Source organism: Musa acuminata, chromosome BXJ1-8, assembly GCF_036884655.1.
Source record: "Musa acuminata AAA Group cultivar baxijiao chromosome BXJ1-8, Cavendish_Baxijiao_AAA, whole genome shotgun sequence".
Lineage (NCBI taxonomy): Eukaryota > Viridiplantae > Streptophyta > Magnoliopsida > Zingiberales > Musaceae > Musa > Musa acuminata.
In genome coordinates, this window is record NC_088334.1 from 43,570,703 (window position 1) to 43,711,374 (window position 140,672).

The 140,672-nt window shown below is 38.0% G+C and overlaps 17 protein-coding genes and 1 non-coding gene across 31 annotated transcripts in view; 9 read left to right on the forward strand and 9 right to left on the reverse strand.

Annotated features, from left to right (window-relative positions):
• LOC135588016 (protein EFFECTOR OF TRANSCRIPTION 2-like) overlaps positions 1–1,402 on the reverse strand; it is a 4,256-nt gene extending 2,854 nt beyond the window's left edge. Inside the window, exon 1 of the mRNA XM_065079935.1 lies at positions 1,217–1,402. Within this exon, the coding sequence (XP_064936007.1) occupies positions 1,217–1,291 (75 nt within the window). The 5' untranslated portion in view covers positions 1,292–1,402. The remainder of the gene's footprint in view (positions 1–1,216) is intronic.
• Positions 1,403–3,614: 2,212 nt separating this feature from the next.
• On the forward strand, positions 3,615–9,444 carry LOC135588017 (peroxisomal adenine nucleotide carrier 1-like). The gene is made up of 5 exons (XM_065079936.1): positions 3,615–3,871; positions 6,291–6,522; positions 6,672–6,818; positions 8,629–8,795; positions 8,907–9,444. Exons 1-5 carry the CDS (start codon positions 3,723–3,725, stop codon positions 9,205–9,207), a joined length of 996 nt encoding a protein of 331 aa, XP_064936008.1. The 5' UTR covers positions 3,615–3,722; the 3' UTR covers positions 9,208–9,444.
• Positions 9,445–11,458: 2,014 nt separating this feature from the next.
• Positions 11,459–12,666, forward strand: LOC103995352 (psbP domain-containing protein 7, chloroplastic). The gene is made up of 3 exons (XM_009415920.3): positions 11,459–11,822; positions 11,916–12,141; positions 12,221–12,666. Exons 1-3 carry the CDS (start codon positions 11,513–11,515, stop codon positions 12,534–12,536), a joined length of 852 nt encoding a protein of 283 aa, XP_009414195.2. The 5' UTR covers positions 11,459–11,512; the 3' UTR covers positions 12,537–12,666.
• Positions 12,667–28,397: 15,731 nt separating this feature from the next.
• Positions 28,398–29,070, reverse strand: LOC135589146 (nuclear transcription factor Y subunit B-4-like). The gene has a single exon (XM_065081445.1). It carries the CDS (start codon positions 29,029–29,031, stop codon positions 28,531–28,533), a length of 501 nt encoding a protein of 166 aa, XP_064937517.1. The 5' UTR covers positions 29,032–29,070; the 3' UTR covers positions 28,398–28,530.
• Positions 29,071–35,160: 6,090 nt separating this feature from the next.
• LOC135588019 (cysteine-tryptophan domain-containing zinc finger protein 7-like) lies at positions 35,161–48,748 on the reverse strand. Of its 2 annotated transcripts, XM_065079938.1 has the most exons (13): positions 48,424–48,748; positions 47,573–47,645; positions 47,354–47,487; positions 46,758–47,123; positions 45,311–46,680; positions 44,765–45,228; positions 43,022–44,685; positions 42,780–42,931; positions 40,866–41,026; positions 39,589–39,746; positions 37,516–38,052; positions 37,259–37,422; positions 35,161–35,413 (listed from the first exon to the last, which is right to left on the reverse strand). In XM_065079938.1, the coding sequence occupies exons 1-11, from the start codon at positions 48,511–48,513 to the stop codon at positions 37,861–37,863; spliced, it is 4,824 nt and encodes a 1,607-aa protein (XP_064936010.1). In that variant the 5' UTR covers positions 48,514–48,748; the 3' UTR covers positions 35,161–35,413; positions 37,259–37,422; positions 37,516–37,860. The 2 variants fall into 2 exon arrangements, with proteins under 2 accessions (XP_064936010.1, XP_064936009.1); XM_065079937.1 differs by having other exon boundaries at positions 37,259–38,052.
• A 10,117-nt stretch (positions 48,749–58,865) lies between these two features.
• Positions 58,866–63,171, forward strand: LOC135588020 (probable serine/threonine-protein kinase PBL7). The gene is made up of 5 exons (XM_065079939.1): positions 58,866–59,158; positions 59,825–60,021; positions 60,266–60,455; positions 61,441–61,832; positions 62,073–63,171. Exons 1-5 carry the CDS (start codon positions 59,023–59,025, stop codon positions 62,658–62,660), a joined length of 1,503 nt encoding a protein of 500 aa, XP_064936011.1. The 5' UTR covers positions 58,866–59,022; the 3' UTR covers positions 62,661–63,171.
• A 1,083-nt stretch (positions 63,172–64,254) lies between these two features.
• Positions 64,255–68,753, forward strand: LOC135588021 (uncharacterized). Its single transcript, XM_065079940.1, has 4 exons — positions 64,255–64,452; positions 64,520–64,654; positions 66,265–66,513; positions 68,332–68,753. The coding sequence occupies exons 1-4, from the start codon at positions 64,294–64,296 to the stop codon at positions 68,569–68,571; spliced, it is 783 nt and encodes a 260-aa protein (XP_064936012.1). The 5' UTR covers positions 64,255–64,293; the 3' UTR covers positions 68,572–68,753.
• Positions 68,754–69,411: 658 nt separating this feature from the next.
• On the reverse strand, positions 69,412–70,354 carry LOC135589147 (uncharacterized). The gene is made up of 2 exons (XM_065081447.1): positions 69,872–70,354; positions 69,412–69,706 (listed from the first exon to the last, which is right to left on the reverse strand). The coding sequence occupies exons 1-2, from the start codon at positions 70,272–70,274 to the stop codon at positions 69,597–69,599; spliced, it is 513 nt and encodes a 170-aa protein (XP_064937519.1). The 5' UTR covers positions 70,275–70,354; the 3' UTR covers positions 69,412–69,596.
• A 2,020-nt stretch (positions 70,355–72,374) lies between these two features.
• Positions 72,375–77,765, forward strand: LOC135584845 (E3 ubiquitin-protein ligase MIEL1-like). Its single transcript, XM_065079941.1, has 13 exons — positions 72,375–72,462; positions 72,640–72,754; positions 72,849–72,936; positions 73,039–73,077; positions 73,162–73,194; positions 73,294–73,371; positions 73,451–73,494; positions 73,582–73,622; positions 74,745–74,827; positions 74,903–74,994; positions 75,090–75,159; positions 76,590–76,631; positions 77,331–77,765. The coding sequence occupies exons 2-13, from the start codon at positions 72,702–72,704 to the stop codon at positions 77,454–77,456; spliced, it is 789 nt and encodes a 262-aa protein (XP_064936013.1). The 5' UTR covers positions 72,375–72,462; positions 72,640–72,701; the 3' UTR covers positions 77,457–77,765.
• Positions 77,766–78,465: 700 nt separating this feature from the next.
• Positions 78,466–81,346, reverse strand: LOC135588022 (divinyl chlorophyllide a 8-vinyl-reductase, chloroplastic-like). 2 transcript variants are annotated; one of them, XM_065079943.1, is made up of 2 exons: positions 79,902–81,346; positions 78,466–78,812 (listed from the first exon to the last, which is right to left on the reverse strand). In XM_065079943.1, the coding sequence occupies exon 1, from the start codon at positions 81,243–81,245 to the stop codon at positions 79,974–79,976; it is 1,272 nt and encodes a 423-aa protein (XP_064936015.1). In that variant the 5' UTR covers positions 81,246–81,346; the 3' UTR covers positions 78,466–78,812; positions 79,902–79,973. The 2 variants fall into 2 exon arrangements, with proteins under 2 accessions (XP_064936015.1, XP_064936014.1); XM_065079942.1 differs by having other exon boundaries at positions 78,466–78,816.
• Positions 81,347–82,249: 903 nt separating this feature from the next.
• Positions 82,250–91,594, reverse strand: LOC103995344 (sodium/hydrogen exchanger 1). The gene is made up of 15 exons (XM_009415910.3): positions 91,440–91,594; positions 91,011–91,241; positions 90,777–90,895; positions 88,621–88,718; positions 87,607–87,666; positions 87,441–87,487; positions 87,160–87,354; positions 87,016–87,062; positions 86,789–86,855; positions 86,579–86,679; positions 86,340–86,441; positions 84,380–84,518; positions 84,239–84,301; positions 83,548–83,631; positions 82,250–82,928 (listed from the first exon to the last, which is right to left on the reverse strand). The coding sequence occupies exons 2-15, from the start codon at positions 91,185–91,187 to the stop codon at positions 82,599–82,601; spliced, it is 1,629 nt and encodes a 542-aa protein (XP_009414185.2). The 5' UTR covers positions 91,188–91,241; positions 91,440–91,594; the 3' UTR covers positions 82,250–82,598.
• Positions 91,595–95,462: 3,868 nt separating this feature from the next.
• LOC103995342 (vesicle-associated protein 1-3) lies at positions 95,463–101,756 on the reverse strand. The gene is made up of 9 exons (XM_009415909.3): positions 101,516–101,756; positions 101,337–101,403; positions 100,221–100,291; positions 99,563–99,644; positions 97,879–97,994; positions 97,469–97,798; positions 97,124–97,186; positions 96,431–96,508; positions 95,463–95,785 (listed from the first exon to the last, which is right to left on the reverse strand). Exons 2-9 carry the CDS (start codon positions 101,389–101,391, stop codon positions 95,675–95,677), a joined length of 906 nt encoding a protein of 301 aa, XP_009414184.2. The 5' UTR covers positions 101,392–101,403; positions 101,516–101,756; the 3' UTR covers positions 95,463–95,674.
• A 1,479-nt stretch (positions 101,757–103,235) lies between these two features.
• LOC103995341 (chitinase CLP) lies at positions 103,236–104,718 on the forward strand. Its single transcript, XM_009415908.3, has one exon. The coding sequence runs from the start codon at positions 103,260–103,262 to the stop codon at positions 104,505–104,507; it is 1,248 nt and encodes a 415-aa protein (XP_009414183.2). The 5' UTR covers positions 103,236–103,259; the 3' UTR covers positions 104,508–104,718.
• Positions 104,719–106,297: 1,579 nt separating this feature from the next.
• Positions 106,298–109,325, forward strand: LOC135589148 (protein NETWORKED 3C-like). Its single transcript, XM_065081448.1, has 3 exons — positions 106,298–106,378; positions 106,812–106,928; positions 108,506–109,325. The coding sequence occupies exons 2-3, from the start codon at positions 106,829–106,831 to the stop codon at positions 109,174–109,176; spliced, it is 771 nt and encodes a 256-aa protein (XP_064937520.1). The 5' UTR covers positions 106,298–106,378; positions 106,812–106,828; the 3' UTR covers positions 109,177–109,325.
• Positions 109,326–109,734: 409 nt separating this feature from the next.
• On the reverse strand, positions 109,735–109,806 carry TRNAP-UGG (transfer RNA proline (anticodon UGG)). Its single transcript has one exon. It is a non-coding gene; the product is annotated as a tRNA-Pro (tRNA).
• Positions 109,807–126,521: 16,715 nt separating this feature from the next.
• Positions 126,522–134,841, forward strand: LOC135588027 (uncharacterized). 7 transcript variants are annotated; one of them, XR_010476049.1, is made up of 10 exons: positions 126,522–128,269; positions 128,358–128,407; positions 130,556–130,645; positions 131,878–131,947; positions 132,040–132,252; positions 132,323–132,375; positions 132,675–132,844; positions 132,936–133,020; positions 133,159–134,610; positions 134,703–134,841. XR_010476049.1 is itself a non-coding variant. In XM_065079955.1 (10 exons), the coding sequence occupies exons 2-6, from the start codon at positions 128,255–128,257 to the stop codon at positions 132,061–132,063; spliced, it is 249 nt and encodes an 82-aa protein (XP_064936027.1). In that variant the 5' UTR covers positions 126,522–127,789; positions 128,184–128,254; the 3' UTR covers positions 132,064–132,252; positions 132,323–132,375; positions 132,675–132,844; positions 132,936–133,020; positions 133,159–134,180. The 7 variants fall into 7 exon arrangements, 6 of the variants coding, with proteins under 6 accessions (XP_064936027.1, XP_064936028.1, XP_064936024.1 ...); XM_065079955.1 differs by lacking the exon at positions 134,703–134,841 and having other exon boundaries at positions 126,522–127,789; positions 128,184–128,269; positions 133,159–134,180; XM_065079956.1 differs by lacking the exon at positions 134,703–134,841 and having other exon boundaries at positions 126,522–127,789; positions 128,189–128,269; positions 133,159–134,180.
• On the reverse strand, positions 134,045–135,968 carry LOC135588024 (glucan endo-1,3-beta-glucosidase-like). 2 transcript variants are annotated; one of them, XM_065079945.1, is made up of 3 exons: positions 135,651–135,933; positions 135,385–135,479; positions 134,045–135,291 (listed from the first exon to the last, which is right to left on the reverse strand). In XM_065079945.1, the coding sequence occupies exons 1-3, from the start codon at positions 135,721–135,723 to the stop codon at positions 134,506–134,508; spliced, it is 954 nt and encodes a 317-aa protein (XP_064936017.1). In that variant the 5' UTR covers positions 135,724–135,933; the 3' UTR covers positions 134,045–134,505. The 2 variants fall into 2 exon arrangements, with proteins under 2 accessions (XP_064936017.1, XP_064936016.1); XM_065079944.1 differs by having other exon boundaries at positions 134,045–135,479; positions 135,651–135,968.
• A 248-nt stretch (positions 135,969–136,216) lies between these two features.
• The window catches only part of LOC135588025 (acyl carrier protein 2, mitochondrial-like), a 4,915-nt gene continuing 459 nt past the window's right edge, over positions 136,217–140,672 (forward strand). For 2 of the 5 annotated variants that reach the window (XM_065079950.1, XM_065079948.1), the window contains exons 1-3: positions 136,217–136,481; positions 138,119–140,308; positions 140,522–140,642. In XM_065079950.1, coding sequence (XP_064936022.1) covers positions 136,269–136,481; positions 138,119–138,295 — 390 coding nt within the window. In that variant the 5' untranslated portion in view covers positions 136,217–136,268 and the 3' untranslated portion in view covers positions 138,296–140,308; positions 140,522–140,642. Of the gene's footprint in view, positions 136,482–138,118; positions 140,309–140,521; positions 140,643–140,672 lie in introns of those variants that run through there. The other 3 variants (XM_065079949.1, XM_065079947.1, XM_065079946.1) reach the window with 2 other exon arrangements.

Consider the following 140,672-nt stretch of genomic DNA (forward strand, 5'->3'; position numbering starts at 1 on the left):
TAAAACTAAATGTGCATAAACTACCAGAATAATAGTATAGATCTCCCATTCCATTATATAATCTGGTCACATTAAAGCATTATGTTATATGCAACATTTATCGGACAGCTTCTCCAACTGAGGAGTGAACAGTTAACAACATGGATTGTACAGTATGCACCTTAGAATGGAATGTTAATCAATTTACTTTCTTAGCATCACATGCTCTTAAGAAACGATTGTGATACGAAAATAATGTTTAAACATCTATAAGTTAGTGAGAATTATTCAGTCTCTAACTGCTTGGTTTTGTTAAAAGTACAACCAAAGATAAGCTGGTGGCTACCAAGACAATGTCTGTACAATATCAGGATACAGTAACACACAATAATTTAGAAACAATGAAATAACTGTGGAAAACATGAATCACTGATTATCTGTATGGAACTAAATATGAAATGGTAATGGTGTATAAGACATTGACATTACATAGATATCTAACTTATGTTTATTGATATAAACTCATTGGATAACACAATAGTTAATGTCATAACTTTTCTGCTATCAAGATAGGTGATGCAAAACAATAAACAGAAAGAAATGCAGACTGTGTGACTGAAAGGTATGCATGGACTACCAAGCTAAATCCGCCGGCCACTTTTTGATAACTCAGGAAGCATGGAGGTGGTTCTGCCATATTGGACCAATTAGCAAAAGATAGACGATTAAATGCATAGGAAACGAAGAAAAACTCGGACTTTTTAAAGATTGCAAAATCAGCGAATACAAGTAAACAAACTCTAGAAGCACTGTTCGAGTTAAGTACACTGTCGGTTTCCTTTTACCCTTTTTCTTTTAATCGTGCACATAGAATGCATCAAAAGCATGGCGTTGTTGGGCGAATTAGCGAAGGAAGTAGCCCAAGGTATATAGAAAAATGAGGAAAAGCTCTGATTTTTAATCGAAGAAGAGAAATAGATTGCAAAATCAGCGAACACAAGTCAACAAACACTATTCGTGCTAAGTACATTTCTCTGTTGATCTCCATTTTCCCCTTCTATTTGGGGGCATAAAACGCATTGGAGGTGCCATGTTCATCATAGTTTCCTTCTCCTCAAAAAGGAGAACTTTTGATTTCCTCTCGGAAACTAAAGCTCCGAAAACCCCAAGACTCCAGCCTTCATCGATCCATTAGAATAATAAGGAGAAGAAGAAGGGGAATGAGGGTTCGACGGACCTTCCAATCGGAGAAGACGGAGTCATGCTTGGTGCGGTGGCATTCCTCCCTGCGGAGCCTGGAGGAGTCCATCATAACCCTTCACTTGCGGCGTCGAGGGGGTGGAGTCGTGCCCTTATTCCCTCCCCCCCCTCCATCCACCTCCCTTCGCCCCCTACCTCCTCCTTTTGGATTCGATGGCCAAAAACACTGGTCCACTTGCCACATACATCCCAAGGCTGTTTGACTTCGTGCGGTGCTGTCGTTGACTTGCGGCCAACGAAGTCCATTTGGTAAAGCGAGAGAAGAACTCAGATTTATTGGTTTGATTGTGAAAAATATCACACAAAAAAGCCTATTTGTTAATTATTTTTTATGGGGCCATAAATAAACTTTTAACTCAGATGAAATATGGATTCTACAATGATATTGATGAATTTTGATCATCAATTCAATGTGATGAAATTAATATCATCTGGTCCATTTTCTTAGTGTCCAGAAGAGGTTATGACTCATGATTCAAAAAGAATTTCTTCTGAAATCAAAGAATCTATATCCCATTTCAATTCATTCCTTATAAAAAAATAATTACATTAAGAACAAATAAAAAAGCTCATAAAGATTTTTATATATTTTTTTTTATAAAGGATAAGTGGTGAGAGAGAATTTGATCAGAAAAATTGTGATTATAAGGTGCACAAAGAGATGTTTTATTCCGTTAGATTGCATGATATACTTTGATACCTATATCTTGGGTGAATGCACAACATATGCTTTGCTCAGCTATAGCTTATCCAACACTTTGATACTCATTTATAAAGGGACACTTTTGCCTCGTTGAATGATTATGATGATTATTTTTTAATTTGGATGAACACATCTTCTACTTTTTTTTTTTTTTTAATCTAGGATGAATGTATTATATGAATATTTCAAATGTTCTTTCGATCGGATATAGGCACAACTAGGATGAATGATTATGATCATAGGTGAATGCACCATGCATAATAGGATACTTTGCTTGGCTATACTGTTATAGTCAATCTGACACTTTGATATTGTTTATCCTAAGCGAAACTTTGATATTGTTTATCGACTATAGCCCATAATAAGACACGTTGATATTATTTATCCTAAGATACATAATATATCTTAGGCCAATAATTTATTATTATTATTATTATTATTATTTTGTCTAGGATGAATGCATTATAAATATTCTTTCGACTACAAGCATAGTCAACAAGAGATGATATAGTCACTATTTGTATAATACTTAGACGAATCATATTGATAATAGAGAGAATTTTTATGATAGACTTTGGCTCAAGTCTTGATTTGAATAATGGGTTGGGATTATCTTGACGTGCAATTCAAGTTCAAGAACATATGAGTTAGGCTATACACGATCATATAGGGTCAAATCAAGTATGCGGGTGCACAAATTAGGCCTAATTAAGTTGGTCAATAGTTATAACTATTTTGGTTCCTCCTCTTAAGCGAAATAGAAAGCATTAAAGCTTAGGTTGATCACAATTTTCTTTTTCTTCTTTTACACTAAGTAGCACTAAACTTGAGTAACAACCCATGCCATAAGTTGGCTTCAACTTATTCAAAGGTTTCGTGCTACCTATATAAAGTTGTAGTATACTTGAGAATGATTAAAAGATAAGATCGACTTGAAGACATCTCAAAGACACGATCAACATAAGAACGAACAACGATCGACTTGACGAATAAATTGACTCGAGGGCATCAACATCATAGCCAACACACCATCTTCACTTGGGATCATGTTAAGGAAACAACCGTCATCTAAAGGAAACTTCGACACCACCTCGACGGTGGGATCAACTCGGGTGCCTAGCCTTCTTAAAGAAGCGATGGACTTGATGGTGCCATTTCAAAAAAAAAAAAAAAAAAAAGACATGACTCCATCAACTTGAGTCAAACTACTCGGGACTTGATTACCCCCATCGAGTCCCTTGGATTTGATGGACGTATGCTCGATTCCTCTCTCGTCATGCTCATTGGTGTACTCATAGCACACAGCGACATTAAATACATTAAACTGGTCAACTCCAATCATTCATATCACCGTACGACATAATTATAGAATCTTTCTAATAATAATAAATTACTTTTAATTACAATAATAAACTAAACTGGCCCCCACCGACGAAGTGCGGCGAGAGGCCAGCTCAATGAGAATGAATCGTCTCCGGAGACAGGACGGGGCCGAATCACCCCGACGGGTTTCTTTGGTGACGCTGTCTGAAACCATGGTCCCACCTTGTGGGCCTCAGTCCGAAGCGAATACGGCAGGCGGCGTCACCCGAGAAACTCTTTCGGGCTGATTTGGTATGCCCGGGCTTGCTTGGATGTGTTTAGGGCCGACATCTGATGCTGCCGTGTCCCGTCCAGGCTATAGCTCACAGCGGTGAAGCGAGCGCGCGCGTCTTCTACTCATCTCGGTGTGCTGTGTCGCCGCTCACCCAGAGAGAGAGAGAGAGAGAGAGAGAGAGAGATGGCGGATGGGTTGGATTGGGAGTCGCTGACGGAGGCGACGTCGGGGGCGGTTGGGGCGCTGGTCAGCACCACCGTGCTCTACCCCCTCGACACTTGCAAGACCAAGTATCAGGCCGAAGTCCAATCCCATGGCCAGCGCAAGTACAGGTGAGGCAATTCTCCCTTTCCCCATCACGCCTCTCTCCTCCTCTTGTTGTCTTTTCCTTGAAAGATATTGTTTTTAGGTGGACAAGGACTATTTCTCTTGGTTCTGTGTAATTCATATGCAAATCTTGGTAGCTGATTTTCTAATTTGCTTTTTATCCAGTTAAAAGATCCCTTTTGTTTTAGACAAGGACGATTTTTTTTTTCGTTTTAAGTGATTCATATAAGGATTCAAGCTAAAAATAAGCTAATTCGTTGTCTGTCGTCTTTTCCTCTGGAAAAATAAAATCTTGTTTTTGGATGGACAATGACGATTTCGTTTTCGTTTTAAACGATTCATATAAAATCTTGGAAACTGATTTGTTGACTGTCAACTTTGATGTCATGATTATGGATTCGGGCTCGCCGGATTGCTTGTTGATTGTTGGAATATTTTTTTTAATTTTCTTAAAAGAGAGGTTCTCATTGTTATTATAATTATTATAATTTTTAATTTTCAAGATGTGTTTTCTTCTTCACCCATTTGTAATCGATCACTTGATTGGGATGGCTATTAGGGTTTTGTAGGTTGTGATGCTGGTAGAAGATCATTCGTCGAGTCTCTGTAATGAGTTAGTAACTAATAGATTTGATGGCAAGGAGAGCAATTATCACTTATTCAAAGTTCTCTCTTTGTTTTTTTTTTCATCTTTAGCCCAACATTCTTCTGCTAAGGATAGTAGTTGAAAGATAGTGGTTGCTCTTTGCAGTCAAATATCCTTTTGTTGAGGAATTGAACTTTTCTTCTCAGTCGAACTAGAGCTTTTCTTCAGAATCTATTGATAGAAACTAAAAGTTGACAGCTCGGTAATTTGTGGCATTTTGTCACTTTTTTCTGATCAAAACTAATTAGAGTTTTGAAATTAGACAATCTTGATCTGGATTATCAATTGGTATTGCATCCAAATCCTGAGATTTTCAGGGCTTGCCAATTTGAGTGTTTGCGATTTGTAGGATGACTTGGATCTTCCGTTCCAGCTAAAACCATTTTTGGATCAAGCAATGTGTCTGATTCCATCTGATCTTTATTATTTGAGGGTTTATAAAGATTTTAGGCAAAATGGTTAGTCTTACCTACCATAACTGCAACCTGCCTCTGATTTGCATCCTCTGCTTCCACCACTCCTTCAACCTTTGTTTGTTACGATTTGCATGCCTTACTTAGTCCACTCTTTCTCCAAATGAGAGTTAATGCTGGAGAGCTTGGTCAGTCATGATCTATCATAGAAGAATGGGAATGGGAGCATGGACAAGCATGAGAACAAGGACAAAGATGAAAATGACGACAGGAATGAGGAGCAGATTCAGTGCCCTGACCACCACTGAGTTCTGAAAAAACAAAATCCTATTTCTTCTGTATTTTCACTTTTGTTTTCGTATGTTAATTTTTTATTTTATTTTTTAACCACACCAACAATCTAAAGATTTAATCCATCTGATGTTGTTTTGACTAGAAATTTTTGGGGTTGATCCCAATTCTTGAAAACTTGCTACATTGGCTTCATTAATTATAGCTAACTAAATCCCTTTCTACATTGGCTTCATTAGTGTCAGTTAACTTTCTACTGTGACTCATCTCTTGTTATGCTTCACATGAGAACTGCCAATTAAATTATTCAATCTCAATAGTTATGGTGGACTCCATCACATCCTTCTCATGACCAATGTTGTGATGGACCAATCACATGGTGATCTTTTTTGAGATTTCTTGCTACATGATTCTAAAAAAGATCAGTTTCTTATGATTGCTTGGGTTGCATAAGCTATCTGACAAACCTTGTCCTCAATGTTGGACTCTTTTGGTGGTGTACGACCATTTTCACTTTTGTACCAGTAGCAGAATAAGCTCTTGATTGGATCTGATCATCTAATAGAATCTAACAACTTATAAGATTGACCTTTGTCTTAAAGAAACAGAAACAAATAAGCGACAGGAAATCTTGAAATGAAGAGTAGGACACAGTGTGGCATTAGTATAGGACTCCATTTAATCTGAATATGGTCTGCTGAGGTGTTTAATTTTTCATCAAATTGTTGTCAGACAATTGAAACAACCTTACTGTCACGAATATGCCATAGGCAGAAGCTTCTAAACCAATGATATATGAGCAAACTATGATTTATAGTCAGTTTCTAATTTATATTTTCTTTATGGCCCAGCATCATCTTGTAAAGCACATATAATGTATTTTCTGAAAATTGAGGAACTCATCCATGGAAATTGGCCATGTAAAGTCTTTACCATATTTCATAGAGAAGGTGAAGTTATTAATTTGCAGTGCAATCAGATCTATATTCAAAGGACTAATACTTTTTTCCACTGCATCAGAATAGCAGTTTGCTATACGGATTTTTAACTTGATTTCTTTTCTGGCTTTATCAGGAAGCTTTCTGATGTACTGTGGGAGGCAATTTCCACACGCCAATTTCTTTCGCTCTACCAAGGACTAGGCACCAAGAATTTGCAATCTTTCATATCGCAATTTGTTTATTTTTATAGTTATAGCTATTTTAAACGTTGGTATCTGCAAAAGAGTGGAGCTAAATCTATTGGAACAAAAGCTAACTTGGTTGTTGCTGCTGCTGCTGGTGCTTGCACTGTGGTTGTGACTCAGGTAAGAGCTTTATCTGATTGGAATTTGATACTATGTCCTGCTGTAATCTAGATATTATGTCCTAACATAGTCGAGTTGTTTCTTTCACAGCCAAGTAGCTAAAGTTTGGTTGCGTTGATATTTATCAGTGTAGTTTCTTTTCTTTCCAGCCACTAGATACTGCATCTTCTAGAATGCAAACTAGTGCCTTCGGTAAATCCAAGGGTTTATGGGAAACCCTGTCAGAAGGATATTGGAGTGAAGCATATGAAGGCTTAGGCATATCTCTCCTCTTGACAGCAAATCCTGCGATTCAGGTTCATGTTTTTCTTAGAGCCAAAATTGTGCTGGAATTGATTTTAAAACTGCAGGTTTTTAGGCTATTTTTAGCTTAGTTCTCATTCTTGCATGGAGTTCTTATTAATTAGGCTTGTGATGAATCCATGATCCTGATGAAGTGGGATAGAAAATGTTTAATGAACAACAAGGTCCAGTTCTTGCATCATGTACCATTCATGAGATCTTTGCACCAAGTCGAGGAAATATATATGAAGCAAGAATTTCCATAATCAACAATATGAGGATTCTGAGATTAGGTTGGTAAAGTTGGTTATTGGGCTGTACAGACTACAGGAATTATACAGAATAGAGAACATAAGTCATTTTGATGTCTAGTAAATTGAAGAGCATTGAAGAATTGAACACTTAAAAGAGTATAGTGTCCAACTGCTTTAGTCAATTCAACGAGATCTGTTCATTTATTTTCTTTTTCCATGATATCACTGAGCAAAAGTACAATGATCTGTTGCTGTCTGGGAGACAAAATCTTATAAATGCATCATGAGCGACATTGCCTGTGTTTCTTTGTACGATATTTGTGTGTTCCTTGCCCAGACAGATGGTAAGTACTTTTGATTTGATAATGCATGCATGATAACTAAGTTATATTTGATATGAACATGATAACTAAGAGATCTTGTTGCCTTTCACTGAGATGGAATCCCTGGTACTTTTGTATGTGTAATAATCTCTCTCCCTCTCTCTGTCTCTGTCTCTCTCTCTCTCTCTCTCTCTCTCTCTCACACACACACACACACACACACAACTTCTAGTAGCAATATGTAAGACTAACAAGAAACATTATCATAGATGATAGCCTGAATGTGAATGCATTTTCGTGTCATTTGGCATCCAATTCATATAGTAATGACTATCTGCTAGATTATCAGTGCAGATAGTTTAACACTGTTCTTTGATGATTAAATCAATCATAGCCTGTTTGGATAATATGCTGTTCTTCTGATCTAATGGATGTACCTTAGATTTTAAAAACTGTCATATGAGATTACCATCATAGTTTTCCAATGAATGAGATGACTTTATTCCAGAATGTTCATATGTTATTTATTTAAATGCACTATGCATTACATTTTCTCCTATCAGTTCAGAAGAAGCAATTACCAATGCACTAATACGTGAAGTTTCAACCTTTAAATCCTTGAAAGAAAGTGCATTGTGTTTACTGGGGTTAACCCAATGTTTGTTAATTTTATCAGCATGTTCTTAACCTTCTAGCTTGTTAGAAGTTTGAGGTCATAGAAACCATCATATTTATTCCATCTCATGTCACAATGCATTAGGGAATCTTGATGTCTATTTGACTTAGGTGCCTTTCCAGGTACTCTGACCTCAAGTAGCTTGCTTATTTTGATGTGTGCTTAATTCTGTAGATACTCCTAATGGTGCTGATTGCTTGCAGGAAGGTTTGTAAAAAATAAAAGAGGATTAGAAATATATTTTAAAGATTTATCTTACTTCCGGACACATCTTTGAGCACCACGTGGCAGATAGTTGCATCATTTCTCTCTTAATATTGATGCTAGGAATTATAACTTTTGGAATCCTTGTCAAATTCACACCTCTAAGATTTTCAATACACACTCATTTGCTTGTAATCATTTTGTCATTTGCTCCTCAATGTTGTGAAATTCAATAAATAGTAGACCAAATATTTTCCATCTGATGATGTCTCATAAAAAAACCATTGGCAGAAGTACCAAAACCTTTTTAATTTCATGACAGGTACTAATCATGACTTTGTTATTTTTTACTTGACAAAATGCATAGTATACAGTATTTGATCAGTTGAAACAAAGAATTCTGAGGAAACAAAGCAGTAAAGTTATGCCAGCAGACACTAAATCATCTCCAGCAGTTCTTTCTGCCTTCTCAGCCTTTGTACTTGGAGCCATCTCAAAGAGCGTAGCAACCATCGTGACCTACCCAGCTATTAGGTAGGTTGCACAAAACCTTAGAAATTCACTTCATCAAAGAAACATATGGTAGTAATTTTTACTACTAGATACTAATAAATTTCTTTTCTACACCTATGAATTGGTGAACAGGTGTAAAGTTATGATTCAATCTGCTGATACTGAAGATGAATCCAACAAGGATACACAATCTAAAACCCCCAAGACAATGGTGGGTGCCTTATCTTCTATATGGGGAAAAGAAGGGTTTCCTGGCGTATTCAAAGGTCTGCAGGCTCAGATTCTGAAAACTGTTTTGAGCTCTGCCTTATTGCTGATGATAAAGGAGAAGATCTCAAAGTATACGTGGATTTCCATGCTTGCTCTCAGAAGGTTTCTATTGATTTCACAGAAGAAAATAGAGTCATTAGATGCAATATCTAAGTATTTGTAACAATAACATGGATGCAATATTGAGCTCCATATGTGGATTTACATTCTCGAAGAAATGGATGTTGAAAATGAGGCGGCTAAATTGTTCTATCATTTCAATTTAATTAGGAGTGGCTCTTTTTACCCAAACAACAACCTCCTCCAATGAAGGTTTAGATAAATAAACCACAGGATGCTTGTTGGCTGTAATTATCCTGAATGTGCTATCAACTTTTGTCAATAAATCAAGCATGGGTCACGATTCTGTGTTGTTCTAGTTTCCCTAATGATGATATAGCATTAGATTTTCTGTCTTCATTTCTAGTAATACTGGTGTTAATGTGTGATATAATTCTGGTTTAATCATCATTAGATAAGTGAGCTTTGGGACATGAATTGTCATAGAAAACTTTCATATTAAGTTGAGGCATGTTTTCTGTTTTCTTAAACTTGGCATAATTTCTGTGTAAAAGCAAGCTTGGGTATTGTTTAACAAGTAGAAGATTAAGTAGATTTTAAACATGAATGAATCTATTAATGACAAACCCTTCACATGATGCTTCTTTATGTTGTTTTTACTTTAGCATCTATTGCAATTTGTTTTGTTATTGAATATCCAACATACCAAAAGAAAACACATAATTTTCATTAGGAAGTAGAAGTCTGAATATGACGGAGATTTACTTATTGTATTGTGGTATTAACTCTCACATTCCAAGTTTCTGTTGCATGTCTATATTCTTTATCCATTCTTTGCAGAAGTTATTTAGACCATGGCTTGCTATGGGGGATACTGAACTCTATAAAGACCAGCTTGCTGATTTCAGCAACAATAGGAGCAGCAGCAAGAGGTAATTCAGGAATTAAATGCAGATGAGCTAGCCACTGATTTAATATGCAGTGAAAGGTTACAAGTTTTCTGCAGTAGAATACCATAATTGCAATTTGATGACTTTTTTTCTGCAAATTAACCAGGTTGATTCAGTGGTTACTTAAAGCTATAAAAGTTTGAAGAGGGTTGAGTACCTTGATCCACTGTTAACTTTTACCTTCTCTGTCATGGCAAAATATTTTATTGGGTATTGAACTATCTGAGCTTTGGATTTGAGGTCATGAAGGAACTTCAGATATAGTTGCAAGTCTCTGAATCTTGACAGTGCATTTGCCAGACTTTATGCTTCACTGAAACAAAATTTTCCATCTAAAAAGAAATCCTGTTCTTGTTCTTAGAAAGGTAAATCTATAGTCTGTTCTGCTTGATATGCTCAAGAGATGGTGTAGTAACTTGGATTGATGAATTGGTGAAAACTGGAAGAGCCACAAAGGATAAGGTTTTCTTGCTGCTGCTACTGTTCTTCTTCTAATTCAATCTGTTTATTGATTTCAAGTTCTCACTGTTTATACTTGCACTCTGGTTCCTTTTGCAGAATGAAAAATGGAGATTGGATAGAGGAAAAGAAAGAACATAAAAGAGAGAGAGAGAGAGAGAGAGAGAGAGAGAGAGAGGATTCTCTTAGAGCAATTGGTGTTCTTCATCAGAAGCTTCGTCAGTCATCTCCAACATGGATGGAATTCAAACACTTGTCACCATCATTGGCTCTCTCAGGTCAAAAAGTACACTATTGACAGTGTGTGCTTCACGTTCTGCACATGGAACAGCTTCCATTCACCATCTCCATTTCTGGTCCCATTACAGCTTTAAAGAACTCAACATGATTCTGCCAAACTCACCGGCCACCACATTGCTTTGCCTGGCTTCCTTCCCCAAGATTTCACCCCTACCAGTCATGATTCCTGTAATTTGACTTCTTCTTGAGATAGATAGTTTCGAACAACAAGCAAGACTGGTCAAATACGTGTGACAGCCGCCTTGGATGAGGTTCCTCTTTGACTTATATTTATATAACTCAACAGTAGTGATTTCTTTTACATTTAGATTGGATTTTTTTTGGGATATAATTTTTGTACTACTTTAAAATGATTTATTAATATTAATTATAATAATAATATTATTATTATTATTTCTCTATCATATTGGACGGTGTCTGGGAGAACACACGTTTGAATTAGTTTGTTGGAATATGAGATTGTGTGAATCCGAGTCTCTGACTTTGTCAGATACGTACAGACTCGACACTCCACCAACAATTATTAATTTCCGTAAATTTAATGAAAACTATATATATATATATATATATATATATATATATATATATATATATATATATATATATATATATATATATATTGGAAATTTGGTACCGCTGACGCTATCGAGCTTCTCATCCACATTCCCCACCACAAGCAGAGCATCTCGAGCCCAAGCCATGGCCTTCCGTGCCGTAACCTGCCCCCGCTCCTCCCTGCCCATCCCCCGCCGCATCCGGCCCTCCGCCGCCGCCGGAGGCGGCAGACCAGAGTCCACCGCAGCGCAGTTTGCCTCGCTCGCCGCGGTGTTCCGCCGACGGCTCCTCACGGGCATCGGCTCCGCCTCGCTCGTCGCTCTTGGCGCCAACTTCGGCGGCGTCACTAGTTTCCTCCTTGGCCTCTCCCCAGAGCTCGGGCGGTCGCTGAGGCTCGACGTCCTCTACCCCGTCCAGGGTTTCACCCGCTGCCTCGACTCCTCCAATGGATTCGGTAAGACTGCTCTTCCCCTCTGATGCCTTGCTAGATCTGAAAGCTTATATGGCTTCGCTGACAATTTCTGGCTTTACACCGAGAAATGTGCAGAGTTCATATATCCAGAGAGTTGGGTCGGAGACCAGACGGTGCTCTACAGAGCTGCAGGCAAAGCAGAGTCCGAGAGACCTCTGGACCCGCCGCCTCTCGTCAATGGCCGGCCATCCTCTCGACCGCCGCGCAGCGTCAGCGAGCCGGTAGCTGCTTTCGGGCCTCCAGGATCCAACGGCGAGCTCAACGTCAGCGTCATCGTCTCCGACGTCCCTCGTGACTTCGCGTACGTCCTCGCTTCTTGCTGCGTTCGTCGTTCAGACAGAAAGCACAAGCTGATCGTCGAGTGAATTCTGCTGTAACAGGATCGAGGACTTCGGAGGGCCGAAGGACGTGGGCGAGACGGTGTTGAGGAGGATTGCTGGGTCCAGAAGAGGATCCGATGTAAGTGCGGCACTGGTGGATGCAACAGTGAGGGAGGATCCTTCGAAGAACGTGAACTACTACAGGCTGGAGTTCAGAGTGGAAGGGCCTTCGTTTCGCCGACACAACGTCGCCGTCTGCTGCGCTCGCCGCGGCAAGCTGTTCACTCTCAACGCTCAGGCACCGGAGTCGGTCTGGCCGAGAGTGAAGCAGGAGTTCTACAGGATTGCGGACTCCTTCAATCTCACTGAAGCATAGAAGAATTACGTCGAACACTTGATGCTGACCTCCGGGGTATCAAACCCATCGAGCTCTTTGTACATGAATTAGTCATTGCTCAATGATTCCTATGGGAAATTTGGTGCTGTGGTGGATGGTTTTACTCCAACATCGATTGTGCAATCTGAAAGCCTCCTTTCTTGGGATTGTGAAGATACTTTGGACGAACACAATGATTCCTCCCCGTTGGACTGATACAAGAGTAGCTTGTAGACTTTTGGGCCATTGAGTCCCCTCGAAGCCTTTCCTGAATCATATTTGGGAGCATAGAATTTGATTGTCCCAACTGAAGTAAATATTCGGATTCATAAGATCGAGTTCCTGGGAGGCAAGTCGAGAGGGCATTCTCGACTACGACCCCTATGACGATCAAATTAGTGTTTAAGCTTAAAATAGTCGGACTAAATAGAAATTTAATTTTTTGAACTGAACAACTAACGTCTTGAGAAGTGGATTGACATCTTATCTAGCATATTTAATGCCCATTACGCTTAGGTGCGCTAATTAGGTGACTCAGATGTTTGATCTGACTTTGGCATGTCTTAACATGTTAACGGGGAGGTTCGGATTTTTGGTTGATTGGGCATGTGGTGGCCGATCCAACTCCCATGCCCCAATGGATCAAATCACTCAATTGGCACTCAGATCAATCACCACCAATTTATGGGCCCAAGCCTTGGTGGTGGTACGGTGGTGTTTGATATGGATGTCCGTGATAGCTAATCATATGTTGACACATCTTGTCATGTGTTGACATACGATGCCTACTCACTTGTCATGTCATTGTTATTTATCACTAGCCCTCCCCCCATTGAGTCGAGAGGTTATAAATCTATCGAGTTAGAAGCATACTCAATAATGAATGTGATGTATCTTTGGTTTGGTAGGAAGAATAGACGTGCTCGACCCATAGATCATTCACTGTTGAATCGTGGGTCGTGGGCTATGCATCATCGAAATGCACATTTGGCTCATGGGTTGCACATTGTCGAAATACACTTTTGGCTTGTGGGCTACGCATCATTAAAATATGTGTTTGGCCTGTGAGCTATGCAATGTTGTATTCTGACAACTCGATCGTTCGACCATTCGACCTAGGTCGACATACTTTCCAATCAATCACGGTCAGCATATGATAATGTGGATGGATGTGGTTGGCACATGCTATCATTTCGACTACGGTTGGCACGGTTGAGACATTGGCTATTCAATAGTTTGGAGGAGGGCTATGGCATTCGTCAGATTTATTCGATGGGATGCGCTAATGTGACAACTTGCATGTGTCATCCTTGCCTCAATCTTTGACAAGCCCATTGTTTTGGGTGTCCGTCGAATTTAGTTGAATAATAACTTTCTTGATTCGCCTGACCCAGATGTCATGTGTCGTTCGGCCCGACATTCATGCGAGGGTTGCATGTGCCTTTGAGAATTCAAAAGATCGTAATGATTGCAAAGCTTGGTTCGACCAATGTTGTTTCACCATGTGTCCTATCAACCAGCAAAGCTATTATGAGAAAGGTCGCTTGGGCACTATAAATAGCCCCCTAAATCATTTGTGCCTTCAAGCCTTTGAACACTCTTAGAGCATTCAGACTCTCAAACTCTCTAGATTTCAAAGCTTGTAGCTTTTTCATTCAATAAGATTTAAATGTCTTCCTCATCAAGCTTCTTATCAACATTCAACCGTGAATCAGGTGGTTCTTTAGTTCCGTCACTATCTTTAATATCAATTTTCATAACTTCTTCCTCAAGTGAAGGGGTCAGAGTCATTGGGGATGCCTCTTATGAGGCAAGCCCCTCGGGTGATCAAACCTTGAAGATTATGCTAAGGTTATAGGACTTTGACTCTTGAATCTTAAAGGCAGACCTGATAAATATCAAAGAGGTTTTTGATATTCCTATAGAGTTTAAGCTAGTAGATTCTCATCTTAGTGACCAACTATATGAGTCACGTTATTTCTTTTGTACCTCTCTTGATGTCTTGGGGGTAGGGCTCAAATTCCACCTCCATCATTTTTTTATTGAAGTCTTGAACCTTTGAAAATTTTTCCCTCCACCAAGTGGTGCTAAACACCTACTGGTATTTGGTCACCTTCGTCGAGGAGTGTTGAAGACTCAGTATCTCCCAACCCTAACCCTACTATAAGCTTGCTTTACTGTAAGCCTCAAGGATTCAGCCTATTTCCTTTGTGCTTATCCTAGTTACCGAGTCCGGGGGGTGCTTTCTTCTGACAAAAGTTGGAAGAAGAGAAATCATTTTATTTCTTCATGGAGGAGGTTGCCCATCAATCTAGCATGGTCCATAAGGAAGTTTCATAACACAATTCCAAGGTTGAGCAGACCGAAGCAGGAGCGACACTGTCAACTATTTGTCGCTTTGTCTAAGCCCACAACCATCTTCCAAATGAGCGAGGCTTGGCTTAGGAAAGTTAAGATTAGTCAATTAGGCTCTTTCCCTCCATTTGGGCAAATAGAACTTGATATAATGGACCTTTCATGTATAGAGATTAATCTTCATGGAAATATTTTTCGTATCACTGAAGACCCCAATGCCAAGGAGTTAAGAGATGAGCTAACTGGCCTCTAAAACTAAATAAGCTAAGGCTACAACTCGAAGCCAGAGGAGGGATGAGCCACCCCTAGAGGTACGCCAGGTGACTTGAGCGATTACCATTGGTCAAGGCCAAACAACCATTTCAAAGGCACATCTGGGCAAACATCCTGTAACTACCACATTGCCAACCCTGCCTCCATCGTCGAGTCAACATCGAAGGGGTTTGAAGGTCCTCGCATCCTCTTGAGCCACTAACAGTTCTCATAATATGTGGGACTCAAGAAAGACAATGCTGAATGATCGCAACAGCAGGTGACCTCTGCCCCATCCTCATGACCGGGAGGTGTTAGCTTAGTAAATACATTCAACCTTTGTTTCATTGACTGGGTATGGCCATCTAGTGTAAAGCAATGGTCGCCTCGCCTAAAAAGGGAGAGTTCCCTATAATTGACCATCCACTATGGATGTTGGTCAAGCTTTGGAAATTCCTCAGGAGGCCATGGTATGGAATTATAGGGTGCTCCTCTCGAGCCTGACCAAGGGGCTATATTTGAGGTCCACAAAGGATCTTGTCATCGATAATAAGGCCTTCATCAAGGTAAGCTTCAGCTCTCTCAAATAATTCTTTCACTAATCATTGCTTAAGTAACTAAAAGTTTTTGTTTCAATGTAGCATTACCACCTAGGGATTCCCATGGTGGATTAAGTCAGGTACTCTTTGACTATCTTAGCCCATGTACTAAAGAAAAGGGTTGATTTTACAAAAAGAGCTCTAGAGGGGGACTTCATGGCTAATGAGGTCGACTGGCTCTGAGTCCAAAAAATGGACTTTGAATGAGAATTGGTGGTAGAACATCGTCTATAGATAGACCTAGGAAACTGACTAAATATCACCCTATGGTCTACAAAGAAGGCAAAGGTTGACCATGTCCAGCTCAACGAAGACATCATGGAATTGGATGCTGACATAGTAGCCCTTCAGGTGAAGAACATTGGTCTGCAATAGGCTATAGTGTAGCTAATCGAGTAGCTTTAGGTAGAGGAGGCAAAAAAGCCGTAGTATGAGACAGAGAGGGTGACCAAATATAAGGCGTCTAAAGGCTTTAAGAAGGGTATAACCTGACTCTTTTTTAATGCCTGGTACTTCAAGTAGCAACTTATGATATCCCCAATGCATTATAAATATCCTAGTCTTGAGCTCCTAAAGTGTCTCAATACAAGTAATTGAATGATGGGAAAGTCATCTTTGATGAAGGTGATAAAAATTGACGATCAGAGTAAGTCTACTCCTCTTATGAATGAAGGGGAGGATAAATTTAATGATGAGGCCAAAAGGGAATATGCAGATGGTACAGAGACAATTAGCCAAGAAGATATTACTCATAACCCCATAGAGGTCGCTACTACTAGAGAGGTCACGCCAAGGAGATTATTGCAGAACCTACATTTGTTGGCCCATCGACTACCATCGAACCTACCAAGGCGATCGAAGCCCTCAATGCTAGTTATATGTGCCTTGCAAGCCAATCACATGAGTGATGACACGTGTGATTTGACATGCAATCTTTTTGCTTATTATATTTTGATATTTTTATCACTTTATATTGTTTATTGCATATATATATATATATATATATATATATATATATATATATATATATATATATATATATATATATATATATATATATATAATGATGTCCAAGGATTTATGCAATGGGAATCGGATTATGATGAGATTATGATAATGAGACCAATTCATCTTTAAACACAGACTCTAAATAATCCTGGTCATATATTACTTAAGAGGGACATCGAGATAACCGGATAGACTAGTGTACTGTATGTCTATCCATATAATGGAGATAGCTGATCTTATAGCTACTTGTGTGGGGACACTAAGGATACAATGCAGGTGCTCATTGGAGAATGAGTTCATTAATTGATCCGCTCACGGAATACTAGATAGTTGATGATGCCTTATTATCAAACAGTAATTTTGTAGTCCTAGTGTATCTAGTCTTTAAACTTGAGACACTAAGGATATCTTGTATAAGTACTCCACTCTTTGATATCGGACTTATAGGTTTGAAAGTTTCAGATCTAGTATAACCGATTACTGGGAGTCGTAACCAACCTTACGAGGGCTATTGAGTATCGATAAAGGATCCTCCACTCTTGGTATCATGAGAGGAATATCTTGTATGTTCTTGCTCAAATAAATCCTTGGCCAAGGTCATTCAGATTGAGAGAGAAAGAGTTCTCCGGGAGAATTCGATTAGAGCGAGACTCGAGGAGAAACCGTATGGGTTTGATAGTACCATGCCCGATATATAGTCTCTGAGATATTAGATGGATGATTGACTATAGGTACACGACAATTGATGATAGATATGTCCAAAGGATTGAATTCTCCTGTATTGTTTATGGACTATGGCGTAGTAGCATAGTACGTCCGTAATCGATGAGTCGAGTGAATTATTATGGAGATAATAATTTACTAAGTCAGAAGAAGTTTTGATAAGTATGACTTATGGCTAGCTCGATATTAAGCCTAAAGGATAAAACACATATGATAGGTGTTGCAAAGAGTAGAGGTTCAGATATGAGATATCCGTTGGAGCCCATATCTTATTGGATATCCAATAAGCCCCTAAATTATTAGATCCTATGGATGAGATCCAATAAGAGCTAATAATAGATTATTAGGTAGAGACCCACTAATCTAAGAGACTTAGATAATTGGATGGAGATCCAGTACCCAATAGGATATTATCCATTGGGGTTAATTGGGGACATCTATAAATATGAGGTAACTAAAGGCCCATAGGTTGAGACTTCTTGGTAGCCACCTCATATTCTCCTCTCCCCTTCTCCTCCTCAAATAACAAGCCTAGAGATTTAAAGAGCATTGTTACAGCCCTGTTGTGTGGATTACCACTAGATAGGAGAATGCTTGACCTCCTTCATCTACTCCTATAAATCTATAGGAATTCAAGGATAGACGATCTCCCTAGGTAACACAACTATCTCACACGTGATTTTTTATGTCATGGGTTTTTATGCACCAATTTATGCACGATGACAAACATGTATTGAAAATTTTAAGGTTTTTATTTTCTGTTCTTCCGCTGCGCATATGATGTCGCCCCTAGATTTCCCTACACTCAATCCCCTAGCTCATGATAAATAAGAGACTAAGGGGACCAAGCATGTGATGGCATACTAGGCTTCCTTAATCCACTCCTTCTTGATGAACCTACCTCCTCCCCCTCTAAAAGAGGATGATGAAGTGTAGGCCTATTAGATGCATAGGTTGGCCTCAACATCTTTAGACTAGCTTTTCTTCTTCTTTTATTTTTTATTTTTTATTTTATTGGTGGGCTCTTTTTGATGTGGAGGCCTGATTGAACATAATGTAAAGTTTTTTGAAGAAATAGAAAAAAAATTCACTTGAATATGTAAAGTATAAATGCATTGAAGAATGATATACTTTTAAGAATAGCATTTTTTTATATGTTGTATGTTTTAGATCCAAGAGGTGTTTGAGCCCTTGAGGGTTCGTAGATGATAAGTTCCTAATTGGACCTCCTCAATCACCCTGTTGGGCCACTCTCAAATGAGAGCCAACTTTCCTCGATATTAGTTGGTTCACTAATTTCAACTTTACAAAAGACCAGGTCATCCATGCCGAAGCTCCAACACCATACATTATGGTTGAAGGCCCTTGCTACGATTCTTTTATAAGTCAAGTGTCAAAGGTGTGCTCTGGTTCTATTAAGTAGATCTAAGTTAACCCAATTGCTTGCGAGTCATACTCCTATGTCTGAATGATTGACAGAACAATCTTAGCTAGGACCACATCTTCTATACTGAATGCTAAGTAAAAGGGGGATTCTTCTGTTGGAACTCTTGGAGTTGTCTAATAGCTCCATAAAATACATGAAAGTTTATTGGCCCATGTTCCTTTTGCTTTTGATTTTATCTTTTTAAATCTCTCGAGTATGGCCTAATTATTAACTTTGGCATGCTCATTGGTTTGAGGAATGCTACTGAACTAAAATGGAGGCATACCCTAAAAGATTCATAGAAGTCTTTGAATTTGGAGTTGTTAAATTGAGTCTCATTATTAATTATGATGACTCTTCAAATGTCGAACCAAATAGCCTATACCGACCAAATAGAAGTTGTATTAACTTGATGCGAAAGGGAAAGGACCTAAAAAGTGAAGTCCCCACTACGGAATGACCAAGTTGCATCTTAAGGGCACAATTCCACAGTTGGGATCCTCTGAGCATTAGTGTGTGTTGGCATCAATTGCATCGCTACACATATTGAATTGCATCTTGGTAAAGTGTGGTCCAATATTATCCTTGCTTGAGGATCTTGAATTCTAATGAGTGTGCTCTAATGAGTTCTCCACATATTCCTTCATGAACTTCGAATAAGGTTCGAGTGGTCTCTTCAACATATAGATAGTGAAGAAAAGACTAGGTGAGAGATTTGTGATATAGTCTCTTAAGGAGTATCCAAGGCGAAAAGTCAGAGGATGAATCTTCTATAATTATTAAATTCGTAATGAAGTGATCTAAGACTTGGGCTTTAATAGCAATATTGATAGGAAATGTCAAACTCACTAAGTTTAATTGCCCACTTCAAGAGACGCTCGACGAAATTAGGCCTTGAGAAAATTATTGCATTAGTTCATTCGTCATCACAATGATGTGGTGGGATTATAAATATAGGCATAGCTTCCTTGCAAATAAGACTAGAGCATAATTGAGCTTTATAAAGTTTAAATATTGGGTTTCAACATCTTGAAGGATATGACTTGTGTAATAAATTACCTTTTGAATCTTTTCTAATTAAGATGGAGCTGACAGTCATAAAGAGATAAAAATATAACTCTTCTCCTGGATCGAGGCAAGACAACTAGGGTGGTGCAACCTAATACTCCTTGAGTCATTAAAAAGTTATTTGACACTATTCGATCCACTAGATGTCATTGGGTTGTTTTAAAGTTCTAAAGCATGATAAGTACTTATCAGTGGTCCTATAAAGGAAGTGACTTAGAGCCATAATCTGACCGATTAGTTACTGGACCTTCTTGATAGATGATGGGGGCTTCATATTCAAGATGACTTGTACTTTCTCTTGATTTACATTAATTCCAGTTCAATGGACCATAAAACCCAAAAATTTCCCAAGCCAACCTCGAAAGCACACTTTGCTAGCATATACTTTCATATTTTTTCTTATTTGGGTTTGAAATATTTTGTTGACCATTCTCTGATACATTGCTTCAGCATTTTTGAGACATGACTTTGTAATAATATAAGCCTTGATTAGTGATGAAAGAAGTGTGCTGATAATCTTTTGGGCCATCTTGATTTGGTTATATTCAAAAAAAGGCATCCATAAAAGTGAACAACTCATGACCTAAGGTTGCATAGACTAATTGATTAATTTGAGACAAGAGATAGCTATCCTTTAGATAAGCTTTATTGAGATCAATATAGTCAATACATGTATGATATTTTTCATTATATTTTTTTACAAGAACTATATTAGCGAGTCATTTTGGATAGTGAACTTCATAAATAAAGCCAATATATAAGAGTTAACATTTTCCTTTATCATTGTCTATCAATCTAATGCAAACCTTTGAGGCTTTTGTTGAATAGATCAGTGCTCTAAGTCAATGTTGAGATATTATTGGGCTACTACCCAGTCGATTCTTGGCATGTCGTTACGAGTCTAAGCAAAGACCTTCATATTGTAACGTAAGAAATTGATAAGTTGGACCTTCTCTTTTGGGAGAGTCAAACCAATCTTCATAAATTTTTCTAGCCTCGTTGGGTCCAAGGGCACTTCTAAGGGTTCTCCAACCTCGAAATGAGTGATCTAAAGAGTAGACTCTCTTGGATCCAATTATTAGATTAAGAGGATCGTTTTCTTTAGAAGTGTCACTGATGTAAGGTAACACTAACAAGACTCCCATGGGTTGATCTTGACCTTTCCAACCATAGAGCAAATGGGAAACTTTAAGATCATGTCGTAAGTTGAGATAACTATGCACAAGCGATTGAAGGTCAACAACCGATGATTATATTATAGGCAGATGGAACATCGACCACGCTGAATTTTATTTTTACCATCTTAGAGCAATTGTCCAACCTGAAGGTAACATACAAATCTGTCATTCCCATGAGAGTTATGGAATCTCTAATTAAGCTAGTGAGTGTAGAGAAAATTGATTGGAGGTCCTCAAACACTCAACCCAATCTTCAAGAATACATTGTAATACAATATGTCAATAGAATTTCTCTTGTCCATATGAATTCTCTTCATCAATGCATTAACGATCCTGAGAGAGACAACTAGAGCATCATCATGATCAAGATTGAGATGTTCCACCTCTTCCTCCTTAAACACAATCGAAGGATCTCCTAAATGGCAGAATATCTTAAATGGAGGGTCCCTCACATAGTTTTTTTGAGATGTGAAACCGGTTACTCTACACAGAACCTCCTACAATGACATTCACCTATTGATTAACAGGACCTCATGGTCTTAGGGAATGTTCTCGCATCATATCTAGATAATGATTAAGCTTTCCCTTCTAGATAAACTCATCAATTTGCTACTTTGGATCATAATAATCTTCAATGTCATACCTATGGTTTTGATGAAAGTGGTAATATTTTGAACGACTTTGATGAGTTGGAGAAGCTCATAAAGGATAAGGGGTATGGAGCAAGCCTTTTTCTTTTATCTGCATAAATACTTTAGTATATAACATGTTTAACAAAGTAAATTCTCTGTAAGGTGGTGCTAGATCTCCCCTCGGTTTATCATTATGGGGGTGTTCCAAGTTTCCTGGATGCAAACTCATTTCTTCTCTTAAAGTTTTTTTAGGTTCAGAGTTTCTTTTTCCTATGATTATAAACCCTATCATTATGCGACAATTGGCCTCTTGCAATCAGGAAAAGTAGTTGGTGGTCATGTGATAACTAAATAGAAAAACTTTAAAGGTTGAAGGCCACCAATGTAGGCGTTTGATGAGAATGGATGAGCTGAGGTCAACCACCAACCTGACCTAGTCATTAAACCATTGTCAAAAGAGAAGTAGTTAGTTTCTTTGGTAGCTTATAGCTATTGAAGTTAAATTCAAATTTCTTAGCGAGATATTCGAAGAACGAGATTAACTCTAGGGATAGCTTGGAGAACCATTTCCTAACGATACCTTAGAGTGTTGTTGAGAATGTGCGACACATAAAGGAGTTTGTCATCCTGAATAGCATCATTTGGGAAGTAAAAACTGCTATATACTCTGTTAGATCAAAAATTCCCTTGTATAGCTCCAAGGTTGGCATCTGAAAGCCTTAGGGGATGGGCTCCTCCATTATCTCTGTGATAAAAGGGGACTTATGATAAGGATTGACCTTTGATTGTTTACCCTATTTTTTTTCCTTTTTGATGTTCTCAAAATTAATAATCTATCTAATGGGATGAGTCTTGTATGTTGGGAGGGAGGTCAACCGAAGGAGTGACCGACTCTCGTGATCCCTTAACATCTTGAGTTGGGTTATTATTTGGTAGAATATGAGGGAAAAAGTATAAAGAATGATTATTCTAGGGTAGATCAATGATAATAGCACACGACTCTACTACTATACTAGGGGCAGGAGCGAATGGTGGAATAGGAGCTAGAAAGTGAGGGGTAAATAGAGATTGTTGTGCTAATTAGGGGACATGCGAGACCACAAACCAAAGAACTCCTATTGAGAATTGGACTTGTTGGGTTAGGTAATAGAAGGTTTCTGTTCAGATAATTATGATTAGAGCTATAGATTGAATAACTTGGGGGTTGACTGTCACATCTTATAATAGAGACTACTGGTCAGTGAGAATAGAGACCGAGGGGTTTGGGTGTGGTGCATTTGACATAATCGGAATCAGACCCCTTAGTCCAATTGGCCTTCGACACGGTTCTAGCCGTTGAGCTCCTCATGTAGTCTAGATAGTCTTATGAAATTTCCTTATGTATCTTGGCCCCCTTTCGGTGTTAATATAATAAGTTAAATTTTAGTTATCTAAGGAATAAATATTCGGATACTCTTTTTAGATGGTCTCCCTCTAAAGTATTCTACGTAAGATTGAGTTCCTACAAACCTAAGTCGGGGGTGTTCCTAATTATGATGCCTTTGATGATTAAATTAATTTTTAAGCTCGAAGTGTTTAGATTAGCCAACTAAGCATAAGTTCAGTTTTTTTGGAAACATCATTATAGATAGCTCTAATGATAGTTATTCCCGGGACAATCAACGAAAAATGGGGAACAGCTAGCAGCAACCCAAGCAATGGAGTGTCATTTTATTCGGCATGTCCGATGCCGATAACTCAGATGCTCAGTTGGACACGTGGCATTTCATCCAACTTTGGCGCGTTTGAATGTGCTAATTGGGTCGCTCGAATCTTTGGTTGATCGAACATGTTGCGATCGATCTGACTCCCACACCCCCATGGATCCAACTGCCCAAGTGGTGCTCGCACCGACCGCCACCTGTTTGTGGCCTCCAGCCTTTGTGACGGTACGGTGGTGTCAGCAATGGATGTTCATGTAGGCTGAACATGCTGCCGTGTGTTGACACATGACACCTACTCCCTGACCACGTCATTCTTACCCATCAGAAACCTTAATGTTTACATTATGTAATGGAAACCTCAAAACTATGTTGCTTCAATAATGCTTAAGAATCTGCTAAAGAATCTGTTTGTCGTCTCAATTGTTTATGAGTGCCTCTGTTAACTAGTAAGGTAGTAAACCACAAACAGCAAGAACAGTGAGATGTTCTCCTCAGCTGCAAGTGCTTTGTAGTTTTGTGCCAAGGACTTTGGACAAAGATTCTGACAAGCTGTCATAATTCCACAGGAATTTTATCCAACACAATCTAACTCAGTGGACTCTCTTTGGACACATGGCACAAAGCCGCAAAGACTAAAGAGGTGTTTGTCTTCTGTGTTATACTTTGACAGGCATTCTTGTTTAGCAAAACAAGTGAACATGGCACCAACAAGAACAGCAGATTATATAGCTATCTTGTGGTGGCAATTAGCTCCTTATTCAGCTAAAACTATCAAAGAATTTAGTAAGTTTAGAGAGCAAAACTGAGCTTTGGATGAGCTTCAAACATTAGAGCTTCTCCTCAGCACATATCTGAAGGAATAGTAGCCTGTAGCACATGAGCATCTGCATCAGAAAAGGAATCTGAAAGAGCACAGGGATACAAGAGAGCCTACAGGTGTCCTTGCAGAAACCCCATGATCCTCAAAAGACTTCACAACTCCCTTTGTCTTTGAAGTCCTGGTCATGAATAGGATTCTCAAACCACTCTTGGATTGGACAAAATAGTATCCAGAATTAAAGTTCAGGAACCCTAGATGTATATCCTTCATGTTGCTAGCCTTTGGTGTTTTGGTTTTAGATGTTTGGGTCAATGATTCAATTGTTTTCTTAGTGTAGAGAGGAGGTTTCTATCTCCAGTCCCATTGATCAGTAAATTTAACTTCAACAATCTTAACCTCTCAAGAAATACTGCGATAAGAATCGATAATTATAATCATTTCTCAGGAGGAGAAAATTTTAAAAGTCCATAAAAGAATGAACATGTTGTCTTCAATACTTTCAGTGAAGAATTCTAGGCATATAGAAATGTTACATTGAGTTGTTTCCTTAATCTGTTTGGTGGATCCACATCCAAATAAGATTGCTTCGGTACGGCGAATTATTGGATCCAAGGTTTAGGCCATCATCCTATAAATTCCAGTTTTCTGCTGGATCAAGCACAATTCTCTGTGGGATTTCTGTAGATCAATTCCGGTTATGCTTTGTTCAGGAAATCATGTTCTAGGCTCCAACCTCGATCCCTTTCCCTCAACTTAATAAGTGCAAACAGCATTGAGTGAGACTCAACTAAGTGGTTATGATTGATAAGGAAATCGTAAGTTGTCTCTAACATTTACGATCACAATTGAATAATCTCATAAGTTGTCATAAATCACTCTATGCACATTTTGAGGTTCGATAGCAGCTATTGAAGGAGGCCTGACAATGATCAAATCAAAATGGTGATTGCTCCCTCAAACACCACAAGGAATGGTAGGAAAAAGATAGAACTTTTGACAACATGATATTGAATAGTCACATTGGTGATGTGATATTATGTTTGAGTGCATAGGTATTGTTCTACATCTTCAGAGGTTGGGAAGGAAGAACATCAATGGCATTCTCAACATGAGCAAATCATTTCTTCATATCTGAAGAAGCAAAAGCCACCTATGTAAGAAATGAATGCAACTCCATGGTGGAAGAATGAGTAAGAAGAATGCATTATTATCCATTAGCTGCAAGCCTTTTAGCTACTCAGGGAGACTGTGTGTAACCCTAAGCTACTTGAAGAAGTTAGAATTCAGGATGTGAAAAGAACAAGTAACCTGGCCAAAGAAAAATATTAGAGATAATCACACTTTTAATCCTACTTAATCAAATTATGACATTTTAGTCTCTGTAGATTGAGTCTCACAAGATTGTTAAAAGGCAAAAAAAAAAAAAAAGATTGACATCCTCATCTTTGAAAAAATAAAAGGTGCATAATCCTACCAACAAAGATAAAATATAGGGCTAGGAATGAGAGCTCATTCTCACAAAAGGTAGTTTTACATGTTTATTAAATCATTATGAATGTTTAATGAAAACCATTTTTATAAACTAAATTGTATTCCAGGTTATGTGAAATATGTTCGTTTTGATCAAAATGATTATTAGAACAAAACAATATTTTGATCAAACTATTTACTTGATATGTAGGCTTAAAAGGTCCACAACCTATTATTTCCTTTTACTCATCATTCATTTATCATCTGTCATGTTGATCATTCTTCTTATTATTTTTGGAGTCATGATTTTGTTTCACATCATATGTAAATTTTAGGCTTGCCAATGATTGTTACTATAAGAACTAAATGATTCTATGCTCATAAATTCTTAAATTTTTTGATGAAATACATTGTATGTTTGCCCTAAATTGAAGTTCTATACTTGCATTAATGTACACATTATATAAGATAATGTTGAAGCATATATTACACATTTCTAGCAAGTGTCATGACAAATTGTTCTGCATTCACAATTTATGATACACTTAAATGAATTGCATACCATATGGTTGCCTTATTTTTATGGAAAATGTTTGTGCTGTAAATTCATGAACCTGTCATTCACAATAAACAACCATTATGTGAAGTAGAGATGTCTCACACACAATCACAAGGTTTTTACCTCTGTGCATTCATGAACTTGTCATTACTCAGAGAAACACAACCATTATGTGAAGTAGATGTCTGACACACAATAACAAGGTTTTTACCTCTGTGCATTCATGAACTTGTCATTACTCAGAAGAAAACAACCATTATGACAACTAACTCTAATGATAAGATAATTTCTAAAATTCAGGGAAGAAAAATAAAGAAGTCCTTATTTCAATACCTTGAGAAAAAATCTTTAAAAAAAATAATTGCTTGAACTGTTTTTACATGCAAGAATGATGAGATAATATGCTATGACGGTAATGTTTATAATTGTAAAGGAGGAACAAATAAAGAAAGTGAGTGTTAAGCATATTTGGATGATTACTAAGATTATCTTGAAAGCATTCAACTAAGGCTCCTTTAAAGCCAATGCTAGTTTCTTCTTATCCATGTGTTGGTAGCCATTTTGTTCTGGTCTATTCAAATCTCTCATATTTGTTTCATTCTCTAGAAAACACATGTTACCTTTCTTAGTAATATATATCACTCAAAAATACAAGCTCCCATGTAGATTGAAATTTGTTTTGTTCTTATTCTTTTGATAGTGGAGGAAACCAATAATCCATAAATCTAAGTTGAAATTTTTTTTATTTTCTTAAATTAGTGGCATCTGGTTGAGATAATCACTCTTGATCACTATCAATGATTTGAGTTTACTTCATACAAAATGCTTGTCATCTTAGTCAATAATATAAAAAATAGTCTTATGTAGTCATTACAATCATCCCTTATATATGAGTTAATTTTTGTTTATTATGATTTTTCCTCAAATTGTTTCCTATTATTATAATCTAATCACAAGAGAGGCTTTTCTCTTCATTAAGAGTTCATCACTAAGTTAAGAATCATAAAAAGGTTGTGACTAAGCTAATATTTAACGAAATAATTTGTAATCTAGAAAATCATCGTGTGATCAAATTTTCATTTATATAATAAATTTAAAAAATTTATGTATTATCAACATCTGATGACCTTCTCATGGATTAAGAGATCTTATCCATAATGAAATTATGATGCAGGTTCAAAAGCATACGTTACTACTGATAGTTCGCGTGCGAATCTCATGATATCATATTATTGTATGAACAAATATCTTCATTAGTGTGATTCCACCGTGTGTCGCACTTATTATTCTTCCGTTCCAACTTCGAACTTGTCAAAAGATTACATGATTTTGATATTGAACAATCTTAATTTATTTCCAATATTCATTAAAGAATAAGATACATATCGGAAAATGAACATGATCCTCTTTAAGAACATTGTCTTAGATATTAAGAAACAGAAAAATGTTATGCACAATAAAAGTTTTGGTTTTATAAACTTGGTACAGTCACTGAGATAGTATTAGCGTCAGATTGATCTTCATTTGAAACTTTAATCAAAGATGCCCCCTTTTTTTTTAATCTTCTCATAACAAAAAATATATAGAATACAAATTTCTTTAGACCACAATCTATAACGCAAAAGTGTGAAGTCATTTTTTGTCAAGAAGAGAAGAAAGAACTTGGATATCTATAGTCTCAGTACAATTGAAATCTAACCTCTGCTGCTACACAAATTTTACCTCTTAATTGAAACAAGATTATGAAAATTTTACCTCTTAATTTTACCTATGATCAGAAAAATATGAAAATTGGTAGCATTACTTCTTAGTTGAAACAAGATTAGCATCTTCTTTTTTCCTTTCTCTTAATTATCATTTTTTTTTGTTGGCTACAAAGGAATTCCGAGATTCTCACAAGCAGGAATGATTCACCTCTTTTAAAGCATGAAATAAAATTTATGTGGCTTTAAGTCAAGAAACTTCAAGTGCTTTGATGTTCAAATGCAGCAGCCCTTCTATGGCTTCTTGATCTCCACACAAGAACAAGAAGATCAGATCATATGCATAATATCTACAGCAATCGTAGAGAAATATTGCTAATTTTCTGTGTTCAAATGCCTAAATCATGCCATTCTAAGATCAATTGGCAATGCACAAAATCAAATTGGAAACGTTGCGTATCATTCGACAGTTGTAGATGTACATCATGCCATTATCCATCAACCTACCGAAGGATTGGTAGGAAACAGATGCCTTCTCGATGAGCTGGTCTTGGAGACCGACAATTCATCGACAACATCGATGCAAGCAATCCTGTTGTGATCCCTAGAGGTTGCCTTCTCTTCGTGCTCCTTGTACCTGTGCAAGTATCTTCTCATGGCATCAGCGTAGTCGTCAAGGCCAAGCGTCTTCATGGCGGCGCAGATGTCGTCGCCGTTGATGGTCTTGCGGTTGTTCTTCTGGCAGCTGTCGGCAGCTTCCCCCGTGATGAAGCCGATGAACTCGGAAGCACACTCCTGCATTGTCTCCTTGGCTTGTTTCGAGATCTTGGCGTTCGGCGGCAGCGCCTTCTTCATGATCCGCCCCACGTTGGCTATCGGCAGCAGGTGATCCTGCCCGCTGGTGTACGCATCTCCTGACAAAGTGTTGGCAGCTTCGGAAGCATGGAATTCATAGCCATGGCCGCGACGTTGCATTTGCCTCTCCGAAACGTCATCCATCTCCCTGGAGAGGAGAAGCTACAAGGCCATGAGAGGGCGACATGTAGCTTCAATGTGGATGCTTATATCATCCACTCATCTGACACCTTTCGCCTTGTTCGAGCATAAAGTGGGAGTGCAATTGCTCAGGTGTCATTTTCTTGAAGTGCTCGAAAGGAAAACAAAGGTCGAGTAGAGTAATGCTTAGAATCCTAACATTGTTCGGTGTGTCGGTCGGTCATTCATCACTTGGAACCACTTGTCCTAAACAATGAGCAATTGGATTTATGGAGAACCAGTCTCGTACACTAATTCTTCTTCTTGTGGTGAAAAGCGATGCTGGTTCGACTCGTTTGCCTGATGTCATCTCATATTCTCAGTAAATACAAACAAGAATTCTTAAGGTGCTACTATTAAGATGATGGGAGTCCAAAGGCATCCATCCACTCTTGAGTGCAAAATACTTTTTCTTATATTGACGATTACTGCATTTGGATTAGCCATTGATATTACTGAAAATTTATAGCCAGGCATGTCCAAAACACACTTAACCTTCCAAAAAGAAGTCCATTTTTGTGAGGTTCAATGAGCTGAGGTTTTGAGGAACACTAGTATGGTTGATGCATTGAGACATTGTTAGGCACGGTTGCCGCTAGATCAATGGATGCATGATCAGATTAAGTTTGAGTGAATTACTACTGATTTTGTGTTTTAGGGTTCCAGAGAAGGCAGCAAGCAAGCATGGAAGCAAACTTGCCATGGATAGTATTTATTTGACTTTGGATCAATCAAACATATATTTGATTACAGCATGTTCATCATGGGATCACTTCCGGACCAACAATTTGCTTCAAGATAACCAATCTTTTATAGCTCTTGAGTTGATCTGTGCATTGCTGATGAACTTTCACTACTAAATGCAACTGCTGTGAGCGTAAAAGATCTCCAATTTATCCTCCTCATAAGTCCCCCTATTTCAGGTACAAAAGTTCTTGATCATAAATACACAACTTTCTGTATTCTTTGTCATTCAATTGGTATTACTGGTTATTTGTTTTGCTTATAATTCAAATGGTTAATTTCAGACAAAAATCTTCAACTGGTAGAAAAACCAGAAATGTTGGCATTTACATGCACCTCAGCATATCATAGTGGGAATCAAATGAAAATTAACTTACAGTGCTTTAGCATATGCAGACTGCAAGAATACTTTGCATTCATGGTGGCAGAAATCTTGGGGTGACACTCTGTACTTTCTCAGACAAGCACTTTCTTCTTCCTTTTCCTTTTCTTTTAGGGTTCATTGTCTTCCGGTTATGTGAATGACAATAGCTTTCTGCTACTTATGTGATCATTGCAAATACTGTGAAATCATGACTCCAAGTGAAGAAAAGATGATCATGCAGATTGAGCATTAGATAACCAAGACAGTGGAGGTCTGCTATTAGTCTACTGCTAATATGAGCTAACACCTACCATTATAAGGAGCCTAAGATACCACAAGGGGGCAAATCTTTCACTCTAATCCTTAAAAAGCCTGAGAAAGTAGAGTGACACCTGCCGACAAACCGTGCAACGCGTGCGGTGGATTGATAATTCCCATTGCTTAAGGCCATGTCCTAAAACCTGCCTGCCTGTGGAAGGGCTGCAGGATAACCCTAGCGGCTATCGAGGTTCTGTAGAAGAGCTCTCGAGTGAACTGAATCTGAAAAGTTGAGGTCTTCCTTTAGTGAGCACTGTCTCATAAGAAATCTGCTACTTGCAAGTAAGCTGATTCAAGTTCTTCAAGACACAGAGTAAAATACAGTTAAATTTAGGGCTAGTAGCTCAACTTTGTCAAACTTTTGCAAGTAGATTTATCATCCCAATATAGAAAGTTCAACTCCCATACATGCAGTAGAGACACTCACTAGACACTAAGTTATTGGAGAAAGAGATGTGTTCTTGGGCTTTGCTGTCTAGAGGAGTTTAAGGAAACTAGAAAATTTGTACTTTGCTCAAGTTGTGTCAGGTCAAAATAGTGATTTTTATTTTCTTTGGTGACCACATCATCATCACCAACATCAGCAAATACCAGTTGTGTACATGTATGTTTGTGCAGGTCAACATGCTAAATTCATCTTAATGTAGAAGGATTATTCCTTTCGTCGTCGCGTTAAACATCGACTTAACCCTAATATCCTCCTCTTTCATTATGATACTTGTGCTATTATCTTCTCATCACCTTAGCAAGCGTAACCATTGTAAACATGCTGAAGCTACTTTTCCATTCACTGTCATGGGTGCCTTGAGCTTATCTACTAGACACACTCTTGCATCATCTACTTTTCTTCCTTGGAAATATTAGAATAAGCTGGATGCCATGATTCTTCCCACACTGCCAATTGACAGTGTGGTTTTTCTTTCTCCTTAGGCTGCCATTGATGGACCTTAGCCATATTAGTAGTGTGTCTCTTCGGTGACGTTGTGAAACTAGTCCTCAGGTGAAGGCATGTTTTGGAATCAGAAATCTATAGGATAGGTGGGGGACATTATTTAGCAGAAGCTTGGATTCATTACCATAATTCTCTTTTTCCTATCCAAAAAAGAATTGGAATCCAATAAATTTTTGAACTGCAGATTACCAAATTCCTGAAAACTTCAACTGATGGAGAGAATCCAGCTTATCTATGGACTTTTATGTGCTTGAAGAAAGATAATAGTTCCAAGTCAAAAACTAGTGAGCTTTCCAAGTCTAAGGATAAAATAAAAAGGGGGGCAAATTCAAGTTCCAATCCATGACCTAATGCCATAAAAGCTAAACAGATAGGAAAGCCATCTTATATTCAAACTCTAACACCATTATTGGGACTTGTCAGAGCTTTACTTGAGCACTTCACCCAAACTAAGTGAATATATAATGTGTGTACGTGTCTGATGGTTGTACCCTACTAGGCATCATAATGGGAGCTGGGATGGTCCCCCAGTTATGGAACTAAAGAGATCGATCATGAGTTCCTATGCTGCTGTGGATTCAAGCTCAGTGGAAGGAATCACAAGTTGGCGCTCCAAAGTAGGAGCTAATTGGAGCTCAAATTCAAGCTCAGTGGAAGCCCCAGTTTTTCCTTGTAGGAGCTAATTGGATCATAATAGTGTCAGGTTGATAAGTAAGTGAAGAAATGCAAACCTGGTGGTCGTTCACTGTATTTGAGAGATGCCAACCAAGGTGAAAAAGACAGTCATCAAGGTCGATAGACACCGCCAAAAACACCATATATGTATCGAGTGTTAGGTTCTAATCCCCTTCAGCAGATGTTTCTTAATGAGCCATGCAATGGCTGCCAATATTTGGGAGGTTCAGATGACATGCAGTAGCTGAATGCATATGGTGACTAAATATAGGTTTTATGAATTCTCATCAAAGTCGAGTTTACTACACTCCTCAAATGTTTGAATAACCAAACACATAATAATACTAATGAGATTGGTGAAATTGTTCTTTTTACTACTGAAGGTCAATTTTGTTGTTGTGATATACATCATGTTCTCTTCATGTTAACTTGAAGTTATCTGCAAGTCTTCGATTTATTAGTCTGTATGATCCTTCTGATGCTAGCTATTGTCTTTAATCAAAACCGAGTGGGATTCAGCAAAGCCTTTTGAGATGCTTAAGACTTGTATCCTCCACCATATGGGCATTGTTACAAGTACTCTTCCTTTCAAGTAAGGAATCATAATCCTCGATGCTCGTTGCAGAATCTCTGAGAGCTCACAATTGCCAACGTTAAACTAACCAATCAATGCAACTGGAATTGGAAACCTCTTCTCTATACCAAGAAAGTAATTGAGGCATTGACCCGAACATCAAAGACAAAACCACCAAAGGGTGGCAACATGAAGGACATATATCTAGGGTTCCTAAACTTTGATTTCGGACACTATATTTTGTCTGACAGATATCCTCTATGTTCTTCCACTTTCAAAGGTACAGTTCAATCCTATTCGATTGGGCAGCGACTATTGCTTATGTGATTTTGTGTGGCATGAGGACCCTATTCATGAAAGGGACTTGAAAGACAAAAGGGAAGCCCTAGGAGGTGTGAAGTCTTTTGAGGATCATGGGGTTTCTATAAAGACACCTGTCAGATCTCCTGTAGCCCTGTGCTCTTCGGGTTCCTTTTTCTGATGCAGATGCCGAATCCAAGGTTTGTCAAGCATGTGCTACATGTTCTGAGGAGAAGCTCTAAAGTTTGAAGCTCATTCTTTCTCTCTAATCTTACCCACATTCCTTGATAGTTTTAGCTGAAATAAGGAGCTCATTGCCACCACGAGATAGCTACATAAACTGTTGTTCTTGCTTGTGCAATGTCATCTTATTTTGCTAAACAAGAATGCCATGCCCGACAGAGAGTAACAAAGAAGGCAAACACCATGCTATTGCTGGGAATGATGACTAATGTTCTCTTTGGTGTTTGAGGCTTTGTGCCATATGTCGACAGAGACTCCACTGAGTTGGATTCTGGTGAATAAAGTTCCTGTGGAATCATCACAGCTTGTCAGAATCTTTTGTCCAGTGTCATTGGCACAAAAGTTTAGATCACTTGCAGCTGAGCTGAGGGGAGAACATCTCACTGTCGTTGCTGTTTGTGATCGACTACTTTAGCAATTGGAACTTCTTTAGGTTCATAGGACAGAAAGGCTCTAATAAACAATTCAGACAGAAAGGAGAATCTTTGGCAGATTCCTAAGCATTACTGAACGAACAATGAGGTTTCCACTGCTACATGAAAACATTCATGTCAGTCAGCTCGGTGAGAGGAAGATTGTTTGAGGACTAATGAATAATTTTGCATTGCTAAGAATTATCCGAAACTTTAATAGTTTGACTCAGACCCATCCAATTTAATTTTTCAGTTGCCACGAAATTTACATATGAATAGGAAGAAGATGTTAATAAAATATTTATATGTGAGATGATGATTGAAAGGTACCTAAAGAATAATCCAACATCTTGTATGCATGTGCCCTCTATTTCACCAAACCTACACATGAGATGAGATGAGATATGGTGTTAGAACTTAAAAGTAGATTGAATCATCTCCGAGTGGGTTAGGATGAATCCACACAAACATATGGAAAGATATTGTATGAATACTGATAAAGGACCGATACATGTGTCAAATAAAGAATAATATTAAAATAACATAATATTATATATTGGAAGGTATCAGATAGCTATCTTAGCTAGTAAAAATTTTGAATTTCACTAATTCAACTTATATGTGAGAGAAAATGTTACTAATTATGATTACTAATAACTTATTTGAACTAAAATATGATATAATATATTTAATATCATTACCATCATGAGCATTAAGTGACAAATCTTTAAATGATATTATTATCAATCAGAATTTTAATGCCTGTACTCGACTGGTCAAACAATAGTCATTAGGGATTGAAAAACAATTACTGTTAAAAATAAAGATAAAAAGAAGAAGAAGAAGAAATTTTAGCCATTCACTACTGAGAAAACAAGAGGCAATAATCCAAGAATGCAATAGAAACATGAATGGAAGTGATTTCTTTTCTCCGGTTCTTACCTTTCACAGCACTACCGATTCATAAGTCTGAATCACTACCTGCACTAAGAATCAACATGTGAGATCATATAAGAAACTAGGGTTTACTTGATTGAGCTGGTCATCACATCCCAAGTGGTAATAGCTGCATGCATACAAAGCTCATGAAAACAACGGGCATACATTAATTTCAGCAGTAACTCGTGTTCCCTGATATTATAGTAACGAGGTGGCTTTTCTTGTTCGATCTCTTCTTTTTGGGATAATTCAGCTAATGGTTCTCGAAACCAATCTCATAGACTGCACTTGCAAACTGTGTCAGATGATATGTAATAAAAATATTGCATTGGTCATATTCTAATTTTTTAAGATAATATGACATAAAATAACAGCATCAGAGACACCCATAAATTAACCAAAATTTGTGTTTCACATCTGCAGATGCTAATTGTATAAGATATTAACAAGTCTCATTTTCTGAGATATAAATGGATTCAGCTACACAATGAAGCTTCAAAACAGAGCAACAAGTGTGAAAACATATAATGAGACAGGTATAGAAACAATAAGAACCTGCATTCTGTAAGGATAAGATCAAGAACTGTACAAAGAATCTATTAGGCACTTCTATGCCCATAATCCTGTCAATGTCATATCAAGTTACATAGATTTTTATCAGAAAATGAATCAATTCAATTCAGTACTCTCTAATTACAAATGGGGCAGAGAGTCAGAGTTCCAACTCCAAACACTCTTCTGTACAATTCGCAAATGAAAATGCTCACTGATGACAACAGCAAAGTGCTGCCAGGTCGATGCCAAATCATGCAGCCATATCCAATCTGAAACAATGAAATGTATGATTAGCACTGGTAAATAACAAGGCATGTAGTTTGCATATGCAGGAAGTCAATGCAGCTACAAATGCAGTGTATCTCTCTGATCTGATTAACATAAAATGTCATTTGAACCAATAATACGACTACCTTTAACACAAACAACTATGATAATCCAAGCGATGCTTTTTTTCCTCCAGAAAATACAAGGGTACTTCAATCAGTTAAAGCTTCTACTATAATCTTCTAGCTTAATTCTTGCTACGAATTGCATCTAAAATATCCAAGTTGTAAAAAGATGGTGATAAAAATCTTGAAAAGAGGTGGTGATAAAAATCAGGGGTGTCACCATTATCCTATATTATAGTAACCGGTCCTAAGTCATGGACTTAATTCCAGAAGCTGTGCATAACATGGCCAGCCAACAATATAGCTTAAATACGATTATGCAGTCAGGCATTTTCAGCATCTTAAATCATGATAAACAAATGAAAGTTTGACGATCCACCCTTTCTGGTTATAGTTCGGATTCTAGGTGTTGCCAAGTGGTTCCATCAGATTCATGCCCAAAATGAATGCATTGACTCATCAATGGCTAATCTGAAGTCTAATGATTAACACTCGGCATGGCTAGTGCAAATATAAATAAGAATAAGATGCTGCAGCATGATTCTAAAAGACAAAGAGGGAAAGCCTTGATATCATAGAAAAGTTGCTTCTCTACAATGGAAGTGAACAGAGTCCTAGTTGCAGAAGTACTTTTAAGGAGATTAACTATTTATGTACTTTTAAACAGAACAAAATTTCAAATTCCAGTTGGAACTAGCATATACTAATTGATATTTACCAGTCCACTGATGACGGATGACAATGACGATCACAACAACAACAATGCTGTAAGGTCCAACAAAGCCATATAGACTGACAATGGACTATAAAGATAAATACTGATAGGTAATTCTTTTTATTATTTTTCAGTGACACTAGAAGGTACAAATTGGTGAACGAGTCTGTAATAGTGTGACTAATTGCAAAAACTGATATCGACCCAAATTTTAAACCTTGAAACAGACCACTGCTAAAGCTCAATTTATAGACCATAGAATCAGCATGCCTTTTTTTCTTAAACAAAGTAAAAAATTGTTAATTAATTAAACTGGTTGCATAAAAAACAAGGGGAGAATGTAAATCTGACTTAATAGCAATAACTTGCAAGGAAGTGAGTATAGTTTTGAGTTTCATTAGACATTACTATCCTAGTGGTAATTAAGTTAGACATCTGGGTGGACTGGAGGTGTTTGAAGGTAATTGTTGGCCTATATCTGTGCATATACCTTTTTCCAGGTTTAACTTCTGCAATCCACTAAATAACTTAAAAAAATTTCAACCCCAAATAGAATAAATATTTCAATTGTGCTCTCTTTTTTCTCAGATTGAATATATCTTCTACTTGTTTTACTGCTACTAAAGGATGATGGCAACATAGACCTAACTGTAGTATTCCTGCCCCCAGATATTGTTAGCATAAATGCCAATATTACAAACATCCCCTTTAACAGTGAGTGAAAAACACTCAAAAATTAATACAAAAGGAACAATGAAACACTACATTGGAAATTTCAACTATTATACATCTCAAGGAAATCTTCACATCAGAAAACCTACAAAGTAGATGTCTTTAAACAACTCAGCAATTCTCCCTCACAATAAAAAAGAACCTACAAAGTACAATATACAAATAAGAATAAAAAATGGAAGTATCATAGACAACTTCAAGAAAAGAAAAACAAACTCAATAACTAGTAGTTAAAAGCAAGCGAAGAGTTGAATAGATCTTAGAACATCAGTTACCATGATAGATTATGTCAGTATTCTGGGTTTCATTGCAATTGAGAGAGGTGCATTGCGTTTGGAAGAGATACTTGGCACTTCATATCAAACTGTTAGTAGAAAGCTTGTATATGTATAAATTTCTGGCTTGTTTTCAGATACTTTGAAGTGACGGAAGAAAAGGCCTTGAAGATCAAGTAAACCATAACATGTCAGTTTATTCATTCATAGCACAGTTGCCAGAAAGCCCAAATTCATATCTGGAGTGTGAAAAACACCTTTATTTGTTGCATAGTTTCCACCTTGTTTTAAGGCACAGTAAGAAACCCAATTCATATCTCACATCAATAGTGCTGTCGGTTGATAGCCTAAGCTCTTATCAGAGTCTGATACAATGCTGGGTGCAAAAGACACTATACAAAATTTGCAAGCTGGCCTCTTCCTACAAATTTTCCAGGAAAAGAACCCAAAGAATGTGGATATCTTCAAGAAGAAATAGTATCCTATCAGAAAGTCAAATACTACCAATCACCAATATTCACCGCAGCATGTCCAGCATAGCAGAGTGGCCGGAAGAGACATTATCTACAGTTATTTTTCACAGAAGAATTTATCTCAGACCTTTAACGACCAATAGACTCCAGTGAAAGCCGTACAAGTTGCAGTAACCCTTCTATGTTATAAAAGTTGCAATCAAGAGCCTTTCTTACATACGACATGCCATCCACCCTATCCTTTTGCAGGCTGACAATAGCAGCTTCAAAAGCAATATGTGATTTCCTAGTCGCTTCAAATGCACAATTTATATCATTTATCTGCAATAAAGCACATTTAGGAGAATCTTAAGACCAGGCAGAAAAGAAAACATAATCAATCTATATCCAGGAACCCATTGTCCATAAATTTTGAATTAAAAACACAATACAGTCAAATGTTTAGATAAATCCTAAAACTGTTCAGCAAATTAATGGCTGTCATAAGATCATCATATTGCAGCTAAAATGATCCAATTGGATGTGGAAATAGTCAATTAGACAGGATCTTCTACACCATTAGGTTGAGTCCCAAGTCCATTAAGTCTAATTATATTGCATAACTATATATCAAATTTTCATTAGATTCTGAAGCCAAACCAATTCCAATTTTTCAAATAATTTAGCTTACACAGTAATCAAATTAGTCATCTGAATCCTTTTGAGTAGTGATGATCAACCCCTATTAAGAAGTAACTGGGTAGAAGAATAAAGTAGTCAGAAGTTGTGCTTCTTTGTTGACAGGAAAAATGAATTATCTGTTTTGTTTATTTTTCTTATCCTTATCTCCAATTATGCAATTTCCTCTTTTTCTCAAGCCTTTTGTATTTCAACATTGACTGTTGTTAATCCTCTGAATGTTTATGTTCAGTGAATAATATCGCTGTTGCCAAGCCCCTGTTATTAATTCAATCTTGCTATTACATAACATACTTGTCCCTGAAATTTGAGCTTTCTGACAGTAAATCAGCTGTTCCAAATCCCTGGTACTTGTAAAGGATTGCCTAATTAGGATTGCAAAAAAAGAAATGGCCCTATATCTGATTAGTTGTGTTAACCCACCAAATGCCAACACACATTTCACACTATAAAGCGTAGCACTTCCAGTCTTTTGGAGGTGTTCACATCTAGTTTAGTAAAAACTAAACAAAAATCAAAGTGGAAAAAGCAAATTTTCAGTTTTTTAACAATACACGAGCATTCTTGGAAAAATGACCCATGCATAGACTAAATGGAATCAAGATTGCTTTATATATGTGTGTGTGTGTGTGTGTATTTATGTGTATATATATATATATATATATATATATATATATATATATATATATATATATATATATATATATATATATATATATATATATATATATATATGTATATAGAGGTTGTACATAACTGATGTCATTTATGCCATTTTGGAAAGCCAATTGTGAACTTCTGAGAGCATAATTGCTTTTTATAAACTAAAGCTAATGAAAACTTTTTACACATTGAACACATAATGCAATTTGTCAAGAAAATATAATCTTAGAGAATGTGTCGATGAGAATCATTCGCAATTTTAGCAGCAGCTGAATCTTTATTAGACATATTTGAATGAAAACTCTCATTAACTGACGGAAAAATTTTAGTTAATGTACATGCAACAAATGATAAAGTGCTTCCAATTTGTTGCAATCATAAAGGTCTAAGCAATGAACTTGTCCTCTTGGACACTGAGAAGAGTGAAACGTAGTCAGCTTTCAATCGCCGAGTCTTTGCAACAAATTCTTGAAATATAGTACTCAATATATCATAATGATCTAGTAAACAGCTTACATAATGGAGCAACCACATAAGTTGGTGATGGCGTGCAGCTATGACAGAGTTGCCAGCAACTTGAGGAGAACTTCCATCCTTGCCTGAAGCATCCTTGCCTAATATAGCCTGATTGTTTAAATTATCAACATCTGAAGCAGAAGATGATGGTGATTCACCTAGTACATAAAGCAAATAGTCAAAATCAAAGCATATATTGCTAATTATGATAAAAATCTGCAACTAATACTAGAGAAAATGGATGGAAACATAATGCAGAATGAAGCAACAGGTATGAAAGTGAAAGACAAATGTTAATTCATGCAACATTTTCATTTTAAGTATGTTGTTGATAACTAAACCATAATTTAGATGAAATTTGGAACAATTGATAACAACTTCAACATAAGATATCTTTCTGACACTAAAAAATTTTCATGACCAGCACACTCAAAAGTGAGACTAGTTAGGACACCGGCTTGGTTGATAGTGTTTTGAACAGTGCACACATTATTTACAGAATACAGATTTCACATACATGTTACACTTGACCAGCAAAACGAAATTCAGACACTTGAATACTAATATATTAGAATTCCATGTATATAAAGAAGCTAGAAGTTCCAAACTGTTTAGGGTCAATTGCATGGATATTTCCTCATTATGGAGCTCTACTGAGGGCAACATCTAAGAGCCAACAATTTTATTCACATTAGGTTTGCTCTACTCTTTTCCTACCATTATTCCCAACTGACCCACTTCATTTATCTAATAATCTATCTCTGTCTTCTTTCAATACGTTCATGCCACTTCATTTGTCTTTCATTGGTTTATATATGAAAACACAGCACAAATTGTTCACAGCAGTTAGCCATATAATGTTTCCATTAGCACACTTTAATTTAGACTACGGGTTTTTCTTAAATACTAATGGTACTGTACTGCCATTTCTTCACAATGGTTAATATTAACACACTTTAGTTGCATCACTTGCAGGACCTAAAACATGGAAATAGTATGTGATGGATAAAACTTCATAACAGTTTAAAAATTCATTGAAAATCAAATGCCAGAACTACATATTTTCTTCTTTTGATTCTGATAGGCAAGTTGCATCTGTCATTTTAATTACCCAAATTAGTTGCGATGTTAACCATAGACAGGTAAATTTTCTTTAGGAACCTTACAAAGAAAAATTCTAAGAATACCCATGTGGATTAACCCGATAAACCAAAAGCTACAAAAAAAATTAGAACCCTAATAGCAAAATTTCTAGAAATGCAACACATTTCAATAACCTGGAGGAAGAAACTGAAAAGCTGCTTGCAATTCATTAAGGTCTTTGCTTGCATTAGGTCTTTTACTGTATGCAGACTTCATATAGGCTACTTCAACGCATTTGTATGCTAAAGCAGTAGCAGCCATCTCCTTGATCTTTTCGTATTCATGGGCCACAAATCTGTTGAAAACAAGCATTAAAAACATGAGGAAATAATAAGAATATTTTTTATATAAAGTTCTGGAATACAGTCTGTGAAACCACATATGTGGATGTGTGCATTGACTCAAAAAGTAGGGCCTACATAGCTTCAACATGTGGTTAACCACAGAGGCACAAATGCAGTTGTATATACAACCTGTCAGTTACTATGCAGTACAACTTATACCTGTGGTCCATATAAGTATACATATGTGATCATTGTGGCAACTTAAATCACATAGAATTTTGCATGTTTCTTATAACATAGCACTTAACTTCTTAAAGAATATTAAGAATCATTCCATAAATTTTGATTTGGATGTAATTTAACAATATTTTAACAAAAAAATAATGTTTTACTTTATTACACTATTTAAATATAAAATTAACCATTTATGTGTCTGCTTACACAGCAACTTACTGCATACCTCCTGCATAATATCGTTGCTTTTAGGAACATCCAAAGGATCAAAATTTAGTCTGACACTTAAACAGAGACATGATCAGATATTGCTAGTTTGTTGTCTCAATATAACTTGCAAGTCCATTTTAATATTTATGTCATGATATGCTGTTAAAGTTATTCTCCAAAATTACTCTCAATCATCAAACATAGTACAAAAAGTCTTATTGCACAATTTCGATACTGCTAATTTACACCTTAAATTACATGAAAAGTTAATCATGATAACAATTTTTTGCACCTTAAGTTACATGAAAAGTTAAATCATGACAACAATTTATTAAGAAACAAAGATCTATGACTATTTCTCTCCTAAAATTTTTGCTAGTTCATAAGAAAATAGGTTTCGATAACACAACCCCTCTAAGAGAAAAGAAAATAAAGATCCATAGTTCCAATTTTTCATCAACAAATTTCTGTATCATACGACAAGAAAATGGTTGTCACTATCTGGAAATTGGCAACATAGAATCTTTAATGTAACACTTTTTTAATCATCATAATCAACATGCACATGTCATGCCAGATATTTACCAGTGGAACTCCACTGCTGATGGATTTTTGCATGTGATGATCATAATCAAGTTAGAGTACTGACCATTGAACATACAAATTGATACACTTGAATAATCAGGGCACTCTGTATAGGTAATGCTTCAGTTAAGTATTGTATTACTGATTTTTATGCTAATCATAAACTAAACAACTGCATAAGGAAACAAGAATCTATCTATCATGTTCACTAACTAGAAAAAGGACCCTTTATTTCAACATAAATGTTTCTATCATTACTCATGATGACAAGATGAGTTTCAAATCAAGTGCTTGTTCATGTTTAATGCATGTAATGTGCAAATTCTTGTGCTACATTTAGTATCCAACATTAGGCACAAACACCCACATTCGTATTTGAGCCATTTAAGTATGAGATCACATAATAAAGGTTCAACAAATTTGACTATGAGACAACTAGATGGCTTTAAGTTGCTAAGACATCTTATTTTTATGCTCATTGTTCACTAAGCTGCTCCTTCTAAAGGGTCTACAAGAGTAAATCAATGGCATTGATATTTTAATAATATTTCTATGCATAACATAAAAAAAATCAAATAAAAAGATGCTGCTCAAACCAAATGTCTACAACCTACTAATTCTACCAAGGGCCCCCTGACAGTGGATACTCAAAGAACTAACAGGTGATAGAAGATAACCTTGGTGGTATATGAACAAAGACCAGCCAAGTATAATTTATATCGATGACTAACTTACTTGCATAGTTTTGCTGTTTCAAAGTACATTTGGCCTGCTTCTGCTTGTTTAGCACAATCAAAATTGATAGGTTCCATGAGAGCAGCAACATGCAGAAACTTCATGGCTGCCTCAAAGTACAGGGCAGTGCTTTCAAGTTCCAGTCCTTCACTCTGCAAGAAATTCCATTTGAAAGTGGCAAAAGAAAAATTACAAGATTAATGAATGATAGCCAGAGTGATTTGTGAAAGGGTTATATCAACCTTTAAGCGATTGGCTGTATGCTTAAGATCTCTTGCCTCTTTCAACATAACAGAATGATTTTCCTTTCTTATTGGACTCGATGGGTCAGGACCATCAGGAGCAGCATGTCTCAGATTATTATGGTGCAATCCATTGCGGATATCTGGTTGTTTATGTTGTTTGACAAAATTCAAAGCATCAGCACTAACTGCATCAACTACCTCAAGAGCTGTTTTACTTGCCTTGAGAGGTGAAGATACCAAAGGAGGACCCCAAGACTTTGTTTCTTGTTCATTACCAGAAGTCAGCTTCAACTGAGACCTTCCTAGTTCAGAAGGCAATTCTCCACAATTAATCCTATCTGAACAAGGGTGGTTCAATGCTTTTTCATTTTGAGAAGTGCCATTAGCATTCATGTTTTCTTGCACTGTCAAAGTTGAGATATTTTCTTGCCTAACGGTCATCCATTTCGAAGTAACGTCTTTTTTCCTCAAGATATCCTTCTCATCCTTCTCCTGGGTGTTGCCTTTTTCACTCTCACAAGGACCGAAGCTATCCTCAAGTCTGCATCCGATGCTGTTCTTTGTAGATTGCAAATTCATCTCCTTGCAAGAACCAGAAATCCGAAGTTTACTCTTCCCCAAATCAGATTTACAACCTCTATGTTGAAGAGAAAAGACTCTCTCTTTCCTATCATTTCCAGACCGGGCACTTCCACCATTAACTTCACTATCTGCGCATCTTTTGGGGCTCCTTAAGACTGAGAAACCAGCATTGCTCACATCAACATTTTGCTCCAAGATCCTTTTGCATGAAGGTTTTTCAATTCTAGGAATCCTTGAAGGTGATGAAGAAACTGACTCAATTGGAGAACCTTTTGTTTCCTTAAGATTGGATCTACTTTTCTGGGAGCCTGAAACCTTTGAAGAACTTGAGTTAGCTGCAGCAGGAGGCTGTGCATGGACCATATCCCCCTTCAAGCAATTGAATTCCAAGTTCCTTGGAGATGCTGAGTTCCCTCGGCTCTGATTTGACCTATGCTCTTCTACCATCATATATAAGGCTTTCCTATTTATTCGATCAGGTAGATGCTCTATACTGGCAGGCAAAGCCATTCTGGTCAATTTACCTTTTTGATCCATCTTGCTATTCAGTTTAGTTGCTTTAGATCCTTCTCCTTCAGGTATTGATAACAATGCCTTCCTGTTCTTTACAGGCTTTGATTCACTTAGAGCTCCTTTAACAATAACCTCATTTTCTACCAAACGTTGGCTAGTCACAAGAGCCTCCTGATTGGGCTCACCCTCTTGCCACTCTTTTACTTTCCTTTTCTTAGCAGAAAGGTCCATATTATTTGACTTATCAACATATAAAGCATTGAACTGAACTTCATCCCGCAACCTCTTTGATGACGCAGCGGAATTGGCTTCCGAGTCACATTTTAAGTCTTTTGGCATTGGCAGTTTCCTCTGCTTGGACTCATTAGTAGCAATTCCTGCGGTTGAACAACCACCAATGCCATTTTCCTCAAAAGCCTTCATAGATAAATTATCGTTGGAACATTCTTTGTCAGAATATTGCAAGATTTCTTTTCTAGGTTTCTTAGAAGATCCAAGATCATCTTGATCAACCTCTCTCTTGCTTTTCAATTTTAAATGTTTCTCACTTTGTCTACCATGATCATCTGAAACATAATAAAAGAGATATTATAGATAGGAAAAATCCTGTTCATATAACTAAAGGGACAATCAGCAAGATGGTACCTTCATCTGAGTAGAACCCAAGATTTTTTTGTTTATACTTTTGCTTTATCTTCTGCTTCTCACTGTTGAAATCGGATGATCTGCTTTCATTAACAAGGCCAACTTTGTTCATTGAGTTCATTTCCACAGGATGATGCTTATTTGCCTCATTTGAAATTTCGCATTTAACAGAGGCCAGCTGGCCCCTGTTTACAGTATCTGGAAAGCACTTAGGAGTTGAATGACTTAGCATATCTGAAGCATCCTTTAATGTGTTTTTCCTCTTCCCAGTAGTATGTACATTTTGAATATTAACTTCAATTCTCTGACCAAGGGGCAATCCACCAGCCAAAGAGGTGCTAGAACTGGCAACATTGTGACAAACATCTAAGGTAGCACCATTTTCTGGGGCAAGGGGTAAATACAATGCAATTAGGGCATTTGTTGTCTCCTCCTCACCGATTTCACAACTATTCATCCCAGGCCTACATAAGATTTTGGAGAAAAATATGAATTCCAAAATATAGTAAAAAGAACATTTTTCTTTCTTTGTGAAGAGAAACTTACAACCAATTGAGCATATTGCATTGCCATGTATTGGGAAGATCACTAGGATTGGTCTCATATGGTAAAAGACGCCACTTTCCGCATATGTCACAACATACCCACTCATCATTGATAATAGCAGGCGCTGGAGGGGCAACAGTTGCATCTGTAGCTAGGACATTGCATGTCAAAGGGGTCAGTATTGGTTCATCAATGAATGTTCCTGAGGTTAAAGTTTCCTCAACCTTCTTACAACCTGACTTTTCCTTGAATGTATGTGTAGACACAACAGACTTCTCATGCTTAGGCTTCATGGACTTCCCTTTACGTTTCGAATGAAAATCCTGTGAACCAACTTCATTCTCCGATGGTTCAGATTTATTGTCCCATTTAATATTTCCATGGAATTCTCTAAAGGAAGCCCCACTTGACTGTTTATGTGATTTTAGAGCATTAGACTTCTTCTCAGCATGGTCTGTCCTTGCATGAGAATTTTTCTTTCTTTCCTTCAGTGCAGCAGATGAGCTACCACTGATATTGTCTTTCAAGAACTCCCCTGATGATCTGAAATTGATTCGACTTTTTGGCTTCTTTTTCCCGTCAGATATTTGGTCCTTTCTTCCCATTGCCTTCTCCTTGTGTGGAAAAGAATTGGATTCAATGTGATCAGCAGGCTCAGTAATTTGCCCATTCCTTCTCTTTTGTCCATTTGAGTAGGGACCAAAATCTTTATCAACTTTTCTTCTAACTTCTTTCTGCAACTCAGAGTTATCATTCTTTTGTTTGTTTGAATTTTGTTCTTCCGACTTTTTCTCTGTCCTGCTTGCTCTTAAATTCAATTTCCCTCTTGAGCAGGTTATTTCATTTCCTGAATTAGTAATTTCATTATTTGTTGTACTTTCAATTAAGTCATAAGGTTTATCATCTACTGCACCAGGAAAAGTTGATATGCCCTTCAATGATGCCTCATTCATTTTCCATTGATGATCCAACATCTTGGTGTCATCCTTTGCAGTATTCCCAACCATCAGTCTTTCTGCTTTTCTATCTGCATTGTTCGAAATAGAGGATGGCGCAAGCTCTTGTCCTCCTTGGGTTTCAATGTCAATTTCCCTAATCAAGTTTACATCATTCTTTCCCTCTGCATTCTTAATTACTCTCGGTCTTCCTTTGTGCTCACTAGACTTCGTTTGCTGCTCCATCTGACCTTTGACTTCTCTTGAACATGTAGAATAATATGCAAAGTCTGAATTCATTTCAGGCGTTCCCGGGAAAAGCATTCCTCTTTTGCCCTTGTTGACAAAAGAATTGTCTTTTAAAACCAATTGAAATAGACTTTCTTGAAGAGGTGAAAGTAAAAGGCCACCAGGAACCACAAAACATGTCATAACCTGTTTGATTAATTTAAAACAGAAATTAGCAAACTGGGATCCTGCACAAAGATGGCTAGATAACAATAGTACTTTACCTGGAAAATAGTCTTGGGAGATTCATCAGGCAGATCTTGGAATTCAGAGGAGATCCCTATGCTCCCATGAGGACTGTCCTCAAACGATGATGGTGAAGACATATCTAGGCCCAGAGTGCTATAGATGGTAACATTATTTCTAGCCAAGGTGTTATCAGAACCCACTTTGATGCGAACCTTCAGTGGTTTCTGGTCAGTAATGTTAGATGGTTTATCTAAGGAAGTATGTTGGGAATTGGACTCCTGAATGTATGGTTCATTCATGCACATGTCCCTTTTGCATGAGTTGTCCACTGGTGGCACCATAACACTGTTATTTTTCAAACAAGATGAGCTCATGGTAACTGAAACGTTTGGGTTTGTAACCTGTATGCATCAGGTGATAAAGTAGTGAAAAACCAAATCTACTAAGCTGTCATGTTTTTCAAATAGTTACTTGAGCCATTTGGCAACAATCCTTGTGTAAAAATTTCTTTAATTTAAATCATGATGGCATATCAACAGAATTCAAACAGAGAGTTGGTGTGAGATGATATGATCAAATTCCTTGTATAAGGGTCAACTATCACTTGTATCACCTAAAACGAAAAATGTACCTTGACTGATGGATTGTAGGGAGATTTTGTGACATTTTGACTTGGAACATCTTGTGCACTTCTAGGTTGACTTAAAATTAAAGGAGAACGCTGATAGGTAGGTAAGAAAGAACCATATCCTCCAAATTTTGCACCTGTTAATAAGTTGAATTCTCTGTACCATCAGTACCATAGTTTGAATAGTTAATATCCTGGTTGAGACTGCTATATCTGCATTACCCAAGTTCTCAGCAGAAAGCCCAGCTTCGAAGTCTTTCTGGAAATGCCCCAGTACATCCTGGATCTTTTTATCCTAAATGAAAATGCAAACATAGTCAACAGAAAGTATCAAAATCTCAGCTAGAATTGTACATGTGAGTAGAAGCCTGTAATATTACTTTCAACGCTTAAATAAAATTATCCAGAAATTCTATCATCGTGGGAGTTAGTCAACAGCAAGTGTCAAAATCTCAGCTAATGTGACTAGAATCCTTTAAAATTACTTTCAACGCTTAAACAAAATTATCCACGAATTCTATCATTGTGGGAGTTAATAAAACTCCGCGACAAGAAAGACAAATCCTGTGACACGAAAGAGAGGTTCCCTCCATCCCAACTATTATGGTGCAGCCAAATGCAAAAACCTTTTAGGGTTTCTCATGCAAACCGCTCTGCATATTGTGAACCTCTCACGGTGCCAATAATCTGACAAATGAGGTTTAAGAGTTCAAGAAAGTAACTTCAAGTTGCACCACTGCTTCCTAAAGAAACATGCAAACCATTCAAAACTAATGATATCACGGATCTCTATGGTTTCAGATCACCAAAATTGTCTTTGAAGAATTTCACGTATTCTCAAAACCATGCTCTTTGAGGAGAGAACATCAGCAACAGTACCCAGTATAATCAGCCACCAAAACGGAAGCAGACATCAAAAAAGAAACAGAGACCACGAAAATGCCCACATCTACTGCTAGTTTCAGTTAAGTTCCATGAATGGCATAAACTCTGAAACACTCCAACCAGGAAAACTCCAAAAACTCTCGTATAAGAACGAACTGAAGGTATCGAGAGGCGTTGAGAGGTCTCACAATGTAGGAGAATGCATCAGGGTCGATGCAGGAGTCGTCCTCCCGTCCCGACCACGCCTCGCCTTCCTCGAGTTCGTTCTCCTCATCCATCTCCGATCTCCCGAACCCTAGGCCCTTCCGGAGAGGACCGCGGCAGGGCGAAATCAGATATCGGGGATCGAAACTGCAGAAAGCGAGGTGGTGATCGGCGATCACCACGAGCACCTGCGGGGTTACTATTCGATGTCTCTATCGTTCGTCTCGGGAGAGAGAAAGGGAAGGGGAAGGAGAAGGCGAAGGGAGAGACGAGAAAGAGGGGAAACTCGAAGTAACCCCCCTTAATTTAGAGACGAAAGAGACCAGAAGAGGTTAATTTCTTTCCTTTTCCCTGTCTCTATTTTGGAGATATAGTTAGTGCATTAGTTGTATTATGGACCCTGTTCAGCCGCCCAGTAACGGTGCTTGCTCGAGTGACCGAATCACCCGTGAAATATTCCCCTGGTCGCGGGTCCCACCGTTGCTGACCACGTAGCACCCCTTTTTTTCATTTGGGGCGATTTACCAAAAACGCCCTCCCTTAATGTTATAACCTAAAAATCCTCCCTTTTCTTAGGCCTTTTATTGGGAAGCACTCCATTTCACTCGAGCCATCCTAATCTGCTCGAATGCCCATAAAACCCTCTGAATCTATTCATTGAACCATCGGTTTAGATGAACCGAACCGGTTCTATCTTTTGTCAAATTAGATTTAATTTTTTTCTAAAATAATAATTGAGCAATCACTTATATCATAAATTTTCTTTAATAGGTCGATGTGAGTTGGATAGTTTTATGGGTTTGGACTTGTAAACGAATTGTTCCACATTCGATTATAAGTCAGTATCAAAATATCTTAAATTGGATTATAAAAATTGTAAAAAATCGAATGTAAATTAATCATATAACACTCAATTGCATAATCAGTTTATTTAATTCGTTTACGAATGTAATGCTTTAAAGTTTGTATAACTCATCTTAATCTTTCAAGATAGTGGGCAAATATTATTATATAGTGATTTCATTAACTTTTATATTTTTTAGATGATTCTAGAGATTTTTTAGGTTTACTTTGTCATGTTCTTCAGGTTAATTATGGAATCATAGTTCATTTATGAGTCTGAAAATTTTGAATTCACATTAGTCTTTCAATATAATATATAAATAATCATATTTATGTAAAGCTAATGACTAATCCCTAAATGATGAGGGCATATTTGTCCTTTCAGTATTTTATGTGTTCCAGAATTTACACCAGTGTGTGCATGGGGCTTTTTAGTAATTTGGTCTTTCACATGCGCAACCCAACAACCAACCGCTTTTACTCGCGGTTCCGTGGTTCGCTAAATGTGGGTCCCAAAGCCCTGGATTAAATCCCAGGTTGCCACGTCAATAAGTAAGCTGTCTGGTGCGACGAAACGGACAGCGGAGCCTCCCATTTCGTTGTCGTGTCGCAACACAGCGCGTGGACGCGGGATCAGGCGAAGACGGCCGGTCGCCGCGTGACGCGTGTCATTAATGTAGTGCGAGAGTCCGGATTGCCGTTCCCCGCGCTGCCGTATTCGAGTGGGATCAGTTCTCACAATTATCTTAATACCCTTCATTTAATGTCGATTCTTCGATACTTTCGGGGCAAATTTGTCATTTCGGCGACTGCGTTCGTCTACTTCGTGCCGCTTCGTCAACGGGGATGAGGTGAGAGTGAGACCCGCGTTTGACTCGATGACGTGTCAGCACCCTAACCGACGTCTCTGTCGTCGACACGTAGAAGCGAGTTCGCCATTGCGGATCACTCGCTACTAAAAGGATGATGGTGTCTGGTGTCGGGTTTATAACGTCAAATCCAACCGAGACGCGACCAAGTGAATGCTTGTAGCGGTGAATGGGAATTCACCAAATACAAATACATGCATCTTTCTCGTGCATGCATCCTTATTTGATACCACCTGAACGGTTGTGTGGCATTAAATTTACTGGATTAAATGTAAAGATCGAAGCATTAAAGATGAAAGATTGAAAGTAAGAATGACAACTTTGATTTGGATCAAGTAAGTTCGATTTTGGATAGAGGAAAGCGATCGGATGAATGTATAATAGTGGAATGAGATTATTTTTTGGTAATTTATCATACTGATATGATTCCAATATATTAAGATGATATGAAAACCTTTAATACCAATAAAAATAATAATAATAATAATAATAATAAAACAAGACCTCCTATCATACCCTCCACAAGCGTATGCTATTTTAGTCCTTCACTTCAAATTCAAATACCTAGAAACATAAGTATATGTTATTATAGTTAATTTTTTTTAGCTAAGTAAGCTATTATATCATGTGCATGTCAGCACTCTAACCGATGTCTCTATCGTCAACACGTAGAAGGGAGTTTGTCAATACGGATCGCTCGTTATCGAAGGAATGATGGTGTCTAATGTTGGAGTTATCACGTCAAATCCTACCGATATGCTACCAACTGAATGCTTGTAGTGGTGAATGAGAGTTCACCAAACACAAATACATGCATCTTTATTTAATGCCACCTAAACGGTTCTCTGTCGTCGACACGTAAGAGGGCGTTCGCCAATGCGGACACGGGGGACATGAGGAGAGGCAACGCTGATCACCTTTGCTACCATAGGAATGTTGGTGTCTGGTAGCTGGAGTTATCACATCAAATCCTACCGAGATTGTACCACATGAATGCTTGTAGTGGTGAATGGGAATTCACCAAATACAAATACATGCATCTTTCTAATGCATGCATCTTTAATTGATACCATTGGCATTAAATTTACTGGATTAAATGTAAAGATTGAAGCATTAAAGATAAAAGACTGAAAGTATATATATATATATATATATATATATATATATATATATATATATATATATATATATATGAGGGACACGAAGAATCAATAAATCAAGATGGTTCTTCCATAAAAGACATTTTTACGAAGTATTTTATTGAGAAGAGCATATTTCACATCAAGTTGACTATATATAAAGAAATAGAAATAACCATTTAGGTTATTGGAATAACTACCAATGCATTGGGTACACAAAGACTAAGATTAACATTAGAACGTGACAAGTCCGATAATATGAAAATATTGAAAAAATACTTTGACTATAAATTAAGTATTATATTTAGTGAGAACGATTGACATGAAAACAGATGCGATAGCTAATCTTAGAATATTGATAAAAATACTTTTAACTGTATGATATGTCTTATACCATTCCAAATTCTCATATGTATTTCTCTTTATATAAAAAACTTATTTATATCTTATATGTGTTATGTTAAAACTCATATAATCACTCGTAATAATATCATTTAGTCATAAACTTAATGCAAGGGTATATTTTGTAGGTCCACTATGTGATGAGAATTAGCCAATAATTTTTTAAAATTATTTTAATTAAAATAAATTTATATTTATTGTTAGAAAATACATTATCGATTAATCATCCAACAGATCACCACATTGCAAGGGAAAAGAAGACAGCTTTCTTATAGTTATTTATGATAAAAAAATAATAATTATAAGCTTCCTTCATACCATATGCAACAAGATATAAAAGTTCACCTTAACACAAAAAGTGAAGATGATCATGAACTATCGACATCCACACTCTTATATCTCCTAACCTAAGTCTTTGCATAGGTGGTACATTCAAAGCTTGGGGTTTTTTTCTCAAAGGCACCTCGAATGACTCTGCGTATACGGGTTTAGACTACATCGAACTAACCAATATGTTAACGATATTTTTTTCTAACATTTTGACGCTAGAATGAGGGTTTAACATTATAGAAATGTTCATCTACCAACCCTCTTAACGAATGCCCGAGCGAGGAAGCCTTGCCACCGACCTACAATACTTTCACTCGGGGGGCACCAACCACTTCCACATGTAGACGTATTTACCTCGATGTAAACACAGACGCAATACTAACATTCGTTTGATGACCCGAGGGCGATCTCAAGTCACTTACTCATTCTCATTGACGCATTCTTTAACCTCACCAAGTAGGTGCAAATGCTGATGAGTATGATTCAAGTTGTTACTCCACTCTTGCTCCAACTAACCTAATAAGCGACACCACCATCTCAATCGTAGTCAACAGTTCAATTGACACTGATACCAATGCCCGATGGGGTCTCCCCACTCGATGTAATACCAATATTTTAAGAGCGCTCGAAGCACATCGAGCTATCGATCAAGCAAGCACCTTATTCTCCAACTGTAAATTAAACAGATCGCCATACCACCATCTTGTTCCACCAAAATCCCAAACTTTGTCGGTAAATTCGACAAATGACTTTCTGATAATCCAAATATGACAAATGAGCCAATGTTGGGAAGAATGATAATGAAAATTCTAATAATCTAGAGAGAAAAGGTTGATTAACCCCACCTCGGGTTAGTCACTGTTCATCGTTCACTAACGACATTCAGGAAGAGCCGATCTAGCCAACTTTCATCTCTTATCATTAGAAGTCTTTGATGTTAATATCAACCAGCTAGAGTACATCGTTGCTTTTGCCTAAATATTATTATATAACACTTTCGATGTCCTAATATGTCACGTTTTCCCAATTACATTAAGAGAGTTGGTAAGAGAATGGATATACCCATCTAAAACAACTCTCTATCAATTCCTTCATTCATCTCACTATGGAATTCGAGCTCCACTTCCATTAGAATATACGCTTGAAGTCATCAGCAGTAATGATTCTCAAACTTAAGCAAGGGAAGGAAGAGATGCTTTCAGACTTTGTCGCTCGATTCACCAACCAGATTCAAGGTGTAAAAGATATACACCCTTCACTTGTCATATAGACTTTTATGATGAGAATCATGTCCTCTCATCTGTTTTGGTCATTGGTGGGGATGTCACTAATGACGATACCTAAAGTGCTCCAATGAGCCAATCAATTTATCACAATCGAAGCTATAATCTCGGGTAAATGCAAAGAGACTCACAAAAGAATGAGACAGGATTGACTACAATCCCTACCGACCCCAAGGTCACCATGGTGAAGCCATAACTAAACCGAATTGCCTCACTCGAGTCAATCCCACTAAATACGACGAGAACTAAAGTTATTTTATAGATAAAAGAGTGGAGACTCTTAAAAGACTCTCAACCGATGATGACTCTATTAGTGAAGAGATATATATCTAAGTATTGTCACTTCCACCAAGATTATGATTACGATATAGATGATTGTCATAACTTGAAAAAATAAATTGAAAAACTATTCGTCAAGGACACCTCAGGCGGTTCGTCCGAAGGCATTGGAAACCTTCACCCTAATCTTATGGGGTTGATAGAAAGATACATTGATGTTATCATTATTGGACTAACCTCATAAAATGATAGCTCTTTAGATCATAAAGTTTACACCCAAGTTACAATTGAAAAGCGCCCACAAACAAGGGATGACCCCAAAATAATCTTAAAAGAGAAAAAGATGAAATGCCTTGATCCGAATCATGACGATGCCTTGGTCATCTCTGTGAGGCCCGAGTGAAGAGGGTCATAATTGATATAAGTAACTTTGTTGTTATCATTTAGTTTGATGCTTTCCAAAAGCTCGAAATCTTGACTAACGACCTTACCTTTTGACCTCTTTATTGACGGGGTTCATTGGTGACTCGATCTCTCCTCTTAGGATCGTGAATCTATTCGTCATATTTGGAGATGAGTCATACTCTAAAATAGTGATGACTAGATTCACGGTTGTTAATATCCTTTTGGCATACAATGCAATCATAGGATGCCCCATGCTGAAATATGCTAAGGGCGGTCGTGTCAACCTTCCACATGGTGATGAAGTTTTCGATGAGGGCTGACATTGGAGAGCTGAGAAGCAACTCGATGGAGTTATGCCAATACTACCTTACGATGGTCTTCCTACTAAAGAAGGAATGATCCGAGGTATCATCTATAGATCCTCAAAGTTTCACCAAATCTCTCCCGCACTCGAAGCTGGTGGAATCATTATTTGAGACACTCCTAGATAAAACCTGCCCCAACAAATTGTCAAGGTCAAGAAGACACTTCCTAAGGAGGAATTAGTGTAATTTCTCAATTTTCTTAAAGAGAATGCTGATGTGTTTATATGGTTATCAAAAGATATGTCGGAAATTAATTTATACATAGCCCAACATCACCTAAATATTTCTCCTAAGACACTTTAATAAAACAAAAAGCCTTGTAAGTTTGCTCTTGACCACCAATGGACAATTGATAATGAGATAGACAAACTACTATGAGTAAGGTTCATCACCAAGGTACGGTACCCTCAATGGCTTGCTAATGTTGTACTAGTTAAAAAGTATAATGAAAGCTAGATGATGTGTATTGATTATATTGACATCAATAAAACATTCCCGGCTATCCTCTTCCTCGTATTCATCAATTGGTCGACGCTACCTTTGATCATGAGCTTCTCACTTTTATTGATATATTTTTGAGATATAATACACTAAAGGATCGGGAACATACTTCCTTTATCACCGATCGAGGCACATATTACTATTCGGGTTAAAAAATACAAAGGTAACATACCAAAGGATGGTGAACAAGATGTTTAAGTACCAAATTAGGAGGAATATTTAAATATATATAAATGATCTAATAGTCAAAAGCAAAATAACTGTCTCATATTTAACAGATTTAGCCAAGACATTTCAATTATACCGAAGTTCAACATGCACCTCAATCTGACCAAGTGTCTTTTTGAAGTCTGCTTAGGGTAGTGTTGATGCCCTTGACCATACACCAAATAGGGCAGTGTTGATGCCTTAGCGAATAGGGCAATGTTGATGCCACACTGAATAGGATAGTATCAATGCCCTTGACTATACCACAAAAATAAGAATTGAAGATTACAGATATAAAGTCTTCCGCAATGGCTATTAATAACTCAATGAAAGCCCAACTAAAAATCTTGGAAACTAGAATTGAGAACCAACTATAAGAAACCCTTAATGATTTCAAAAGGAGCATATTGAAGAGCTTTAACAAGTTTCAACTAGATGAAAGTTCAAGTCTTACATTGAACTGATCTGGAGACATAATAAAAAGGAACCAAGAACAACACACAAGCTACCCACGCATGAAGGTGGAGTTTCTAAGATAGGAAGATGGAGATCTGACCAGTTGGATCTCTGGGGCAGAAATTTATTTTTGTTTTCACAAAACTCTAGAAGAATCCAATGTGGAAATAACTTCAATTCAACTAGATGGATATACAATCCAATTATATGATTGATACGAAACCTATCCCCTCGTGGGAATAATCAAGAGAGGACTTCTTGTTTGCTTTGGACCATATGAATACGAGAATATTGATGAGCAGCTCACTAAAATTCGTTAGACTTCTATAATGCAAGAATTTTATCGCATATTTGAATGACTGTTAAATCAAGTCAAAGACTGGTTCAAAAAATAATTGGTGGGAATATTTATCGAAGGACTTAATCTAGATATCTGGTGTGAAGTCAAAGCTCGCCAACCTCGTATTATGATAGCTGTAATCTTATTTATATATTTGCATGAGGAAAAAATAAGTAGGGAGAATCATTGAAACAGAAGTGACAACAAACAGATGATCAGCAAGCCACCTACTCTATCTATTCCCAATTGAAACCCTAACACTTAAAAGACTAACTCAAGAAGAATAAAAAAAATTATCAATGAAGGGTTTGTGTTGGCACTATAATGAAAAGTGGAGTAATAAATATTGCTATAAATAAGAGAAACTTTTGATGATTGAACTAGTTGGGGAGGAACCAAAAGTTGACAATATGGACTCCGATCATGAAAGTATGACTTCTGATGTTGGACCTATCACACATATAATGTATGCATTAACCAACTATTCTAACCTATAAACTATGAAAGCTAGAGGAACTTTGAAACATCAGCCTATTATGGTTTTGATTGATACTGATAGCGTTGATAATTTTATAGATAGTAAGATTGTTAATCGATTGACCTACAATATTAAAGATTATGATAAATTTGAAGTAAATATCATTAATGGACATATTTTAACTTGTGATAGCAAATGTTCGAAGATAAAATTGATTATACAGGACTAAGAATTACTTATGGATTTTTTTTTACTACCCTTGGAAGACTTCGAAATGGTGCTTGGAATTGAATGACTATCAATTCTGGGGTGATGTTTATTGGAATTTTTCTAAACTAATCATGAAGTTTTTTATTAATTGAAAGCAGATGATCTTAAAGGTAAGATATGGAAGTAAGGTCACAACTGCCACTAGCAATCAGATGCATAGGGTTCTTTAGAAGACTACAATGACTACTATACTCGAAGGACGATCTATTGCTTATACTATCACAAAGTAGAGACCCTACTTACTTGATCAATAGTTTGTGATATGTTGTAAATATCCTGTGTGACTAAAGTATTAAAAGAGAAGCTCCGAGAGTTTAATGCTTCTTAGCCTTGAGAATAAGGCTAATTTGAAGGAGAAGGAACTATTATGATCCCTTTTATTTTTCAAGCTCTGAATCATGTTCTATTAAGTTTTTCTAATCTAGGAGTCGGATAAGAGCTTATTTAAGATTTATTAATTTTATAAGGAGTCTAAGTCCTAATGGACTCAAGGGTGGAACTCTATAAATATGGATGTATTTACTTCTTTTTATCATCTATGAAATATTATTCTAGCCTTTAGTAAACCCTAAGAGGTCGATCTCCTCGATGTGATCATTTCATTTCTTTCCTCTTCTTCTATGATAAAACCCTTGGGGTCTTATCATAGGTTTCCTATTAATTTTACTTCAAGCATTTTGAGCCAATGATTTAAGCTAATTGAAGTTTATAGATCTAACTATCTCATTAGGTTGAGTCATAATAATTGATATCAAAGCTCCCAAATAAGTGCATTGTGAGAGGCTAAATGGGAAAGAATTATCCATCGATTGGGTAAATCGGTACATCGTAACGTAGAGCCATTGTTGGACTTGTGTGATATGTAATTTGCTAGGATTTGAATTATCAAAAAAATATTAAGCTTATAAGTGAAGATATTGTAACACCCTGATTTAGTCTCTTATCAACAAAAACTAAACAACTTATATGAGTATGATAAGTCTATTACTATTAATTTAAACTTAAAAATTTGAGCTGGTGTTTAAACTCGATGAACTTAATAAATCAATTGTCTCATTAGATTGAGTCATGATAACTCGGGTGAATATCGTTGACAATGCTATTTCAAAGTTATCGATGACACTAACGTACCAAACCTTTCTTTTAATTTTTTTTTCTTATTTTCTCCATTTTCTTTTGGACTTTTGTGCTATAAATACCTTTTTGGGAACATCTTTTATTATGCTTCATAAGTATTTGTAAGTATGAAGTAATTTGTAAAAGTTTTAGTGATTGAATGTAACATTTAAGTTAAATCTAAAATTTGTAAAGAGTTGTTGACGCTCATTTATTGAAAAAAATCAATAACATTGAAAAAAATCAATAAAATTAAATGAATCATAAGTCCATGTAGGTTCAGATAATCGGGTCATTATAAAACGATTCATCTTTCTTATTTATATTTATTTACTTAATTAAATTAGATTATACATGATTATTTATTTTTTAATCTAAATTTTAAAGACATGGGTTCAATGAGGGCGATCGTAATATCTATATTAAAAAAAAGAATGTTTCAATATAAATTTTGGAAAAATAAGGAGTGCTTTAGATAGAAGATAAAACACAAGAACTTTTCTAGGTAAATGCATAAATTCATTTAATTTCAAGAATTTAAAGAACCGAATGAAATTAATTCAATAAAGAATAAAAGATAGAGACAAAAACATATAATTTTTAATTTAATTTAAAATATTCATATTTAAAAATACAGAATTCAAATAATGACATGAGGGCCTTCCAAAATATTGTGTTCTAGAAATGCCTCCTATGTCAAAATTTTGAAAATATGAAAACTAGCACACATGCTTTCTAAGTCAAATTTTTGAAAAAAAAAATATTTTAAAATTATTTTTAGAAATAAAAAACCGAAATGGAAGCAAATCGACCTTCCAAAATATTCAACTCCAATAAGACAACATTTCTACAAATAAAAAATAAATATTTAATGACCAATTAATACTGGGAATAATTTTATATATCAAAAAGATCTTTTCTATAACTTCCCCGTTCTCTTCACCAGTCATTTCGTTCGGCAAACTGTGGGACCCTGTGGGACCCATATTTATGGTAGGTGAGAGGGGTGAGGAACTGAAGGTACAGAGTATTTTATCGATGAGAACATTACCCAGCGATCTCTTCCCCGTGCGTTTCGCGATTGTCCAATTTCTTACCTCGCACGCGCTCGCTGACTACTCCCTGTCTCTCCAATTCAATTCAATTTCTTACTTGGCTCCCGACACCCACACATCCCCCCCCCCCCCCCCGCCGACGGGATTCCGAGCCGCTCCCTCGCGATAGATCGGAGAATCGAGGGGGAGCTGTTGGCGGAGTTCTGTCTTTATTCGGGAATTTATCTTAGTTCTTCTGATTGATAATGGTTTGCTTTCCGTGTTTTCGATCGCCCGGTCAGGGAAAGGAGAAGGAGGTGAAGAAGAAGATCGAAGGGATAGGTGGTGCGGATTGCAAGCAGGAGTTTTCCGCCGCTCCGTCATCTCACCATGGCAGTTCTGGTAAGAAAGTTGGGATTTTTTGATGGTATAGATTGTTCGTTTATGAGAATTTCGTGGATCTAATGGACTCTATCTGCTGCTTTTGGGAGTGCTTGTTTATTTTGTGTTGATCGTTCTGTTTCTTCACATTTCTTGCCGGATCTGTGGAGCTTCTGTGGATGTCTTGAATTTAGGACATTCGAACGTCTCTTTTGGATAAATGTCGAACGGTATCATGAGAATACATATGAATTAAAAAGGAAATAAGCAAAATATTATCAAGCTATTTGCGAACTCTCTCGTCGGATATTCTTTCAGAATTTGGAGGTCAGTCCGCTGTCGCTAGGTCGTCATCGTTATCGTCATACGCCTAGATTGCTCATTCCTAAGAAGGATATCTTGTTTGGTCAAAGACACTAGGGTGATTACTGCGCCGTTAAATGATCAGAATTCAGATAGACAAATTAAAAGGTCACGCATGAAATTATCATGCCTTCTTGCTAGAAGAGTTTGTCCGATGTAATGCACATTGTTGGTCTTAGTTAAACTTCACTCAGAGTGTAGCATTCGAGAATCTTATCCACCTTTGTAGCTTATGCTTTTAAAGTTCAATGACATGCTGGTCATTGCTTGAGCGCTGAGTATCTAACTTTCTGGTTTACTATTGTGGATTGCTTGTGGTCCTAGACAAATCGAAGTTGAGGACCGATTCAGTCTCCATAAAGGAGGCATCAACTCCGAAAGAAGGCAATGCTGGCAATATTGCGGCACAGACATTCACTTTCCGTGAGCTTGCTACAGCCACTAAGAACTTTAGACGAGATTGCCTTTTGGGTGAAGGTGGCTTTGGTCGCGTTTATAAAGGAAGGTTAGAGACTGGGCAGGTTGGTTTCTTTTTGTTTTATAGTGCCTGATTTTATGTACATTCATGTGCCTGTTTTATCTATCAACAAGTATCTTGATCCCTTTAATGAAACTTATCTTAAATACGGTAAAAAAATCCTTGTGTTATTAGCAAAAGCTGTTTTATGCTTCTACAGTTGCTAAATAAGAACCATCTGTATTTTTAGTGGTGATATGAAAATTGTTTTTGTCTAAAGAGCATACAGCTGATATAGAACTTTGCAGGTTGTTGCCGTTAAACAACTTGACAGAAACGGTCTTCAGGGGAACAGGGAGTTTCTGGTTGAAGTCCTCATGCTTAGCCTATTACATCACCTGAATCTTGTCAATCTGATTGGTTATTGTGCTGATGGTGATCAACGACTGCTCGTTTATGAGTTTATGCCATTGGGTTCATTGGAAGATCATTTGCATGGTTAGATTTTCCTTAGCTGTTTCTCTTCTTGATTTTCCTTAATTGCTATACTTGCAGATCTAGAATTATATGTAGAAACTGTTAAATAAATATAAATGATAAGAATGATTCATAAAGTAGTTATTATGTCATCATATTGAATGATCTATTAGGAACTGAGATCTTGAAATTAATGCTGGAAAGGCAATCTGTGTATTACTATGCTGGAAATGCAAGCTGTATACGCCAGCAAGTCATATTGCAACTGGCCTTTGCCAATTGGAGGACTGTCTCCTCAAAGTATCAAAGTTTCTCCTTTAAACTTGTTCATGTGCATCATATGTTAATGCTACTCTTCATCAGGTCAGTTTTGCAAGTGTCTTAGAACCTCATTCTGTGAATCCTTGGATTACTTTTGTTTGCCATGTAAAAATACTATCACCGGAGGTGTGCAAGTGGTAAAGTAATGGTTCACTGATGATTCATTTGGATTATAGAATTGACTAAAAATAACTTTGGCAGTTAGATCATACTTAAATAACTTTGGCAATCTTCCTGGTAGACAATTCATTAAGATAAATGCCATTTGCTAAAAAAAAAGTCAGATTTATGATTCAAATAACCTGAATTTCAATAGATACTGTTACCGATTGCTATTCTGTAGTGCTTTCACATTAATGGAAATCAATCCGAAGATAAAAACATTTGGTTATTTCTTTTTTTGTATTGAGAATTGATATTACATATATGAACTGTTAAAGAACTTCATTATGGACAAGGATAGGTGTCAACTGCTCTTAGTTCTGATTGATTGGTTTTGTTGGGTATGCATGGAATTATTGATTTTTATTTCATCACTCCATCTTTTTCCCTTTTTATCTTTTCCTGCAACACAGTGAAAAGCATACTATAGTAAGATCTTTGTGGTATGATCTTTCCATGACAAATGATTCGGAATCCCTGAAAAATTAGAGACTTGATTGTTTCTGCCCTTTTGGTTTAATAGATATCCCAGCTGATGTGGAACCACTTGACTGGAATACCCGGATGAAGATAGCAGCTGGTGCAGCTAAAGGCTTAGAATACCTGCATGATACGGCAAACCCTCCAGTTATTTATCGTGACTTCAAATCATCAAACATACTTCTTGGCAAAGGATATCATCCAAAGTTGTCAGACTTTGGGCTTGCGAAACTTGGTCCTGTTGGTGACAAGACTCATGTCTCAACCAGAGTGATGGGAACGTATGGTTACTGTGCTCCTGAGTATGCTATGACAGGGCAGTTAACTGTGAAATCTGATGTATATAGTTTTGGTGTTGTGTTACTTGAACTGATCACCGGCCGTAAAGCCATCGACAACAGCAGGCCTGTTGGAGAACAATATCTAGTTGCATGGGTACGTTGCTCTTTCACATTTTTGTACTACATCCAGTCCCTGTTGGCTTTATAATAGGTTTTATTTGAGGACATGCTACTTTTTATGATGCTTCATATTCTAATTATCGACCTTAGCTCCTAATACTAGATATTAGAATTTCAGAACGTAAACAATGAAAAATTAGTTCTAGGCTGACCTTGCAAATTTCAGTCTCTGTTTTTGACGAAAACTATCACTGCTTTTTGATCTCATGCACAGGCTCGTCCATTATTTAAAGACCGTCGAAAGTTCGCCAAAATGGCTGACCCATTGCTACAAGGTCATTATCCGACGAGAGGCATATATCAGGCACTGGCTGTCGCAGCAATGTGTTTGCAGGAGCAAGCAGCTACTCGACCTCTCATAGGGGATGTTGTGACAGCAGTTTCATATTTAGCTTCACAAAATTATGATCCAATTGCAGCTTCTACTCGGAGTACTAGGAATGGTCCATCTACCCCAAGGTCCACAAGCAGGATTGACAATCAACATGCTGTCCATTCACCACATCAAAATTCTCCGGACTCTAGGCAAAGGGATCCAATAATGATTGCATGTGAGGATGCAAAAATTGGCATAGGGAGTTCAGGTGGGTGTTCTGGGCACACGTGGGTCTTGGAAGAGTTGGAAACTCGTGAGTCTCAGATGGATAGCCCAGCACAAGTAGGGAGTGTGAGAGACTCCCCAAAAGATATTTGCCACAAACTTGACAGAGAGCGTGCTGTTGCAGAGGCCAAAGAATGGGGTGAAACTTGGCGGGAGAGACAACGGAAAAATACACCAGGCAGCTTCCACAGTACAACTTGACTATATGTCCTTTCAGATCCATTCATTTGGATACTGCTTTGCATGCCTTATTTTCATGGAAAGATATAGTTCAGGGTTCAGCTGGTCAGGACACACAAGACATCACAGGTTTCATTATGATACCAAATTCACTGTGAAAAAGCTGATGCTCTGTGGAATCTCTATTTTTTTTCCGCAAATCCGCTACATCTTCTGATACCATTTTCCTGAAATGTGTGTCATGCCTCGACCAAGCCTTGTCCTTTAACATACAAGAAGGCAGTGTAAAAAATTAAAGAAAATTTTCGGATTTTTTTTTTATTTTAGAATGTATACTGGCAATTCCTACATGCAAGTTGGTGCACATTTCTGTGTAGGGTTTTTTGTAGCCTAGAGTACAAGTAAATGTCATCAGATTTTTGTCCATTATACTGCAGAGCAGTTTGCATAAGACATCTCATTTATGTATCTATGTCTCATGGGACTATGCGTAGCTGATGTTGTTGATGACATTGTTGGTTTCTTTTGTTCACCATAATGGTATTGTTGTTACATGGGCAAAGGTGTTAAACATGCACTGAAAAGATTATTTAATTAGGGAATCATCAGGCTTTTCTGCTTTCTGTATCCAACCTTTTTGTTTTTTCATTTAGTATTCAATCTTTTCTCACCATCTCTAGGCCAGCATATGACAACTTGGTCATAAGTATAAGCTTGTGATTGTAGGAATTCCAATCTTTTGCAGTATTTTATTTGACTGTCTACCTCAGCCCATCAAAAGTGAGAAGCAAGTATTTAATGGAGAAAAACAGGTTAACTTCACCTGAAAAAAAGGGTCTTTATTGGATTAGTATTGGCAGGTGTCCCAAATTCATGATTCTAGTTCTTGGCTCATGATGTGAAAGCATTGCCTTGCCCTGATCTCTCCACCTTTCTATTCATGTCTATTTCTTTGGATTATATTTTGAGTGTCCTTGTAAACATCCCATATTGGCATGATAATTTCTTTTTGAAGATAAACATAAGATTTTTCCTCCAGACTTATGTTTATATATTTGACTTGAACTTTTATTCGACTGCTCTTATCTACTAAGCAGTATTGCATTCATAACATCAATCTTTAATTGACACTTTCAAATGCCAGTTTTGGTGGTAAACCTTATTGAATTTATTTTCATATCAAATTTATCATTATATAAATATCATCATACCTTAATAATCCTTTTGTTTATACAGTTCATATTGAGAACTTGGATTTTTTGGGAACTGTTTATACGGTTCATAATAAGGATTATTAACTGTTTATGCAGTTAATACTCCTTTTGGTTCTCCTGTCAAAAGCCAAGCGCCATACACGGAACCGGCGCTTGTCACTTGTCACAGCTGGAACTTCGTCGCTGGTATTCCACCATCCAGCCAATCGTGAGGCGTCATTTAGCTGTACGGTGCCTTCGACGTGAGCGCGAGTCATACCAACAGGCTCACGTTGAATGCTTCAGGAGTTTCGATTTTAAGGACGTGTTACGTGGCGTACATCCAGCGGGATAAGAGGTGGTGGGGTCGGGACTGTGCTCTTCTTGATGTGCGCCAACACACCATCTGTTCGTAACCAAAGTCGTAGCAAGACGGAGCATTGTTATGCATATTCTGCGCGATGAAGCTTTCGCCGTCCCTCTTTGGTTCTCCGGCTTACCGGACCGAAACCTCCCCTTTTGGGTTGGAAATGGAGAAGGGCGGCGGAAGCTCGCGGTTCGACCTCGGCTCAAGCTCGCTCCCATGCGATCTCGCGCTCGACATCGTCTCCTTGCTCGAGGTGCCTTTCGGTCCATCTTCCTTCTCTCCCTCTTCCTCTTCTCTCAATCTTTGACTCGGTGCAATAGGCTTCCGATGTTTGCTCGTTGGGGAGTTGTTCCCGCTTCTGGCAAGGCCTTTGCGCCTCCGATTCCGTCTGGATCGCGCTCTACAAGCGGCGATGGCCCTCCGCGGTTGGCGACCTCGGTGCATTGCCCTCGCAGGTCAGAAAGATATGATTTTTGTTAAATTGATTTTATTCTCATCGCTGTTTGGTATTGGAAAATTTGCGGGTTTACAATTAAATTTTTCGATGGGTAATTCACGCGCTGCTACTTCTTTGTGCACACATAATAATGCATAGGAAGATATCTGCTAGTCCATCAAAACATTCACAATTGAGATCTGCTAAAATATACTAATTATCTTTAACTAAGTGGTGTCTTGGGCCATTTTTTGTATCCATATGTTGGTTGATATCTATTCTCGAAATGTTTGGAATTATTCTTCTAGCCTGTGGTACTTTTTGTCAATTTCTTCGTCAAAAAACATATAGGGCGCCATATACTTGTGATATATGCACATTAATATTTATGTGTTTGTATTTATCTACAAAGGTGGTGCTAAATTCTACATTTTATATCCTTGTTGAAAATCTGCATATGCATGGTCTTGAGTGAATCTTTTTTCAGACAGTTAAAACGCATAGTTGGAAAGTATGAGCATATAATTGGTAAATTTTAATGACATCTTTGGTTATTGTGCACATTATGCTGATTGTTCTGGTTCTACATCATGAAAGCAATAGCCTAATAGTCCAAGCATTACATAGGCACCATAGAGATAAATGGTTCGAAGGTTATTTTTAGTTATATAATCTCTAGTCCCACTCTACATTCTTATTATACTGAATAAAATATTGATGGACATGATAACCATTAACTTCACAAATTATGACATTTACTTGTATTGAGGAACTTAGGCATATGGAACTATGGATTGATCCGGAGGATCTGGGCTTGAATATGGTATCTAACCTACCTTTTTGGTTTCCATTTCCAGTGTGTTTTTTCAGTTGTCTGTATTTGTTACTTCCAAAAAAATCAAGCAAATAAAGTTGAAAATGTAAGCAATAACTTGTACATCTTCTTTATGTATGTTCGTTGTTAGAAGACCTTGATCTTTGGAGGGCATGTTGACAGCACTTTGGTGGCTTGAGGAGATTAAATATAAAGTTAGGAGATATGTTGACACTAATATGATATAAAGATCCCGGAATAGATACCATCAAAATATTAACTTCCACCCATACATATGATATCAAAGGATAACGAGGACTGATATCTAGAGGATTTTGGGCTTTAAAGACAAATAATAGCTAAAAAGGGGAAACCTTAACCATGATCTTGTTTGCTGAGTCATACTTGATACTTTTGCTAGGATTTTACTGTACCAGTTGAAGACGGTACACATGTTATTGTTGTACAGAAACTGAGTTCTGTGAATTAAATAAGGACAAAACATGGCCTTGCCATTTGTAGAGGATTTATGAGCTTCAAATGTCAAAATATGAAGAAAATGCCGATTCCTGTAAATTATATTGTCCTTGAGCTATCTGGTTAGTTCCCATGAAATAGCTACAGAGAATCTATATCTTGGTGCATGTAAATTGATTTTATTGTTTATTGCAAAGTACCTTTTACCTGTAAATGATTGCCAAGCATGCTCTGCAAAACGAACAACTTTGAAAGGCTGCTTAATGTAGCATTAGTTTAACATATATTACAAAGTAATAGTGTCAGATATACTTGTTAATCATGCTTTTGTTTTGTAGGGATGTAAAACTTTTTACATTAATAAGCACAAGAAATTGGCCAGTGCTGTTTCTGATGTAATAAAATCTGTGTTAGAGTGGTCAAAAAGTGGGTCAATGGAAGTTGGTTATTATTTAAAAGCAATTAGTGACCTGGGCTCGATGGAACTTGGTTTTAAAGATGTGCAGCTGTTCCTGTTCAGAAGGGAGCATAATGTGCTATTAAATCTGATTGGATTGCATTATTGTATATTTTCACTGGACATTCTGGTTAGTGTTCCTCTACATAAATTTCTTTTGTAACATTTCCTTCATGTTCATATTTTTGTTTATAATTGTTAACCAGGATGACAGGATTCAGTAGATCTGTTGTTCTTTGGAATTTGTTAGATTCTTGTTAACAGGTTTTTCTTGCTTATTCTTTTGGTGATTCTCTAAAGAACTTCTTTTGGAATTTCTCAGTTGAACTTCTTATTTTGGTTCTATGATATGTCAATTAGATTTCTAGTAATGAAAGGTCTAGAAAACAAAGGAATGTAGACATAGGCTATTAATAAATTATCTCGAAAGTGCTGCTTGATTTTTCTTGCCATTACAAGGTTCTCTTAGAGCCAATGTTTATACAACCTGGGGACGTCTCTTAGCTACTCTTATGATGTTATTTTGTTGCCTGCAAGATTTTCTTCAGTAGTTGCAATTTTTATTTTATGCATTACCTATATCACCTATTAAGCAAGTGTTGTATCAAAACTCTTCCTATCGAAGTTTATGGCATGCAGATTGCAAGGCTAGCAAAATTTGTTTGGAGTTCGAAAGGCAAAACCTTATAATGAGTTCAGAATACAAATTGCTAGCTGAATTTTTGTTATATTTTACTTGCTATGGTATATGATTCTTGGTTTTAGCATTGAGCAGAAGCTAAGGGTCTGTCTAATTGCATAGAAAAAGGTGGAAAATACTTATTGTTGGAAATCTTAATTATATGAAAACTAAAAATATTTTTGGATTGTTGAAAAAAGATTTTCCTTTTGTTCTGTTTGGAATGCAAGAAAAGTAAAACTTGGTCTCTTTTGTTCTTGGGAAGATGAGTTAACATAATGGAAAAAAAAATTGGAGTAGTTTTCTAGAGAAAATCATGAAAACAGAAAGGCAACTTTTCCTAGAAATATGGAAAGAAGTTTGTCCTAAGGAAACATCATTAAAAGGAGTTTTCCATTTTGTCCTGGTAAAGCATTAGAACGGAAGTTTTCCCAGAGAACATTATTTTGCATAAATGACACAGAATAAGCTAACGGCAAAGTGGTTGTTAACTGCCACTTAAGCTCGGTTTCTAGGAATTGCCAACTATCACAGGCAATTGTCTTGAATGCCATTTGGTTCTTGATACTTCACCAAGGGTTTTGCGGATACTATAGGCCGTATGTTGCTTTATCAAATATCATCTTGAATAGAAGTGTAAAATATTGTATATAACCACTGCTTAAGCTTAGTTTCTAGGTATTGCTGACTATCCAAGGCAATTTGTCTTGAGTTCCATTTGGTTCTTAACATTTTACCAAGGATTTGCAGATATCATAGGCCATATGTTGCTTTATTAATTACCATCCTGAATGGAAGTGTAAAAGAATTGTATTGTGAATTAGTTTAATTTGGGGCAGATCTAAGTAAGAATACTCGGATTAAAATAATAATCTGGTGTTTCCATATGTAAGGTCAAAGCCAACAATTAGCTTCAAAGTTGCATTTTTTTCTAGGACTGGTTAATGCATTAGAAGTCATAGACAGCATAATAGTTCTTCAACAGACAGCTATTGTCTCTGCTACAAGCTACATCATTCCTCGTATATTAACGGCATATTGCTATGTAGTTTTTCTGCATTTTGTGAACATTATACATTAACTGATAATATTTATCCATTCTGGTTCTAATTTTCTGCTGTGTGGTATCAAGTAGCTGGGTTTCTTGCAAGGCAGTGATGCATGAAACTATGTACAGTGTGAATTATTTTCTTTTTTTTTTTGTGATGAAGATATTGTATTGTCCAAGTAATTGTCTTCTCTACAGACCCTGTGAATTTGACATTGCAGCCTGTTGATGTGATGGAGGTGCTTGAAAGCTGCCAAGTTTCAGAGCAGCAAGTATGTGTGAGTTGGTTTATGCTAGGCAGGTGGTTGTACGGCTTCCGCTTGCCTGATGAGCACCGCTCTCGCATTGTTTCTCTGACTGAGCTTGCGATGGGCAAGGAGGGAGAGGTTCTTGGTGTGCTCAACCGTGGTGCAATTCATGAGGTATTGCGCGTCCAGATCACCACGGTTGCAACAAGCTGACCTCGACAATTGAAGTCATATTTCTAGTGATTGTAAATGTTTATGCAACCGGATGATGGTGGTGAACTAGGCATATTTCTATGTGCATGTCCTTGTACAGCATTATGTGAATATATAGCTCTGTGCCATAAATTGAGTGGACCACTGCTACTGCTGCTTATAAAAATTGTATTAGACTTTTAGTTTTGTCAGGGAGAAATAGAAAACCTATATCATACAGAATTATTGATTGAACTTCCCAAGTTGAGGTTTAGGTGATGAGATAATTTTATTAGTAACCTTGTCTCCAATTAAGGTTCAGTTTGGATTACAACAGTGAGTAACCAGCAGGTCTCTTTATAAATTGAACAGTGGCTAATTAGGTTGGAATGTGATATTTAATGCATTGACAACGAGTTCACTGAAGGAATGATCCAATGGGAATCTGATAGCACTTTCTTGATGTAAAAGATGGGAAAAGGCTACTGACATGGAATTTTACTTCATGGTGGCAAGTGGAAATGCAAACAATATTAGGATGTGGTGAAACTGCAAAGTGGATTTGGATCATAGTTAGGATTACAGAATAGGTTTAAGTATAATTTTTTTTTTGCTTTCAGCTTAATTATCAAAAAGTGTCACTTACTTTGGATAAATCACACAACAGGATGCATCACATTTCCATAAAATTTTTGGTTAATCACACAATAGGATGTTTTATAATTGTGCTAAGTTTCCTATGAGGTCACCTTTACTTAAATTAAGAGTATTTAAATTTTCATATATAATTTTGAGTAACTTTTTGCATTTCTCCCTCTAAACCAAGAAAAAGTAACAGAGTGAAAAAGAAAACAAACATAATAAATCTCAATGTACAATTACTACTACATTTAATCATGATCATGCATGCTGTCTCCAACTCACTGAGCTATTATACATGCCAAGCGTCGGAAAATATGGTATCTAATATTTGATTATTAATCATATGTAATACATGGAAAGAACATGACAGGTTTGCATTAATCTCTCTCCATCAGTCAATGAGCTTATGACTTCTTTGCAGTCTCCTTCTCTCCTGGACTCTTCTTTTCTGCTTCTGCTTCATCGATGGAAATGGTCTCTTTGAAATCTACAGATTGCTTTCCAAGTGATTCCCCTACAAATATCACATGTTAGTAGTAGGATCGAACGAAACATACGAGAAATGATTCTTACTAGTTATACTACAACAAGTATACATTGAAGCAGTAGATGAATCGACGAGTATCAGAATCTATTCTTCTGTTAATCCAATTAGATCTTTTGACAATGTGATGCATACCGTCATCTTCTTTGCGGCCGATCTGCTCTTTCTCTTCCTTTCGGCCAAACGCGGCACCGTTCTTCGCCTCGGAGACGGCGATCTCACCGCTTCCCTCCGCTGTTTTCACGTTGGCGTCGGAGTCCTCGATGGGGGAGAAGTACTCGGCGCCTTCGCTCCCCGTCACCACGTCCAAGCAGTCTATCTCCCTCCTAGACGAGAAGTACTCCTCCGACGACTCCTTCGACACGAGTTTGGCCTCACCGGCGGCACCGTTTGCCTCGGCCGCCTGCTTCTTGGAGGCGTCGCCGTTCGTCAACGCCGAAGATGCTTTGCTCTTGGAGACACTCGATGGCCTGCGGAGGATACGGCGGGTGATCGTGTTGCCGGTGGCCACGTCCTGCTTCGAGCCGCCGCAGCCCATTGGTGGAGAAGGGCGATAAGGTCGAAGACAAAAGGGGCCGGGAAGGTGGAAGGAAGGAAGGAAGGAAGGAAGGAGTGCAACACTGCACGGAAGGCGAGGAGGTCATGGTGATATAATAGACGTGTTGACAGCTTGGAAGAGGGAGGGAGCAGCAAGATTTGGTGATGAAAAAGGCTGTCACGCCCAGGAAAGCTTTGATTGAATCTGACTGATTCCAATGGTGGAAGGGGATTGGCTGAGGTTGCTTCTACAGAATCTTTCTTTCTTGTCTATTTTTCGCCATGTTGGGCGCACGTTGGGGTTTCTATGTCTTCTTGCTTGAAGCAAGAAAAATGTTTGTGTTTTTTTCCCCTAAAACAAAGCCATAATTTTTTTTAAAAAAAGAAATTACCTTTGAATGGGATATAAATAGTTTTTTTGTGGTATTCGAATATGTGTATAATAATAATAATAATAATGACAAATAATAATATTATTTTTCATAAATAGTAAGTGCTGAAGATAAAGTCTTGACCAATTAAAATAGCTAATATCCTCAGTAAACATCATTACAAATATTCTATAGCAAATGGATATCATCTGTTGGGAAAATCTCATAGGGTGCAATGCATTTTTATCTTAATAAAAATATTTACAAAGTGAAATTTATCTTTATAGGCATCTTAATGATTGAGATGGATAGAGTAATGGAACACTTTGTTGTGATAGGATAATTTTCATTTTTACAGCTTCCAAAGGAAGTAATAATGCTTGTAGGCAGAGGTATAAGATGGTACATAAAGAAATCTCAGGTGCTTACAAATGAGATATGACTAGAATTTTCTTATATGAAGAAATTTATACATGATGATGAGTACCTAAAATTCTCCATGGAAAGAAAGAATTACATGGACAGTAATGTGCATCAACCTAGTATTGTGTCTTCAATAGTTGGAAGTGGACTGCAATAATTGCAATACTGGTGTAGAACTGGAGTTGTAAATTCTATCACTGTGTATTAGAGCTGCAACAAAGTGTAATAAATTGAGGCAGATAGAATAATTGCAGAGCAATAAAGATGAATAGGCCAAGGGAAGACCTCTTGTCCTTGCACTAGACTGCTTTGGATGGGATAAAGTTGGCAAGCAAGGCAACTCTTGGAGAAGAAGAAGAAGAAGAAGACCAATAATCTCCATTCTACATGTGCCTGCACTCAGCAGAAATAAAATTGCCACAAGAGTCTCTAATGGCATTACATTAGCAAGTTCATCTATCACTTTATACAGCACAAATTGTTTCACTTAGGACCTCTTCTTCTAATGATCCACTTGACTCACATCAAGTTGTACTCTCAATCTGATGCAACTGTCCATCTGATACTGGAAACTTCATGATGAAGGGCTGCACTACACAGAATTTTCTTGCATGCAGTAGTACATGTCACTGTCCATCTTAGCTTTTCTGCATGCTACCGCCACCAGTTCTGTTCCTGTATCAAGAACAGAGGTCCCCTGGGTTTTCGACTCGAAGAAAGAAGACTTCTTGTTGAGTTCACATGACATGCTACCCAACAAGCAAGCAGCCAAAGCTTATCACAAGGGTGCCTTCCAGTGTCTGCCATCCCATGTCATCACTCCCAAGGTTCATTCCCCCACCTGCAATACAAAACCCAGGACCAATGGGAGATGAGAAGATAGAAAGAAGATAACCTGATTGGTCCAAGATAGAGGCAACAATTACTCCTAATTCTCTCTCTATCTCTTCTCAAACAGCAGCCCAACAAATGCCTTTAAAGATTTCAGTCTGGAACACTCAACTCCTGCCAATAAGTTGTTCTTGTAAACATGTCATCATTCTTGTATGAAGACACATCAACCAAAATATATTTCATCCTCTCATTCTGAATGCTCTGTGTTTTGGCAGCTTCAAGAATTTTGTAATGCACTGTATTCTATATCTGTATAATATTTCTTCTAGCCTTAGATCTTTGCATCATTATAAGATGGATCCTTCTCGAATTGATTGTCAAGATGTGGAATCCTCGACATAGTATTCTCTTGTGAATTTCTTGAATTCATCTGTATAATTTATTTCCAAATTAATTGTATGACATTGCACCAAACACCTATAAAGACCCTTTGACTCCCCCACATGGGCTCAACTCCCCCTACTAAAATTTCCTCTTTGTTTAGAAGATAAAATCCACAAGGTGTTCTTGTCTTGGTCTTTAGCTCCACACTTTTTGTATGCAAATTGATGCACCCACCAATCTTTTATTCAAGTAACTTGTTATTAGAAAAAAAAAAGGAAAAAACTTGTTGTTTCCACCATTATTATAATCCATGATCAATAAAGGTCTCACCTTTATGTTCCTATATATGAACAGTCTTGGATTGAGATTCTGCACCATTCCCTCTTCTCCTGGATTGCGTAGAAGCTCTCTCGGGAATGGAGGCCTCCGCTGATGATGCTCGACTGGGCTTCGGGAAGATGGGTTACGGGTTTGTTTGCTGAATCTATTGTTGTCTTTGTTTGATATGTTCTAAAGCTTCTGTTTTGAGTTCGTGAGTTGTTTGTTCTTGGGATGTTGCTCAGGTGCAAGCACTACAAGAGGAGGTGCAAGATTCGAGCGCCATGCTGCAATGAGATCTTTTGCTGCCGCCACTGCCATAACGAGTCTACGGTACCCGAATCTCTGTCAGTACGAGTTTTAAGTATTTGTTTAGTACGAGTTTTAAGAATTTGTCGTCTCTCTTTTGGGGAAATTTTGGTTTTCCGGATTCAGAAGGATCGACATGAAATCTGCCGCTTCGATGTTCAAACGGTGAGTTCCGATTCCTTGCTTATTCTGTTTCCTTCGTGAGGGTTTTGAGCGGCTTAGGTTCATATCTATGATCTGATTCTGCAGGTAATTTGTGTGGTTTGCGACACCGAGCAACCGGTGAGAGTTGATTAGTCTTTCTTTTCTTTTTATATTAATTATTGCTATTATCTTTTTGGTTTACAAGATGAGTTTTGGATTGCACTTGTTCTTTTACAGGTTGCCCAAGTGTGCTCGAATTGTGGGGTCAACATGGGGGAGTACTTCTGTGTAGTGTGCAGATTTTACGACGACGATGTAAACTTGATGATCTATGAGCTTTCTGATTGTTTCCGGTTTGATCGTTTTCTTATGCCTATTGTTTTTGTTTTCTCAGGTTGCCAAAGGGCATTACCATTGCGAGGATTGCGGTATCTGCAGGTTAGCCTTACATCTGTTTTTTGATCTTGCTTGTTACTGCACATAGAGAGTTGGTAGAATGATTCAAGCTTGTGCATACTCGAGCAGAGTTGGTGGCAGAGAGAACTTCTTCCACTGCCAGAAATGTGGTATGTTCATCTCATCTTACTCGAAAATTTTCCCCAGCTTAATGCAGTCCTCTGAAGGCCCAGAAATGTGATGGAGAATAGCCATGATGCATTTCATTGTCTGCATGATGTTTAAGTGGTCTTGGGACAAAAGGAAGATTTTGAAGTTGTCCTTTGGTTTTGGTCTGAGCCATTGCTTGGTTCTTCTATTTAAACAGTTCAATATCTTTTTCCTTCGTAACGGAAAACAGTCAGATTTCTTTTGAAGATGATATATTGGTTTCCTTTTAGTGGGGATGGATCTTAGTTTCTTGTCGTTCATGCTTATACAATGTGAAAAATAGTTTATATGATTTGGTTCTTCATTTCTGTATTCTTGCTAATGAGGTGTTTGATTCTTGGTCCCTTAGGCCTCCAATATGAGTGCCTCTTGAACTCAGTTGTTTATGGGTCTGCATGATCTTGTGAAACAACTATCTTAAGAACTGGATTTCTAGTTGATCTTCTTGTAAAAGTGAACTTCATACTGTAAGTTGGTCAAAAATCAACCATTTTCTTCAACATATCTGGAGTACTGGACCGTGCAAATTTGTGGGATCTGATAGTTGCTTAGGACTTGCAGGGTTTTTTAGTGTTCCATATATCAGACTTCACGAGTGCCTTGACCAATCCCTGCAGGATTGTAGCGTGCCTTAATTAATCAATGAAATCTGGATCAATCATGGGACATTTGTAGCAAAAAAAAATAAAAAATTCTTTGAGATCAACTAGAAACACATGTAACAAAGAAACATTTCTTTGAGATTAGTTATATATCCAAGCCCGATTAAAAGCTATTAGAGCTCATAATTTGGGTCTGAGAACTATATATTCTGGAAAACAAGAGCAACTAATGATAATAAAATCTCTTTACTTGTATTTATTTGTGCTTATCTCATTTCTCATGTGACGCTATTAGGTTTGTGGATTTGTCTTCATCAAAGGATGAAGTTAACTAGCTAGCATTTGTGTCATTAGTCATCGTCATTAAGAAAGTCTGTACACATGAATTGGTCCAAATTTGGACTCACCTCTTTATATATCAACTCCTTTTTTCTACTGATATGTTAATCCATTGGATCTTATTTTTTGACATGCGTACAGGGTCCTGCTACTCTTTTGGCTTGCTCAACAAGCATTCATGTGTTGAAAACTCAATGAGACATCATTGTTCCATATGTTATGAGGTTTATATATTGTTGCATTGTTTCTTTTGGTTTTAAAATTTTATGGATGTCTCACTGTTGGAAACTTTGATGCAGTATCTCTTCGACTCGATGAAAGAAACAACTGTATTGAAATGTGGGCACACAATGCACTCAGATTGTCTCAGTGAGATGTTGAATCATGACAAGTAATTCTTGATGCTATTTAATTAACTAAGAATTTTGAATTGCTTTTAGACTTGGGTATCTTGATCTAATTACTTCTGTTTATCATGAGATATAGATACTGTTGTCCCATATGCTCCAAGTCAGTAATTGACATGTCAAAAATCTGGAGGAAGATGGATGAGGAGGTAAGAGAAAATATAATTCACTGTTCTTATATAGAAACTGTTGGATATATATGCATTGAATTTTTTTTCCCTTGTTAATTAATTCAGAAGACATAATATCGATGCTTGAGTTATTATAAATTAATTTGTGCCAATAATATGATTATGTAAAGATGTCGTTTTCATATTTTGAGTTTCAAGCTCCACTCGTACTGAAGTGGTTATAGTGAGTAACATTTCTTTTTTTTTTTACTGAATGATGAGAGCAGCAAACTTCCCTCACATGAAATGTTATCAAAAATAGCCACAGAAGATTGAACCACTTAACCATGATCCATTGATTTCTCAAGTCCAAGCATATATGAAATGTTATCATGGATGGAAATTCCACTGAGATGAGCCCTAGGACTCCAGATATTCTGGTTGTCATATCTTATGATCCAAACATACCAAAGAAACCAAATCTTAATGTTAACAATAAGAAATCTAGATTTCTATTCTTCTTTGGTTGGAATGTCTTGAAAAAGAGCATGACACTAAGTGTTAAAAATGTTTCATGCTTCTGAACAGAGATCTCTAACCAGGTATATCTGAGAGCACAACAAATTTATTCATCACACTACACTTAGAGATCTGATAATGTGTTTCTACAGAAAAAACCATAGGAGAGCCATGAATATGTCTTATCCATGTGCAACATTTATTAGATCTGCAGATATTGGAATAGGGAGGTTCCAAACTCCTTGTATGTTGGAAGTCCCTTGGTATGCAACCTCCTCAGCAGAAGGATCTAGCAGCTGCCTTGATCCGGCTAGCTAGATACCTCCATGATGTTATCATTACATCGAGAAAGCATTAGACATCATGTCTGGTGTCTGCGCTTGAATTCACCATTTTCTAGAGCTTGAAGATAAAATGTTGTTTAGTTTTGGATTCGACAACTCTGTTATCACACTGGAATATCTAATCACCGAGTAGCAGAAACGTGAAGATCTAAGTAATTGTTAGTGTAAGGCGGCTCGCTTGCAGTCTCATGGTAGACATGTGACTGAAAATTACAGCAACAAGCCATGATATCTTAACTATTTGTGTAATGGCCTTTGAAATGCTTCATAGATAGACGATATCACAATGTTGGATGTCTCCTCTTAGTGTATGGTCTATGCCGGCTTCTTGTCTATCTAATTGACTTGCAAATAATCATGGCCCATGCAATGACTTGATCTGATGTTAAAAACTTCTATGGTCTTCTATTGACTTGTACAGGTTTTGGTTTATGATTTAAGTAGGGTCATAAGAAGTATACAAAACAAATACATAGAAGGTTTCCCAAGTATTAACTTATGTTTTAATCAGTATTTCTCACTCTTACGGATAGATACAGATTCATATAATGTCTTCTCTTTCAGATTAATTGATGTCCTAAGAAATTATAATTTTCTATTTTGCAGATAGAAGAAACAGCCATGCCAGAGGATTACAGAACAAGAAAGGTCAGTGCTATCTGTCTCTTATTGTGGTCCTTTCAAATTGTTGGAGTGAGACTTAGACATTTTGAAATTTCAGTGGCTGCAATGCTTATAGCATATATGGCACAGAATACCATCAGATCATGTAACTTGATTTTCTTTTATGTAATAATCTGAACACACTAATTTCTGGACCAAAGATTCAATTACCAAAATGTACTGATTGTTCCAACCAGTTATTGCTAGTCTATCCCATGCTGGTACTTTGCATAGATGAACCATACTTAAGTAATGATAATACATGATGCATCAACTGGCCGATACATATATCCAATTCCACTTCAACTTTGAACTGTTAAATGAACATAATAACCACAGCTTCTGTACAAGCAAGAACAAGGAAACTTACGCATATGAAGAGACTGGTATACAGAATAATAAAACATAAACAAAGGTGATGTTTGCTTCATGATACTAAGTAAGAGAATCTGAAAAAGAGTAAGATTTTTGCCTATTGCAAATTTATGTGATAATGACCAACTTATTGGTCTTTTCTGACGGTTTGTAATCTACACTTCAAATAAGTTTTCTTTTGTGGCTCAGAACAGTTCCCATCCAGCACTTGCAAACAGTCTTTGTTCGAGTTTGATCTAACAGTTTCCTTTGTTGTTGATCTTCTAGTGCTTGTTACAGATGAGGCATTAATTTGCTGTGATTTCACAGGTTTGGATCCTCTGCAATGACTGTAACGACACCACCGAAGTCTTTTACCACATCATTGGCCAGAAGTGCAGTCACTGCCAATCTTACAACACTCGCATGATATCTCCCCCCACAGATCCTCAGTGATTGGGTTCCATTTGGGATTGATGAGTTAGCCAGACACCTGTCCAATGTCTCTGAACTTATTCCAGAAATTGAATTTGTCGGTCTAGAATTTGGTTGTGCTCTTCCTGTATGATAACTTAATGCATAGGCTTCATCATATATTATGGTGAACTGATGTTATATTGAATGCTGGTGCTTGGTGTGTTTATCAAAGTTCTGTATGATGAAACCATCTCTATGAGCACTGTCATGCATGATTCAGCTAAAAGTATGGATATTGTTCTTGTTGAATGTTTGCATACAATGAGACAATTCTAGTTGACTGTGGAAGAGAGGAACTTGAATCTTTTCTTTTTTCCAGTATTTTTTATTAACCCTTAGTTTTATGGAATACACAGGATTTTCTGAAGGAAAAGATCTACAATTTATCCTTTGTTGTGGGATGCGGCCGACTAATCTTAGATCCTTTGTTGTGGGATGCTTCTAAGCTTGTGTTATATCCTTTGTGATAATAAAGTGATCACAAATTTGTGTGCTTCGACAGAGCGAAATAAGATAGTTTGTTTGCGGGTTTCTTTTCTCTTGAAGGTGCGCCAACACTATGACCCCTTTGCAAGTAAATCTAACTTGAGATGCTGCACGGATTAGGCAAAATCATCTAAATCATGTGTTAATGAATACACAGTTTATGGAACTTCTACAACAAAATGATCGTTTCAGATATAACTCATCTAATGTTCCAAAACCTGTATAGAAGTTTGATTCTGGTGCTGCTGCATGTATTACAAACAGTGTAAACTTCCTACCCATCAACTAAAAGTGCACCATGCATCATTACAGGTATTGGATTCATTACACACACAAAGGCTTCAATTGCAGACCTGCTTCATTTTTCGTCTAGCAATACTTTATTGTCTTCATTTTCATCATTAAATTAAGCAATTGGAATTCATTCACAAACATTTGGCATACTTGAAAAGAATCTCAGAAGCTGTTAATATGACATATTGAATGTGAAGCCAAAAAAACCTTGAGAAGAAGCATTAGGAATACAATTTAGAATCTCATTCAAAGTGAACATAAACTCACTCTTTCTTGTCCCAAATACACTGCTGAGTAGAGGCAAAAAAAACTCTATTGTCACCATATTGACATGACTAATAATCATTTCATTTAATAAACCAATAGAAAATATTTTATAGCAAGTACTCTTTGTACTGCTTGATCATGAATAAGTACCATTTAATAACCGGTAGATGAGCACGGCAACTCAATCACCCAGTAAAACATTGACATGGAAGAGAGGTGCACTCCATGGGGTCATGGACCACGCCAAGATTGGTAACAGAGTGAGCGGCAGAACATGGAATCCTAATCCTGTCTGCAATAAGTAATGTATTAGTGATCAACTTCGCGAGATATTTACAAAACCATACTCAATAATCATAATGCACCATTAACTTGTGTGTTTGTGGTGATGGTATGGGTAGTTGGAAGGATCAATAAACTGAAATGAAATCGGCAGATTGGCTTAACTGCATACTAACAGCTGGTTTAAACAAGTAAAACCAAGTTACATGCATGAGCAACTTATGTTTGATCCTAGTAATACTATAGCTAAACAATGAATAAGCAAGACTGGTAATCATGAAACCAAGCAATAGACTAAAATTTCATTATTTCCTTCCATAAATATTGTCTACATTGGACAATCAGATATAGCGGCGACTTACTGACTTCCTTCCATAAATTGATTACATAGATAGATAGATCGATACGAAGGGAAGACCACATAGAACTTTCACCTACTTAAGATGGTTAAATGTGAGAAAGAGAGTAAAGCGTAAGTGCTAATTTTGCTACCAATTCAAGAGGCACATGTAGAGAACTGATGAAGGCAGTTTGATGAAAGATGACTAATTTCACTAACATTAGTGGCTGACATTTATTTTATTCAGGGAAAACACTAAAGAACATCATGAGAGAATGTTCATTAGTTCATGCGCATTTTCTTCAAGCAAGACGACGCTGAGCATGAGAGCATGTTCATAAGGGAGTAGTTTTTTCCTTTGATCAAAACAGTCAACCAGAGAAAACATCAACAAGATATACCTATATCTGCTTCATATAAAATCAAAAACTTCATCAATGACAAATTTCTTATGCCCTTTCGACAATGTGGCTTGACACAGTACATTAATAACATTATGCATACAGTAAGTTTGCTAATTAAGGCACCTATATCTGTAAGTAGACCTGAATGGCTTAAGAACAAGGAGAGAAAAAGATGTCATCTATAATATCATAGCATTACCAATCAAAGAAAATCACAATCATGTTCAGCTTCTAATGCTTGACAAATGCATGCCATACAACAAAATTTGCTAAAATCTTATGGCATTCAGAAGCATTTCAGAGTCGTACAAGCAAACATAGTACAAGAAGAATGTGCCATAAAACCTTTACCAGTGGAACTAGCAGTAGAGTGAGAAGGCCTTCTTCACTTCTTGTACCAGTAAATTCACAAAGCCTGAGAACTCAGATGATGGTTTGTTCCCCCAATTCCTGGCCAGCCATTCCTTCTCTGATCACCTTTGCAAAGAATTCTTCCAATGTATCCTTCCCGTAGCTCGGTGTCTTCTCTGCACTGTATTCCCCTGTCTCCGGATCCAACACCAGCATGCTCTCTGCTGCATAATACCGGCCGATCTTGCCAAATTCTGCTGCGTCCTCCAATGATGGAAATAGCTTTGCAAGGAAATCAAGCACTCCGATCACGAAGTCCATCACTTCTATGGGCACCTTGAAGAATTTAGGCTCCCGGCCGAGCAACTTAAAGAGCAGCTGCCCCTGCTCCAATGGCGTCAAGGCCTTCCCTGGCCCCCCAATGGGCAGAATTTTGCAGGCCTTGTCCTCGTCCATGACACAATCGGCTATGAAGGCCGCGAGGTCTGCCTCGCTGATGGGCTTGCAGGCGCACAGCCGCCCGTCGCCGAACATCACGTACGGCTTCCCGTCCTTCACCGTCTCCACCTGCCCGCCCAGGCTCTTGAAGAACGCGGTGGGGCGCACGACGCTATAGGTGAAGCCGGGGTCGGCGGCCGCCTCCTCGTCGAGCTCGGCCTCGAACTTGAGCTTGGCGCGCTGGAACTCGAGGAGCGGCTTCTGGACGCAGATGGCTGAGAGGAGGACGAAGTGGGAGGCGCCGAGGCGGCGCCCCGCAAGGAGGCTGTTCCTGGAGGCACCGTAGTCGACCTTCCACGAGTCGCTGATGCCGCCGCCACGGCTGGCGAGGCAGCAGACGACGGCGTCGATGGGGCGGCCAAGGGCGTCGAGGGCGCGGCCAAGGGCGTCGGGATCAGTGACATCCGCGAAGCACACGGTGGCGCCGGCCAGCTGCCCGGCGGCCCGCGCCTTGTCGTCGCGGCCCCGGATGCCGCTCCGCTCGCGCGCGACCGCCACCACGTTGAAGCCGCGACGGCAGAGCTCGCGCACCACGAACTTGCCGATGTAGCCGGTGGAGCCGGTCACAAGGACGTTGACGTCCTTGGGAGACCTCTTTCTGAAGGACTGGGTAGGAGAAGCTGTGGATTTGCTTATGGAAGGAGGAGGAGGAGGAGAAGTGGAAGCAGTGATGGTGAATTTTGTTGCTTTGATGCCATGTCTGGGAATGTGAAGAGGTGAAAGGATAATGGAGGAGGAAGAAGAAGAAGAAGAAGAATGGAAGCTGGCAAGGGAAGAGAGGTGATTGTGGTGGTGGAGGAGGTGAAGGGAATTGGAGGAGGAGGAGATGGTGGAAAGGAGGGACATTTGGAAGTGGTAGTGGTGGTGGACTGTGCTCGGGTGGGAGGAAGAGAGCTTGAGGTCTTGTGGTCTTTGTGGATGTGATGCTAGTTGTGGTGGATCTTCGAATCCAAGTCTATGGATATCATGCTATCTAATGGGGGTGTAATCTTTCTCACTTGGATATGAATCTTTCATGGTGTCATTTAGTATAACAGTGAGAGGAGACAATAAGCATCATTAATCCTACATGGTGAAAGAGGAGACAATAACCAAGATTGGAGAAGAAGTCTTTGCAAATTGGTAAAGGTTGTAGTAAGAATTGGTAGTAAGTTTCTTTTATCTCTAAGCTTAATGTTGTGTATTTATTCTACATATATATATTTATAAAAGGAATGAATAGACTTCCATCTCATATGAGGAAAGTCAACCATAATTTTATTTTCTAAAAATATTTTTGTGATTCAATCTATCTGCTATACCAAAATCTATCCTCTTAGATACATACAGATTTGTGTTTCTAAGAAATTAATTGCAATTTTCAGGATTTATTGAGCTCACAATCTGAACAGTGTAAGCACCATGCATAATAGTGGCAGTGGTATGGGGGAGATTGGCACAGATGGGGCTGAAGCTTCCTCCAAATCTGCTGTATTGAGTTAAATTGCATCAATACAATAAACTCAATTTATTTTGAGCTTTTACAAGATTTAGATATCTTTATATAGGCTATTTCTATTGTAATCTATCAGCAAGGACTGTGGAAATCATAGAATTGGAACAAAATATAAGCTCATAGACTTGTGATTGAGCAATGTAATCTAATCATAATAAATGTGGTCATTTGAAGTTTAGCAGTGTGTTCTTGACCATCTAAAAAAAAACACACTTGTGATTAACATAACATGTTATAGTTTTTCAAAAAGAAGTTCCAAAAATTTGCAGTGAACTGGGACAGATTTGAACACAAGTAGTGAAAGGAAAAACGTTCTTATGATTTATGTCTACCTCTACTGTCAATTACAAAAAGATTGAACATACAACAGATTAACCTCAGTTCCTTGATCTTGGAGTTAAAAAAGTTTATACACCATGCAAATCCAAAAAGATAGAATCAAACCAAAGTAGCCTAAAGGATCTACTTGGAATGGAACAAGAATTACAGATGAGAAGAAAATGAAGAATCACATAACCGATACACAACACTCCATGCTGCCATGAAAATAGACAGAAAGACCTGATGAGCACAAAGATCAGGCGCTGCCTTGATAATAATGCAACTAAAAACATTACATTTCAAAAAAGATCATGAACTTTTTCTTTCTTTAACTTCGTCCTCCTATTTACTGTGTTTTTGCTTGTTGTCATGTCCTTCTTAGCTTACTGCCAATTGTGGGCGCTCTGCTCAGTTGGCGAACCAGGAAAAAATGGAACGAAACCTCTCCCACCAAACATAGGGCGCATGAATGCATTATCAAACTTGCGCCAGTAGTAGTGAACTGTATGAGTTGGTTTGCTAAGGAGCATTCGGAGGCTGGATGGTCGACTTGCGAATTCTCCTCCTACTTCTACTTCTGATCCCTGTCCATTTTCGAGAAAGGGTGACAAGAGGGATTTGGGGGTTGATGGCTCAGAGGACATGCTGCTGAGATGCTTTGCACTATGAGGTAATAAGAACCTTATAAGTGGCTTTGTCATCAACCCAAAAACCTGAGGCATGACAAGTTAGCATTAACAATCAGAAATATCTAAACTAATAAAGAAAGGAAACTGTATTTTCTACTAATAATATTATTTATCTAGCTACTGGCAATAAAACTCAATGAAGATACACATGAAAACTTGACCAACTCAATGTAGAAACGAACAAGTACTAACGAGGGGCTAAGCCAGGTGATCTATGCACAGAAAGAACATTTAAATAGCTAAGCCAGCATCTTAACTTTTGTGTTGATATCGATATCGTAAGAAGAGTTTAACATTTGATGAATTCAGATCTTTAACACTTTACAAGTTTTACAGTAAAAAATCAAAATAATGATATGAAGCTTTCAGGAAACGCAAGCATCGGATAATCCAGATATCCATGCTCGTATCACTAATTTTTCATCAGTACCATAATTCAAGTAAATTCCTCAAAGAAGCGACAGATAATTCCAGTTGCAGTATTTATGTAAAAGAATGAACTAGCATATGGATGGGTCAGTTTGTTAGAGTTCTTAGTAAATAAAATGTTTCACCTATCATGTGACAATTATAAATTTTGAAATATGTAGCTTTAGAACCTGTAGTATGCACTTCTGTGGACACAATTGGAAAAATTATTTACCACAGTGCTGAAGAGGACCACTGTAATAGTGCTGGTGATCAGAAAAGCATTTCCTCGCAGTTGAGTGTGTCCAGATCTTGTAAACTGTAAATTCAATACAGCAAGCAGCTTGTTAAGACGAATATATATATATATATATATATATATATATATATATATATATATATATATATATATATATATATACATAAAATTCCAAAACATGCAGATAAAAAACTTGATTATACAAAATAAAAAATAATAATTTGAAAAAAAATAACAACTCATGCAAAAGGATTTTATAAAAAATTGGAGATACATAGTGTGGTAAATTATGCAAAGAACAATCTTGAAGATTTTGGAAACTTTGATTTTTATAATTAGCTTTATGTAAGCAAATAGAAAATTGCTGACCATTTGCCTGTGATGGTGAGAAGATATGGATAAGCTATTTGTTATTCTCTCCTTTGGCAATCCCCCTTAATATGTGGGGCCATTTTTCGTACAAGCCATTGCAGCTCTTATAGTGCTATCATATACTAAAAGGCATCACTATTTCAGTTGAAATGCAAATATAAGCTCTCCATTTTTCTATTCAATTAGGAATCTGGTGAGTGTATTTAAGAAGTCAGAGCCCTTGTTTAAAATTTATGGTCTCAAATGAAACTTTGATTAAAATCAAACTCGACATCAAATGTGCATTGTATTTCACCTGATTGTAAGCAAGGGCTATTGACACTGCACCTCTCATGAGACCTGCCCACCATATTGTAACCTGTCAAAAGAATTTGCATGAGTTTTTTAATATAACAGTCCAGAACAAATATAGTGAACATGATTTTTTTGTGCTCACTTGTTGCTTGAAGATAATTTTCTCATCTGTAGACTTCTTTGTTAAGTTCGATAGGAATGAGAGTGGAAAAACAAAAGCAGCTCTGCCAACCAAAACCAAGCCCAAAAGGATGGAGCTAACACGAAGTGATTTTCCAGGGCTGCAAAGGAAACAGAAATTCATGAATAACAAAAATATAGTTAAGTGAACATCAAAGGCCTTATAACACACATCAGTTCTCAGTCAGAGAAGAAAGCAGACTGAAAGCAAGTAATATTAACTACATGAAAAGCTGCAAATTATGCTAGTTCAGTACATATTCGGATCACCTAAAATAAGAGATCTGATAATTAAAAATGATAAGCAATCAAAATTACCCAGAATTGAAAACAGAGATATCCAGGCTTCATACAGAGATCAACTTGCGATAACGTGAACTGTATTCATCTAGTAAGATGCTTAAAAAATATTGCAGGGACTAATTTAAGCACACTGATCCTAATGTACATTTGGACATGCTGTTATTCTTTCAAACTATATATAATACAGGAAACATTATTCTCATAATTGACTGATGGTCCATTTAAGTGCATAGTGCATAATCTACAAGTCAAATCTCAGCTGTTTTCTATGCATCTTAAGTTTTAGCTCAAGATAGTGTAACTTTACATCTTATAGCGTGCTTCATATAGTATGTCAAAGAAAAGATGCCTAAAAGATGTTAATGGGCAAAAATGCCAGTAAAGATAGATAACTTGGCTGCAAGATGACCAAAGTAACTGCAGTTAGTAAATGAATAAAATTATACTATAAGCACCATGTAGGCATTCCCTAGGTTATCACTGAAATATGCATTAATTGGTGGTCAGCTCATAAGATAGGCATGGTAAGCAGGTAAGCAGATAGATTGATGTCTCAGTTTGGCAAAGAACACTATTATACTATCATTGTTTTTAGATCGCTTTTAGTTGGATCAAAGAGAAAATGTGATTGAAATGCAGTTGACCATAGAAGCTAAGGAATAAGTGGATGATAGCCTATAATAGGGTTGTAATGCCAACCTTAACCTTATAGACTATAGTAGGGTTGAAAATTCTTGGGCCGACCTCAAATTTAGTAGTAAGCATGCCGCATATCTGAGGTGATCTGGAACTGATTTTACCCGATGTGTTAATCAGAGTAACACATGATACTTATTATATCCTCCTGGCTTTTTCTAGTGAAACTGACAATATTTTTCGTGTCCACAATGTATTTTTAACAAATATTATATACATTTTTAGTTTGTTTCCGTCATTTTGTTGCCTCATCTCATCAAACTGGACCAACGCGCAGAGGAGCATTTGTTATCAAAGCCAATTAGACTCATAAGGTTGTCATGTATTTATTTATTTTTTTATTTTGATTGTGAGGACTCATAATCTAAAAGTGGACCCAGAGACACCAACAGGCCTTTGCTAGCATTTGACTTAACAAAATAAGTGGGTCCCAGGACATTCATTTGACGCATTAACCCTATGTGTTTGTGTTGGGTACTGGTTGGTGTGTTGCCTAATTCTGACCACATAATGACATTAATAAATAATTTGCTGAGCCATCATAAGAAGACATGATAACTTTAACTCCATCTATGTAATATCCCACACTAGAACCTTTTTCAGAGCTAGAATATGGTAGGTCTAGTAAGCAGACAACAGATGATGTTCTAAATAACTTGTAGAGCCAAAACTTTAAACATGCGCTATATGGGCGGTATAGCAACAACTTCAAGCACAGAAAAAGGAAAGTCATGGAAGCTTATTAACTAATTGAAATATATGCCATTCCCCAATGAAAATTTGGCACCTAAGATAACCATCCAAGTGAATTTTCAAGAAATAAAGGTCATTAGTTAGCATATTTAGTTGTGAATCAGCAGCATAAGCATTAAAGCTATCATAGGAAAGGGACCTGCAGCTGAAAGAAGAATAATATGTTATACCTGTCACTGACAAACCTCCATTTTTCAATGTCTAATGCATCCATTCCAACATAAAGAAAGAGAAAAGTCTCAGCAATAAATGACAGTGTGGCAAAGGCATGCCTGGAATCAAAAGAAATGGGGGAAAAGGAAGAGAGATAAATTAGTAGAATGTATTGGATGATCAGATGCTTCAGAAGTAGATTTAACAAGAGAAACAGCAATTCATCAACTTAGACACATTGAAAAAACCAACATACTTGGTAGTAACTCTTGAGCTTTCTGTCACATTATGCCAGGTATAGTGTGACATAACTATCCCACAGAAAAATACTGTGAGTATACCACTTAAATTTAACAACTGCAAGACAAAACAATGCTTTAAGAACATGATCGACTCAATGTATAGTTATATATTCTGTATTTAGGTTATAAAAGACTTGTTTCAAGATTTAAGAGAAGCATCTCACTTCAGCTAGCATATAGGAAAGGTATGCCATGAGTATCATAAGTGCAACTTCACGATCGGTAGAATGTCTGGGAAGTGAAAAAGAAAAGATATATCAACTCTTTAAATTCCAGAAAACTATGTTAAAAAATGTCGTCCAATGATTGTTCCTATGCATTATTTAGCTAAATGGAATCTATAGCAAAATACATTACATATGACACCTATACAGTTAGTTCTTCAACAAACCTTCCAATGTACAATTTCTTGATGATGTAAGCACTTAGCAATCCACCCTGCAATTAACAGAGCAAAAATCTACAGGTAAAAAAAAATCAATACATTTACAAGTACAGATAAGAACTAGTAACAAGTAGAAATTACAGAACTTACAAACGCTCCAAGGAGGGTGCTGCTGAGAAATAGATATCCAAAGTTTCCCACAAACTTCAATATGATGATGGCATCAATATGAACAAGATCAAAATTCTGAATTGCATTGAAAAGTACCACCGATGTGGCATCATTGACAACTCCTTCGCCAAATACCAAGCTATACAATAATGGTGTTTCATCTTGATTAAGAACCTGTTATGCAAGACAGACCATGGGTAGATTGATTTGTTACTCTGATAAGGCAGAATAAACAAATTACTCCAGAACTTTTACAATACCTGCAAGGTACAGACAGAATCGGTTGCAGAAAAGATTGCCCCTATTGCTGCATGAACAACAGAACAAAAATACATGAGAATAAAACGTTGGTGCATATTCAAAGACATGGATCATATAACAAATCTAAAAGGGGATAAAGACATGTGGTATAATAGAACAATTTACCAAGGAAATCGCCAATGTCCAATGAACCAATATCCATTTTTCTGAATAATTCAATTGCCCCTGTGTCAGCATCAAAGAGAGTCAGAAGAAGACAAAAGAAGCATATTAAAATTAGAAAACATAAGAAGAAACAAAATTATTCAGAACCAACTGGACTCCTGTATAGGTGCCAAAATCACAGTTGCTAACTGGATAATCTGAGGCCCCTAGCATCCAATGGTCTATGGCATGCATCAGTATAAATGAAAACTCTGAAATGATCGTTTGAGAGCTTGAAATGGCGAAAATTTCCTTGTCAACAAGTAAAAAATGAACCTTCATTAAGGAATTTGTAAACTTACCCAGGTAGTTGTCAACAGAACTAACCGATAGCACACCTGATGCTTCATTGTATTATTGCATACAAATACAAAATCCCACTGATGATAGATTGAAATGTAAAAACAAAAATGATGTTTTGGAAGATGCATGACGAATTTTCCAATGAAATTGTTCCACAATCAGATTTCAGATACAAAAGTGATTCATAGATAATTATTATTTTTCATAAATCACTTCAGGCACTACATTATCCTTTTTGGCACATTTCTTGTCATTTATAGTTCCTACAATAATTTTTTTTTCTTTTCTACTGTTTGGGCTGGGTTTTTTGACTGATCCTATAAAATTTTGGTAAATCCTCAAGACCACTTCTGGCCCACTTGTATTCCTTATGAGTTCCAGTACTCAGTATGTCTGAATTATTTCTATTAGTCCACAAAAATATAAATGTCATCCATATTGAACACTTTGCAACTATCACATTCTTGTTTAAAAAAGCTGATGGACATTTTGACAAACACGACAAAGGAGATCTTGCAGAAATAGAAAGTATCAAGAAAAAGATTTTTGATTATTACCTGAGACAGGGAAACTTTTATTATACAGAAGCATACAATTGCATAATTTTATATTAATTTTCAAACTTTGGATTTTCATAAGAGATAAATTGCACTAGTGACTCCAATAGCTTACCAAAGGAAATTATGAAAAAGGAAATTAATGTCCCAACTGCACCAAATAGCATGATTGTCATGAAGTTGCGGAAAAATTGTTTCTTTTTGACTTGGAACCTGGCAGTAAAGAAAAATCAAGCTGTCATTCAGTGTCCAAAACAATCAATACTTATCAACATAAGAAGGAAACCATACTGGTAGCAAGGAAAATTTTCAGCAGATATCCCATGGAAAATATTGACAGCATGACACATGATGAGAAATAAGTAGTTAGCATGATAGAGATCTGAACCAAAGCAACCCCCTTTCATCATGCCACAGAAGTTCGATTTTACTAATCAAAGTATTAATTATTCCCTTATAACTCCCATTCAATAGCACAATCTAAGAGAAAATGCTAGTCATTTTGCTCACTTGGCTTACACGAATCTTTATAGGATCACCAATGTACATGCACAACAACTTCTATGGATATAACAATTCAACTGAGAGAACATGTTCCATAATGTTGGGGAAGAGTGGACAAATTCCATGTTTATCTACTTCAAATGTTATCTGTTGAAAGAATCTTCACTGAAAGCAATCTTTTTTAGTTAAATATTCTAATAAAACAGAGATACTTCTAACATATAACCATATCATTCTATACAAGTTATCCCTTCTTGTGTTGAGCAACAAATAAAATTCTTTGCATTCATTTCCTGGTTGTAGTAAAGTTACAATAGCTGATATCAAGCCTTAGATGCTTCAGATCTGTCATTCCAAAGCATGAAGCACATAGATAACTATATTATGTATCATATTTATAGACAGTCTTTGAATATCTATCATTAACTGTGCCAATAACAGAGATTATTTCAGCTTCTTAAACTTATCACTGCATAATAATAATTGACAGAGCAGAGTCAGAATTGCTTAACTACAGTTATTAAGTCAAAATCAACAGAGCAGAGTCTCGTGGTATGATTCTCGCTTAGGGTGTGAGAGGTCTCGAGTTCAATTCTTGGAAATGGATGCACTTTCTGTGGTGAATATTTTACAAGACAACCATGATCCTCCATGGAATGGCCATCATTTGGTTCAGGACATTATTTTTTTGTTAATGTCTTTGCTAAAATCTCTCATATTTACCGGGAAGGCAACAAATGTGCTATTTGGCTTGCAAACCATGCCAGAGTGACTAAGTCAAATTTTGTATGGAGGCAGGCATGGCCTGCTTCTTTTTACCCTTTTTTTTGTGTGCTGACCTCCAGGGCACAGGTTGTTCTCATTTTTTTAAGTAATGAATCAGCTTTTATTTTCGAAAAAAAAATCAAAAATTTATGTTACTCTGTCAAAAGATTGAACAGAGATTGCTTCCACTTCTTTAAGTGATAATAGCATAATTAATACTCAACAGAGCTGCCTTGGAATTGCATAACTGCATTTATTAAGTCACATCAAGAAAATTTTGACAATCTGTCAAAATATTAACCAGACCTTCACATATTTTCCCCTTATGATAAAACTTGCAAAGGAAGTACCATAGGCTTGTTCTTAAATCTAACTGGGGGATGGGCTTGGAAAAAAATGGTATCAAAATTATCCCCTTTTTTCTTGTATGAATTTTAAATCAGATTAGCAGTCTGAGCAAACAATAGACTTTGCCAGCAATAGCTAAGACACCTCAAAGACAATGATTTTGGCACATTTCAGAAATGTATTTAGCATATACTTTCTTTAAGATTTTTCACCAGATAAAAGAAAATAATGATATTTTTTCAGTTGCCAACAAGGTGCTCTCTTTCATATATGCGTTCGATATCAATTTTCGACCAAAAACAAACAAGATATTTTAGACAAGTTATTTCTTATGAAGCACCATGTCCCACCAATTAATACGGCAGAAATAAACCAACTTAAATATCCCATGTGCATCTGTCAGATATCTAATTTTATGCGAAAGATGCAAGAGTGAAGATTCTGCCGGAGACAAATAGCTGAAAGTCCATGAGCTACAAGTAATAAGAATGAAATTTTCCTGCCTTGAACCCAAATGTCAAGGAGGATGATAGAAACACGAAGGGAAACCACTAAAGTCACACACTGTGCCATAATAATCAGAGAAAAATAAAGCATAGAGCTCATAAACCAAAAACTAAAATATCCAATACCAAACAGCCCACAAAAGCTTACCCGGCATTGAATATAATAGGCGGGAGAAGGTAGATAAAGAAGAGGTCTTCGCTGAACACGAAAATGTGCGAGCTCTTCCCCTTTGTCGTCAGCAGGATGACGACCCCCGTGCAAACTCCCTGGACCAGCAGAAGAACCAACACAATGGAATCAACCCAATTCCTCCGAGCCCAAAGCAAAAGAAAGATTCGAGCTTTACCAACAGGCAGGCCAGGAAGAAAAAAGGGAACTCACTATGACGAGGGCGGTGATGGACTCGTTGATCCAGCGGCTCTCCTCGAGGAGGTGTCCGATCACGATGCATCCGCAGAGCAGCGCCACAAAGAGGTTGATGGAGACCACCGAGGCATGGTCCGATGTCGACAATATCCCCAGGCGCACGAGCTGCTGCGCCACCAAGCCAAACGCCATGGCTGATGGCACTCCTCCCCCTCTCCTCCTCCTTCTTACTAGGAAACAAACGGACTAACACCAAGCAAACAATTGAGCTAAAATTAGACGGAATGGAGGGGAGCCGGGTGGTTCACGTCTCCGAGGTGCCCACAGCGGAGACATCTCAGCCCGCAAATACCGAAAAAAGACTCTAAATCGGGGAAAATGTGGGTTTTTTTTTGCGAAAATGCCAGGAAAAAACAGAAAGGAGACAGCTTTACGAGCGGAAACCTCGCGGGGAACGAACGCGACCGCTGGTTGTCGATCGAAGAGCTCGAGGGTTCACAATCCCGACGGGAATCCTGAGGAATATTGGAGAGAGCTCGGAGATCGAGAGCAGCGTTCATATATATCGCCCTCGGCGGAAACGAACGCATACGATGCGAAGTACAATGTACTCATATTGGTACGTGGTAACATATGATTAGTGAAAATATCATGTTTGCTGTTTTGGGATTGCATGAAATCGGTTGAGATCCGACACTCTCGGCCAATGCTGGCTGAGAAGAATTCTATTGATGTGTGTCCTTAAAATACATGACTTAATTATAATATTGAGAATATATATATATATATTAAATGAATAGATTTAATGGAATTATGATTGCAAAGAATTAACTCAACATCATATGGGGAGAAAATTAGGGTTCATCGGAGTCTAATTGCTATGTTACTGACTTATACAACTTAAATTAGTAAACATGACAGGAGTTTTAAACTTATTTCTCCATTTAAAACCCAATATAGTTCTATATTTCTATAATTTAGCTTGGATTAGGATTTAGATCAAGATTGATTAATCTAAAATCAACATTATTGGCAGCAATATCCAAATATATACAACATGAAAAAAAGGAGTTTATTGGCATTTGCAACATAAAACATTTGGTCTTTTGGCTTCCACCTTGGAATGATGCATTAGATGAGGAAAACAAAAGAAGGAAAAAAGAAAGAAAAGGCAAGAAAAAGGACCTGTAAGACTCAAACACCACATAGCAATTGAAAGCAGTAGCAAGAAGAGGATACCATGGTATCTCTCGAGACCTTTTTTGGTAGAAAAGTAGATTGCAGGGAAAAGAAACAAGTTTTGAAGGAGACACTTTTGAAGTCAAGAAGAACAAGGCAACAGGGGGCCAAAGATTCATGTATGTACTGAACTAGTGGAAATCAGTCACCCCATCACTGTCACTAAATCACAGGAAAGCCTGGGGTTTTTAGCATCCTTTAAAGCTAACCAAGGTTAAAAGTTCCCTATAGTTAACCCTGAAGATTTGGGACATCACATCTTTATGTTGCTGTTGTTAAAACTATACATTAATCATTAAATCAAACTAATAGATAAGGGAAAAAAATGAGGATTATGTGCTGAAAAAAAGGACAATGATGGAGAATGAAGAGAAGATGATGGCTTAAGTCTCACTGGTGATGGACATGATGACAGCCAGCAAAGACTACAAGGGTTTAAGTAAGAAAAAGCTGTGACAATTGAGAGGCTCTGATCATAGTCTTAGACTATGAGCATAGCACTAAAGAGAATGGTGCTTGTGTTCATCATGACAAGACCCCAATATCCACTCAAGAAATCCATCCTTAAACACCAGCATTCTACTTTAGATGAATGCTCAGCTTTACATCATTGCTCTTGCTCTGTAACTATTAAAAACACAAAAAAGAAAATCATGACGAAGTTGGAAGAAACTTGTTATAGGAATGAACCATATAAGTAGATGTGGGAATCTGATTCCTATGTGAGTAGGAGCACAATTTCATAAGTGCAGCCAGCATTCATGATATATTTATATTTTATATACATAGAGAGAGAGAGAGAGAGAGAGAGAGAGAGAGAGAGAGAGAGGTTATAGTCTTGCCACCCCTGCCCCCTCCACTAGGTTGCAGGTGTGATGTGGGAACATGCTACCAATTCCTTGAATGTGATTTCATGTGCTCTTCAGATCTGTACCACATGCAATCACTGGACATTACTGCTTTGCTTTACACTAGTTCAATACTAGTTCATATTGGTGCTTAAGATGAAGTTTCATACATTTACACAAGCAAAATAGACTAAGAAAAAGTCCATGTTTGTTGCTATATGTTGAATGACTGTTGAAGTTGTCAAACCTTGTGTCTCCTGCCTTTTGTATGGCTTGTCAAATTGCAGTCTTTGCTTCATGAGGGTTTGCAGAATCATTGAAGATTTCAATCAAGTGTACCTACAGATTATCCATGAGTCACATCACATAGTTCAGGTATTAGGTTGTGTTACAAGACAAAGCCAATGTGGATAGTGATTGCCAATATTGGTCAGAAACCATTTCATTGCATGATGCAATGTTGGTAGTACTTGTATAAGTGATCTGTCCCACACCTGCCTTATCATGTGAGAAACAAAAGAGTCTCCCTTATCACGTTCAGAGGAAGAAGAAGATGATGATGACTGGAGATCAGTAATAGACAGGCTGTTATGTCTTGGTACTGAGTTCATTCAGTAACATGACATATGTTGCTCCAAGCTGATCTCAAGAGAGGCAGCAGACTAAGGAACTGTTACTCTGCATTACTGATTTCTTTTCTACCTGTCAGGTAAGAAGCTTTAAAGGAATAATTTACCGGTCTTGTTAGTTTAGGCAGAAGGTAAATGCCAGCAATTGACAAGCAGAGTGATATGATGAACTGACCATCTGAGCAAGCTAACCTGATTCAGTTTGCATAAGCCATTAAAGATTGCTCGATGTAGTCGACCGAACCATTATATCATCGATGATAATCGTCCTGTTTTTCTACGTGATTTTGGTGATTAGGATTCGAGTCACAAAAATAATATTTCTTTTAGGTTTATCTCTACTAGGAAGAATAATGGTTAATCAGGTTGGATGTGTCTAGGATTGAATTGCTGCAAATGGATCTACCAGTTGGACTTGGATACCTCAATTGACATAATTACAGACAAAGATTGTTTCAAATAAGAAGATATAATATTGAACATGCATGTGAGGATTCATGTGAAAAGGGTGGATAGCTCTCCCTCTCTGATGGCTCCCTACCACATATGACAACAGGATGGTGGTCCTCAGACAGATCACACAAGTACTACTGCAAAGCCATACTACTATAGAATCTCAACTATAATAGTCTCCACACTCCAACAATCTCTTTTCTTGGATTAAATTCTTTTTTCCTGTGTGCTTGAAGTTTTGCTGCACCTTCTGCACTTCATAATCACTCATCATGTAGATCTGCCTGTTAGATACTCTCTCTCTCTCTCTCTCTCTCTCTCTCTCTCTTTGTCAAATGGATGAATAAATTTACAAAAATTGAATCTGGTTTGATGCAATGCTTTCTTATTTATTGACTTGCCGAGTGTCCCAAGGTTTGGCAGCGAAAATGATATGGATGGGAATCACGTGCAAAGAAAAACTTGTGATCATGATTTATAACTGCAATGCGCGTGACATGCGAAGAAGGAAAAGCAAATGCAGCAGAGTCGATGCAGGGCACGGTAAAGTTAAAAGATGTCATGGGAATTTGGTCGTAAAGGTCCCATGGGTGGGTGGGGAGCTCAGAAAGAAAAAAGTCATGAGTGAGAAAGTGAATGCATAATGGTAACTATAGTTATTGACACCGGATTTAATCAGTCGGTCCAATTTTCTGTAAAATATAAAAAACCTAATGGTTGATGATCGATCGGATAGCGCAAAAGGATAATTATTACAAGAAAATATTTTTAAAATCTGTAGATATAATTATCAATATTTAAATTTTTTGTTTGTAGTTTATGTTTTCATCGAATAACCAATTAGACCTACAAATGATCCACCGACCCTATGCTTGTAATTATAATTTGTACTTTCTTATAAAAATGAGCAAATAATTATGTCCCATTTTTTTTTGGTTCAACAAGAACAAAATAAAGAGATGCTAACAAGGATCAAGATGCTCTGAGAGCCAGCCTCGATCATCATAAATCATAGTAAGCTTGATTGAAGCCTTTGTTGTTCGATCTTGTTTCTAATCCAAAGATTGACAGAATCATAGGAAGACATGCTATGCTACTAACCTAACAGCATGATTCAAGTGCTGCTTCAAATTTTCTACTATTTTTGTTGATTCCTCAGAAATCAACTCAAAGGATATTTAAATATTGGAAAAACAGAATACCCAAAAGTCAGCATATTTTTGCAAAATTGTATTAGTAAATGCATATATGCATACAAGAATTAAGACCGGGAAATAGTCATATGAAGCAGATCAGGATAGTGGCATGGTAAGAGTTTTATTTTTGTACACAGTATAAAAATTGTCATTTTACAAGCATATAGGTCATACACATGGACAGAGCTTAGCCCTAGAAAAAAAACTAACACAGATATCTGATATTCAACATTGCGGACACCAGCGATTATTTCTATGAATTATAGTTTCTAGCTCTGATGCTACTTATTCAGGCTTGAGCTTTGACATGGGTTTCATGAGTGCAAAAGATATCCAAGTGTCATGCCAACAAGTGCCAGAAAGACAACAAACAAAAATGGAAAACCAGCCTGAATTCTAGTAGCACTTTTCTTCCTCAGCAAAGCCTGAAACAAGAAAATGGAACCACAGATTAATGGCAGACCAGAAAAATGTGACAGCAGATTTACCGCAGAACATGATGTATCAAAATGACTGCTAATTGTTGCTGATCAACAGCCACAAGACAAACTTTAAAATTCTTGATGATCCTCCAAGAATGCAAATGGCCCAATGCATGTTGAAATTGCATGCATATAGCTGATGCAGGTAGCCAATTTCAAACTTATAACACTATGTCCATGCATCTCATCATCAATGGGTAAGGACGAAAAGATGTTGTGGCTCAACAAGCATGCTCTATCAGAATGTGGTTCTGCCAATTTCAGTAGGTTAGGAGAAAGAAATGCCAATAGGTAAGGGAAGCCAAAGTTATCTACCAAATAGGAGATTGGAGAATGTCAGAAGAGAGATTATCTGTTGCTACCCTGGATAGACTTTTAATAAGCATGATTGTGAAGAGAAAGAAGACAAAATAAATGTACATTTATAGAGATGATCTAATCTATGATGAGTTTTGCAGCATCAAGAAGGCATTAGTTGCTTGTCTGCATATATCTAAGAAAATTGTGTACAATATTTAAGCTTAATGTCTCTCCTATATTTATAAGTAGCATGACTCATAAATTTGTTTCCACAAAGGGTAAACTCACAATTTCCTGTTGTAACTTCTCGCTCTCCTGTACTGCTGCACTGTTCTCTTTCCTCAGGTTCATTATTGTCTTCTCAGCCTACAAAAAAGTTTCCATTCCTTAGACTATAATAATTATTATAAAATATTGTTTCCTAAAAGAGGATGGAATGTAGCATCAGTTCTATCGATTACAGATATTAGTAGAAGCATGATGCAAAACCTGCATCTCCACTTACATTGACTGTTCAAGTTACGCATACACAAAATTGCATCTCCTCTGTTCATGAATGAACAGGATGTATAGACAAAAATCAAAGTAAGTTTCTAATAATAATGTACTGATGTAATTCAGAGAATCCATTTTCTGCACACACTAAACCCATATAGATGGACCAATTTTTAATTTTCAGAGGAACATAAAGGTAAGCATAATTTTTTATGGTCTAAAATAGTTCAGTACACAACCAATTTTCATTAAGACATCACATCTTGATTTTTCTCAATTGCTAGTTACAAACATCAAGAACCAAAGAATAACTATATTCTGAGAAAGGCTGCTTGCTAAATCATGTAATGGGAGATAAGTGAAGTTTAGCATGTGGCATATTGGATGGGTACTAATAACAGAGGATAGCTATCTGATGCAGTAACAGATACCACAAATAGCATTAAAACTGGAAATATAGCCACATATGTATTAAATTTAACTAACCTCATTCAGTTTAACTTCAATATTGTTGAGCTTCAACTTCAAGTCATCAATATCTTTACCAACCTAAACAAACATCAGCCAGGTTAACTATCTCCATGAAATAAAGGGACAGAATAATAATATCATGTATACAAAGACCATGTCAACATTGAGAATGCAAATTATATCAAGCCTAATCCCAATATAGAGCAAATGACACCATGGTGTTGGTATATGTGCACCACGATTAAACATCTGTTTCCAAACTCAAGAAATTTAGAAGATCAAAATTCTATTTATTAGCTCAAGTAAGCTTTCTAGGGTTTAATAGGAACATGAATCATACTAGGAATAGAAGTGTCTTACATGAGATGGGGTAATCTCAGCCACACCACTCAATGCTTGTTCATTTGGAATAGAAGTGTCTTTTGATATAGTAATTTCTTGAACAGGCTCCTGTTTCACAGACACATTATCTGAGACAGAAATGTTTCTCAAAATGGGAACTTCATTAGCTGGTTCTTGCTGTGAAACACCATCAATGGGGATACAAGTTACTGCCGAATCAGGAATTTCATTAGCTGGCTCCTGCCTTAAAGCCACATTAATTGGCTCTAGTGCTGGAGAATGTGGAGGGCTTACAAGAACGACTCTTAATTTGTTCTCTTGGATATATCTTCCATTTTCTTTAGAGAACTGTTGAACCGAAACGGAGGTTATCAAAACATAAACTAATATATTGCAAATTCAAATGTAATACTTTAATGGATACTCACAAAACTTGGTACAATGTCCTCATCAGTAGTGCCATAAGGAACAACCGTGCTTTGAACAAGGAACTTATCTTTCAATTGCATATCAGGTGGAGCTTCCTTTGGTGCTTGCATAGTGACTAAAATGGTATTGCATAATCATATAAATAAACAAAAGAATAGATGCCCATTAATCCAAAACACAGTAACTATTATAAAATCCACATAATTCAATCATTTATTTTACTTCAGTGCTAACTTGTAAGGCCTTCTAATATTCTCCTCCACCAATTTTGTCAGATATTAAGAAAGCACATGAGATCATGTTATTGGTGACATGAAGAAAGAGAACTTAAAATTTCAAGACATAAAGCCAACAATTTTATGTATTAGGACCTGCACTTTAACAAATACATGGTTAACTGAGGAAATTTGGTAGAAAATGATCCATACAATCTTAACTTACATAGTGATCAATTGAACTATTACATTCTTGGTGTTATATCAAATGCTTCTTTTGCTATCTTTAGCAGTCAGAAAACAGCTTTAGATTGTATCTTCCATTTAGTTTATATGACATTGTTTTCAATCACCAAATGTTTTATTCCAGCAAAAAAGAGAAAGTTGTTTGCCCAGAATCAATGCAGATTCATCATCAGTATCCCCAAATAGTTGAGACTTATGGATTTGTTGTTATTGTATAAGCATTACACATAATTTTAATTTCTCAAGATCTTCAAATTTACTTAAATTCTTGTAAATATTATATGGTATTGTTAATAATCATTTAATTGTTGCTGAAAATTTATAGATTTAATTTTTCAAGATGTAACTTCAAATAACAATCAAAATTCATCAAACAACTAGCCTATAATAAGTTATTACATTGTTTCAAATGCATAAATTAAAGTAACTTACAAAACAAACTAAAAAAGATTATCCAACATTTCTAAGATTAGATAAAAAGACAAATATTTTACAAAGCTTTCCTTTCTTGATCTATTCTTGTCTTCTTTTCAGTTAAATACATACTTCAACAATTCAATTGATTATGCAATGTCCTAAACATGGGTGACAGAACTGTACTGGGAACTGAGTTACAGGACTTCCTATGAATAAGACATGACAAAACCAGGTCATCGACTGGTAAAACAATACCACAAAGCTTTTATTTTATCCAAGTTTTTCATCAAACTAGTTCAACTTATAACGATAAAGGTTACAATCCTAATCCATCCATTTTAAAGTTAAGAAGATCTTGTCTTGTGGCTTCTCTAGTTACATATGTCAGTATAACTCTGTACCATACTGTATCAATGACATGTATGCTGACTAGCATGGGGGTGTAGCATGTAAGGCCATCCTCATTCCTACATGCATAAAAGCTGAAAAATGTAATAGTGCCTTCAAGCTCATCATGCCAACCTACTCCACCTCAGTCCCTATAATTCCTTGACTCAAAACGGTTGGAAATTTGGCCCATTTTATTGCTTTAAACCTTATGTTAAACCTATCATGAAGTCTGTCCATTTTAAGTAGTTCCCGATAGCACACTGTGTCCAATTTGAACCCATAATCATCTATTTCTGGAGCTGCATTATATATAGCAGCTTTTATAAGTGTACCATAATAGCTAGCTGGCAAACATAAATCAGCAATACTGGATAATACATAGTTAAAATGATGAAATAGAAGTGAGACAGCAGACCTGTAAAGTCACATGTTGATCTGGGCAGAAGGATGCCTATATTTGGTCTCACACAGTATCTTTTAGGAGATGTAGTTTTAACCTAATCAATATGATAACAGTCAAATCAGTTACCATTATAGACCACTCATATGTAAAATGGAATGACAGAATGGAGAGAGAATGTTCACAGTTACAAGTAGCTCCAAAGAAAAACATGTTAGACCATTTTCAACATATTTTTCAATTTTCAAGTTGGCATCAAGGAAATGATTTGGCCTGTCGACAAATAAAATGATGATGAACATTGCTTCCGATGTTAGGATGCTTAACAAATTAAACAAAGGGCAGTTTATAATAGAAAGTAGCAATAAGTTAAAACAAAGCTGAAAACACAATATGGTGATAAGTAAAAGAGAAAAAAGAAGCAGATGCTATCGAGTGATACATTTGGTGTGAGCAAACCATAAAAGAGTGCAAAAGAATCTTTGAATACAGTGGACAACAGTGACTAATCTAACAAAAGTACTTGTAAATCAATGAAATGGGAAGAAGCTATTTCAAATATAACATTTCCAAGATACAATTTGTACTGGGACACAGAACATACAGCTTACATCCCATCTCTAAAAGTTGTTATCTCTAAATTAAAGACATACAGGAGTAGAGAAGCATTAACCTTGAAAGCAACATAATCTTTGGATTTATTTTCAAGTTGAATAGAACACGAACTCTGCTTCTTCAATTCAACTAGAATAGACAAAGAAAAGACATCATGTCAGTACCAATATATAAGATCAGAAATTTTGTTAACTTTAAAATTAAGATAACTTTCAGATTGATGTTCAAAAATAGGAATTTGAAGCTTTAAACAACAGATTCAGTTAAATTTTCTGGGGTATATAATGTATAATATAAACTTTTGAGACTACTGAAGTTACAAAACTACTAAGCATGAGCAGACTGTTGAAGACAATACCAAACAAATCATAACCAATGAAAGAATAATATGAAGGTTAATTACATAATAAATTCCAAAAGAAAGAGAGAGATGGATGACTGTTCCTTGCTAACATGTTTGAGCTTCAGCAGGATAGCAGCTATGACTTTCATGAAATCCAATACTAGTGTGATACAACTACCAGTTCTTACTGTAACTTTTTATAAGAGATGCATCATATCACTAGCTCCTGGCAGCAGAAAGAATGTGCATCTTTATCTAATGAACACCAATAAACACAAGTGAAGCATGCAAATACAAACACACCACAAAACAAAAAATAAAAATAATAACAAACAAAACCCATGTATCATGCTTTGCATCCCCTGGCTCTTGCTCTGGATAATGAATTATTTTACCACTATCAATTCTAAGTCCATAGCATAATTCCCTTAACTTTTCCCCCTTATCCTTCATCATTTCGCATTCCAAATAGCAACTTTTCATGCTGAGATGAGAACTGAGGTACGAGATCATGATGTAAACATAACTAAAATCACCCTGTATTACCAAACGGTATTATACAATATTCTGGAACACTACCAGATCTTAATACAATTTGATATATGCAATCAATGAAACATATAGGTATCCATTTCTTTTATCAAGAGGAGGCAAAAACATCTTTTGATAAGCAGCATCACAAGCATTATAATCAAGTTTGCTGGCTTAGATGGTAATCCATCGGATCAAATTATGCATCTCATCAATGCTACAGCAAACCAACAATTCAAAATCTTAAACCTACCAACCGATCAAGAACATCAAGCAACAAATTCGCGCGTCGAGACTTACATGCGAACTTAAGTTCTTGAGGCTGGATTTCCACGAGCACCTGACCAGCCCCCATCGCGCCTTCGTCCTGCGCCGATCCAAAAATGAGAAAGAAAATGAATTCAACACCAAAAAGCCAACTCCAAACAAAGATCGGAGAGATCGGGGTGGAAAGAAGAAGAAACGACAAGGAAAACTACCGGTGATCAAAGATTGGAGGTGTGGATCGCGTAGACAGACACAGAATTCGTCGTCAAGTCCCCCCCAAAAAAGAGTATGTAGAGAGAACAAAGACGAACAGAGATGGGTGGCGTTGAACCCTAGGAACTGTCACTCACATGTTGTTGAACGGTTTCCGGACACCATTTAGTATGTTAACTATTACAGACGGCAGCGAGAGAGAGAGTAGCAGAGATCTGAGGAGGAATCTGCTGCTATAAGGAATCCTTGCAACCCGATGACATGTCCAATGATGGGTCGTTTGAGTCTTCTTACAGCGAGGTGGGACCCAACTAATGATGGCGTGGCGAACAATGATTCGCCAGTGAAAACGCTGCTGTTTCGGGCTATGCAGTTGTGTGCTCGGTATCGTGGTTTTTACGAGAGATTGGAGGAGGAATCGGCTGCGGTAATAAATCCGTGAAAAGAAATGACGTGTCAATCAAAAGATGTTCTTTTATAGAAGTGGGACCGGTAGTTGGTCACGTGGAAAATAATAGTTCGTCTGGTGGTGTTGCTGCTGTTTGCGGCTACGCACGCAGTTGATTGACTCGTATCGTGGTTTTAACTCCTCAAAATGCCCAAAATCTCGTCGCCTTTCGAACAGCAAACCGATCTCACTACCCACTTTTTTACTTTTCATCGGTGGCCAACCCGGGCCCACGATACGACGCAGCAGCGTGACGTCGACGCGGTAAAGCGAAAAGAGAAAAAAGTTCAGCGTAAGGATATCAGGTTATTCCATACTTCGTTGTACCTCTACCCTTGTTATTCAACCCGCCAGTGTACCGCGTGGTTATTGGAGATTAAGAAGGGCCCCCCATATTGGCACGGGAATAGTGGACCATTTCTTGAACTGGTCGGTTGGACCGGTCGTCGGTCGCGACCTCCGAGAGCGAAGCAAGAGGTTGGTGATCGACTGCTGCCCGTCTTCTCCCTCAGTTGACCGTTTCGGGCCGTAGAGGGGTAAATAGTAAAAGTAAGAGGAGCATCGAGTGGCTGATTTGGCCGGGGCCCGCAGATGGCGACCAATTGGGTGAGTCGCATCAGTCGTTGGTCGGGGTTTAAAGGACGGCACATTATTTATTAGTTGGGACGGGGATCGGACTTGGATTCCACCATGTGCAGGGATGACCCTGGATTTGGTTAGGAATTCATGAACCAGATTGAAATTATGTTTATATTAATTGCAGATCCTGCTTTGGAGAAGATATATAATTCTTTACATGATGGGCATGAACGTGTAGGTTGTTGTTCTTTTAGTGTTTTACACGTTCACCCTTTCCAAGTTTTAAAATATCAAATATTTATGTTAACTCCAAAATATTTAATTCTCCATGTATAGCTAAACTTAAATTTAAAGGGACAAATATAAAAATTGCTGACTTTGGAGAAAACTCTTTTCGAATATATTTTTGAAGGGGGTGACTAATACATTTGATTTTTAATGTCATTCCAAACATTTAGCTAGTAGAAATTAGCTACTCTTGAGGGTTAAACAAATAGGTCATGCACAGCATGCAATGCAAGCAAGATAAGAAGTCAAAGATATCATTAAGATGAGTGTTTAGCCTTAAGTTTAAACAATCCTACCACATCACACTGACAATGGCTTGCCTCCACAGTCAACAATAATATCCTACTAGTATGAGAGAAGAATGCAACCCTCCTCTTCTTCATATAAGCTTCTTACCTCGAACTCCGACTCCACCAAAGCCAACAAACATGGCACCTTGTTTCCTCTTCTTGATCACCTTCACCTTCTTCACAACACCACCTTCTGTTGCGGGAAAGCAGTTCCCATCTGAAGCCAAAGCCCTCGTAGCTCCCATTACCAAGGACGTCTCCACATCTCTCTACACCGTAGCACTCAACACCGACAAGCAATTTGTGTTGGACCTCGCAGGACCCTTGCTATGGTTTCCATGCCCTCCCGAACACCCCACCGTCCCTTGTAACTCCACCGCCTGCGCCGCCGCTGGTGCCTTCCACCCTCCGCGCTGCCCCCGCATTGCGGCCATCGACAAGCAGCCTTGCGCCTGCACCGCCTACCCGGTGAACCCGGTTACGACGATGTGTTCCCCCGATGACTTGACCTTCACCAGCGTCACCCTTTCCTCCACAGATGGGAAGAACCCTACTGCAGCGGTGTGCGTTCCCGAGGTTGTCTCGTCCTGTGCGCCAAAAGGCCTCCTGAACTCGCTACCGGCCGCAGCCGTCGGTGTTGCTGGGCTCGCTCGGTCTGGCCTCGCCGTTCCTTCGCAGCTCTTCTCTAAGCTTTACTTAAAGAAGCAATTTGCCATCTGCCTCCCGAGCTCCGGAGCGGCACCGGGAGCGGCGTTCTTCGGAACCGAGCCCTTCTACTTCCTTGCAGCACCGCCGGTGGATGTCGCCGCGCGTCTCACGTACACGACTCTGCTGAGAAACCCGAGGAACCCCGCGTACTACCTCGAAGTGAAGGGCCTGGCGGTGAACAGGGAGGCGGTGCCGTTCTTGGCTCGCATGCTCGAGTTCGACTCGCTTGGCCATGGCGGCGTCATGATAAGCACTGCGGCCCCTTACACCACCCTTACGAGCCACATATATCGCCCATTCCTCAAGGCCTTTGCTGCGGCAACCAAGGCTATCCCGCGGGCGCCGAAGGTGAAGCCCTTCGGTCTGTGCTTGAACAGCACGGCGTTGGGGTCGACGAGGGTCGGATACGGTGTGCCACAGATCGACGTGATGCTGGCAGGAGGGAGGAACTGGACCTTCTTCGGAGCCAATTCATTGAAGCAGGTAGATAAGGACACGGCGTGCTTGGCATTCGTCGATGGTGGGCCGAAGGCTGAGCAAGCGATGGTCATAGGCGGATACCAACTGGAGAACAGCTTCCTTCTGTTCGATCTGGCGACTTCGAGGCTGGGGTTTCTCTCAACTCTGCTGGGGATCATGACCACCTGTTCCAACTTTAACTTCACTGTTCAAGCTTGAATGCAATAAATGGGTGGCCTTCAGTGGCTACCATTGGATTGCTGATGAATCTAATTGTTCTATGATCGTTTCATACAGCCTGGCTTTCTTATCGGCTTTTGTTTCTCTTCCATAAACTTTGATCTTTTTGATAAGGCTTGAGAATTAGAGACAGTTAAATATTACTCAGCTGGTTAATTACTTCAAGGGTAAGTTCTTGAAGTGGTAATTAGAGACAGTTAAATATTCTTTGGGTATAAATTAGAGAAAAAACTGAAGCTACTGTTCTCAATCAATGTTGCTTTTAAGAAAGAACTTGTTAATCTATATTGCAGTCAATGGGGGTTGTGGATGCACAGCAGAGTTGACTGAAACGGTGTTAAGATAAGTTGACTCACTGTAATGGACAAAAGAAAAGTTTATTTGAAAAGTAAAATAAAAAAAAAATCTTATTACTTGGATCATCCTTTTTTATTTATATTATTTATTATTTATTTAGGTTCATCACTCCCATGCGTAAGAAGGGGATATGCCAAGGTGATGTAGCCGGAGCAGAAAAACTAGCCGTTGCGTCACACGAGAACGTGGGAAGAGATCATGCAGCGAACACAGAGTGAGGCAACCGTGTTCCGGCCAAACACCAGTTGAGCTCTGGGCCCCACAGGTCTCCGCCAATGGAATAGCTTCTTCTGTGTTTGGTCTCTTGGCCAGTCACTGAATCTGCACCGACGAACGCAAGTAAGGTGGGAAGAGAATCCGAAGCCTCGGTGGGGTCGTCTTGGTCCTCCCGACCGTTGCAGGCCTGCGGGTCCCAACTTACTGCCCCCCTGGACTAAATAAAATGTCCAAGTTACCCTTGCGCTGATCGGATTCCTACTTCCCAGCAGTGTCCTGATATCTCAATTAAACTACATGCTTTTATGTCTTCCCATGCAACACAAGTACAAAAAAACTATGAGGATATTGAGAAGAAGAAGAAGATACAATCGAAAATTCATATAAATGTTAAATATTTAACACATCGATCAAACATGTTTTATAGAACCAAAATTAAATCTTAGAATGTTTTCATAAAAACTTATTAAATCCATAATGATATACATGAAATTCTATAATAATTATGAAACATATTAATAGTACCTAATAAATTCATCAGAATATTTTAGTTTAATTGATGAATTAATCTTCCAATTGCATAGTATCTTTAAGAACTCTTATATTTTTTTTTTGATGGGCCAAGAGAAATCTAAAAGTGATACTGAAATCGGACTATAACCCTATTTATAAAAATACTCTAGGATATTTTATATTCCTAACTTATCTAATCATCAAAAATATTTTATATTCCTAAGTTATCTTGTCGTCAAATCAGGATATATATGATGAAATCAACATAATTAGTTTTCATAATAATTATATCATTTAGTGAAATAATTTTACTTTAATTGAATTATTTTAATTTTGACTAATTAAAATAATAACTTTACCCTAAAAATTATAACAATAAATACCTCCTCGCTCTCGCGTTATAAATGTGATAATAATACGCCAGGCGTATCCGGCCCAATATTGCGCCAGGAATGGCATGATCTGTAAAAATAAGCTGAGCCAATGGCATTTTTTGGCATCTTAGGAAGATTCGAACGAAGCTTCATTTGAACGGCACAGGGGGTTGGGAAGTCGAGGAGTGCGGTGATATTTTCGTCACTGTTGTCGATGCTTCATTGGTGAGCGCAGTGGGTCCCAAGCAGAATGGAAAGTGACGACGTGGAGGTCTTCTTGGTGGGAACGCCTTGTTTTAAATCACGCAGGGAGAGAGAGAGAGAGAGAGAGGTGCTCCGATCCTCAGCCCAAGGAGACGGAGACGACGACGAAGAAGAAGAGGCTCTCAGGTTCTTTCTCCCTTGTCTGATCCACCTTTTCCCTTAGTTTAGGAGATTCTCTGTAAAGAAAGAATACGGTCAGTGAACATGAAACGGAATGGGAGAGGAGAGAGAGGGTTGCTTTCCTTTGATTGATGTTTCCGTGAAGATTAATGGCTAATGAACCCTAAATTGTGGCTTTCCTTTGATTTCCCATTCGTTGTTAGTTGCATAGTCTCTTCCCTTTGGATCTTGAATATTTTTGTGGAAAGATCCAGGAAATCTCTCTTTTGATCAGCTCCTGTGGGCAGATTGGTTTCTGATCTGTGAGTATCTTGTTGCTTGGGTTGAAATCCATGTCCGATAGACCATGAGGCCTTGAAGCCCATGGATGAGCCTATTATCCGCAAAATCACTTGCTCATAATTTCTGTTTGAATGATGGTGGTTGATGGTTGATGCAGGTAAGTGAGCAAGCAAGATGACGGTGAGAAAGGGTCCATCGCATTCATGGTGGTTTGCTAGCCAAGACAGGCTCCAAAGTTCAACACAATCTTCATGGTTGTCATCGACACTTTCCGGTCAGTCTTTTCTTTGAAACCGCTGGTCATTTTCAGATTGATATGGTTATTGTCCTGTATCATGTATGCATGAAATTGGATGCTTAGCATTCCTATTCTTAAGTTTGCATGGTTTTCTTTGAATCTTTGTTAGAACAAAATGACTGTGCAATTGATGCAACATATGATGAATGCATTCATCGGTGGTCTTAATCCACATCGACCCACATTCTAATGTTAATCTATTATGCAAGGAATTTGAATTACCAATTAAGAAATATTTCACATCAAACAAGGAGTATTCTTTAAGCTTTGACACTCGAGTAACTTTTAGATGCATGCAGATCTTCAATTGTTCCCATGAGTAACTACAATATTCAATTAAACCATCCACAGTGATATGTACAGATTTCAGTCTTCCGTAAATCATTCAAAATCAAGACCCAAAAGAAAAATCAAGACCGAAAATATTAATTGTTAAATTATTCACCATGTATGAATGTATCATCAATGTATGATATTTGGATTGCAGGCAAATTATTGGGTTCCATAAATCAGTAGAACCATCCAAGGTTTGATGTTAGATTTCAATGTTCCATGATTCATCCAAAATCAAGACAAAAAAATTTTAACGCTAAAACACCCACCACATGCAATGATATTATATATATTTCAAAACAGTGAAATTAAAATTTGACATCTGACCAAGGAAGGTCTAAATTTAGGACTTGTTGAAAGTTCTTCCATTCTGAACTTTCGTCCCTTCGCAGATGCATGCTTGAATAATCCTTCCGTCTTGACCATAGCTATTTGTTTTATTGTGTAGTTTTATTTATTTATTTATTTTGAGCTAGATCTTTGGATAGCCTAAACAATGAAGTAAATACCTGAAAATACTCCGGAGAAAGCATGGAAAACATATATATCAAATACTTACCTTATGACTGTAGTGCAAGTCCTGTAGCTGTCCGATCCATTACTGTCAAAGCTTGATAAAAGAGATTAGAAAATTTTTCTGTAATTCTTTTTCTTCTTTTCTCTTCCCTTCTCCTCTAATTTCCTTTTCTTTCTTACCTTTTCACCTCCTCTGTTATTTTTTTTTTCTCTTGTCCTTCTTTGATTCAGTAGACATTTGGGAGATGTGTTTACTTTAAGCTCTAGATATCATTTATGAGTTATCCTTTTTAAGAATCGGGACTAACTAGATGTCTGATGTATAATTAGCTTAGGAAGATCCCATTTTGATGTCCCTGATAAAATTTCACTCCATGCATGCCAACCCTTCTAAGTAAAACATAGCAGGAAGAACACAGATCGTCAGATGTTTGCTAGCAGTCATCATAGCATGTTGATTCATCAACGGCTGGTATTTTGTATCAGCAAGGATACATCCAAGTAGTCGGTCTAGTAACTGTACGCATTTAACTTGACTAAACTTGCTGTGATTTTAATTTGTCTCCCTGCTGAAAACATTTTGAAGTTATAAAACTTAAATGCTGAACAAGGATACAAGAAAGGTGTCATTTAGCAAATCTAAAGTGTCTCTCTATATTTTGCAGTCATTTGTAACATGATATTAGAATGTTTTTCTTGTGCAGAACTAGAAGAGAAGACCAAGCAGATGCTGAACCTGATAGAGGAAGATGCCGACTCCTTCGCTAAGCGTGCAGAGATGTACTACAAAAGGAGACCTCAACTCGTAGACATGATCGAAGATTTCTACCGGGCTCATCGCTCATTGGCTGAGCAGTATGATCAACTAAAATCGGGATCAGCAGTGCGACGTTCAATATCAGTTTGTCCTGCTTTCTTTGACAGAAGCTGTTCACGGAGTATAAGCAGCAGTGATGCCGATGAGGGCCCTAAGTTTTCCACCGATTCATTTTATTCAGAGGAATCCGAAGTTGATGATCCTGAACAAGAAGAAAACGAAGCTGAGAATAAGCCAAGAGTTATGTCGGATGAAGGGACTGATAGTTATTTAGTGATGAAACTGAAACATGAACTAGAAAGGCTTAGAGAGGAGAATGCAAAACTTAAGGCTGAAATAGCAGGAAAAGATGAAGAGAAAAGGGATGTTATCAGACAGCTTGCTTTGTCTTTGGATATCTTGAAGGAAGAGAATGTTACCTTGAGGAGGTCCATTAAGCACCCAGAGAAAAAGGGTGGCGGCTTTTTTGACCTTAAGAAACTAACCAAAGATACGTTCAGTGGAAGAAGACTGTTTCACGGGAAGTCAAAACCTCAAACTACAATTGTAGCCCTCTAAGGTTTGTGGAAGATATCTACCCATGTACTTAGAAATTTAAATATAGTCTGAAACTAGGATGAACAGCTGAGGGTATGACTTTCTCCCACACTAGGCTTATGCCAATCTGATGTATTCATAGACAGAATTGTCCTTCTACATAATGTATTCTTTTCATGAGTGCCAGAACTTATGCATACACTATTTCTAATCATTTATTGCTTGCATATTTAAATATAAAGGGAATGTATCTGCATGGCATTGTGATGATATCTTTTACATTTTGGATTCTTTGCAGCTGAGCTGTATCTTCTACTGTATTATTTTGTTTAGCATGGTTTATATGACCCTGGTTTGGAACTTGAGCAACTTATCAAAAGTATGAAAAGGATTATTTTATGTTTAGCAAGATAGTTTGGTATATCATTTGATACTGATTTTTGACCTACAATTGATTTTTTTTTTTCCAATGATAAAATGTATTTTGTGAGGTTGTTATCAATAAGTCCAATTATCTAACTCAGCTATATTGAGGGCTTTCAAAAATTATATTAATAGTTAATGTACAATTAATAAAAAGGGGCATTCCGAGAATCGAACTCGGGACCTCTCGCACCCAAAGCGAGAATCATACCACTAGACCAAATGCCCTCGTTGGATTATTTATATAATAATCCACTTTCATTTGAAGATTACAGCTCTCTCTCATCGAGTTTTGAATAGATGCGCACAACATTTCACATATGCTCTTAAAAATCGAAATTTTTTACTGGAATTGTTCATTCCATGAAATTTTATAATCTTTTTAATGTGTTGCTTTAAAAAATAATTATCATAAATTTAGAGCAATTTTCTCCATTTTCATATTATAATGATTTTTTCTCAAGTCCATTTAACCATATATAAATGGAAAATCTAATAAATTGCACATGTTATTTCTCATTAAAATTTCTAATATAAAGTAAAATCAATATCCTATTAGTAGTTTTGTGCTACAGAAAATTATTGAATCTTAAATTTTGATGATGAAAATGAACAATGAGTTTATTGGGCTAATATATTATTGAGATAAGTGACATACTAAATATTTCAATCATGGACTCAGATCACCACGAGCTAACTATTGAGTAAGAGAGTCAAATATTATGTCAAAAATTATATAAAAATTTGACGTTCGTTAGAGGATTAGTCAAAACGTTAAAAATCAAACTTCATGCTAAAGTTTTGGGCATCATACAAGAAGGATCGAATATTACACGGGAAGATTGGATGTCGTGGGAATATCAATATATCGATAAAATGAGTTATATACTAAAGGAAAGGACGATATATCGAATGTTCGAATGAAGTGCCAAAAGATCAGATGACATGCCGGAGTAACACATAACATGTTGAAGTATGGTTGATTTATCAAAATTTTGATCAAGGTTATTATAGATTAATTGAATTGGTATTAGTTCGAAATAATATCAATTTATCAAAAAAAGCCATTGGACTTGAAGCGAGATTGAATTGGGCCTATTAGAAGATTAAATCGGTGGTCTAAATTAGGCTTAGGTAATGGTACCACTAAGCCCAAGCGATAGTACTGCATAAATCAATCAACAAGTGATATTTGTGCCTTATCGGTGTTTCCAATGGTGGTACTGTCTATGGTGGTGATAGTACCACCTAGGCCAAATAATAATACCACTTAGGTCAACATTAGTATTACTAGAGCCTATATTTGTCACATGATTATGATAGTAGTACCGCCCAATTTCAATAGTAGTACTGTCCATACCTCAAAATTTTGAGGATTTAAATTTTAAATTTTATTCTTAAAGTCTTTTAGGCCTATAAATATCTTATTCAAGCTTTGGTTGATGGGGCATCCATTCCTTAGCTAGAATAGTATTATAAATTCTTATTTTGAGCATAGTTTGAGTCTTTTACTCCTCTAAAGTTTAATTATAATTCTAAGTTACAGGAGGTGAGAGATCTTGTATAGAGGGAGAGTATGAAGGTTATCTCTTTAGCATCAAAAAGAAGAAAGTTATAACAAAGATTAATTGATTTTTACCTATTGCAAAGAGGATTGATAGTGAAAGCCGATGGTCTCGAGAGAAGAGGAATCAAAAGTGGATATAGATCGGGAAGATTGAATTACTATAAATTGATTTGTCTCTCTTTACTTGTCATTTACATATAACTTAGTTTTATTTTCTTTACTTGCTACTTTAACTAGATTAATCGAGTTTTCAAAATGTGTTGATTTATCAATCAAATTTTGATTAAAAATACTATTACACTAATTCACCCCTCTTAGTGTCATTAAAATCCTAATAAAAATAAATTATCTGATTATTAAAAATAAACTTATTTAGGAACGCCAAGGGAGCAAGATGGGGTGGGAAATGCTTATCCTCATCTCATCTCTAATCCCTCATCCTCAAGGGCCAGGGATGGAGAATCCCTATTGGGTGAGAAATCAATGGGTTCTTCTTATCATCCTAATTAAATAATTCAATTTTTAAAAAAATAAAACTACTATCAAACGTAATTAATAATATAAAAATTTACACATAACAAAAGATAATTATTCAAATATAAATAGAATCAAAATTATCATAACATATGGGAGAGGTAAGAGGAAGATGAAGGAGGATTGAAGAAAGACATGACGGAGGGGCCAAGAGCTATGACGACCGACGATTGTAGTATCATAAAAAAAACTATAAACAAGATGTTTGATATAATGCTTGTATATATCTCTGTCTTTTGATTTTGTTTATTCTTTGCAGAGCATGTAGAGGGCTTGTAATAAGTTTGACAATCTCATTTTGGTTGACTTTTATAGTCATTTTAAGATTATAAACATAAGTTGTGTACAATTATCATATAGAGAAAAAACTATCAAGAAACAAGCTATTTTAGGAAATTTTTTAGCTCTATATTGTGGTGTGAAGTGTTAGCCAATACAGTACTCAAGAGCTAACGGGGTGACACATAATTAGATGAGCTATTACGTAGCGTTTAGGATTGGTTTGCTGCCTTATTCTAATGTCATATGGATACTTGAGGAGATCGCCTTAGGCCTTTTGTCGTGCGATCACTCAGAGCTTCCGAAGTTTATGTTTATAATTTGTATTATCTATCAGGTGTTTGCTAAAATAGTTTCTTATTGAATCATATGTTAAATGTTTCCTCTAATTCATCTTCTCTTTTACAAGTCCTTAAGAGACTATAAGATGTGTTAAAGAGGTTGACCATTTATGAACAAACATGCAAGAGTGTCGCATGTCTTAGACAAAACCAGCTAAGTCCATGATAGATGGTATCAAAGCGAGACAAGCACACTTAGAAACATTTGACATCCAAACATAGGGGACTTCATGGGGCTACATGGAGGGCAACTAGCATATGTGATCGATTGAGAAAAACGAGCATTGAGATGTAACAAAAAGAGTTACTTAGAGGAGTGGGCATCCGAGATTGACATTCAAAGAATTGGCCAACCATTTGTGCAAGAGGTACCATGAGGACAAGTGAACTAGGAAGAACACGTTGCATAAAAAGTAGGGATGGCTTGGGGGGGGGGGGGGGGGGGGTGAATTAGTGTAGCGGTAAAAACTACGATTTCAAAGAAAACATTTTCGTAAAGATCTTAACTTGAAACACGTTCGAAAATGAATTGAAGGCAGTAAGCACTTAAGAAAGTTTGTAGTAAGGTAATAGCAAGAATGAAATGCAAACCAGAGAACACGGCAGTTTATAGTGGTTCGGTCATCGTGACCTACATCCACTCCTCTGATTCATTTTTCGTTGAGGCCACCGACATCCACTAACGGTCTTCCTTTAATAGGCGAAGACCAACCACCTTTTACACCCCTCTTCTCCTTTTATCGGGTTTAGGAGATAACCCTTACAAGCACTCACTCTCTTCTCTTAAACAGAATTCTAACACTTAGACTTGGAGGAGGGAATATCTAAAGAGATTGCAGCAGCGTTTCATTACTTTTAGACTCTCTATGCTTATGTGCTTTAACTAGGGATGAGAGGGGTATTTATAGGCTTCAAGTTGATTCAAACTTGGAGCCTAAAAACATCTCATCCCGGGTTCCCTAAGCACGGGTGGTACCACCGCCCAGTATTAGCCTGACACTAACACTACACTGGGTGGTACCATCGCCCAGTCTAGCGGTACCACCGCCTGGGGCATTGTGCTGGGTAGTACCACCACCTGGGATGCTGTGCTGGGCGGTACCACCGCCTAGCACCCTACTAGGGGTGGTACCACCACCCGATACAATCTCGAAGACTGTACCACGACGGTGAGACTTCTTGGGGCACTATTTGGGCCTTTTATTAGGTCCAACACAGTTCTTATATGGGCCTAGATGGCCTCTAATTGGGTTGGCCCAAATCCAAGCCCAATTACATGCTAACTACGAAATCCTAAGACATTTGCTAAGCTAAACAAGTCCCTATGTCTATTCTTCCGGCGAGCTTCCGATGATCTTCTGATAATATCTCGGCAATGTTCCGGCGGACTCCCGGCAAGCTCCTCGACTTCATGACGATCTTATTGGCGAGTTTCGACGAGCTTCTCTAGCAAGCTCTGAGACTTCTCGGCTGGTTCCCTCAGAACTTCTAACGAACAACCGGACTTCCGACGAACTCTCGAACTCCCAACGTGATCTCGATCTTGACTCCGGGACTTCATTTTGCTACATGCCTTACTATCGTAGTTAATCCTGCACATGTAAAAATATACTTCAATCTAGATAATTAACACTAGCATTAATCAAGTTATTCGGCATATCATTGGTCCCTCGACGCTTCGTCCGATTCTTTGGCGCATCGTCCTCTCTTGCGGCCTATTGCCCAATCGGCCAGTTGACTCTACAACTCTGATATCCTTGGTGCAATATCCGCTCTTCTTGGTCCGATGCCCAAATCTGCGACCCGAAGCCTTCTGTCGATGCATGAAGCTTTCCTTAGATAAAGATTAGGGATATGAACTCTTGCGAAGATAAGAGTAAGATCATATTGTTCCATGGGTCCCTAGTTCTGATGGAGAAAACTCAGTTTGCATTGTACTAAAGTTGATGGAAGCTTTGGGGCACGTGCACCATATCTTAATGAAGCATTTGATAGAAAAACTAAAATAACTCAACTTGTAGAATAAATTGGGGTCAAAAGGCCTTAATACAAGGCAAAAGAATGTGGAGGTAGATAATCTTAAAGAATATATTATAGTGCTACCGTTTGAGTTATTACGAAGGAAGCGGTACATAACGAAGATTGTGCTGGGGGCAGGGGCTTAGGATCCATATAATGGCCCATTAATTTCAGCAAGGTAAATGGACTTCAAGAGCTATTAGGCAATGGAATGTCCTAGAGCTATGCTTCATTCATGTATAACTTGAGAGTAGGTGGATGAAGGCCAATTGTCAAAAGAGAAAACATAATTGAAGGTGACAAAAGCCCTAGATGTGTTAGTAAAGACAATATATTGAGAGATCACAATCTATGTTCATCCCACAAAGATCAGAATATAATAAATATGTCACTGTAAGGTGATATGGTGTAGCAAATCATGATGATATAGTTCGAAGCAATGTGACATATATGGGAGAAGTCCCATGAGAAACTTGATCATACAGAGATATGATTGTGAGTTATTGTGAGCTTCACTTCGATAAACAACATAATAACAAAAGGGTTATTGATTTAAGGAGTGAATATCATGATACCATAGAGGCGAGTCTTGTTGGGAAATCATAGGGGGGCGACATCATATGCGCAGCGGAAGAACAAGAAAACAAAAATCCCCGATTCCCAAAAAGATGTTCATCGTCGTGCGAAGATTGGTGCGCAAAATCCGCAAAAACATAAAACTGCGTATAGAGATTGTGTTACCTAGGGAGATCGTATATCCCTGTTTCCTTGCAGATCCTTAGGAGAGGGTGAAGGAGGTCAAGCGTCCTCCTCTCTAGCGGTGATCCACACAGCAGGGTTGCGACGACGCTCCTCAAAACTCCAGGCCTACTCTGAGGTGGAGAGGGAGAGGAGAATAGGAAGGGCAAGCAAAGACTCTAGCCTATGAGGCTGTGAATCCCTCCTATTTATAGAGATCCCGTGTCAAAACCCTAATGGGTCCTTTCCCTAGTGGGTATTGGATCTGCATCTAATAAGACAAGGGCTCCGTCGGATATCTCATATCCGAACCTCTACTCATCGCAATGCCTACCATATGTGTGTGACCCTCTAGGCCCAATATCGAGCTGGCCGTGAGTCATACCTGTCAGAACTCCTTCTAACTAAGTGAATTATTATCTCTGTAATAATTCACTCGACTCATCGACTACGGAAGTACTAGGCCACTACGTCGTAGTCCCTAGACGATACAGGGAAATCCAATCCATTGGACCTGTCTGTCCTCAGTTACCATGTACCTATAGTCCCTCATCCATCTAATATCCCAGAGACCGTATATCGAGCATGGTGCTGTCAGACCCATACGGTTTCTACTCGAGTCTCGCTCTAATCGGATTCTCCCGGAGAACTCTTTCTCTCTCAACCCGAATGACCCTGGCCAGGGATTTGTCTGAGCAAGAACACATGGGATATTCCTCTCATGATACCGAGAGTGGATGATCCTCTATCGACACTCAATAGCCCTCGTAAGGTCGACTACCACTCCCAATGACCAGCTGTACTAGATCTGGGAACAGCCAAACCTATAAGTCTGGTATCAAAGAGTGGAGCACTCATACAGGACATCCTTGGTGTCTCAAGTCTAAGAACCAGATACACCACTAGGACTACGGAATCGTTGTCTGACAATAAGGCATCATCAACCATCCAGCATTCCGTAAGCGGATCAATCAGTGAACTCATTCTCCAATGAGCACCTGTACTGTATCCCTAGTGTCCCTACACGAGCAGCTATGAGACCAGCTGCATCCATCATATGGACGGGTATACAGCACACCAGTCTATCCGGTTATCACGATGTCCCTCTCGAGTAACCTATGACCGGGATTATTTAGGATATGTGTTTAAAGGTGAATCGATCTCATTATCGTGATCTCATCACGATCCGATTCCCATTGCACAAATCCAAGGACATCACAATATATATGCATTTATGCAATAGTTATAAAGTGATATACGCCAAAATATAATAAGCAAAAAGATTCTGTATCAAGTCACACGTGCCATCACTCACGTGATTGGCTTGCTGGGCACTTATGACTAGTAATCTCCCACTTGACCTAAAGCCAATCACCTATGTGTCTGATCCCCATCAGACCCCTGTGACGCTCAAAGATAATCTGAGACAATGGCTTTGTTAGTGGATCTGCAATGTTATCTTCGAATGGAACTCTTTCCACTGCTACATCTCCTCGGGTCACGATCTCTCTGATAAGGTGGAACCTCCTCAGAACATGCTTAGATTTCTGATGAGACCTAGGTTCCTTCGCTTGAGAAATTGCCCCGTTGTTGTCGCAATATAGGGAAATCGGCTCCTCACTATCCGGCACGACTCCCAAATCTGTGATGAACTTCTTCAACCAGACTCCCTCCTTTGCTGCATCTGATGCAGCAATGTACTCCGCCTCTGTGGTCGAGTCAGCAGTGGTATCTTGCTTGGAACTCTTCCAGCACACTGCTCCTCCATTCAAGGTGTACACATACCCTGAATTCGACTTGCTATCATCGACATCAGACTGAAAACTTGAGTCAGTGTAGCCTTCATCCTTAAGGCTATTACCTCCATATACTAGTAAAAGATCCTTAGTCCTTCTCAAGTACTTAAGGATACACTTTACTGCTTTCCAGTGCTCCAAGCCTGGATCCGCCTGATACCTGCTCGTGACACTCAGAGCATGCGCTATATCAGGCCTAGTACATAGCATGGCATACATGATAGACCCTATTGCTGAGGCATAAGGTATCATATCCATGTTCGCCCTTTCTTCTGGAGTTTTTGGGGACATACTCGTAGAAAGCGATATCCCATGTCTCATCGGTATGAGACCTCTTTTGGAATTTTCCATGCCAAACCTTTTGACAATAGTTTCTATGTACCTGGACTGGGACAAGCCAAGCATCCTTTTGGATCTATCTCTATAGATTCTAATCCCCAAGATATAAGATGCTTCTCCTAAGTCCTTCATGGAGAAGTGTCTAGATAACCAAGCCTTTATTGTGGATAGCATTCCTATGTCATTCCCAATGATGAGGATGTCATCCACATATAACACCAAAAAGCTAATAGCGCTCCCACTTACCTTTCTGTATACACAAGGCTCATCTTCGTTCTTAACGAAGTCATAAGATCTGATTGCCTCATCAAATCTTATGTTCCAACTTCGGGAAGCTTGCTTTAGTCCATAAATGGATCTAAGCAACCTACACACCTTATCTGGGCAGTTCTTGGACACGAATCCCTCAGGTTGCATCATATACACCTCCTCCTCCAGGTTCCCGTTGAGGAATGCGGTTTTCACATCCATCTGCCAGATCTCATAATCATAGTGTGCTGCAATAGCCAATAGAATTCTGATGGATTTTAGCATTGCTACGGGTGAGAAAGTTTCGTCGTAGTCAACACCTTGCCTTTGACGATACCCCTTAGCCACTAGCCTTGCTTTATAGGTCTCTACCTTTCCATCTACTCCGATCTTTTTCTTAAAGATCCACTTGCAACCGATGGGTACAATACCTTCGGGTGCATCAACTAGGTTCCAAACCTTATTGGAGTACATAGAATCCATCTCAGAATTCATGGCTTCTTTCCACTTCCCGGAGTCTATACTCATAATAGCCTCCTCGTAGGTCTGAGGATCAATATCCTCTACATCCTCTGCTCTAATATGTCCCACATATCTCTCAGGAGGATGGGATACTCTATCAGACCTGCGTAAAGTTGAAACTTGTGTATTAGATACCTGAACAGACTCGGGCTGTAGAGTGGTGCTTGAGCTTGGTTCTCCAACCTCGCTCAATTCTATCATTCTCCCACTGTCTCCGTCAAGAATGTGTTCCTTCTCAAGGAACACTGCTCTCTTAGCTACAAAGACCTTTTGGTCCTCGAGATGATAGAAGTAATACCCACAAGTTTCCTTGGGGTATCCCACAAATTTACATCGCCTTGTCCTTGATTCTAACTTATCGGGGTTGTGTCTTTTAACATGGGCAGAGCAGCCCCAAATCTTAACTACTTTAAGATCAGGCTTCTTCCCTTTCCATATCTCATATGGTGTAGACACCACCGACTTAGTTGGAACTCTGTTCAGAAGGTAAGCTGCGGTTTCTAGGGCATATCCCCAGAATGAGATGGGTAGGTCAGCGAAACTCATCATGGACCGTACCATATCTAATAATGTACGATTTCTCCTTTCAGAGACACCATTGAGCTGAGGTGTATAAGGAGGTGTCCATTGGGATAATATCCCATGGTCCTTGAGGAAGTGAGTAAACTCTGTACTTAAGTACTCACCTCCTCGATCTGATCGAAGAGTTTTGATACTCTTTCCAGTTTGGTTCTCCACCTCATTCTTATACTCTCTGAATTTCTCAAAGGCCTCGGACTTGTACTTCATTAAGTACACATATCCATACCTTGAGAAATCATCAGTAAATGTAATGAAGTAGGAGTAACCTCCAATGGCATGAGTTGACATGGGTCCACATACATCACTATGTATGAGTTCCAACAACTCAGTGGCTCTCTCTCCAGTTCCACTAAATGGAGAGTTGGTCAGTTTTCCACGAATGCAAGGCTCACAAGTTGCATATGACACATAGTCGAATGGATCTAGATATCCATCATTTAGCAACTTTTGAATCCTTCTTTCATGGATGTGACCTAGCCTACAATGCCACAGGTATGCACTGTTCAACTCATCTCGTTTCCTTTTGGACACATTTATATTCATGATATGTGGAGTGGTGTCTAACATAAATAAACCATTATGCAATGTTCCTTTCGTGATGATCTTATCATCTAATAATATCGAACAACCATTGTTCTCAAAAACAAATTTATATCCACTAACTGTTAAACATGAAATGGAGATAATGTTTTTAATAATAGAAGGAACAAAATAACATGCATCTAATGCAATAAAAGCTCCACTAGGCAGATGTAGGGCGACCTCGCCAACAGCTAATACAGCAACTTTTGCTCCATTACCCATCTTGAGGTCCATCTCGCCTCTCTCTAGTCTCCTAGGCCTTGCCAGAACCTGCAACGAATTACATATATGATAAGCACTATCGGTATCTAATACCCATGTGTTATCATAAGAGTCTGACAAATGGAGACTGATCATGAATGTACCTGAAGCTTCATCAAGCTTTTGTTTCGCCCTTTCTGCAAGGTACTCTTTGCAGTTTCTCTTCCAGTGCCCATCTTTACCACAGTGGAAGCACTGGCCTTTGTCCTTTGTTGGGTCTTTCTTAGCAACCTTTGCTTTACCTTGTTTGCCCTTGCCCTTTCCCTTCTTAAGGGATCTTTCTGCTTTCCTTTTCTTTCTGGTCTCACCAGTGTAGAGAACTGGCTTCTCTTTCTTAATAGTACTCTCTGCCTCCCTCAACATATTGAGGAGCTCTGGGAGAGTCACCTCAAGCTTGTTCATATTAAAGTTCATTATGAACTGTGAAAAGGAATCTGGTAGGGACCGAAGCACAATGTCCACACACAAGTTATCCTCTAGGACCATTCCTAGACCTGTGAGTTTCTCTATCCACTCAATCATCTTTAGGACATGGTTCTGAACCGGTGTCCCCTCAGTCATCCTAGCGCGGAAAAGGCTCTTGGATATTTCATATCGTTGAGTCCTTCCCTGTTCCTCAAACAATTTGCGGACATGTAGGAGAATGGATCTGGCATCCATCTTTTCATGTTGTCTCTGTAACTCTGGAGTCATAGAGCCCAACATATAGCACTGAGCAAGAGTGGAGTCATCAATGTACTTCACGTAGCGAGCGATCTCATCCTCGCTTGCCCCTTCTTCGGGCGTAGGCATCACTATATCAAGGACGTACACGATTTTCTCCGCTGTGAGAACAATTCTCAAGTTACGGAGCCAATCCGTATAATTTGGACCAGTGAGGCGGTTGACATCAAGTATGCCACGTAAGGGATTTGAAAGCGACATTTTCTAAAAATAAAGATGTAGCAAAAATGAATAACATGCAGATTTTGCAAGAAATAAACTATCAAGATATGGACTTCTATCTTAATATGCTCCCACTATTTTACTAACGAGTCACGCGACACCCTCAGCACGTGAAACGGAAGTCTCCGGCAGACTTCTAGTGGGGATCAGGATCCAATCAGCGTCTTAGTGTAACCTCGAGGGACTCGACCAATCACACTAAGCCTAAAAGGTAGACAACTCTTGCCGATCACAACTCCTTGTGATTCCCGTCCTGTTCGGCCTCCGAATCACCATGGCCTCGAGGGACTCGACCAACCATGATGCTCGGTTAAGTCAACACCTTCGTTACAAGATGAGTCTGATTTGATGATATACCCTCGAGGGACTCGACCAAGCATATCATGCCCTCAGGTCACCGGTGACATCTCTATGTCGTAAGCAAGATAGCGAATCGCGATATAGGTGAGTCTCGAGGGACTCGACCAACTCAACCTACACCGGGATTCGGTTCCTACTCATAACGATGGAAGGCCACGTGGGTCAATCTAATTGCCTCACGTTTACCGACTTAATATTATCGAGAGATGTTTCTATGATTTGGTCTCCTAATATGACATGTCACACATATACATATTTAATATATATCTACATCGCATGCAAATATATATACATATCTAGTATGTGTATAAGCAATCACACCAGATGATCATGGACCACAACCTAATATGATTAGGCCCGAGCCAGTAGGCCTAATCACTCACATCAAGATCTATGTGTGCAACGGTGCATCTCCATGCCTTGTGATCGTCCATCTCGTCCTCGTTGGTTCCGTCGATATCTTGATGCATCTCCATGTATCACGATCGTCCGTCTCGTGGGTCCCGCTATGGCTTCCACGCTCCCGCTGCGCCTCCTCATGTGATTACAACTTAATCATAGGCACGCAGGCCCGACAATAAACGAGAAATATAATGGAGGTTCGCAGACCTCAATAATAATAATCACAAGTACACACATCACACGGTCCATGATCATCCGTCCACTCATCATACATCACATGTATAAATAATCATCATCATGTAGGACTACTAGATAATAATAAAAATAATAATCAACTAAACCTTTTAATTAATTAATATTTTCTGAAATCAGGGATATATAGGGAATTTCTCAATTCCTAAGGGTATTTTCGTAATTTGGACAAAAGACAGAAACTGGAATTTCTCAAATTCCGAGGGGCAAAACTGTCTTTTGCGCAGAAAACCCTAATACCCTTTCCCCTTTTCGCTGCTGCCGCCGCCGCCACCCTGCCGGCGGCGGCCTGTGCGGCGGGGCGAGGGCACTGCCCTCGCCTGCAGGCGGCACGCCCGCTGGCGGCGATGCCGCTGCGGGTGGGCGCCCTCTTCGGGCGCCGCCGCCTCCGCGGGCGGTTCTGCCCGCGAGTCAGCGCCCGCTGGTGGTGCTGCCTCGCTGGCGGCCGCCCCTGCGGGGTTTTTGCCCGTGGGAGTAGCGGCCACAGGCGCCGCTGCCCTGCGGTGCCTCAGCCGGCGCTGCTGCCCCGCGGCGCCTCTGCCCGCGGGCTCAGTGGCCGCAGGCGCTTCTACCGAGCGGGCTGCCAGCCCCGCCGGCCGCAAGCCTGCTGCAAGCAGACCGCCGGTCGGCTGCTGCAAGCACAGCGCTTGCGCATGCGCCGGCGCTGTGCTGCCTGGCTGCGGCTGCGGCTGGCTGCAGGCATGCAGATCGAGGGCAGCAACTGTTGCTGCCCTTCCTTGCTTTTGCGTCAACGATTTTGACGTCAATATTCTTCCTAAACACAACACACGCAGTTCAAAAACCAATCATTCGCACGAACAACCTGGCTCTGATACCACTGTTGGGAAATCATAGGGGGGCGACATCATATGCGCAGCGGAAGAACAAGAAAACAAAAATCCCCGATTCCCAAAAAGATGTTCATCGTCGTGCGAAGATTGGTGCGCAAAATCCGCAAAAACACAAAACTGCGTATAGAGATTGTGTTACCTAGGGAGATCGTATATCCCTGTTTCCTTGCAGATCCTTAGGAGAGGGTGAAGGAGGTCAAGCGTCCTCCTCTCTAGCGGTGATCCACACAGCAGGGTTGCGACGACGCTCCTCAAAACTCCAGGCCTACTCTGAGATGGAGAGGGAGAGGAGAATAGGAAGGGCAAGCAAAGACTCTAGCCTATGAGGCTGTGAATCCCTCCTATTTATAGAGATCCCGTGTCAAAACCCTAATGGGTCCTTTCCCTAGTGGGTATTGGATCTGCATCCAATAAGACAAGGGCTCCGTCGGATATCTCATATCCGAACCTCTACTCATCGCAATGCCTACCATATGTGTGTGACCCTCTAGGCCCAATATCGAGCTGGCCGTGAGTCATACCTGTCAGAACTCCTTCTAACTAAGTGAATTATTATCTCTGTAATAATTCACTCGACTCATCGACTACGGAAGTACTAGGCCACTACGCCGTAGTCCCCAGACGATACAGGGGAATCCAATCCATTGGACCTGTCTGTCCTCAGTTACCATGTACCTATAGTCCCTCATCCATCTAATATCCCAGAGACCGTATATCGAGCATGGTGCTGTCAGACCCATACGGTTTCTACTCGAGTCTCGCTCTAATCGGATTCTCCCGGAGAACTCTTTCTCTCTCAACCCGAATGACCCTGGCCAGGGATTTGTCTGAGCAAGAACACATGGGATATTCCTCTCATGATACCGAGAGTGGATGATCCTCTATCGACACTCAATAGCCCTCGTAAGGTCGACTACCACTCCAAATGACCAGCTGTACTAGATCTGGGAACAGCCAAACCTATAAGTCTGGTATCAAAGAGTGGAGTACTCATACAGGACATCCTTGGTGTCTCAAGTCTAAGAACCAGATACACCACTAGGACTACGGAATCGTTGTCTGACAATAAGGCATCATCAACCATCCAGCATTCTGTAAGCGGATCAATCAGTGAACTCATTCTCCAATGAGCACCTGTACTGTATCCCTAGTGTCCCTACACGAGCAGCTATGAGACCAGCTGCATCCATCATATGGACGGGTATACAGCACACCAGTCTATCCGGTTATCACGATGTCCCTCTCGAGTAACCTATGACCGGGATTATTTAGGATATGTGTTTAAAGGTGAATCGATCTCATTATCGTGATCTCATCACGATCCGATTCCCATTGCACAAATCCAAGGACATCACAATATATATGCATTTATGCAATAGTTATAAAGTGATATACGCCAAAATATAATAAGCAAAAAGATTCTGTATCAAGTCACACGTGCCATCACTCACGTGATTGGCTTGCTGGGCACTTATGACTAGCAAGTCTTCCATGCGTGAATTGAATTTTATATCAGATAAAAAACCTTTGTCATCAGCATATGAGAGTTGTGTACCATTGAGGAAAAATTCTAAATACAAATATTAGTGAGTCTCATAGGGAGACTTGATCATACAAAGGGATGATTAGAGCGGTTGAAGAGTTGGGCTGCTCTAAAGCTCATATTCGCTTAAGGGAGCCTGACAAGTTAAAGGATAAGATCGAGTAAGTAACGTTGTTACTAAGGATGTAAAGGAGAACAAAATTGACACGAGCCCTATAATATGATGGCAGAGGCCATACATGAGAATTGTAGTATACCTTTTCATCGATCAAGGAGAACTACTCGAGAACATAGAGGTGTTGAAATAGGTGATCAAAAAGAACAAGAAAGCGACAACAAGTTCATAAGGACTTAGCTATCCAAAATCAAACGTCGATTAGAATGAAGGTAAACTCGAAGAAGTATCACACTATCACAATAGGCAGATCTACTGATCATGAAAAAAGGGATGTCGATGCAATGTGACAGATAATATGGCTGTGAGCATGGTAGTACTATGAAATCGCAGATGCGGGATCATTAATCCCTTGTTCTTATAAAGGGAGAGTGCTTGGTCATGAAAGAGACCGAGAAGATGGAGAATGTAAAGACAAACTTCAACTATTGAGACAAGACTAAATGGTAGAGGCTAGAGAATTTTGTAAGACTCATGTCAAAGGGCTTCTCATTCAAATAATCGAATGTAAGAGACTTCAAATTGATATAAGAGTGCTTGATTAAGGAATGAAGTAGGTAGTACATGGTACTATACCTTTTTTACTTAAAGAATTAAGCGGCAAAAATGATAAAGAAGATGATACAATTCTAAATATGATTTAAACTATTAGAGACTTGCTCCAAGTTGAGATAAAATTTTACTCTTTTTGAATAGAACTTTTTATATTTCAAAAGTTTGATAACACTGAGGAGGTGAATCATAATAGCTAACTCAATACAAGAAATGCAGACACTTCAGGTGTTTCAAAAGTGTGAGTAAAGAGCAGGCGACGACTAGTAACCAACTTAATGTATAAAGTATAACTCTCAAGGAGGTAAGTAAAGTTAAATAACTTTTATCTTCTCAACTCTTAAGAGAATAGACAAAACTGAGTACTTTAGTTCTCTTATTTATCTAACAGAAGATCTCTATATATGTTCAAAAAATCTTTCAAGAAACTTAATAGAAGACAACAAGTGTTAAATTCTCACCAATGGTGATCAGTTCTACCAAGAGTATATTATCTATTTTATTTTCTAATAGAATAATAATTGAAAGGGGAAGTGATGTGAATCTACTCGAAGATGAAACAAAGTATAAGCAAAATTAATGAACAAATTTTATAGAGGAAAGACCTAAAAAACTCGAGGTGGTACTCGTTAGAGCTTAAATAGGCATTCGACTAGTTCAAGTAGCATGAAACGTTTGAAAGACTAGTGCATAACAAGATATTTTTCTTTATCCAAAGGATATGTATGAACCAACAAATATCAACACAACTTGATCGACCTCTCACTAGAGTTAAAGTCATTAGCGAGTTAGAGCAATGTGACAAATCAAAGTTTGATTACTCAACAATAACGATAGAGAATAGTTGAGAGCCAAGAGGTGCATTGTAATTAGAGTAGAAGATTACAGATTCAATAACGTCGAAGAGATATAGTGTTCGCAAAGGCTTTGATAAAGATATCAAAGAAATAAATGAGGGAGAATATCATGGACAAAACTATAAACATAATATTCCATGTAATGCCTGTGTATGTTTGTGTCTTTTGATTTTATTTATGTTTTGCATAATATGTACAATGCCTATAGTAGGCTTGACAATCCAATTTTAATTAATTTTTATGATCATTTCATATTTATAAATATATATTATGTGTAATTATCATATAAATCCATAACTTAGATTATCATAACTTAGGTAAAATCAACTAAGTCTTTGTTTATTATTGACCATTTGCAATTAAAAGAATTTGAGTCTGATAGGTAGAGCAAACGTCTAGAAAATGTAATGCACCTAATGCATAACAACGATATAAGAATGCGAACATGTAAAAAGAAGGCTACCTCTTTGTTCATTCTTAAACCAAATAAGGAAGGAGTAACGAGTTAGATTACCAATTCTTTTATATGCAAGATCGATGAAATTAAAGGAACAAGCCTCGGTCAAGCTAAATAAGAAAATTGATTACGAACTATTGCTAACAAAGAAATGATACAGTGGTCAAGAGTTCAATAATCAAATCGATAATAATACCCAAAGTTTATTTCGATCCTTATTGCTAGTAAACAAATAAAATATTAGGTAAGGATTAAGAAGGATTGACGAAGACAAAGTTAAACAAAGCCGCTCAGTATTAAGGATTATGCATGAGGCTATAGGGAAGAGTTATTCTCATCGAACGAGAATATATTTTATTTGATTTAATTAAATTAAATAATTTTTAATTAAATCATAATTATCGAGGTTTAATCAATCTAACTTGAACAACAAAAGCCCATTTAGTATTTGAGCTTAACATCTGTACAAAGACGGGGTGTTCTATCCATCCTTAATATAAAATATCCTTATCCTTATTTATTTCTTCCATCCTGTCGAGTAGAGAATACTCGTACCCATACGTATAATTCACATCCCTAAGTTGGTTGAGAACTAAGAACTGACTAGAAAACGTTTTCTGACGCAGGCCAAGCCCTGAAAACGTTTTGGAAACAAGAATTGGTTTGAGAAACGTTTCCAAATCTCTCTTGGCGGCAGTGCGGCCAAGAACGAACAAACGAGCTCATCGGTCGACCGTTGATCCTTTGGTCTCGCTTTTGCTCTTTATCCGAACAAACCCTCCCCTCTCCACAGAAAGAGTGGGGAGGAGTGATGGCATCGATCTCAGCTGCTTCTTCCTCCTCTTCCTCTCTGCTGCATGTTTCCGCACTCGCCTTCGCTTTCCCCTTAAGAAGAACTCCTCCGACCTCCCTCGCCATTCCTGTGATCCGAAGGCCCCCAGTACCCTGCCGGTCCCGTCCAAGAACCCTCAAATGCTTCTCCCAGAAGCAATCGGTGCAAGAATTCGAGAGGCTTTTCTCGAACCTCAAGAGGGTCCCGTCCAAGAACCCTCAAATGCTTCTCTCAGGTAGCGTCACCAGCGGAATCCTTCTAGTGGCTGGCACGACGGTATGTAATTTTCCCTTGTGCTGGCGCTTAAATTTCCTTTTTATTTTGAGGAATGCAGATTTAGCAACGCAATGTGGGAAATGCGATTAGCACCATCTGGCCCTAGTTTAATTCTTTAGAATGCTAAATTTCATTAAGAGTTCGTGATGCTATCATATGCTTTTAATGATGCATTGTGAGATCTTGTTGCACATTCCTGCAATGGATCGTTAGATAGTAGGGTTTCTTATCATTTTTCCAATAATGCCATAGGTTGGTGCACGTATCCTTGAAATTCCTGCAGTTACTCAAGAAGCAGGATTTTTGGCCTCTGCAATAACATGCATTCTCTGCTTGATACTGGACGGTATTTTGTATTTATAAATAATAAATAAATACATATAATATATATATATATATAAATAGATATATAAATAAAAGATTATATATATATATAGAGGCGACGTCGTCAAAATTTTTTTTTACTTATATATATATATATATATATACCGAATGGTATATCGCTCGGTATACAGTACCATATCGTACCGAAAGAATATCGAAACTCCAGTATGGTATGATATTTCAATCCTTGAATAGAATATTAAGGAATGGGCAAATTACTAGTGCCACCCTATTACAGGTTATGAAAACGCCACCAAGGAACCTTCTCAGAGGTGCATTTTTCTACATGAATATATGGTGTTGTGTTTGTTTCTTCTGTTCATCTGAATTCATCTTCCTTGTAGTGTCATGTCATTAAAGGGAGGTATGGTAATTTGCCCCTGCAATACATTTTTTAACGTGAATTGAGCTTTTGTGCAGTTAGGCTCACTTTAAATTTGGGTTGTGACAGGATTGTTGATTGCAGAAGTAAATGTAAATACAATGTGTGAACTTGGCTCTGGAGGTGTCTCATTGGTAAGACACTTGAAGACAAATTTTCCTTCAATCTAAATTTTCTTGTAGTGCCTTTGTTTTCTTCTTCAATTTGTTTGTTGGAACTATGTAGGAATTGATATGCCATGTCCTAAGCCTTTTATCATTTGCTTGCATTAACTTTTACTAGGTAACATTCTCTATCTTATTTATCTTGCAAATTGTTACCCACTAGACTCCTTTATTGTACACATATAGACACATGTAGAGGACTCGGATAATAAGCATCTAATTCAGGAAGAAGGGAAAAAGAAGGCTAGGGTATATAATTAATTACTTAATGCAATATACTGCTGTCATATTACTTCAAATCATCAAACATAAATTATTGCCAATATTCCGATTATCTATTGAAAATTACACTGGGTTTTTCTAGTTTAGTTCAAGTGGATTCTATGTGAGCAGTCAATGTTCCGAGTTAATAAGAAGGAACTCAACTAAACAACAATGAAGACTAACGAGGTACAAGATTTGTTCATGAGTGACAGTTATTGAGCTTGGAAATCATTGTAACATATGTAGCCACTAATCCTGGACCTTGGTGTTTCAGGTCTCAATGGCAATGAGAACACTTGGAAATTTTGGGGTTCAAGCTGCCTGGTATGTGCATTAGGTTGCTTACTACATATTTGTAGTTGGATGCTTAGATTGTTAAAAGAATTCTGTGTTCAAGAATGTTTAAATATTTCTCTTATACATTTGACAGTAAATGTTATGAAAATATATAAGATATCACATCTACAATCCCAAAACTAATTCTTAATGCATTAAGTTAATTGTTGTACTGCATGCATTTTATTGCTTTTCTAGTTTAGTGGTGGGCATTAGGCAATGCTTACAATTTTATCTTGGGATTTCTGTCTTTGATCTTGAGTACTTTGTAAAGGAGATCAAATTTTAGTGAACCTTTTTGGGCAAAAGCAAAATATCAAAAGTTGCCCAAACATTGAAGAGGAGACCTGATGTATTCTGAGTCAACTGAGGTACACCAAGAAGGCAGGACTCAATTTAATTAATCTGGGATTGAAAATAGTAGGTCAAACTGCTGTTGGACTATTTGATATAAGAAATCTGAGCAGAGTTTTTGAAAAATAATAAGAGTAAAAGATAATAATCGAGCAAGAAAATAGGGTAGAAAATGAGAGAGGCCTGCAGTAGAGTTTCTTTTTTTTTAATCATGAATTTCACTAACAATAGCTCAACCTTCAAAATATAAAGATTAAAAAATTTCTACTTGAGCATTGAGCCAAATCTTGCCCTTTCTGAAATTTTGATTATTTTCTTCTCTCTTGATAAGATTCATATACTGCTGAAAACAGAGCTATAAGACGGCGATGAATGACCACCCTTCTTCCAGATAGAATGCTAGCTTTTGATTCACATAATAAATAAATACCCTTAGTTAACAATAACTTAACCCTAAAGATTCAATGCATGTCATATGTGTAGGCCATAGAATAATTGAAGAAACTAGATGCCCAACTTAATCTAAAGTTATCATCACCGAAGCATTAACCAAGTAGGCTTTGTGCAAAAATCAAGATACTCAATAACTGCACTTTGTACATATGTAATGAACTTATTCTCACTCAAATCCTTGATAATTTTTCTCTGGACCCTAAAATGCGAAATGAAAAACAAAAGAAATAAGGAATGAAGAAGTGTACCTTCTGATATACAATGACAAGCCACTGAGTCCCAACTTTTTGGGTAGGTATGGTTGCAGGAGGAAGGTTGCATATGGTGATCTTCCCTAGACTGCATCATCAGGAGCCTGTTGCCCTAGGCTGCCACAGTTTATCATAATTATCATCATATAATTTGATTTTCATACAAGTTCCTAAACTAAAAGATCATTATAAATGGAATCACAAAACCTTGTGACTCGCCTTCTGCAGTCTAGTGCATTGTGGGCTGTTCAGGATGTATTTAAGGGAGTTGGACCCACTGACAACACATGCTGCAATTCAGTGTTGGCCTTACAATCTGGTTCTGCTGGGACATTGTGATAATTAAGCGGTCCATTTGATTGAAAAAGATAAATTAATGAAAGAAATCCACCAAGGGAAAAGGAATTCGTGGATATTCCTTGCCGAGTGTGACAAAAAATGCAGAGTAAAAAAATAGATTAAATTGTTATGATATGGTTAGTTATTTTTTACACATTAATGATTTCTCATTTTCTCCTAAACTATATATTTTTTGAAAAGAAAAATTTAGACAATCAAGGTTCAAGACATCCTCTTTCTGATTGTGTAATTTATAAATTGTGTAAAAATAGGATGCACTTTAATTTGCCATTTTGTCTCACTTTCTGTGCAAATAAATCAGAACCTTATATGTCATGACTTGGATATATGAATCAACTAAACCACTGCTAGTAAACTGTGGCTTAACTATCTTGGATCCCATTGGAGGAAGTCTTGGTCCACACAATTTGTTGTAGCAGTGGGAACAAGGCTCATTAGAAAATTATGTTGCATATTGAGTCTAAAGAAAACATTAAGTTCTATGAGAACAAGTAAAGTGTGATTCATGGTTAACTCTTTCTTACTTGGTTAGTAATTGTAAAGCATATTAAAGCTAAAATGTTTTGACATTGCATTTTACAATACTGTCAGACTTCAGTACATCAAATATGTTAAAGCAATTGCATTATCTTTATCTAGATTTAAATCTTTTCATCTTCTTGTTATACAGTTGTACCTGTGCCATTTCATGGTCTTGACTTCAAGTATATTTCTGCAGCTGGTCCTACATATTTATACATTATGCACTCCTTGTTGCATATGTGGCTCACTCTTCAGAGATTTTGACAAATACCTTCAGCATTCCACTGTATGAAGACTCTTCATCTAAATTTTATTCTAAGGAATAGTGATTTATTCTGTTTTCATTTATGTTATTAGAAAAAAAATTGAATAAATGTTTAACTTTGAATATAAGTTGCAGAATAATCATACTCCAATTGAACTTCCTTCTCGAGATTTTCCCTTTTTTGTATATCAGATGTTTGTTATGGCAGTACTATGATATTCATCTGTCTTGTCTTTACCTATTCAAGAACTGTACATTTTAAAGCTCTATCAACTCGGTTAGTTTGGCATGATAAGGGCTACAGGAGAACATATGGACCTATATGTATATTTAGCTATTAGATTATCAAGCATGTACCATACTAGAACTTACAGTGGTACAGTTAACTTTCTTTTTTCAACTGTTCATCTCATTTCAATTCGAGTAAACATAGTCAGCAAGTCTATCTTGTATCAGCTTGGTGATGATAGACATAAATGATTAAGTTGATTTCATAAAGCACATACTCATTATAATTACAAAAATGAACATTTCTTTCAAAATTGGATAAGGAAGAGGTATAATTTTAACTGCTTGTCAAAATTATATCCTGGTTCTCACTCTGTTTGAGCCTAATTCGAGTCTCAATATACTTATCACTTCTCAGCCAGAACAAAGACCTTCTTATCTGGTATGTTTCAATTGAAGTTTGTCTCATGACGAAAGTCAGGTTACTTGGTTTAACACAATGCTAACTACACATTTTTAATAGTAGAATCCTGCTAGCATCTGTGATTGTTCTCAAGAGCAAAAGTTGATGCCATTTGCAAGTTAGTAAATGTTCTCACACTTTTTTTTAGAACATGTTTTTCTAGATCTATTTTATTCTAATGAGATTAGTTTTGAGATCATGATAGAGAACTTCTCTAGTTAAAAAGTTTCAAAATGCAAGGCCAGAAGAAGCTTTATGGAAAAGTGGTTGGAATTGTGACTTCCTTTCCCTACTGTCAAATTTCCTAATAACATCTATATTCTTTAAAAAATTGACCATTATAAATGTTCTACCATGTCATGGTTGTCTAATAAGTGGATAGAGTGACAATCCTTCGAACTACCTTTCCTAACTGGTTGCTGCCTCAAAATTTCACTACTACATTTTCAAAGTAGACAATGTTCTGCCTCATAGTAGTTTTTATTAACTTTGAGGGGTTATCATCTTACTTCCTAACTTTTTATGTTTTAAAAGTTAAGTTATTCCTGCTGTTTCACTGCAGCCAGCGAGTTATAGGTGCAATAAATGGGTTTCTGGTGCTTGGCATCGTTGTGTCTTTTACATCTCTTGTGGTACTTATATCCCTCATAACATGATTGCTGTTTTATTTTCTTATTATTTTCATCTACAATAATTTTTTTGTTGTCTGAATTGACTTGTTCAGAACACATGGGACTTAAATGCTTAGACAATGATTTAAAATATGCCAGCAAGCTTATCATTCAAAAGTCAGGACTAATATGGCTCAGTATTAATTGGACTATGATTTATGTTGGGAGTCGCATCTGGAGGTTTGCAGTGGCAATCTCTTCGTCAGGCCCATTTTGAGGCAATCCCACAAAGTATACCTATAATTGCTCTTTCTTTTGTTTATCAGGTAAGTCCGAACTAGTCATATGTACTTACACACCAGACATGAGTAAAACTGACTTTTTTGTTTATTTCAGAATGTAGTTCCAGTTCTTTGTACAAACCTTGAAGGTGACCTGTCAAAAGTAAGGTACAAATATCTATAAATTTTTTCCTGCATTGTTTACTGGCATACTTACTTTTGCTTTTACTTATACGTAGAAATACATATCTGAAGTAGACTTCTTTCTTCTAAGTTTTTTATTGTCATAAGAGATGAGGATACAACATTTTCTCTGTCAAATTAAAAGGAAGTAGAGAAAATAATTTTATGTATAAGAAGATCTACTAATCTGGCAAGAAAAATGAAACTGCTTCTTAGTATTTGAATTTGTATCCGCTTCTACTTTATACTACTCATGATGATTTTGTTAATATGATATTATCCAGAGGCTTTGATATCACAGGACTGCAGTTGTTCTTGGCACAGCTATTCCCCTTGTTCTGTTTCTTATTTGGGATGCTGTAATTCTTGGGACCATTCCAAATCTATATACAACTGGTGCCCTCACCGACCCACTGCAGCAGCTACATTATGAAAATGGAATAGTTGGAATAAGGTCCCCTTATTATTCTACAATCACTTTGTCTGAGTATTACAAAAATAAGTATGAGACTGAAAACAATTTAACTTAAAATGGTGTTGTACAGCCGATTGTTGAGGTGTTCTCATTTTTTGCAATAGCAACATCATACATTGGATTTGTTCTTGGACTTTCTGACTTTGTTTCCGACTGTAAGTAGATACTCTGACCTTCATCCATTCTTTATTTAGTCATAAATTGGATAGCAAGAGATCACAGATATTTTACACATCACTTGTCAAGAGCTGTCATCATAATAAACAACTGCCATTTCTTTCTGCCACTTCCAGGAAACTTGCAGTGCTTAAACTACCTAGTGGCCAGAGTAAACCCTTGCCATACTTGCTAACTCACCACTGGTGCTGTCATTGCTTGATCCAGAGATATTTTTTAAAGCTTTGGACTTCGCAGGAACATATGGAGGTAAACTGTCTGTATTTTTTTTCTTTAAGTGTTGCAAGCACAAGTATAACATCGACAATGCAATGCATAAATCCTAGTTCCAGAGGAAAAAGTAAAATTTAGAATTATAGTCCATCAGCCTTTTTTTAGCCATTTGATTCTCCAATAAGTTCTCAGACTTCAGCTAAATCTGTGTGTCAGACTTCAACTAAAGGCTCATGCAACTACTATTTCAACTTTCTGGAGTTGATCTAAGTAATAAGCATGCAAGGAAGTTTATCTTTCATCAAAGACACATTTTCTTTCTTGAAGAAAAAAATTGATCCTTCTTATATCTAACCTATAAACTGTGATGCAATTTCTATCATGTTAAAGTCTTGTAATCGGCATACATTTACTCCAGGATTTTGACAGTGGTCTATGTTCATGCATTTTTAGATGTTGACAAGGTTTCTAAAGCACTAATTATTCATTCACTCATGCATTATTCATAATGAAGATACTGCTTCAAGTGTCTGTTCTACATCCAGTTCTGGTGCTCTTTGGAGTGCTTCCTGCTGCAATGTCTTAGTCGGAGAGATACTCAAAGTCATCTCTAACCCCAATTACTCCCCCGCTGGTACCTGGAGGCAGATCTACACTAATCATTGTCACTGGAGGTGCCTTATTTGTTATCTTCTCAGAGATTCTAAAGGCTGTTATGCACCAGTAGAGTCACCTGCATCAGCAGTAGAGCAAATCTGAACTCACTTCATAGGTTTCACTTGGGTCCTATGAAAAACCCTCATTATGTATAGAGAATTTAATGAGTCTGATAAAATAACAACTGAGATACAGTCTGCTTTCTCTTCAACTGCATGGATGTAGCTATTTGGAAAGTGGTAACAATTCTCAGAAACAAGCTTCATTATATTCTCCTTGTTCTTGTTCAAAACTCTGGGGAAAATGAGAGAGAGCTACCGATCACACAAGCTTAAACTGGTTTCTACTCCTCCTTGTGGCCAATGTTTTTTTTTCTGTATTATAGGTGTAGCTGGTTGTGCTAGTTGAAAGCCAGAGACAGGAAGTCAAATTTGGGAAGGAGAATACGAGCAATATATTATTGGAACCTAATTCTAATGTTGTCAATGATGAATATTTATTGTTTAGCTTTCCCCAAAACCAGAATTCTCCATTCATTCTGCCTTGCTACTTTGTTGATGTACAGGAACACCTTCATCAACCTCGGCATAGATTTAGCTGAAGCTAATAGGGTAAACAGGTTGCTTATTGGGATGAAACATGCCAAACTTCTGTTCAATCCCTGAAGCTTTCTGGTTCTCATCAAACATCTCATATAAGTAAGTCTCTATCGCCCTTCCCGATCTCCTCGGCGTTCCTCCTCCAACATGCTTGATCAAATTCTGGTTGTACGTCTTCGCATTACTGACAGATGCTGCAGTTCCACCTGCCGACGGCCAGCCGCTCTCAGACACGACGATCGCCACATGCGACCCTTCCACCTCTATAGCTGCATGGACTGCGTCGACGATCGCATCGAAGAGGTTCCGGTAGCCGAACTGCCCGTCCTGCACTACAACACCGGGGGCAGTGAACAAGGCATAGGAAAGTGAGACCTCGTTCGGGTTATCTGCGTAGGTGAAGTAAGGATACACGTTGACGAAGAGTGGAGCTGCATTGCTCGCCAGGAACTGCAGTATGGGACTCATGTACGTCTTCGCAGCAGAAGAGAAGGCGCCGGCGGAGGGAGGATAAGATGATCCAAGGACACCTGTGCTGACTGCGGTCGAGACTTTGATCTGGTCCTGCAGGCCAGCCGAGGAGAGTGCGCTCCGGATGTTGCGCATGGCAGGAAGGACATAGCGTGCCAGATCTCCGGGGATCACCTCGTTCCCCACTGCTATGTATCGGAAGGTGACGCTGGGCCAGTTGGCGACTACGTTGCTCTGGACCCAATCACTTGCCGTAGAAGGATCGGAGGCCAGCGATTGGAGGTCTTCTTTGGGAACGTCCATGAGGACCTGGATGTTGGAGTTCCTGACAGCTTGCAGAGCAGCTTGGTTTGGACTGTAAAGCCTCATCCTCCCGATGTTGTTTGATCTGTAGAGACTTACCACCTCGCTGGGCGGAGGGAGGTTGTCTCCAAGCATCCCATAGCAGACACCGATTGATTGCTCTCCTGAAGTGGAGTTGACTGGAAGATTGGTATCTGATGTAGAAGAAGATGGTCATACAGAGTGCACATGGGGTCAGTTTTGGAAGCAGACAAACTCTCATTCAAGCAATTCCATCAAAGTTGCTTTCTGATCAAGTAATATATTTCTGATAAATACTTTTCTCCTTTCCTTTTCTACAGACGAGAGAGAGGGGGAGAGAGAACCTGTTGGAACTGCCACGAGGACCGAAACCACCAACGCAAAGCCATCGATGGAGAGAGCACCTCTGGTTGCCATTTCTCTCTCTAATTGCCTGTGTCGATCACAAACATGCCCCTGCGCTCTTATGTGAAGGTTTTGTCAGAGACACTCTTCTCTCAGATCTATGACTCGGACAAAAAGTCAAGACGAGCTTAGTCTATCCGCCCAGTGTTTGGCTGCTCCCAGATTCCAAGATGACGGCTCGGAGGTCTTCTTTCCCCTTCTTCCTTCCACTCTCCTCCACGATCATCGTATGCCATAAGCAACCAAAACTGGTCGGCATTCTGGTAATTTCATGATGGACGATAAACAATTCGATTTGACTCCTTCTCCTAAATCGGTCAATTAGTTCGACGCGTGAGTTGACTCCAAAATTCAAGGAATAACTCGGTTGGTTAGAGCGTGTGTCGGTTAACCACAAGATCGTGACGGTTAACCACGGTTGAGTTCGCTCTGAGCAAATATTTCATATGTCGAGGGTGTATCTGTAAAATCATTCTCATTAACCCTAGTCGCCCCCCCCCCCCCCCCTCCCGTTCGTTTCTGCCACCCCCAGACTGCAGCATTCTCTCGCCCCCTCCATGGCGGCAATGGCGGCTGTGAGAAGCGCTCTCCTGAGTCACTTGAGGGTGAGAGTGGAATCCCCGACGGCGCCGGCGGTGGCCCTCTCGTTCGTTCATATTTTCCGCCGCCGATTCTCCAACGAGGTGATGGGCTCCTTCCTCGACAAGTCTGAGGTTGCCGATCGGATCACCACCGTCGTCAAGAATTTCCAGAAGGTCGACCCCTCCAAGGTACACTATCAAATACCTCTTCTTTCCAAGTTTGATTCGAATCCTATGTTCTACCTTAGGTCTTCTGCCTATGAGATCCCCTGGTGACGAATTCTATTGCGCCGTTCATCTATTTAGGGTATCTGCTGATGGTAATCTTCGTTATTATTGGTTTGATTGTTAATTGGAGCTTGAATTGGATGGTTGTTTGTACCGATGCATGTGAGCCTGATGTCTAATATTGCATTGTGTGAGGATCATTTTGATCGTTCTTCTTCGATAAAGTCTCCTGCAATCAATTTTAAGACCCAATTCTGCTGTCATTATCTTTGTGTAGGAGGGGAGCTCTAATCTCTCCATCTTTATCCTTTAGTTTCCTCGATCTTTATCCTGGTGAATTACGTTGTCGATTGGCTTATATTGCAGCAGCCATGAATCCCACCCTTCATTTACACTAGGATTTAGTTGGCATGTTCTCGTTCACACATGATGAGCATATGTTTTTATTGACTTTCCTCTCTGTGGTTCGATGAGTTACTATTAGGCGTGAATAAGATTTTATGGTGCTTAAACCTTCTGCTGCCAAACCATCTAAAAACTGAAGCTTCTATATCAATTTGCACTGACCAAAACCTAAGCTTTATATCAATTATGACGTGAGCCCAAATCCTCTTCCATCACCCTGGGCGTAACGAGGGCTTGTGCAATACCAATAAAAGGAGCCAAGTTTGGGTCTAATAAGCATGGTTCAGCCTTAGATAGGTAAGAGAGCCTTTCAACATCTTGACTAAGAATAAAAAAAGAACAAACAAGTATCAAATGAGAATATCTAACTTGGTTGGTAGAACAAACCTGTAGTTGAAGACTCCTACCGTCCTACATGGTTCTGAATACAGATTAAGAGTCCAACTTACCTTTGAAAGAGAACAGGCAACTCAATCTTAGGTGGAAGGTAGTGTAAAAGAACTTTCTCAAGACCCTTCCTCCTATTAAGGTTAGTTAAGAAGAGGACTTAATCGAGTTTCATCACTAGTTTCTAGTAGTAATGGTAAAGATTTTTCTAAAAAAATGTCTTTGTCATCTGCTTATTGGTTTTTATTATTACTTTTTATAGCTGATTTAATTGGTCAAAATAGTCCTTTTTTTTTAACTTTAGTAAGTGTCATAGAGTTTTAATATGTGTGTACATAAGTTATAGGTAGTATATGTATTATCAAAGTTCTTAAGGTCTGACAATATTTTCTACCAAAACCCTGGAGATATATATATGATCGAGTTGTAAACCTAAGGGCTAATTGTTGGTTGTTTTCTTCTTGACCTTTGCAATAAAATTAGCCTAGTCGATAATATGTTTAAGCTCTTTTTCCTACTTGTAACTGGATAAGTGTTTGTTAGATGCATCACTTACCAATAATTTGGTATAGGAGCAAAACCAATCTGGCATGACCTTCCAACGATCTTCATCTTCCCAGACATTCATGGAGATCTATGCCTGGTCATGCATGAGTTGCCACCTTTGGCAACTTATATCATACTTCCAATGCCACTGCTGATGATGGCATACCTATAAAATTTAGTTTCCTATTTATTCTAATAAATTTCAGCCTTTTTTGACTGGGAATCCTGTCTCGATCTCTTTTGTATTCTGGTCTGTGTAGGTCACACCAAATGCTCATTTTCAGAAGGACCTTGGTCTTGACAGTTTGGACACTGTAGAGATTGTGATGGCTCTGGAGGAGGAATTTGGGTTTGAGATTCCTGATAACGAAGCAGACAAGATTGACTCAATAAATGTTGCTGTAGACTTCATTGCCTCGCACCCTCAAGCAAAATGATACGCCAGCCCATGGCAATGTGTATTGATCTCTTTGCTTTTTTGTATGACCTGCATCAGGAAGTTTTTTGTCTTGATGACTCCATTTACTTTGGAAATTTAAGTTCCATCACATAGTTACAAGCTTTATAAATGTCGATGGTTGTGTCATAATTTTGTTAATTCCCCCTTTAACCTATTTGAAGGTGCTTTTGTGATCTTTATTGCTCTCAAGGTGGAATAATTTGGTATTTTATACATATTCTAAAGCAGGCATTTTCTACCAGTCTCTGATTGTGTGAATAATTTTCTATTCTGTTCTTCCACAGTGGGTATTTGGCCAAGTCCTGAATGGGTTCTTTGAGGTTGGCTTTGGATTATGTTACCTTGACCACATTCTTAAATGCAAGTATCTTGTTAGACATAGTGCAATTGACATGCCAAGTCTTTGATCTGGCAATTTCTATGTTACATAGATATAACATAGCTCATCTGGGATCATGATAACAGATTAGGTATCCTGCTCAGTTATGGATTTGTATCTGGGCACATTTCCAAATAAAATCTATATATTCTTCTAAACAAAGTTTTCCATATTTCTCTCTCTAAATTGAAGTTTAGCCATGGAAACTGAATTACTAATTGGCATCAATAATTCATAGTGACTATATCGATGCTCGAGGCATCATGATTCAAGAATCTTCACTAGATGATTACCAGGATCATAAAATATGACTTTTAACTCAAAAATTAAAGCACAAACGTTGATTCTTATTGTTGTTGCAATTGATCAAACTTGATACGATCATAGTGGATGATGATGAGTCGAAGCAAAGGGGTTGTGGCCAACCCCATTTGCTAGCTTGCTCGGCTTGCACAAGTTTGGCTTGTAGTCATACCGGGGGCGGGGGTGGGGAAGCAACGATCGCAACCACATGGTCACGAGCCGCTACAAACAACGCCGGTCGGCAAAATATGGTACTGTGTGTGGCTCCAAACTCTGTGCTGTACTCCCTCCTCCCCACTCCACCCTAACCCCAATGGCTTCCCCATTCACTTCACCTTGGGATTCAAGTACCAAAAACCTCCATATGGCGAGAGGAAGAGGACACGAGCAGCATCTTCCCAAGCAGAGGAAGATTCCAAGGTTCACGAGAGGATTTGAGACACAGAGTGTGCATGTCCTCTGCTTACATGTTTTCACAGGTCATGTACAAGGGAGGAAAGCTATGGAGTGTAGATTGGAGGCATGTGAAGCTTTCATGTGAGGGCTTCCCCCACTTGCTCCGGCTGCTGCTGCTGCTCCTCCACATGGACGATGAGACCCTGTGGCTGGTGATCTCTTGGAGTGTTCTGAAGTACCACTTGTCTTTTTGTCTTGGGTTTGGGTTTTCCTGATTCACTGATGATGAATTGTGTCTCATTCTAAACCGGAGAGCATTTACTCTCTCTCTCTCTCTCTCTCTCTCTCTCTTTCTCTGTATGACATACATTGATTCCTCACTTGTTTGATGCAGATGGTCTGTGAACTGGAGTTCTGATACAAGCCAGGAAGATACTAAACCTTGGCCTGGCACACTTCATCATATGAAGGACTTAATTACAGCAGATTTGGAATTGTGGGATCGGAAACAAAGATCAGAAAACACAATCTAATAGGGAGTCCATTCATTCATCAAAAAGAGTGAATCGAAGGGAACAGACAGTGACAAGAACAAGAAAGAATGAAGAGTGACATGGCCACAATTTGCATTTCACATGGGAATAGGGACTGACTGCCATGATGGCCACAAGACAAAAACACATTTAACTCGATCATCTCAAATTTGATTGTCTCTGCTTGTTAATTATATACAGCCAGGTCCAACAGCCTATATAAGCCAGCCCCAACTTCCAACTCCTGCAACCTGAAGGAGGAGGCTACCTTATCACTTTCCCTTGTCATCTCTACTAGCTTGTAGCCATGACAGTGGAAAACAGAGTGGCCATTCTTCTATGCATGGTGGTGCTGCATTGTTTGGTCATCCAAGCCCAGGTCTTTCCCTCTCTCTCTCTCTCTCTCTCACTCTCACACACACACACACACATACACACATTTTAGGTTTATGATTGTTTTGGTGGATACTGTAATGGTAGTTCAACATGACAGTGAATCTTTTGGGTCTGCTAAGGATCAAAAACGAAACACCATTGACATGATTAACCTGTCACTTAAAGAAGTTGATTGACACTTGAAACATAGCTGCAGTAGTTTACAGGTGGTGACGCGAAGGTTCTTATTGGTGGTGCAGGGTAGGATTTCTCTGGCTCCCACTGCCCAACCGGGAAATCCTCTCGGCCCAACTCCTCAGCCGATCAAATTCCCCATGGTAAAGCCAAACATTTCTGTTAATCTATGG

Bases quoted from the DNA above. Each gene is read 5' to 3' on its own strand.
- LOC135588017 (XM_065079936.1), top strand. From the start codon at position 3,723: ATGGCGGATGGGTTGGATTGGGAGTCGCTGACGGAGGCGACGTCGGGG. The intron at 6,523-6,671 runs GTAAGAGCTTTA...TTTTCTTTCCAG, and splicing joins GCACTGTGGTTGTGACTCAG to CCACTAGATACTGCATCTTC. The intron at 6,819-8,628 runs GTTCATGTTTTT...CAAAATGCATAG, and splicing joins CAGCAAATCCTGCGATTCAG to TATACAGTATTTGATCAGTT.
- LOC103995352 (XM_009415920.3), top strand. From the start codon at position 11,513: ATGGCCTTCCGTGCCGTAACCTGCCCCCGCTCCTCCCTGCCCATCCCC. The intron at 11,823-11,915 runs GTAAGACTGCTC...AGAAATGTGCAG, and splicing joins CGACTCCTCCAATGGATTCG to AGTTCATATATCCAGAGAGT. The intron at 12,142-12,220 runs GTACGTCCTCGC...CTGCTGTAACAG, and splicing joins GACGTCCCTCGTGACTTCGC to GATCGAGGACTTCGGAGGGC.
- LOC135589146 (XM_065081445.1), bottom strand. From the start codon at position 29,031: ATGGATGACGTTTCGGAGAGGCAAATGCAACGTCGCGGCCATGGCTAT.
- LOC135588019 (XM_065079938.1), bottom strand. From the start codon at position 48,513: ATGGATGAGGAGAACGAACTCGAGGAAGGCGAGGCGTGGTCGGGACGG. The intron at 42,932-43,021 runs GTTGATATAACC...AATTTCTTGCAG, and splicing joins ATACAGCCAATCGCTTAAAG to AGTGAAGGACTGGAACTTGA. The intron at 41,027-42,779 runs GTAAGTTAGTCA...TGTTTTCAACAG, and splicing joins GAAACAGCAAAACTATGCAA to ATTTGTGGCCCATGAATACG.
- LOC135588020 (XM_065079939.1), top strand. From the start codon at position 59,023: ATGGTTTGCTTTCCGTGTTTTCGATCGCCCGGTCAGGGAAAGGAGAAG. The intron at 59,159-59,824 runs GTAAGAAAGTTG...TTGTGGTCCTAG, and splicing joins ATCTCACCATGGCAGTTCTG to ACAAATCGAAGTTGAGGACC. The intron at 60,456-61,440 runs GTTAGATTTTCC...TTGGTTTAATAG, and splicing joins ATTGGAAGATCATTTGCATG to ATATCCCAGCTGATGTGGAA.
- LOC135588021 (XM_065079940.1), top strand. From the start codon at position 64,294: ATGAAGCTTTCGCCGTCCCTCTTTGGTTCTCCGGCTTACCGGACCGAA. The intron at 64,655-66,264 runs GTCAGAAAGATA...TTTGTTTTGTAG, and splicing joins TCGGTGCATTGCCCTCGCAG to GGATGTAAAACTTTTTACAT. The intron at 66,514-68,331 runs GTTAGTGTTCCT...TTGACATTGCAG, and splicing joins TATTTTCACTGGACATTCTG to CCTGTTGATGTGATGGAGGT.
- LOC135589147 (XM_065081447.1), bottom strand. From the start codon at position 70,274: ATGGGCTGCGGCGGCTCGAAGCAGGACGTGGCCACCGGCAACACGATC. The intron at 69,707-69,871 runs GTATGCATCACA...TGATATTTGTAG, and splicing joins CGGCCGCAAAGAAGATGACG to GGGAATCACTTGGAAAGCAA.
- LOC135584845 (XM_065079941.1), top strand. From the start codon at position 72,702: ATGGAGGCCTCCGCTGATGATGCTCGACTGGGCTTCGGGAAGATGGGT. The intron at 73,495-73,581 runs GTTAGCCTTACA...ATACTCGAGCAG, and splicing joins GAGGATTGCGGTATCTGCAG to AGTTGGTGGCAGAGAGAACT. The intron at 74,828-74,902 runs GTTTATATATTG...ACTTTGATGCAG, and splicing joins ATTGTTCCATATGTTATGAG to TATCTCTTCGACTCGATGAA.
- LOC135588022 (XM_065079943.1), bottom strand. From the start codon at position 81,245: ATGTCCCTCCTTTCCACCATCTCCTCCTCCTCCAATTCCCTTCACCTC.
- LOC103995344 (XM_009415910.3), bottom strand. From the start codon at position 91,187: ATGGCGTTTGGCTTGGTGGCGCAGCAGCTCGTGCGCCTGGGGATATTG. The intron at 88,719-90,776 runs GTAAGCTTTTGT...CTTTACTGCCAG, and splicing joins CCTATTATATTCAATGCCGG to GTTCCAAGTCAAAAAGAAAC. The intron at 86,442-86,578 runs GTATGTTGGTTT...TTTTGATTCCAG, and splicing joins AGCTCAAGAGTTACTACCAA to GCATGCCTTTGCCACACTGT.
- LOC103995342 (XM_009415909.3), bottom strand. From the start codon at position 101,391: ATGGGGGCTGGTCAGGTGCTCGTGGAAATCCAGCCTCAAGAACTTAAG. The intron at 97,799-97,878 runs GTGAGTATCCAT...TCGGTTCAACAG, and splicing joins AGGACATTGTACCAAGTTTT to TTCTCTAAAGAAAATGGAAG. The intron at 97,187-97,468 runs GTAAGACACTTC...ATGTTTGTTTAG, and splicing joins CTGAGATTACCCCATCTCAT to GTTGGTAAAGATATTGATGA.
- LOC103995341 (XM_009415908.3), top strand. From the start codon at position 103,260: ATGGCACCTTGTTTCCTCTTCTTGATCACCTTCACCTTCTTCACAACA.
- LOC135589148 (XM_065081448.1), top strand. From the start codon at position 106,829: ATGACGGTGAGAAAGGGTCCATCGCATTCATGGTGGTTTGCTAGCCAA. The intron at 106,929-108,505 runs GTCAGTCTTTTC...TTTCTTGTGCAG, and splicing joins GTTGTCATCGACACTTTCCG to AACTAGAAGAGAAGACCAAG.
- LOC135588027 (XM_065079951.1), top strand. From the start codon at position 132,145: ATGTTGGGAGTCGCATCTGGAGGTTTGCAGTGGCAATCTCTTCGTCAG. The intron at 132,253-132,322 runs GTAAGTCCGAAC...TGTTTATTTCAG, and splicing joins CTCTTTCTTTTGTTTATCAG to AATGTAGTTCCAGTTCTTTG. The intron at 132,845-132,935 runs GTCCCCTTATTA...GGTGTTGTACAG, and splicing joins AATGGAATAGTTGGAATAAG to CCGATTGTTGAGGTGTTCTC.
- LOC135588024 (XM_065079944.1), bottom strand. From the start codon at position 135,723: ATGGCAACCAGAGGTGCTCTCTCCATCGATGGCTTTGCGTTGGTGGTT. The intron at 135,480-135,650 runs GTTCTCTCTCCC...CTTCTACATCAG, and splicing joins CCTCGTGGCAGTTCCAACAG to ATACCAATCTTCCAGTCAAC.